At 50.7% G+C, this 144,179-nt stretch overlaps 1 protein-coding gene across 1 annotated transcript; it reads right to left on the reverse strand.

Moving 5' to 3' along the window:
- Positions 1-2,783: 2,783 nt before the first annotated feature.
- Positions 2,784-105,641, reverse strand: LOC119969691 (glutathione synthetase-like). The gene is made up of 13 exons (XM_038803681.1): positions 105,565-105,641; positions 84,152-84,289; positions 63,433-63,578; positions 61,518-61,593; positions 50,866-51,005; positions 46,445-46,561; positions 41,117-41,197; positions 33,957-34,034; positions 33,604-33,673; positions 31,146-31,340; positions 28,374-28,455; positions 17,868-18,057; positions 2,784-3,296 (listed from the first exon to the last, which is right to left on the reverse strand). Exons 1-13 carry the CDS (start codon positions 105,577-105,579, stop codon positions 3,173-3,175), a joined length of 1,452 nt encoding a protein of 483 aa, XP_038659609.1. The 5' UTR covers positions 105,580-105,641; the 3' UTR covers positions 2,784-3,172.
- Between the last annotated feature and the right edge of the window lie 38,538 nt (positions 105,642-144,179).

Consider the following 144,179-nt stretch of genomic DNA (forward strand, 5'->3'; position numbering starts at 1 on the left):
AATTCATTCTTTTCTCTCTTTTTCACTGCGAGGCAACTGTGACATTGCTCTGTGATTGATAAACAGGTTTGGCAGTAACCAGGATGGGTCTATGGGGATACACAATGCTGATAGTAACAATTTATCTGAACCCATGCCTCGTGCTTCTCAGAAACATTACTAAAGTTGCCAATCTTCACTTCATTTAAAAACAGCGGAGGGTATGTATGATTTTTGATGAGGAAAATAGGTAATGTTGCCGGCCACTCTCTCCTTCCTTCCCCCCCAACAATCTCCATCCACCTCAAGGTAATAGAGGAAGACACCCGGATACCAGAGTGCATTCAGCAGCCAGAAACTCTCCTCTCATCACACTGCTGCCATCCTGTGGAGGAAAGGCAGGTAAAGCCTGGAAGTGGGTGAATCCACTCAGATCACACGTTCTGGGCACTAACGCAGTATTCGGATGGGAAATAAATTGGGGCAGTTGTGAAACTGCAATGGAACCATATTGACTTCACTCATTCACTCATATCAACCAATCTGGGCTTCACTGTTAGAAACTGGGGAGAAACGAGAAGCCTAAGGCCTAAGGGGGGGGGGGGGGGGGGGGGTGACCTGACAGAACTTGGAGTTTGATAAAGTGGCCGAGGAGAAAATGTTTCTGCTTGTGGAGTAGACCAAAACTGGAAATCGTAAGTCTAAGAGTCACTCAAGAATCCAAAGAGGAATTAATTAGAAACCTCTTTACCAAGAGCGGTGAGAATGTGGAACTCATGACCACATGGGGTAGTTGAGGAAAATAGCGGAGATGCATTTCGGAGGAAGCTCGATAAACACTGGGGAGGAGGAAGCAGTGGGTGAAGCGGTGATGGTGAGGTGAAGAGGGTTGGGAGGAGGCTCATGTGAAGAATAAACAGGCCAATTAATTGAATCAATTGGCCCAATCCTGTGCTTTATATGTAGGTAAATATTACACAGTGAATGCAGATGAGAAGGCCACATAAAATTCATCCTCTGAACGTGTGAATACACTAAAGAAATCCACTGGGTTTGTTTAATAGCTTAATCAGTAAAAGCATTGGATAACTGAGTGATATAAACAAGGTCCTGGGTTCAACTGCTGTAGTGTGCTAGATTAGCTAATCTCGCCTCAACGAGCACAGGGGAGCAACAACTGAGCTGTATCACAGGCAGACTGAAAAAAAGTTACATCATGAGTTTCTACATAAATGACCTTTGCTCGAAAGTCTACGAATATACTGTGAGAGATTAGGGGCGGTATTCTCCGTTTTAGCGTCGTGAACGCGGTGAACACGGAGCGTTTTACAACGGCGTATTCCCCAACCCACAGGGGGCCAGCAGGGCGCTGGAGCTCACACAGTTCCAGCTGCCGATACGGGCCCCAGCACGTACGACTGCGGGCCCGCGCATGCGCGTCATGGCTGTCTCCGTGCCGGCCCCCATGCAACATGACAAAGCCCTATAGGGACCCAGCGCGGAGGAACATAAGTTTCCCCCCCCCCCCCACTCCCCCCGGAATCCCCCCTCCCCCACACCAGGACGGCCTCTGCAGCCAGAATGCCGAAATTCCGCCGGGTAGGTTCACACCCGAACTCGGCGGGCACTCGGCCCGTCAATCGCGGTGAATCGCCAGGGGCGGCAACGTTCAGCGGCCCCCAACTGGCGCCGCGGCAACCCTGCCGGCGCGATTGGCGGCGATTCTCTGGACGCTGGAGAATTGGAGGCCCGGCGTCGGAGCGGCGTGGCGGGTTCCCCCCCCCCCCCCCCCCCCCCCCCCCCCCCCAGCGATTCTCCGACCCGGCGCGGGATCGGAAAAACTCACCCTAGGTTTAGTTTTAATGCAGCCTCCTACGCCATGCAACAGGCTGGTCACTTGAGTTGCGTAAAGTAATCGAGTGTTACTGGTGCCCGAGAACCAAACTCCAGCCTGTCAATGACGTCAAGAGAAGGGAAAACTGTTTAATTTTTATTTTCATAAACAGTTTAAAAGGATGCACGTACACAAGGACTTGTGAGTTTAACATTTGAAGGTGAAAGGACAAGTTGAGCAAGCTGTCTTGGGAAGGATGTCAAGGCCTTGGAGAGGATGCAAAGGAGATTACTGGCAGGCAGATTAACGGGCAGGCAGTAACCAGTGGGGTGACAAAGGGTTCGGTGCTGAGACTCCAGCTATTCATATTATATATTAATGATTTGGATGAGGGAACAAAATGTAACATCTCAAAGTTTGCAGATGACACCAAGTTGGATGGAAGGGTGAACTGTGACGAGGATGCAGAGATCCTACAGCATGATCTGGACAGGTTGGGCGAGTGGGCAAATCAAGGGCATCTCCTCTAAACCTTGCCCCTCGCACCTTAAACCTATGCCCCCTAGTAATTGACCCCTCCACCCTGGGTTAAAGCCTCTGACTACCCACTCTGTCGATGCCCCTCATAATTTTGTAGACCTCTATCAGGTCACCCCTCAACCTCCGTCATTCCAGTGAGAACAAACCAAGTTTATTCAACCGCTCCTCATAGCTAATGCCCTCCATAATTTTGGACAGAGATAAGGAGACATTTATTCACACAAAGAGTGGTGAGCCTGTGGAATTCATTACCACAGGAAGTAGTTGATGCTAAAACTTTGAATATATTCAAGAGGCGGCTGCATATAGCACTTGGGGAGAATGGGATCAAATGCTATGGGGAGAAAACAGGACTAGTCTATTGATAATAATAAGCGCTTATTGTCACAAGTAGGCTTCAATAAAGTTACTGTGAAAAGCCCATAGTCGCCACATTCCAGCACCTGTTCGGGGAGGCCAGTATGGGACTTGAACCTGCGCTTCTGGCACTGCTCTGCATAGCAAGCCAGCTCACTGTGCTAAACTAGCCCCTAGTTGAGTTGGATCATCCAACTAATTGAGTTGGATGATCAGCCATGATCGTGATGAATGGCGGAGCAGGCCCGATGGGCCAAAAGGCCTCCTCCTGCTCCTATCTTCTATGTATCTATGTATCTTCCCTGCGTCTGAGCAAACCATCCCCCCCTTCTCTGCACCAGCTTACCTAACCTCGCTCAAGCACGAGGATGCGGGGATGGGGGGCAAAAGAAAAAAGTTTCACTTGGAACCCTGCAATTTTACTGCTGCACATTAGGCCATACACTTCAGCAAATCTGTCGTTCAGATAAGATAGGGTGTGTCCAGGACTGACACTCCAACAGACACTCCTCCGCCTGCAGACTCTGTGCTCTTTGTGCGAAGCAGGTAGCCAGAGCTTTCATTCATGACCAACTTCTGACACTTCCTACAAGATAGAAGCACAAAGAGGGAGTTAACGAAGAATAACAAACACAAATCAAACAACACACAAAATAGAGGGCCGGATTCTCCAGCCGCATTCGCCCGGTGACCGGAGAATCCCTCCCGAGGTCAATGGACTTTTCCATTGTCGGTGTCTCGCTCATTGCATTCTTGCAGTGGGCGGGGCTGAAGAATCCAGCCCAGAGTCTCACCATCACACATTCTATTTCCTTCTCATCTCCCCTGTGATGAATGGAGGATTTTAGGACTATTGGATTGTAAGTATTGGGCAATTTAAGGGATAAAAGCCAATGTCTATAGTGTGTTTGCCTGCAGTGGTCATTTTTTAAAAAATCCTCTCTTGCAGGGCCTGGGAGCTTTTCGGTGCTTGGCAGAATTGCCAGAAGATGGCGCCAGAACGAGGTGACTCTCTGCGAACTCTCCCCAACAGATCCACTTTTTACTTAACTTATACTCGTTCGAATCTTTATTTAATTCTAAGACTAACATTATTACTAACCTCTCTCTTTTATCTTTTCTTGCAGGCTTGAACATCCTCTGACGCCCGACCCGACCTGACCTCCGTGACCTGGAAGTGGAGCGGGCCCAAACCAGAAGTGAAGCCCCGACCTCGATTTGGAGCCGACCCGCATCTCGAAACTCCCAACCCGGCCTAGCAACCGACGCCAGCCCCTGGATTGCTCGGCCCAGTCCCCGGAGCTCCCGACCTGACCCCCAACAACGAGACCAGGCCCAACTCGACCCCGAGATACCCGCCCAGCGACCCGACCTACCTGGAGGTGGAAGAAAGAAAAATCCACGTGGAGGCCCGACCGGGCCTACTTCAAGACCCGACCCCAGGAGCACCCAGAGAGGGAACAGACCACGGGACTCAGCTCAACCTGCCTCAGGAAGCCCCTGCCCACGACACAGGACCCCCAAAATGGCAGAGGACCCCGCACGAGGACCCGAACGCGCTGCAAGGAGTTCACTTTCCCGCAGAACACCGGGACCCATCCGGATCACAAACATGCCCCCCTAGCAACCCCTCTACCTCATCCAGCACCCAGGACCCTCCCAGACGCGACCCTGGAAACGTAACCAGCGCCCTGGTCCCCGCCAGCACCCTGGACCCCGCCAGATGCAACCACCTACCTTCCACAAGGTCAGACTTCTCCCATCGGTTCCCAGGATCATCCAGCTGCAGCCGCCAACCAAGGAAGCGAGGGAAACACGGTGGTCTGCAGGTTAGACTGAAGCAACGCAGTTTCAAGACCCTTCTCCCCAGCATACTCCTGGCAAACCTCCAAGCAATCGAAAACAAGCTGGATGAACTTAACGCCAGACTTACCTCTCAAAGTGAAGCCGAGCAATATCTCCGGCAGCAGCGCACCCCTCCCCGATAAACTCAATGCATTCTATGCTCGGTTCGAGCAGGTAACCAACAATCCGCTGTCGAGTGCCCCAGCAGCCCATAATTCACCCATACCCACCATTACAGCTTCCGAAGTCAGGTCGGCCTTCCTGAAAGTGAGCCCTCGGAAGGCGACGGGCCCTGACGGGATCCCTGGTCGTGCACTCAGAGCCTGCGTGGACCAGCTGGCAGAGGTATTCGTGGACATCTTTAACCTGTCACTACTCCACTCTGAGGTCCCCACCAGCTCCATTATACCGGTGCCAAAGAAGAACCAGGCAATGTGCCTCAATAACTACCGTCCAGTGGCCCTGACTTCAGTCGCAATGAAGTGTTTCGAGAGGTTAATCATGAATGCATCACCTCCATACTCCCAGAACGCCTTGATCCATTGCAATTCGCATACCGTCACAACCAGTCCACAGCAGATGCCATTTCCCTGGCCCTACACTCATCCCTAGAGCATCTCGACAACAGGGCTCCTACATCAGACTCCTATTTATTGACTGCAGCTCCGCCTTCAACACCATAATCCCAGCCAAACTTATATTAAAGCTCCAAAACCTAGGACTTGGTTCCCCACTCTGCAACTGGATCCTCGATTTTCTGACCAACAGACCACAATCAGTAAGAATGAACAACAATACCTCCTCCACAATAGTCCTCAATACCGGGGCCCCGCAAGGCTGAGTACTTAGCCCCCTACTCTATTCCCTGTACTCACACGACTGCGTGGCAAAAATTGGTTCCAACTCCATCTACAAGTTTGCTGGCGATATGACCAAAGTGGGCCGGGTCTCGAATAACGATGAGTCAGAATACAGGAGGGAGATAGAGAACCTAGTGGAGTGGTGCAGCGACAACAATCTCTCCCTCAATGCCAGCAAAACTAAAGAATCATAGAATTTACAGTGCAGGAGGAGGCCATTCGGCCCATCGAATCTGCACCGGCTCTTGGAAAGAGCACCCTACCCCCTACCCAAGGTCAACACCTCCACCCTATCCCCATAGCCCCATAACCCAGTAACCCCACCCAACACTAAGGGCAATTTTGGACACTAAGGGCAATTTATCATGGCCAATCCACCTAACCTGCACATCTTTGGACTGTGGGAGGAAACCGGAGCACCCGGAGGAAACCCACGCACACACGGGGAGGATGTGCAGACTCCGCACAGACAGTGACCCAAGCCGGAATCGAACCTGGGACCCTGGAGCTGTGAAGCGATTGTGCTATCCACAATGCTACCATGCTAAGAGTTGGTCATTGACTTCAGGGAACAAAGTACTGTACACACCCCTATCAGCATCAACGGGGCCGAGGTGGAGATGGTTAGCAGTTTCAAATTCCTCGGGGTGCACATCTCCAAAAATCTGTCCTGGTCCACCCACGTTGACGCTACCACCAAGAAAGCACAACAGCGTCTATACTTCCTCAGGGAACTAAGGAAATTCGGCATATCCACATTAACCCGTACCAACTTTTACAGATGCACCATAGCACCATAGAAAGCATCCTATCTGGCTGCATCACAGCCTGGTATAGCAACTGCTCGGCCCAGGACCTCAAGAAACTTCAGAGAGTTGTGAACACAGCCAAGTCCATCACACGAACCTGCCTCCCATCCATTGACTCTATTTACACCTCCCGCTGACTGGGGAAAACGGGCAGCATAATCAAAGACCCCTCCCACCCGGCTTACTCACTCTTCCAATTTCTTCCATCGGACAGGAGATGCAGAACTCTTAGGGCACGCACGAACAGACTCAAAAACAGCTTCTTCCCCGCTGTTACCAGACTCCTAAATGACCCTCTTATGGACTGACCTCATTAACACTACACCCTGCAATACAGCCAGTAGATGGCAAGGTGGAGTTATCGGGGGATGTTGCTAGGGGGGTGGGGGAGGAGAGGGAGTTATTCTGCTGATGTGGGGGGGAATCTGAAGTAGGTAATGGAGAGGAGGGCGGGAGTGGAGGTGGCCAAGAGGCGAACCAAGAATGGCGCAGCGCATGGGCCGGGGCGGGCCCAAGAAAGGTAATGGCTGTCCGGCGTGGCGGGGGGGGGGGGGGGGGGGGGGGGGGGGGGGCCCAACCAGGCTGATCACCTGGAATGTCAGGGGACTAAATGAGCCAGTTAAAAGGGCACATGTGTTCGCGCATTTGTGTGCTCTAAAGGCGGACGTAATTATGTTGCAGGAGATATATCTGAAAGTGTCTGACCAGACTAGGCTAAGTCCAGGGGGGTAGCAATTATGATCAATAAGCGGGTCCAATTTGAGGCGGAGAGCGTAGTCGCAGACGGCGGGGGCAGATTCCTTATGGTAAGGGGCAAGCTGGAGGGGAGGAGAGTAGTGCTGGTGAACATATATGCTCCGAATTGGGACGACGCTGACTTTATTAAAAGAGTGCTGGGGAAATCCCAGACCTAGACTCACGTAGGTTGATTATCGGGGGGGGGGGGGGGGGGGGGGGGGGGGGAGACTTCAATACGGTCCTCAACCCGGGTCTAGACCGGTCATGTCCCAGAACGGGTAAGCTCCCAGCAATGGCAAGGGAGCTGAAAGCGTTCATGGAGCAAATAGGGGCAGTGGACCCATGGAGAGCCAGACAGCCAACGGGAAGGGGATATTCGTTTTACTCACATGTCCACGGAGTATACTCTAGGATCGATTTCTTTATCATGAGCAGGGACTCTGTAAGGGAGGTAAAAAATACGGAATATTCGGCATTCACTATCTCGGACCATGCCCCGCATTGGGTGGACCTGCAGGTCGGGGGGGAGAATTATCAACGCCCGCAATGGAGGTTAGACGTTGGATTGTTGTCAGAGGAGGGGATATGTGAGAGACTGCGGAAGTGTATGCAAAATTACTTGCAGGTGAACAATACGGGGGAGGTTTCAGCAACAACCCTGTGGGAGGCGCTGATAGACGAGGAGCATGCGGGGTCCCCGGGGGAGGACCTACTTAGGGAGAGACGGAGATTGCAGGCGGAACTGGGAGTGCTATCCACGAGTAGGGCCGTGGAACAACTTAGGAAGGCGAGGGGAGTGCTGCATGAGCATGGGGAGAAGGCCAGCAGATTGCTAGCGCAGCAACTCAGGAAGAGGGAGGCAGCCAGGGAAATAAGTAGAGTGGTTGATGGGGCGGGGAGCAGAGTGGAGGACCCGCCAGGACTGAATAAGGTATTTCGGAACTTCTATAGTAAGCTGTACACTTCAGAACCCCTGGAAGAGCCGGAGGAGATGAAAAGGTTCCTGGACGGACTAACCTTCCCAAAAGTGGGCAGGGGACTTGTGGACGGGCTGGGGGCCCCGATTAGAGTGGAGGAGGTACTGGGAGGCCTAAAGGCCATGCAGTCGGGTAAAGCCCCGGGACCGGATGGATACCCGGTAGAGTTTTACAAGACGTTCTCGGAGATAGTGGGAGACCGGTCCTGACTAGGGTTTTTAATGAGGCGAGGGACAGAGGGACCCTACCTCCGACGATGTCATAGGCCACCATCTCGCTGATATTAAAGCGGGACAAGGACCCGGAATCCTGCGGGTCATAGAGGCCAATCTCCCTGATTAATGTGGACGCCAAGCTCCTGGCCAAGGTCCTGGCGATTAGAATTGAGGACTGTGTACCGGATGTGATTGGGGACGATCAGACAGGGTTTGTGAAAGGCAGGCAGCTGACAGCTAACTTGCGAAGATTGCTTAATGTGATCATGATGCCCCCGACGGGCAAGGAGGTGGAGGTAGTGGTGGCAATGGACACTGAGAAGGCCTTTGACCGGGTAGAGTGGGGCTATTTGTGGGAGGTGCTTGGACGGTTTGGGTTCGGGGAAGGACTGATTAATTGGGTCAGACTATTGTATCAGGCCCCAAAAGCTAGTGTTAGGACGAACAGGATAATGTCAGATTATTTCAAACTACATCGCGGGACCAGACAGGGATGCCCACTCTCCCCGTTGCTGTTCGCGCTGGCCATAGAGCCGTTGGCGATTGCGTTGAGAGCTGCAAAGGGGTGGAAGGGAATGACTCGGGGGGGGGGAGTGGAGCACAAGGTCTCTCTCTATGCGGACGACCTGCTCCTGTACATGTCGGACCCACTGGCCGGGACGGAAAATATACTGGAAACATTGAGGAAGTTCGGCCGGTTCTCAGGGTACAAATTAAATATGGCCAAGAGTGAGATGTTTGTGGTGCAGGCAAGGGTCCAGGAGAATAGGCTGAAGGAGCTGCCATTTAGGCTGGTTGGAGACAGTTTCCGATACTTGGGGATACAGGTGGCACAAGACTGGGGCAGGTTACATAAGTTTAATTTGACTAGAGTGGTGGAACAAATGAAGTGGGAGTTTCGGAGATGGTATGCACTCCCGCTATCACTTGCGGGGAGGGTGCAGACGGTAAAGATGACAATCCTCCCAAGATTCCTGTTCATTTTTCAGTGCCTCCCAATCTTTATCCCACTGTCCTTCTTCAAAAGGACTGTCAAAATCATCATGAGCTTTGTCTGGGCGGGAAAATCCCCGCGGGCGAGGAAGGCGATGCTTGAAAGGAGCCGAAGCGAGGGGGGACTGGCATTGCCGAATCTGATCAACTACTACTGGACAGCTAACATAGCCATGATAAGGAAGTGGATGGTGGGTACGGGGTCTATCTGGGAGTGAGTGGAGGCGGCTTCGTGCAGGGGCTCCAGCTTGGCAGCCCTGGTCACGGCTCCCCTACCGCTTTCGCCGGCCAGGCACTCCACCAGCCCGGTAGTGGGGGCGGCCCTACGGATATGGGGCCAGTGGAGGAGGCATGTAGGGGAGGTAGGTGCGTCTGTCTGGGCTCCAATATGTGATAACCATCGATTTGCCCCCGGGAACATGGATGGAGGGTTCCGAACATGGCGGCTGGAGGGGGTGAGGAGGGTGGGCGATATGTTCCTGGAGGGGAGCTTTGCGAGTCTGAGGGATTTGGAGGAGAAATTTGGGCTGGTAAGGGGAAATGACTTTAGGTACTTACAGATGCGGGACTTTATACGCAGACAGGTCCCATCCTTCCCACGCCTCCCGCCAATAGGGATCCAGGACAGAATAGTCTCTAGAGGAGAAGGAGGAGAGGGTAGAGTCTCGGATATTTACAAGGTGCTCATGAAGGGGGAAGAGTCCCAGACGGTGGAACTGAAACTCAAATGGGAGGAGGAGCTTGGCAGGGAGATGGAGGACGGGCTGTGGGCGGAAGCCCTGAGTAGGGTAAACTCAACCGCAACATGTGCCAGGCTCGGCCTGATTCAGTTTAAGGTCGTTCATCGGGCCCACATGACGGTGGCTCGGATGAGCAAATTCTTTGGGGTAGAGGACAAGTGCGCTAGATGCGCGGGAGGACCAGCGAACCACGTTTGTTTTGAGCATGCCCTAAGTTTAGGGGGTACTGGGAGGGATTTGCGGGGGTCATGTCCCGGGTGCTGAAAACAAGGGTGGTGATGAGTCCAGGGGTGGCAATTTTCGGGGTTTCGGAAGACTCGGGAGTCCAGGGGGAGAAAGAGGCCGATGTTCTGGCCTTTCCTTCCCTGATAGCCCGGCGGCGAATACTGCTGGCATGGAGGGACTCAAAACCCCCAAAGAACGAACGATGGCTTTCGGACATGTCAAGTTTTCTGGGTATGGAAAAAATTAAGTTCGCCTTGAGGGGATCTGTATCAGGGTTCGCCTGAAGGTGACAACCATTCATCGACTTTTTCGCGGGAGAGTAAACGTCAGCAGGGGTGGTGGGGGGGGGGAGGGGGGAGATTAGAGTAGAGTAGGAGAGGACAAGTGCGCTAGATGCGCGGGAGGACCAGCGAACCACGTTCATTTTGAGCATGCCCTAAGCTTAGGGGGTACTGGGAGGGATTTGCGGGGGTCATGTCCCGGGTGCTGAAAACAAGGGTGGTGATGAGTTCTGGGGTGGCAATTTTCGGGGTTTTGGAAGACTCGGGAGTCCAGGGGGAGAAAGAGGCCGATGTTCTGGCCTTTGCTTCCCTGATAGCCCGGCGGTGAATACTGCTGGCATGGAGGGACTCAAAACCCCCGAAGAACGAACGATGGCTTTCGGACATGTCAAGTTTTCTGGGTATGGAAAAAATTAAGTTCGCCTTGAGGGGATCTGTATCAGGGTTCGCCTGAAGGTGACAACCATTCATCGACTTTTTCGCGGGAGAGTAAACGTCAGCAGGGGTGGTGGGGGGGGAGGGGGGAGATTAGAGTAGAGTAGGAGGGATAAATAGGCAGGTAGTGTCTATGGGAGAGGAGTGGGTATGTGCATTATGGTTTGACTGAAGTATTGGTTTTCCATTGATGTTTGCATATTTCTGTTATCTGTAACTGTTTACAATGCCAAAGAATAGCTCAATAAAATTGTTTATTAAAAAAAAACACTACACCCTGTGTGCTTCATCTGATGCCGGTGCTTATGTAGTTACATTGTTTACCTTGTGTCGCCCTATTATGTATTTTCTTTTATTCTCTTTTCTTCCCATGTACTTAATGATCTGTTGAGCTGCTCGCAGAAAAATACTTTTCACTTTACCTCGGTACACACGACAATAAACAAATCCAATCCAATCCAGCAGGTGAAATTGACAGAGGAATGCGTTTTTCAGTCTGGGCTAATGCACTGTGGTTTGACTGAGGAAGTCCTTGGAGAGTTCAAATGTTTTTTAGCGTGGGGAGATGATGTCATTGCTGGGTAGAGCTAAGCGATGCAGAGAGATTTTGAAAGAAGATCTGCTCTGATCTGGCAACCTTTGTCTGGACCACAAGTGAAGGCCGTTTTCTCTCCCAGTCGGATATTTTTAAAATGAGTAACAATAGTTAAAGCAGAGCACATGAAATGGATCAGTACGACCCACACTCCGTAGAATCCTTACTTTTCTTCAGGATCAAGGAAGTTGTTTCCTGCGCCAATGTGGCCGTCAACGTTCCCCGGACACGGAATTGTTGAACATATTATTACGATCCCAGACCAGACCCCAACAGTGGTTAGGATACTGGACCAAAACCCCAATATTTTAGTTTATTTTAAAGCTGTGCAGAAAGAATGATTCACTTCAGAAGTGATTGCATGACGAAATAGGGCTTGGTTATTTTTGAAATAAAACTTCATTATAACTATAATATTAAACTTTTTATCTTCACATTCAAAAAGAACAGCTTACAATTTACACCTCAAACACTATTACTCAATTTCCCATAAAACAACAAGAAAAGAAACATATAGATCTCAATCTATCTTACTGTGGGAAAATTGTGGACTCGTCAGGCAGATCAGAATTCAACAAAGTTTCTCCACCAACTGCCTCTCTAATGCTTTCAAGATGTCTCTTTTGCCTTCCTTGGCTCCATCCAGCAATGACCTCATCATCTCAAGCTGAAAAGCAAATGATCTCTGCAGACTGCAGGAACTTTCCAGTCAAACACAGTCAATTAACCTTGACCGAAAAACACATTCCTTTGTCAATTTCATCTCATGGCTGCTAAAACACCCATGCCCTGCAAAACATAATCCTTTTAAAATAACATGACCACTGCAGTCAAACACACTCTAACCCCAAACGTTTAACCCTTAAATTGCCCCAACACTTAGAATCCAATATCCCTAAAGCCTTCCAGTCTTCACAATATCCAGCAAAAGTGGGATATTGGCAGCACAGTAGCACAGTGATTAGCACTGTTGCTTCATAGCGCCATGGACCCAAGTTCGATTCCCAGCTTGGGTCACTGTCTGTGCGGAGTCCGCACGTTCTCCCCGTGTCTGCGTGGGTTTCCTCCGGGTGCTCCAGTTTCCTTCCACAAGCCCCGAAAGACGTGCTTGTTGGGTGAATTGGACATTCTGAATTCTCCCTCAGTGTACCCGAACAGGAGCTGGAATGTGGCGTCTGGGGAATTTTCACAGTAACTTAATTGGAGTGGTAATGTAAACCTAATTGTGACACTAATAAAGATTATTATTATTGTCAACTGACCTGCAAACCTTTTATACAATTCGATAGGGAACTCATGTGAACCCGACTGTATCAACCCAATATACTTCATAACATCCTCCGATCCTGTAAACACCTCCAACTCCACCACCGAGAAGGACAGCCCGTCCAAAAACTGCATCATTGATAAACTCTCCCCTGGCTGCTCTGACTTATATAGCTCTCGGTAAAAGGCCTCAAATGCTTCATAGACCTTCCCTGGGGCGGAGGATACATTCACAGAATCCCTTCTCCATCAGCAATGCCATGGGCGGCAAGGTAGCACAGTGCTTAGCAGGGTTGCTTCACAGCTCCAGGGTCCCAGGTTCGATTCCCGGGTTGGGTCACTGTCTGTGTGGAGTTTGCACTTTCTCCCCTTGTCTCCCCATTTCCGCAGGGTGCTCCGGTTTCCTCTTACAGTCCAAAGATGTGCAGGTTAGATGGATTGGCCATGCTAAATTGCCCTTAGCGTCCATAAAGGATAGGTGGGGTTGCTGGGTTACGGGGATAGGGTGGAGGTGTGGGGTTAAGGGCTGGTGCAGACTTGATGGGCCGAATGGTCTCCTTCTGCACTGTACATTCTATGAAATCTCCAAGACGGTCGCTGAGAGGGGCAAAGTTCCAACATCAGGTCCACAAAATGCTGAACATGAGCCGACATAATGATCACCAAGTACACTGTCTCCTTCACCCCAGGAAGAAGGGACCTAGCCACCAGAATAAAATCAATCCGGGAGAAGACCCGATGGATATGAGAAAGAAAGGACAGCTTATCCCTCGGACAGATAAGCCTGCCCTGCAGCAATTACACATTGACGACAGAATAACACTTTCACTGTTGGACCTTCATCCCTCGAGAGCCCTTGCACTCCTGGCAGCACCAAAATTCATTCATTGCTGGGAGTGAACAAATAGCAATTGAATGTGGAGACCGGGAAGTCTCAGGCTTTTTAGGGTGGAGAGGGATGAAAGAGCCTTTGGAGAGGGTGCGGATGGTAGAGTGGGTGGGTTTTGGAGGGCAGGTGACAGCAACAAAAGGGGGATGTCCCCCGATGTCCACCCCTAATTGATCTGACCGCCCCTCCCCCCACCATTCCTTCATAGAATTTCAAAGAAGCCTATGAACAAAAACCTTTTACACTCTGGCCCTCCAGCATCTGGACTGAGGCCCTATTTGCCAATTAATTGGTTAGTTAAAGGCCTCAATCAATAGGCCCAAGGGTGGGTGGGCAGGCGTCCACGTGGGTGACTTACACACCACCTGTATTATGGGGAACAGGTCAGGGCTGGGCACCTGACTTACTTTGTGCCTTCCTCACCCCCGCAACATCACCAAAAACACACCCGATGAGGGAGCCGTAAGATCCAGACAGTTGTGCGTAACGGCCGTCAACATCACAGGATATCAAGGTCTGCAGATAGTATGAATCCTCATTCACACACCAACCAGTGGGTATAAATGGCATTCACGTGAACCTACCGGCTACAAGCCCCATGATCTGCGTGTGATTTTCAATCCTGGAGTCCGTGATTACTCTCACGAGGACCACCGAGGATCGCTGATTGATCTAATAAAAGAACTATGACACCAGACGGCCCAAAAGGACCTTCAGAACAGGCGATGATGTCCCCAGGAGACGTGCTGGTTCAGTTTCTTACAAAGTCAAAGTCCAAGGGAAGGCCGTGAAAAAACACCTGGACCACCCGAGAAGCATGGAAATAATTTGAGCAGAGACAGTGTCCTTGATGGCCGTTGTGACTAATTCTGGCAAGGGGACCCAGCCTATGGGGATCTGAGAGTCTCTACCCCCCCCCCCCCCCCCCCCCCCCGGACGATGAAGATTCAGGAGTCCGAAATGGAAACTGAGGAGATTGATCCTCCGCCGGAGGTCAGCACTGAAGACGAGCCTCCGGCACTCAACAGCGAAGTGACGATCTCCAGTCCGCATCACACCCCCCGATCCAGCTGCCACCGCCATGAGGCCTTGTGCCAAACGATGAATGTGGCCTCATCGCTGTGGGAGTGAGGGGGATCATTAGGACTTGAGGTGGGACTTGATAACCCTCTCGAGGACCATGGTGGATTGCTGATTGATGCCCCAGTGGGCTTTGTAGAATACGGAATCCCATGATGAGTAGGCAGAGGCACACGCAGCCGGGGCTTGTTAGTGGGACCTTTCAATGTAGTTCTCAAAAGTACCGATAAATAAAATAAACCAATTTGGCCCTTCGCTCCATGCCTTGTGGAATTATTACATGGTCCCTAACAGAACTCATCACATTCAAGTCTTTGTACAAGTGCTTGAGGCCCACTGTTGCAAGGGACCCAGCCTATCACACCATTGAGCCATACTCCGATTAAAAACAGTGAAAAACAACTATCTTTGTGTCTCCTGAACAATGTTTCCAGAGTCTACCATTATTCTCATCAGAATCAGCCTCATCTTAATTCTTCTTCTGCTAGTACATGGATCCGTTTCCAAGTCATTCTCAATGTTCACCCATTATGAACATAAACAAGATGCTGACACAGAGCCTCCGAAAAGAGGGTCATCCACTTACTATAATTTTGTTAATAAAACACGCACCAAGTTTCATACAATCCCACCTGGGCACTGGAATTGGTGCCTACACTGTTGGGGTTAAGGTGACAGTCAAAACTTCCACTGCTGCTGTCCACCTTTCTAGCTGTGCGTGGAGAACAGGCAATAACCTACTCCGTCATTTCACAGAAAAATACTGCCCATTCAAAATGCGGACATTTTGGGGGAAGGGGAAATTCCTCTGGATTTTGTGCCTTTCAGAAATCCTTCCATCACAAATTTGCTGGAAATATGGAAATGGAGAAACCACTTTTGCATGATGTCACTGACATACTGAAGTGGAGATGGTCAATAGCTTATAAGTTCCTGGGGGTCACCATCACCAACAGTCTGTCCTGGTCCACTCACGTTGATGCAACAGTCAAGAAAGCCCAAAAATGCCTCTACTTCCTGTGGAAGCTGAAGAAATTTGGCATGTCTGCATCGATTCTCACAAACTTCTACAGATGTGCGATAGAGAGCATCCTATCCGGCTGCGTCACAGCCTGGTATGGCAACTGCGCTCAGTCCAAGATCGCATGAAACTGCAGACTGTGGTGAACTCAGTCCAACGCATCACACGGGCTTGCCACCCCCACATTGATTCTGTCTACACCTCCCGCTGCCTCAGGAAGGCAGACAGCATTATCAGAGATCCCTCCCACCCAGGCTTTGCCTTCTTCCAGACCCTTCCATCAGGGAGAAGATACAGAAGTCTGAAGACTCGCACATCCAGACATAGGAACAGCTTCTTCCCCACAGCTGCAAGACTCCTCAACGACTCCCCCTCGGACTGATCTTTACCCCTGTAAGAACGACGCCCTATGGTGCTCTTGCTTATATATTTGCTTTCTTTGCTTTGTTTGGCTCCTTGTTCCGCATTGTAACCAATCACTGTTTTGTCGATGTACCATTTGTCAATATTCTCTGTTGATTATTCTTGTGTCTACTATGTGTGTACTGTGTACGTTCCCTTGGCTGCAGAAATATACTTTTCACGGTACTTCGGTACATGTGGTAATAAATCAAATCAAATCAAATCAAATGAGCAAATTTCACACAGCAAGATCCCACAACAAAGAACAAAGAAAAGTACAGCACAGGAACAGGCCCATCTGCCCTCCAAGCCTGTGCCGACCATGCTGCCCATCTGAACTAAAATCTTCTGCACTTCCGGGGTCCATATCCCTCTATTCCCATCCTATTCATGTATTTGTCAAGATGCCCCTTAAACGTCCCTGCTTCCACCACCTCCTCCGGAGGCGTGTTCCAGGCATCCACTACCCTCTGTGTAAAAAACTTGCCTTGTACATCTCCTCTAACCCTTGCCCCTCGCACCTTAAACCTATGCCCCCCTAGTAATTGACTCCTCTACCCTGGGAAAAAGCCTCTGACTATCCACTCTGTCTATGCCCCTCATAATTTTGTAGACCTCTATCAGGTCGCCCCTCAACCTCCGTCGTTCCAGCGAGTTTTATCAACCTCTCCTCATAGCTAATGCCTTCCATACCAGGCAACATCCTGGTAAATCTCTTCTGCACCCTCTCTAAAGCCTCCACATTCTTCTGGTAGTGTGGCGACCAGAATTGAACACTATACTCCAAGTCTGGCCTAACCAAAGTTCTATACAACTGCAACATGACTTGCCAATTTTTATACTCAATGCCCCAGCCAATGAAGGCAAGCATGCCGTATGCCTTTTTGACTACCTTCTTCACCTGTGTTGCCCCTTTCAGTGATCTGTGGACCTGTACACCAAGATCTCTCTGACTGTCAATACTCTTGAGGGTTCTACCATTCACTGTATATTCCCTACCTGCATTAGACCTTCCAAAATGCATCACCTCACATTTGTCCAGATTAAACTCCATCTGCCATCTCTCCGCCCAAGTCTCCAAACTATCTAAATCCTGTATCCTCTGACAGTCCTCATCACTATCCGCAATTCCACCAACCTTTGTGTCGTCTGCAAACTTATCAATCAGGCCAGTTACATTTTCCTCCAAATCATTTATATAGACTACGAACAGCAAAGGTCCCAGCACTGATCCCCACGGAACACCACTCGTCACAGCCCTCCAATCAGAAAAGCACCCTTCCATTGCTACTCTCTGCCTTCTATATCCTCGCCAGTTCTGTATCCAGCTTGCCAGCTCACCCCGATCCCGTGCGACTTCACCTTTTGTACCGGTCTACCATGAGGGACCTTGTCAATGGCCTTACTGGAGTCCATATAGACAACATCTGCTGCCCTACCTGCATCAATCAGCTTTTGTGACCTCCTCGAAAAACTCTATCAAAGCTCTATCAGCAGTGTATTGAATGACCCATCGTAATTTTGGTTACGACATTGGGAGATCTCCCTGCTGGTCTTCAAATCCCACCCTGACCCACTGGATCAGACTTATCTGAATGGCTGCTGCTTTCAGCAATACAAGGCTCAATGTTTTCCTGCAGAGCAGACCTGGGACTCCAGTCTTGTGAAAAGAGCTGGAACTCAGAGATGGCAGTACAATGAACAAAGTTAGCAGCTTCAGGGCGATGCGTGGGGGAAACACGATAAAAGGTGAGACAGTGATTAGAAGATCAAGACCTCTACTCACCTGATGTAGACTCCAAACACTCCCAACTCAACCACGCACTCTGACAATTTAAATGCTGATCCTGGGCGCAGTAGGTAATTCTTCACTGTCTGCGGTTTGATCTTGTCCATCAGGATATAGGCTGATCGCTTTGGTCCATCCTTAATGTTTCCAAGAAGCTGCTTGAGCTCTTCTCCGAAAATATTGTTTCCTGACAGAAAGGCAATCAGCAAGGAATAAACACGCAGGAATTTTGGCAAGAAAAAGACACAGCCTCCGTCAACGAATGGTTTAATTGTGGGAAAAGAGCAACATGTAGTAAAACCCCAGGAGGTTTCACCGATTTTGGTGAGAAATGAATGTGGAAGAATTCAGGGTGGAGGCATGGATGAAGAGGTAGACTGAGTGCAGTCCATCTCTGATACTGAAGGGGTTAAAATCATTGAATGCAGCAGAGATCCCCTGGGAAACTGTTGGGAAGATTCTGTGATTTCTCACAGCTGCAGATGGGCTGCACAAACAAGATGATAAAGGACAAGAGAATGGGAACTTTGATAATCTACGAGGAGGTACAGATAACAGTCAAGGACCACAGATGTGTGTTTGCTGATTGTATGATTATGTAGCCTTCTTAGTGATTGAATATTGTAATTAGGCAAGCGTATAGATGCTGTAATTGGTTAAATATAATCATGTATATGGAGTGTCAAAAGTAGAGAAACTAATTGTAATATGTTAAAGATAATAGTACACTTAATGCCCATCTTTGATTGGTATATGCGAATAACAGATAATGCAAAGGTATAAGACTTGATGTTAATGTATTGCTAGTGGAGTCCGTGCGCCATCTTGTGGCTATGGCTCCCATGCATGCTTGAATACTGCTCTCTTGAGTTGAGGAACAAAACTGATGTGACTGGATAGCTGGTAGTTCCCCTAACAAATAGTGACAAGGATGGGATCTGTTCAGGTCAGTTGTGAAGGCAAGACTGCGGTTTGGTGAGTATTATCTTTGATTATACTCCAGACGGAGTACTGCGTATAGATCAACAGCCGGGTAAAAGGGCGGATCCGAGCCAAGAAGGGACCAGGCGGTGCCGTTGTAGGGAGACACCCCGAGAGCGGTCAGGGAAACCCTAAGCCATGGCATTAGGTGGCGATTAGGTGTGTGCCGCAAAGGCAGAACTCGAGTTCACTACAGAGTGGGGGAGGTGTAGGGACTATGTCCCTCCACACGGCCCAAAAACATCACAAACTAATTGAGCAAATGCAAAAAAAAAAGATGGATTCCTACCGTCCTCCCCTGTGTGGTGGGAGGCTCAGGACAGAGATAAGACAGGAAAAGGCATTGTTGTAACTTTGAGCTTTTATTTGCAACAGACTAAATTTGTGGAACGATAGCTGAACCCCAGTACCTCTGACCATGTGGCAGTGGAGACGACTCGGGAGCCAAGAAATGACTGGGATTTGGATGTTGAGACCACAAATGACTGTAGCGAATGGGAGAGCTGGGAACAAGGGGCAAATTTGCCTCTGTAAGGCCTGCAAAAAGCCAGTGGCACCTTCCGCTTCTGCACCAAATCAGATGGTGACCACACTAGGGGGGCAGATGACAGAGGGGGGGCCGTACCAACACCTTGGGTCTTCCCTTCATCACTGCCGAAAGACAAATGTTACTGAATGAACTCCCATCCGAAAAGGAAATAGCAAAGATCTAGAGTTTTGGAACAAATTAGGCGAGCTAAGGGAAGCCCATGCTTTAACCCCATTCATTTGTCACTCCCTGGTATCATAGAATCATAGAGTTTACAGTGCAGAAGGAGGCCATTGAGACTGCACCGGCCCTTGGAAAGAGCACCCTACTCAAGCCCACACCTCCACCCTATCCCCGTAACCCAGTAACCCCACTTAACCTTTTTGGACACTAAGGTGCAATTTTCCATGGCCAATCCACCTAACCTGCACATTTCTGGACTGTGGGAGGAAACCGGAGCACCCAGAGGAAACCCACGCAGACACGTGGAGAACGTGCAGACTCCGCACAGACAGTGACTCAAGCCCGGAATCGAACCCTGGAGCTGTGAAGCAACCGTGCTAACCACTGTGCTACCGTGCTGCCCCCACACGATAAAGGCGAAAGTGGACAGAGCAATTTGAGATGAGATGAACAGGGATGAAATTAAAGGTGGCATCTATTTGACAGGTAATGAAAGTGACAACGATGATAATGTGTGCAAATTAGAAAGGGCGGTTCGGGAACTTCCAGGAAACTCAAAGTCCAATTGGGCATTAATAATAGGAATTAGACAAAAAAAATGAGGCAAATCCCTTTCAGAGTTTGGGGGGAAAGTGGAAATAAGGCCAAGAAGTACTGTGAGAATTGGAACAAGTTGGGCCATTCAAAGGCGGTGAGTTGGAGAAAAGGAAGGACCAGGGACCCAAAAGCAAAGGGAAATAATCTAATCCAGTCACAGGTGGTGAGTTGGCGACGACCATAGAGATGTTATAAACCAAATAGGCCTAGGAGGACATCGGGGACTCTGGGATGTTTATGTCTGCAGTGCACGGGGGCCAGAATTACAGATTGTTGGTAGACACGAGGGCATCCATAAGCCTTACTAGTGAAGATTTTTAATAATTGAGCAATCAATAAATATTCAGGGAGCAGGAGGAAGGAGAGTAGAAGCTAAACAAAGTGTGCGGGTCACTCTTGAATTAGGGGACATGGAAGTTCCTGTTCGCATTTGGGTGTGTGCAAACACAGAAGAGGGAGCCACTTTAGGAATAGAAACCCTCCACCTCCTGGGGCCAGTAATTGACCCAATAGACAGCACCCTGGTGTGGGGAAGAGATCCGAGAAATCACTTTGCGACACTCGACATTATATCCTGCCGTGGACTTTAGTAGGGTCAGCGGATGGTATCTAAATAAATTGGGAACAAAAGGGAACGTTGGGGTAATGTGTGTTTTATTTCTGAACATTTGACTCAACGTTAAAGAGACTGTGGGTATCTAAAATGCGGCCGATAAACCATTGCTCCAGACTAAGCAGCAAAATCCAATTAAAGCTGCAGCCTGAGGAAAGGGTCGGATGAATATAATAGAAGATTTAAAGGAAGAAGGAATAATCTGAGAAACAGCCTTTAATAATAATCTTTATTGTCGCAAGTAGGCTGACATTAACACTGCAATGAAGTTACTGTGAAAATCCCCGAGTCGCCACATTCCGGCGTCTGTTCGGGTACACGGAGGGAGAATTCAGAATGTCCAATTCACCCAACAAGCACGTCTTTCGGGACTTGTGGGAGGAAACTGGAGCACAGGGAGAACGTACAAACTCCACACAGACAGTAAACAACTCCTAGCAATAGCACCATCATTAGGGCTGCCGCATGTGACTCGTCCATTCCACATAGAGTGCCATAATAATGGAAATTACTGCACTGCCGTAGTGACTCGGCAACATGGAGATCATAAGTGACCTTCAGCTTATTTCTCTAACAAGCAATCAGCATTTGCTGTGCACTAACCAGATGAATTGAAACCTTGGATTGTGCAGCATGGACGGTTAAAGTGAGTGTCGGGAGGGGTCATCTTAGATATGGAACATTGCTTAGTACAAATTCTGAACGTGGGACGATTGAAAAGGGTTTCAGACATTTGAGGGGCCCATTGGGGGACTTCTGGTGGCGACCATGGGGTGAGTGGTCACACATTTGTTGGCTCCCACTCGTGGCGTTTTTTTCAGACCTTTTCCCTGGTGGATGTGAGGCGGGGAAAAAGGTACAGGAGAGTGAGTGGATGGGATTGACCCTCCGGTGTATGGAGCTGAGGGCCAGAAGTGGTCGAAAAAGAGGGAATCAATCGGTTGGAGCTGGGACGCACGTGGAGATGGCGGAGGGGCAGGTAGAGGCCCCGCAGGCTCCGTGGTCAACGGACCAGATGGTGAGCTTCATGAACGAGACGTTCACCCAGCAATGAAAGGAGAGTTTGGAGGACCTGTCCCGGGCAGTGGATTCGATCAGGGCGGTGGTCGACCACGTGGAAACGAAGCTGGCGGCCCAGGGTCAGGCGATCCAGAAGATGGAGGAGGTGGTGGGGGAACACCAGGAGCAGTTTGCCTCAATGGCAGCCGAGAAAGGCTCCAGAGGGGGGTTCACAAGAATAATCCCTGAAATGAAAAACTTGTCGTATGAGGAACGGTTGAGGAGTTTGGACTCGTTGGAGTTTAGAAGAGTGAGGGGGTATCTTGTTGAAACTTACAGGATACTGCGAGGCCTGGATAGAGTGGATGCGGAGAGGATGTTTCCACTTGTAGGATAAACTAGAAGCAGAGGACACCATCTCAGACTAAAGGGACGATCCTTTAAAACGGAGATGAGGAGGAATTTCTTCAGCCAGAGGGTGGTGAATCTGTGGAACACTTTGCCGCAGAAGGCTGTGGAGGTCAATTCACTAAGTGTCTTTAAGACAGAGATAGATAGGTTCTTGATTAATAAGAGGATCAGAGGTTATGGGGTGAAGGCAGGACAATGGGGCTAAGAAAATATCAGCCATGATTGAATGGCGGAGCAGACTCAATGGGCCGAGTGGCCTAATTCTTCTCCTGTGTATTATGGTCCTATGGAGATGGGGCTGATGCGCAATCAGCAGAGGCGGCTCCAGGTGTAGATTGAAGACCTAGAGAACTGGTCACGCAGGCAGAACATAAGGATCATGGGCCTGCCGGAGGGGAGTGAAGGAGCCAATGCTGGTGTGTATGTGGGGAGGATGCTGGAGAAGCTGCTTGGCGAGGATGCGTTTGGAGGTGGATCGAGGGTACAGGGCACTGATGAGGAAGCCCCAGGGGAACGAACCGCCGAGGGCGATGGTGGTGCGCTTGCACCGGTTCCTGGACAAGGAGCAGATTATGAGGTGGGCCAGGCAGACGAGATGCTGCACCTGGGAGTGCAGTGAAATCCCAGTGTACCCGGACCTGGGTGCAGAGTTGGCCAAGAGGAGAGCGAGCTTCAACAAGGTCAAGGCAGCCCTCTACAAGAAGGGATGAATTTGGGCTACTGTACCCGACGGGTCTGTGGGGAGGGGAATCGGGGGGGGGGATAGGGTGCTAGGCACCATGGGTAGGGGTTGCCAGACTAGCTGGGCGGGCTAGTTCACTGAAGCGCAATGGGGGGTGAGTGGAAGGTCGGTGGGGGAATGGGGATGGGGTTTGTTGCGGGGGGATTTGGGGGTGGGGAGGATGTACTGCTGACAGGAGAAGGGCGAAGGGCTTTTAAAGTGTGTGGAAGATGCAGGACACGGGTCGGCGGCTGGCCCAAGATTGGCAGGGAAAGGGGCAAGGTGCCCCCCGACCAGGCTGCTCATGTGGAACATGCGAGGATTGAATGGGCCAGTGAAGAGGGCCCGTGTGCTCGCACACTTAAAGCCATTGAAGGCGGATGTGGCCATGATACAAGAGACTCGCCTTAAGGTGGATGACCAGATTAAGCTGAGGATGGGATGGGTTGGGCAAGTATTTCATTGGGGATTGGACTTTAAAACAAAGGGGTTGGTGACTTTGGTTAACAAGCAGATGGCGTTTGAGGTGGAAAATATAATGGCGGACTCTGGGGGAAGGTACGTTATGGTAAGCGGGAAATTGGAGGGGATGCCGGTGGTGTTAATAAACATTTACGCCCCGAACTGCGACAATGTGGAATTTATGAGGCCAGTGCTGGGGAAGTTTCCGGACCTAGACTCTCATCGGCTGCTTATGGGGGGGGAACCTTTAATACGGTCCTGGATGCGAGACTGGACCGGTCGAGCCCGAGATCAGGGAGGGTGTCGGCTAAGTAACTTCGGTGATTCATGAGGGGGTGGGGGTGGATCCAAGAAGGTTTGGGAGGCCGAGGGCAAAATAATTTTTGTTTTACTCCCATGTGCACAAGGTGTACACACGAACAGATTTCTTCGTAGCGGATAAGACGTTGTTGGCAGGGGTGGTCGATGTCGAGTATTCAGCAATAATGGTGTCGGACCATGCCCCGCATTGGGTGGATTTACGAGTGAGCAAGGTGGGGGCTGGATGTGGGATCATTAGCGGAGGAAGAGATGTGTGAGCAAGTGAGGAAGGCCATCCGAGGGTTATGTTGAGATTAATGATACAGGGGAGATTTCGGCAGGTACGGTTTGGGAGGCACTGAAGGCAGTGATCAGGGGGGAGTTTATTTTGATTCAGGCACACGGGGAGAAGGCGGAGCGGGTGGAGATAGAAAGGCTATTGGAGGAAATCCTGCAGGTGGACAGGAGATATGCAGAGGCCCCGGGAGGAAGAGCTGTTAAAGGAACGCCAGAGGCTGAAAATGGAATTTGAGTTGTTATCCGTGGGTAAGGTGGTGGAGCTGTTGAGAGGGGCGAGAGGGGCAGTAAATGAGTGTGGGGAAAAAGCGAGTGAAGAAGGTGCTGCAGGAATGGGGGGGGGGGAGGTGCTGGCTCTCCCGAATTTCATTAATTACAACTGGGAGACGAATATTGCGATGGCCAGGAAGTGGATAGTTGGGGAGGGATCGGTATGGGAGCGGGTGGAGGTGGCATCATGTATGGACACGGGTTTGGGGGCATTAACGGCACCTCTGCCGTTCCCGCCAGGTCTCCACAAACCCAAGAGTGATGGCAGCCCTGAGGGTATGAGGACAGTGGAGGCAGCACCTAGAGGGGGCGTCGGTGTGGACGCCAATATGTGTTTGAGTTGCCAGGGGGGAATGGGTTCCGGTGTCTGCAGGTGAGGCATTTTTTGTGCGGAGGCAGGTTTCGACATTCCCTTGCCTACCACCCCAGGGGCTACAGGGTAAGGTGGTGTCGAGAACAGCAGTAGGAGAGGGGAAGGTCTCAGAGATCTATAAGGAGCTGATGGATTGGGAGGGAGCCCCGATAGGGGAGGTGAAGAGAAAGTGGGAAGAAGAGCTGGGTGGGGAGTTGGAAGCCGGGCTATGGGAGGACGCTCTCAGGAGAGTTAATGCATCCTCGTTGTGCACCCGGCTCAGCCTGATGCAGTTTAAACTGGTCCACAAGGTGCACATGACTGTGGCCCGGATGAGCAGGTTCTTTGAGGAGGTGGAGGATAGGTGTGGGTGCTGTGCAGGGGGTCCTGTGAACCATGCCCATATGTTTTGGGCGTGTCGGAGGCTGAGGGGTTTCTGGCAGAGGTTTGCTGACGTCATGTCGCAGGTCTTAAAAGTGAGGGTGGTGCCGGGTCCAGAGGTGGCGATCTTCGGTGTGTCGGAAGACCAGGGAGCCCAGAGGGTGAGAGCGGCTGATGTCCTGGCCTTTGCCTCCTTGGTGACTTAGAGACGGATCTTATTAGGATGGAGAGACTCGGAACCCCTGAAGTCGTGGGGGGAGGGTGTTAGCGACATGATGGAGTTTCGCAGACTTGAGAAAATTAAATTTGCCTTGAGGGGTTCGTTGCAAGTGTTTGCTCGAGGGTGGCAGCCGCTCATTGACTTCTTTGATAATTAAGCTGTCAGCAGGAGGGGGGGGGGGGGGGGGAAGGAGAGGCATGAGAGAGACGAGTAAGGACAGGAGAACCAATGGAGGGGAGGCTGGGGAAGGTGGCAATGTTTGTGTCAGCCATGTTGACTGGGGTTTGTGCTCGGGGTGGGGGGGGGGGGGGTTGTTGGTTATATTGTTCTGTTATTGTTGACACTTGATGTTGAAAATTGTTAAAATCATAAATGCCTCAATAAAATCTTTTCTAAAAAAATAAGAAGGGCCCAATGGGGGACTCCATGGTCTATTACCACCGCTGGTGGGGGGGGGGGCTTCTGCCAGGGCTGTGGGGGAGGGATGGATGGGGACACGATCCAGCACAATCGTGCCATCTTTTCAGGCACGGTCGGTGTGTGTGTGTGGGGGGTGGGGGGTGCTGTATAGTGTATGGCGGTTGCAGTTTGTCAGCCTTGTGAGGGTCTATCGCGGACCCGGCGATTCCCGCACCATTTTGTGCGTGTTCTGCGGGTGTTCTGCGTGGCGCCGGTGCTAGCCCCTCGCCAGTAGCAGAATCGGTGCGGGTGTGGCGTTGATTTTTCTCTCGCGGACCGCCACGGATCCTACGTTGGCGTCAGCACTTAGACTCAGGAACGGCGAATCCAGCCCCATGTGTGCGATGTGCGGATGGGAGATGCTACCGGGATTCCGACAAAATCCGGCGAGTTCTCCTTCATACATAAATTAGCATGGTGAAGGAGAGGGAATTGCCCCTGGGCACCGCTCCCAGTGCCGGAGAAGACCAGTAGCGAGTCTCCGCTGGTGGGAGAGGTTTGTCTCCAGAACGGAGAATCCAGCCCTTGGTGTGCATCTTTGATTGGTGTATGCAAATAACTGAGATAATGCAAAGATAAGACTTGATTTATTGCCTGAGGTGTCCGGTCGCTACAAATCCCCGGCATGCTTGAATAAACCAGTGAAAGAAGAATGCTGTCTGCGTCTGCTGTCGAGTTGAGGAACAAAACTGTTGTGGCTGAACAGCCGGTAGTTCCCCTAACAGATGTATTTGAGTTTGCTGTCTCTTTAACCTGCCTTGTTACAGCCAGAATATTGCCTGTATTTGCCTCTGGGTGTCATCCAAACTTTTTGCAATGAGACAGAATAAATTATTTAAAAATGCAAGGCCACCTTCCAAGGTTAAGGTGAAAAAGCAAACAGGGAACCATCAGGGGAGTGTAAAGAGAGGGATGTTTATGATAATTCAAAGATCTACCTCAGCTCATCGAAGGAAGAGACTTTGGCCTGGATTTTCCGTTCCCTTCTGTGGCTTGTTTTCTGACAGCAGAGGCAGTTTGCCATTGGCTGCTGGAAGGATTTTCCAGTCCTGCTGTTTTGCATGGCTTGTCCGCCCCACCACGAGGGAACCTGCATGGGTCCCCCTTCAGCAGGATCCGAAGATCCTGCTGGCCAGAAGGGTGGGAAAATCCCACCCATTAAAAACGCAAAGTGCTGGATATTAAATCAATGGTTGCCTCATTTCGACCCATGCAGAGCATTCAGGAAATACACAACGAGTGAAATATCTCAGGCCAAGCTATCAGCCACTGCAGGGAGATTGCATGTCAAGCAAGTTATCAGCAGAGGAAACGGGCTGTAAAACTGCACTTTCTCCCTCTTTCTCTCTCTCTCTTTTGGGACAAATGTATTAACTGTTTCAGAAGATGACTTTGGTAGAAATCTACCAGGAACCAAGATCTCATAATAATTGCAACACCTTTTCTATCTGAACGCATCCATGAAACCAACTAACCCAAATCGGCCGCAATGTTGAACAATCTGAGCCTCTAGGACAAGCAAAGGACACTCCACAATAATCTGTTAACTTTATTTACTGGGCTCTAACTTCCGTATTTCAGATAGGTGTGTGTTTTTCCTCTTTCTTTGACTCGAGAAAACTTGGTTTGATTGGCTCCTTATTGCTCACAGCTTAAATAGTTAAATACATTCTTATTTGGAAAAGGCATATCCTCGTGAAAAAGAAACTTAAATATTTGTTGTGACCTCTTTCCCCTGGTCACAACAGATTGACTGTAGTTTAACATCCTAACTGAAAGACAGCAGCTCCAGCAGTACAGCACTCTCTCAGTAACGCACTGAAGTCCTGTGGTGAATGTAATATATGAATGTATATATACTAATTCACACTGTTATTGTAAGCGCAGTAGCGCCATCCTACCTCTAGGGGGAGTAGCGCTGGGAGCACTTAGGAACTTGTACTGGGCTCCACCCTTGGTTCCGCCCACAACTCCTCTCCCTAGTGCAGCTGTATAAGTATCCGTGTCCAGAGTCAGCCTGGGTCACTACGAGTTCATCAACAGGTAACAGGCTGGCTCTGAAGTAAGTCGATTAAAGCCTAGATTCACATCGGAAACATGTGTCTGGTGAATTGATGGTTCCATCAAGTCTCAGTTTGGATTTTGTGCTCTAGTCCCTGGAGTGGGATTTGAACTCCCAATCTTCTGACTCGGTTGTGCTGCTGCTGAGCCCCAGCTGACATAGAACATAGAACAGTACAGCACAGAACAGGCCCTTCGGCCCTCAATGTTGTGCCGAGCCATGATCACCCTACTCAAACCCACGTATCCACCCCATACCCGTAACCCAACAACCCCCCCCTTAACCTTACTTTTATTAGGACACTACGGGCAATTTAGCATGGCCAATCCACCTAACCCGCACATCTTTGGACTGTGGGAGGAAACCGGAGCACCCGGAGGAAACCCACGCACACAGGGGGAGGACGTGCAGACTCCACACAGACAGTGACCCAGCCGGGAATCGAACCTGGGACCCTGGAGCTGTGAAGCATTTATGCTAACCACCATGCTACCCTGCTGCCCCTCTGGCACTTTAAAGAAATAAATTATTTCTGGTACTTCCCACCGACAGGGCGATGGTGGAAAAATCAAACCGAGCATTTTATGCTCTCAGGTGACCTTTATACCCAAATACAAGAGAACAATTTGTCCTTGAATTTCCAACCAGAATGCAGCATCATTGTACCTCCTCCCTCCCTTTGTGGTTTCAGCACAAAGGCTTCGGGGTCTTCCACAGCTTTCTTTATTATTTCATCACCCTCAGGACCCTGTCAACACAGAGAAAGTCCAAGTCAGATTATTAATCGTTTACGGTGGAAGGCCATTTGCTTTCTTGCGGGTTAATTTTCTTAAATTTGTCATTGTGAGAAAACCCAGTTTGATCTTCACGCTTAGTGTACTGATCAGGTGAATATAACAACGTGCTTCACAAAGTGTCCCCTCTTCCTTATCCTCTCATTTCCTCCTCCATTCCTACCGCTCCTGAAGCACTCGCTCAGGGTGGAGTTGGGTTTTAGGAACACACACTGATTTCCAGTAGCTGCACTTGTGAATGCTAGCTCCTCCGCCTTTTCCTCCCAACAATTCTACCTCGAGTGTCAATTCCTTTCTTTGTTGGCCAGAGATGTCCTTGGGTCTCCTTAACTGAGTACTATTTATAGAATGAGCTCGAACTTTGTTCGAAACCTTTATGACCTTCAAGAGACATCACTATTGAGTCTGTTCCTGTATTCATACATTTAAAGGGCAGTGGAAATCTGGAGCCCTCTCCCTGAGGGTCAATTGAAGATTTCAAGTCTGCAATTAATAGGTTTTTGTTCAGGGAGTTTATTCAGGGACAGAAAAACAATGCAAGTAAATGGAGTTCTTTAGCGGGATTCTCCCTTCGGGGACAAAGTCGCCCACGCCGGCAGGAAAACCGGCGCGAACCACTCGGGCATCAACAGCCCCCAGAACTGCGGAATTCTCCACGTCACGCCAGCCGGCGCTGAAGGGACTGTGTGAGTTAGCGCATGCGCCGAAGGGCCGGCGTGACTTCGCTCATGCGCGGAACCGCCTGCGTGGTTCCGCGCATGTGCAGACCGGCCGGTGTATTCTGGCACATGCGCGGGGGTTGTCTTCTCTGCACCAACCATGGCGGAGCCCTACAGGGGCCACTGCCAACGACCCCCGACTGGTGTGACATGAACCCCGCCCCCGGCCAAAAACCGGCGCCGGAGAATACGGCAGGGGTCGACAGGGCGGGATTCGCGCCTCCTCCCGGGGATTCTCCGACCCGGCGGGTGGGGGGTTGGAGAATCCCGCTGATAATCTTTATAATCTTTTATTTATAATCTTTTATTGTCACAAGTAGGCTTACATTAACACTGCAATGAAGTTAACTGTTCGGATACACAGAGGGAGAATTCAGAATGTCCAAATTACCTAACAGCACGTCTTTCGGGACTTGTGGGAGGAAACCGGAGCACCCGGAGGAAACCCACGCAGACACGGGGAGAATGTGCAGACTCCGGACACCGACAGTGATCCAAGCCGGGAATCGAACATGGGACCCAGGAGCTGTGGAGCAACAGTGCTAACCACTGTGCAACCATGCCGCCCAGACAACCTCCCTTAATGCACTCAAGATAACATTTACATTTTCATGTGAGTTTCACAGGAATATTTTAGTGTCGCAGTTTGAAATCAAACTATTGATGAAAAGCTCTCATCAATACACACTGGACTTTAAAAAAGATTAAGGGCATTGCATTATTTGGATTTTTTTTGTTACAAAGCGATCATGTTCACTTTTGGACTGAGAGCAATACAGTAATGCCCTTTCAAAGATTTCACCTGACCAGCATGTTTGTTTTGAACTGCAATCACTTTAGTTGATGTCGGAAAATACCAGAAAAAGACAAAGGATTGCTCAAAATCAACTGACAGAAACAAGTTTTAAGTTTTGAACCTAAATATTTTGATATAATTTTTTTTGAGGGAGGGAATAAGTTGCAAAGGAAGGCTACACTGACTGACTCTCTCTCCCTGCCTTGCCTGAAATTCCATGTGCTGCAATCAACTTGTAGCCACAGATTCCTGATCGGAGGACAACTTGTCTGCATTTGGAAACCTGCAAAGCTGAGACAAAAGGGATTGATCCGGCTCTACATTCTTCTCCGTACCGAAGCTCTGTTGGTGACCAGTGGCCCGTCCTTACATGAGGGAGCTCCAGATCGCCAACATCGAATCCTGCAAACATTAGCCTTTTCTCACAAAGATTTTATCTAGGGGCTGGTTTAGCTCACCAAGCTAAATCACTGGCTTTTAAAGCAGGCCAGCAGCACGGTTCGATTCCCGTACCAGCCTCCCTGGACAGGTGCCGGAATGTGGCGGCTAGGGACTTTTCACAGTAACTTCATTGAAGCCTACTCGTGACAATAAGCGATTTTAATTTAATCTAACTGCGATCTCTGTATTTGTGTTTCCTTTATGTGTTTATGTCTATGGAGAAGTTTTAAGAAAAGTTATACTTCCAGGTTACAATTGTATGTTAAGCAGTTCTTGTAACTTTTAAAAAAGATTTCTTCTGTTATAAATCAATTGTTCTGAGTTTATTAAATGTAGCCTGGTGAAAGTCTTTTTTTAATTCTAGGTACCAGTAGTGAAGGTAAACAATTGGCCATTTTGGTGTGTTAATTAACCTTTTAAAACTGTAGATTAGTACGGCTAGATGTCAGAATGCACCTCCCACCCCGCTCGTAGGAGAGTGAATGGAAAAGTGGAATCATGAGTTTGATTTCACTCTGTGTGGCTATATTTTGTACAGTAAACCTCTCATTGCAAAGCCAGCTTTCTTTAACCACAGCCCAAACCCCAGTGCATGGCACCATTTACTATCTGTGCACCTGGCCACCCCACTCCACAGGAGAGCAACCAACTGGAGCATTTTGAAGCTGTAAAGTGCATCTATCTTTACCTCATCGATGCTGTACAGGCCGACGAAAGTAGCACGGATTCGCTCAGCGGACTTTGGGCAGTCGGTTAAGAACTTCTCCACCATTCCACTGCGTGCAAGCTCCTGTTGTATTTTCTTGGTTCCCACAAGGTGAGTGGCAATATCCGGACATTTAATAGCTTTGGAACGCTCAATCAACAATCGTGCAACCCAGCACTGTAGCAAAGGAGGAACAAAAAATGGGCAGCGATCGTCTTTCAACATGGCGCAATATTACCATTAATCCTGTGTAAGACACGCACTATCCGCTCACAAACATTACTTATCCTGTGTGACACACGCACTACCCGCTCAAACGTCCCTTATCTTTTGTAATGTTTGTGAGCAGGTAATGCTCACAAACATTACTTTAGAGGAGGACTTTCTGAAGTCTATATGGGATGGTTTTCTGGACTAATTTATTGAGGAATCAACTAGGCTATCCGAGACTGGGTACTGTGGATCACTGGCAAGGCAATCTAGTTGTGTGAGGCCCCTTGAGGATGAGCGGCCATTAATGGAGTGAGGTGGTTGATTCCGAGTCCAGGGTCCTGAATGTTAATAAAGGAAACAATGAGGTTATGAGGCACGAGGTGGGTTGTAATCGATTGGGGAATGTTACTTAAAGGGATGACTGTGGATAGGCAATGGTAAACATTCAAGGAGCATGTGGGGGAACTGCAACAATTGTTCATTCCTGCCTGGCACAAAGATGAAATGGGAAAGGTGGGCAAACAATGGCTTAAAAAAAAATTTGAGATAGTATTTGATCCAAGGAGGAAGCGTACAAATTGGCCAAGAGAAACCAGTCTGAGAATTGGGATCAGTTTAGAATTCAGCAAAGGAGGACAAAGGGATTGATTAAGAAAGGGAAAATAGAGTCCGAGTGTAAGCTTGCAGGGAACATAAAAACTGACTGTAAAGGTTTATATAGGTATGTGAAGAGAAAAAGGTTGGTGAAAACAAATGTAGGTCCCTTATAGTCAGAAACAGGTGAATTTATAATGGGGACAAATAAATGGCTAAGCAACTAAATACATACTTTGGTTCTATCTGGGCAATGGGCAGCATGGTAGCATTGTGGATAGCACAATCGCTTCACAGCTCCAGGGTCCCAGGTTCGATTCCGGCTTGGGTCACTGTCTGTGCGGAGTCCGCACATCCTCCCCGTGTGTGCGTGGGTTTCCTCCGGGTGCTCCGGTTTCCTCCCACAGTCCAAAGATGTGTGGGTTAGGTGGATTGGCCATGATAAATTGCCCTTAGTGTCCAAAATTGCCCTTAGTGTTGGGTGGGGTTACTGAGTTATGGGGATAGGGTGGAGGTGTTGACCTTGGGTAGGGGGTAGGGTGCTCTTTCCAAGAGCCGGTGCAGACTCGATGGGCTGAATGGCCTCCTTCTGCACTGTAAATTCTATGTAAATGGCAGATGCAGGATAACCTATAAATGCAAGATTCTCCACTTTAGTAGCAAAAATGGAAGGCAGATTATTATCAGAATATCCATAAATTAGGAGAGGGGAATGTGCAATGAGGCCTGGGTATCCTTGTACACCAGTCGCTGAAGGTGCAGCAGGCAATAAAAAAGGCAAATGGTATGTTGGCCTTCTTAGCAAGAGCACTCGCGTACAGGAGAAGTGGTGTCTTGCTGAAATTACAAAGGGCCTTGGTGAGGCTTCACCATGGAATATTGTGTGCAGTTTTGGTCTCCTTAACTGAACAAGGATGTTCTTACTCCAGAGGAAGTGCAGCAAAGTTTTACCAGACTGATTCCTGGGATGGCAGGATGGACGCATGAGGAGAGACAGTCAGTTGAACTGAATTCACTGGAGTTCAAAAGAATGAAAGAAGATCTCATAGAAACCTATAAAATTCTAACAGGACTAGACTGGGTAGATGTCGGAAGGATGTTCCCAATGGTGGGGTTTTCCAGAACCAGGGGCCACAATCTGAGGATACGGGGTAGACCATTTCGGCAGAGATGAGAAATTCCTTCACCCAGAGAGTGGTGAGTTTGTGAAATTTGTTACTTCAGGAAGTAGTCGAGGCCAAAACATTGTATATTTTCAAGTAGCAGTTAGATAAAGCGGAAAGGTGTCATTATGGTATTGAGTTGGATGATCATAATGAATGGCGGAACAGATTTGAAGGGCCAAATGGCCTCTTCCATTTCTAAAAATTTGTTTCTAAAAGTCACCAACGTTTCCTGATCAAGGTTACATTTGACTGAAGTCTAAAAAGGGGGCTTTCCCTCCACCCCTCTGCTCCCACCTCGTGCACAGCTCAGTGTATTTATTCAGTGACAATTGGTACTATATAAACCAAGGATGTCCTACATCTGAACTCTGGTCTGTGCAGGGTTAGTTGCTCTGAATGTATTTGTTACTACTGGTTTGGCTGCTCAGCAAGAGTCAATGGAAAGCAAAAAGGAATTGTGCACTCACATCATCATTGTGGTAATCCATTGGGTCGAAACCAGTGCGAAAGTAAACAACTGCGATTTCATATCCATCCCTAAACAACAATTTGGACAGTCATTATTACAAATATTTTTACATCTTTAATGTTCAGGTCAGACATCATTACCTTCTGGAAATCAAACCTAGTCCCTTAAATTATAACAGACCAGATTCAACCAAAGAGAAAACAAAAACCCTTAAGTGCTCCATGTAGAAATCCAACTATGATGCATTAATTATGGTTTGAGAGTAGAGCCAATTATTTTGGTAAGGTATTCCAGGAGTCCACTATCCTAACTCTTTATATCATTGGAGATGAAAAGCCAAAGAAAACTCACACAAAAAGTATTTTTTCATCGTCCAAGACCCCTCGCTCATGTATGTCCAGAAACAGTCTTCTTATTACACGAATATTTCTGGACAGATAAAGCAAAATGAGAAAAAGCAATAAGTCCTGTTGCTGAAGCTTTTCATTTCAAATTGAAATTCAGATGACCCTGGAAAACCAAATATCTCGGAAATTTGAGCAACCGGTTATGCTTCTTACTGCCACTACGCAAGTGGTGTTTTCAACCAATGGGATGCTGCCTGCCGCCTGTCCAAAAAGATGCTTTGCATACCATACAATTGAGCAACAGTACGTATGAATTTCGGTGTATGTGTCAAGACTAACTCTCCCACATTATTTTCCATGATGTTTTGCATTGGAAACATAAAAAACATAGAAAATAGGAGCGGGAGGAGGCCACTCATCCCTCCACGTCTGCTCCACCATTCATTATGATCATGACTGATCATCCAACTCAATCGCCGAGTCCAGCCTTTCCTGCCTCATCCTTTGAACCCCTTTGCTCCAAGAGCTATGTCGAACTGCTTCTTGAAAACATACAGGACACAGTTCTCTGTTACAGAGATGGTAAGTGCTGACGCCGGGACTGAATCGTGTTAGTTCCGCGGCCCCAAAAGGGATAGCCTAATGGGCTAGCAGCGGCACCACAGAGCTGGTGCAATTCCAACAAACGCTGGCGTGTGATTCGCTGGCTCAGGATTGACACTCGAGAGCCAGACAAGCGGCATATAAGCCCTCCGCTTCGCACACACTCTCATTCCAGCTAAGGAGATGCCCCCCAGAAGAGCGGCACCGAGGTTCGCTGTTGCCGAGCTGGGGACTCTCTTGGATGCAGTGGAGCGAGGGTGGAACATCCTGGGCGCGATTCTCCACTCCCCACGCCGGGTGGGAGAATCGCGGGAGGGCCGGGCGACTCATTTCGCGCCCCCCTGACCCCCCCCCCCCCCCCCCCGCGATTCTCCCACCCCCCGCTCGGAAGAATCACCCGGATGGGCCGAGCGGCCTGCCGTTCGCGACCGGTTCACGATGGTGGCAACCACACCTGGTCGCTGCCGTCGTGAACATGGGCGCCAAAGGCCCGTTTGAAGCTTGTGGGGGGTGGAGAGGGGAGTGAGCACCACGGCCGTGATCGGGAGGGGACTGGCCCGCGATCGGTGCCCACCGATCGTCGGGCTGGCGTCTCATAGGGACGCGCTCTTTCCCCTCCACCACCCCGCAAGGTCAAGCCGCCACGTCTTGCGGGGCAGCGGAGGGGAAGACGGCAACCGCACATGCGTGGGTTGGAGCCGTCAGCCGGCGTGACGTCAGCCGTGCATGCGCGGGTTGGAGCCGGCCACATAGGCGCGGCCGTCACGTCACTCTCGGCGTGCCGCCCGGCGGCCGAGAGTTACAGAGCGCCGCTCCTAGCCCCCCGGGTGGGGGTGAATAAGGTGAGAGGAGCGGCCTCCGAGGCCGTCATGAAACTCGGCCGAGTTCACGACGGCCTTCCTGATTTTTCCCTGGGAGTGGAGAATTCCACCACCTGTTCCCCGGATGAGGAGAAGCCTGCCACCCGCAGACATCAGCTGGGCCTGGGCACAGGTGGCAGAGACTGTAAGCGCCATGGGCCCCACCGCCAGGAGCAGCCAGCAGTGCCGGAAAAGGCTGCACAACCTCCTCAGGCCATCTACGGTGAGTCACCACCACAGTGCCCCTGGCACAAACCCCTGCCCCACATCCCCCACACCATCACCCTCCTCCACCGCCTCCCGCCTCCCCACCTCTTGTGGCCCCCATTAAGCGGACCGGTAGGCAGCAGTGGGCGAAGATGGGCAACTTCCCCTGGCCAGCCACTGTCACCGCTCCTCCCCAGAGAGCAATCAAACCATACTCACCGGCAGTCCACCCGCACCCCACCCTGCACCGCATGCCAATATCTATACCACCTGCCATGGCTAGGTGACCTGCACACACGTCACCACTCAGGGACCCCCGATGCTACCTGCATTCGAGTGTCTCACACTGTGCATTATCTGTTCCACCCCCAGGAAAAGATGGCCCACAACCGCCAAGAGTGGAAGAAGACTAGAGGGAACCCGCCGGACCTGTGGCCCCTCACCGTCGTTAGGCCTGGTGGGTAGAGTCGGAGAGCCGGCAATTACCGAGGAGGAGGTTGGCATCGGGGAACTAAGTGAGCCCCCAATGAATAGCGATGACCTTCTTGCACGTGTAGCACCACCCCTACCCGCAATCTAACCATGTGTCTTGTCTTATGTCATGCAGGATCACCTGGCGATGAGGCGGGTCCATCTGGGGTCCCTCTGCCCACGCCGCAACCCTGAGACACACCCAGCGGCGAAGCGGGACCTGCTGGTGACCAGCGCCTCATGCCGCAACCCCACGACAAACCCGGAGGACACGTCCGGAGGCAAAACCGGCTTTGTGGCACCACTGTCACTGGCATCCCCCACCATCCCAAAGACACTCACCTCGGTCGGGCATGTTAGTGAAGAGGCTCCTGCACGCTATCTGGGGCACACCACACGTACGGCGGTACATCAGGTGGAGGTAGGAACCCCGGAGGGGACGGACGGTCGGAGGGCGGCCCTACCCCAGGGACTAGCTGCCATCCAGACCGGCCTCAGGCTTCCTGGAAAGGCCGCTCCCATCAATGCTGGTGGTGCAGGCGCAGAGCCGGGACTACAGGAGGTGGTGTCACCAACCATCTAGTACCTGCAGGTACAGTACGATAAGTCCAATTGCCTGCAGGGACAAGAGGCTGTGCCAATCATGTGTGCCACGCATGCCAACAACGCACTAGTGGCATTCAAGGTGGAGGCCTTGGGGTTCTTTTATTCATTCATGGGATATGGGTGTCGCTTGCTGGGCCAGCATTTATTGCCCATTCCCAAGGTCATTTTAAGAGACAACCACATTGCTGTGGGTCTGTAGGCCAGACAGTGCGATGGTATCGGCCATGGGTCAGGGTATCCAAGGCCTGGGGCACGATGGGCGGGGGGTTGCTGAGGCACGGGACAGGGCTGCCATGTCACAGGCAGCCTTGAACCAGGGCCACATGGATATTTCTGCTGAGCTCCAGAGAGTAGCCCAGTCACAAAGAGCCATTGCTGCGGGCGGCGGGAACATTGGCCTTGTGCTGGCTGACCTGAACCAGACACAAGGGACCTGGCACAGTCACTGAGTAATGTGGCAAGGTCCCAGAGGGGGGCAGCACGGTCCCAGAGGGGGGTGGCACAGTCCCAGAGGGAGGTGGCATGGTCCCAGAGGGAGGTGGCACGTTCCCAGAGGGGGGGGGGGGGGGGGGGCAGCACGGTCCCAGAGGGAAGTGGCACGGTCCCAGAAGGAAGTTGCACGGTCCCAGAGGGAGGTGGCACAGTCCCAGAGGGAGGTGGCACAGTCCTAGAGGGGGTGGCACAGTCCCAGAGGGAGGTGGCACAGTCCCAGAGGGAGGTGGCACAGTCCTAGAGGGGGGTGGCACAGTCCCAGAGGGAGGTGGCACGGTCCCAGAGGGGGGTGGCACAGACCCAGAGGGGGGTGGCACAGTCCCAGAGGGGGGTGGCACAGACCCAGAGGGAGGTGGCACAGTCCTAGAGGGAGGTGTCATGGTCCAAGAGGGAGGTGGCACAGTCTCTGTGCTCCATGACCACGAGCATTGAGACCCTGGTCTAGGCAAAAGCGGGCTTCCAGGACTGGCAATGCCAGGTGACAGCGTGCCCCTGGAGCTCACTCCAGCCGCACCCCCATCCCAAGGAGCAGGCTGGTAGCCATCGGGCACCCCGATGGAGGCGATGGGCATGTGCTGGTGATTCCTGCAGAGGAGCTACCGGAACACCGCAGCACCTCTGAATTCCCCTCCCCCACTTGTCCCTGGCACATCTCATGGCAGAACAGGGCGGTGCCATGCCACAGGTGACCCTGGTAGACAGGCGGGTCCATCCGGCCCGGTTGCTCCAGAGGATAGCCGCCAAAGGGGATCCAGATCCAGGCGAGGATCACAGCAGGCAGCCTCCACTTCCGATGTACCACTTGGGGACCCAACTAGATGGAGCACTAGGGCATGTAAGGCTAGAACGTTAGACACCAAATTAGTTGACATGGGTGAAGCACATAGGTGAGCGATAGGGGCTAGGTCACAATACTTGTATATATATCACAATAAACACCTGTTCACCAACGCTGAGATCTGCCTCGGTGCTCTCTCTGAAGGGTTTGAGGGATGGACTGGGATGGGTGCAGAAGTTGTGCTGTGTGGGGGTTGTGTAAGACTTGGGCTTTGAAGGTGGGCACGGGCCAGGGTGGTGAGTGACTTGGAGGGGAACCTCCAGTTGATGGGGTTCTCGGGTATCTGCTGCTCTTGCCTTCGAGATGGTAGTGGTCATGGGTTTGGAAGGTGCTGTCTAAGGAACCTTGGTGAGTTACTGCAGTGCATCTTGTAGATGGTACACACGGCTGCCACTGTTCGTCGGTGGGCGAGGGTTTGAATGTTTGTGGAAGGGGAGCAATCAAGCGGGGCTGCTTTGTCCTGGATGGTGTTGAGCTTCTTGAGTGTTGCTAGAGCTGCACTCATCCAGGCAAGTGGAGAGTATTCCATTACACTCCTGACTTGTCCCTTGCAGATGGGGTACAGTGAGGTCAGGAGGTGAATTCAGGGCCGGCCCAAGGCACCGGCAACTCGGGCAGTCGCCCGGGGCGCCATGTGCTAGGGGGCGCCAGAGACTCTGGTCCCGTGCATGCGCAGTTGGGCCGGTGCCAACCAGCGCATGCACGGTGGCTCCCCCTCGGCCCCGCCCCCGCGCCTCGGCCCCGCCTCGGCCCCGCCCCCCCGCCTCGGGCCCGCACCCCCCCGCCTCGGGCCCGCCCCCGCCCCCCCCCCCCCCCCCCCCCCGCCTCGGCCCCCTCGGCTTCGGCCCCCCCCCCCGCCACGGCCCCGCCCTGCCTCAGCCCCGCCCGCCCGCCTCCCCCCCTCGGCCCCCCCCCCCCAGAAGGGCGCCGAAGTTCAGCTTGCCCGGGGCGCCAGCAACCCTAGGGCCGGCGCTGGGTGAATTACTCGCCGTAGGATTCCTAGCCTTTGACCTGCCTTGGTAGCCACAGTATTAATGTGGCTAGTCCAGTCAGTGGGTCAGTGGTATGCGCAGCAAGATGACTGCCTTGCAGGTATGGCAATGACGGTCCGTGCCTGGACTCCACCTCCAGGCCCGTTTGGGGTCCACCCCTACGCCATGGCCCATCCCTCCATCAGCCCCACCTTTCCCGGCAAGTGTCAGGACTAGCAGCCCAAGGTCGCGCCTCTGTATGTCCTACTTCCTCTCTCTCTCTCTCCCTGCGCCTATTTGCTGATTTTTAAAAGCACAAGTGAACCTCGCTGTCGGGAATCCCCCCCCCCCCCCCACCCACCCCGTGGAAGCAGAGCATCTCGGGGTCCCCAGAGAATACTGGGCCAGGCCCACTAATGATGTACGTACGTGCAGAGTAGAACGTATTAACGTCACTGTGGAGGAACCGGAGAATTGTGATTTGGCGTGATGCCGACCGCGATTGGCATCAGAACTGATTCTCCGCCCAGTCGCCTTTCCCCATTTCAGCATAGCCCTACGGAGAATCCCACCCGAGGTATTTGAAACGTTTGGAAGGCTGGTGCAAATTTGAAGTGGTTATGGAACTCCATTTACAAAAAAAAAAAGAGTTTGAAGCTTACTAAAAGGGGATTGGTAGCATCCTGCAAAAGCGGATTGGCCGAACGATTTGATCAGTCAGGGGAAAGTACAGAATCTGCCCCTGTAGAATCGTCAGTACTAACGAGAGACAGATACCGAGATAGTTTTTCAAGACCTACTACCAACAGGAGAAGAGGAATAGGCTTCCGAGGTCTCGAGTAGCCATATTCCAGAAGGTCAAACATTACCTAAACATGACAGACTTCTTCCAAAGACTATCTTACGAATGTATATATGTTTTCACTACGCGCTGTCGGTCTAGCCTGGCAGAAATGGCCTTCAAGGTTCAGCCAACTCGGTCAGTCGTGGTGCTACCGAGCCACTCTTGGTGCGAGACAGTGATGTACACCCCCCCTCCCCCCCCCCCCCCCCCCCTCCCCCTCCAGAATACAATCCGTGCCCTTGCTGTCTTGAGTACTGCTTCAAATGATGTTCAACATGAAGAAGTACTAAAGCCAACAGCTCGGGGGGTGGGTATGCAGCAGTCATCAGGAGATATTTCCTTGCTCATGTTTGACCTGATGCCATGAAATATCACGGGGTCCAGTACCAATATTAAGGGACAGGACGTACACAAGGATGTTGATGGCGGTGTCTAGGACATCAGTTGTGATGTACGATTCACTGGATAAGACTTTGTCAGGCTGCTGTTTGACTAATCCATGGGACAGCTCTCCCAATTTTGGCAGCAATCCCCAGATGGTAGTCAGGAAGGCTGGGTAGGGTGTGCAATGGTTGTTTTACATGCCTAGGTGGTCTGACCGGTTTTATTCTTATTTAACGTTTCAGGAGGAGTTTAATGCAACTGAGTGGTTCGCTGTAACATTTCAAAGGGCAGTTAAGAGTCAACCATAATCTTTTGGGTCAGGAGTCACGTGTAGGCCAGACCTGGTAAGGGTGGCAGATGTCTTTCCCTGAACAAGAGTGAACTGGATGGGTTTTCCCAAAATCCAGTAGTTTCATCACCAACATGCCTTTTATTCTAGTTTGTTTTTAATTAATTGAATTTAAACTCCCCCAGTTCCCATGGTGGGACTAGAACTCATGTCTCCGGGGAGTTCAAACCTCTGGATGACTTGCCCGCTAACAATACCACTGAGCCACCTAGTTTGAGATTTCACGAGAATCATGAATAAAGTTAACATAATCAGCAACTTCTGAAATGAAGTGCCGTGGTAAACCTGCCCTTCTCCATCTCTCGCCAGTTATCACAACGCAAATGTGGTCATATATTCAAATAACCTAAACCCAAACCTTGCTAACCTACCCCAGTTGACACATACTTATACCACAGCTCCATTTCCTTTTTTTGCATTCACATTGCATCTTTAATGTGCCCCGAGGCTCATTACAGGAACGATTATCAGAAGGATTTATTTTATTACAAATGTGTATCAAAACAGCTAACAGCAAATAAACAGCCCAGGAAACATACTTCCCCCACAGCTCCATTTCCAAGCAGCGCTGGTCAAAGATATTCCTCGCGTCCTTTTCAACCAAGAAGAGAACCGCTGCCCTAGATAAAAACACAGAAAAGTACAATGAGCTCGGCATCACACAACAGTAACAATCAATTCACTTTGCGATCCTGGTGAACACAATGGGCTGGATTCACCCCACCCCGACGCCGAAATCGCGGCCAGCGGCGGGACGGAGAATCCATTTCCCCGCACGGAATCGGGACCGCCGCCGGTTACCTGATTCTGCAGGCCCCGAAAAGTGGCGAACTCGGACAGTACGCCACGTCACACATCACCCATCTGCGGCCATTGCTGGAGGCCCGCCCCGCCATTCTCCGTCCCCGACCGGCCGAAGTTCCGACAGCGTGGATCTAATGTGGTCCTGCCGATCGGGAAACTAGATTGGCGGCTGCAGACTCAGTCCCCGGCCGTGCTGGTCAGTGTCGGGCCGATCGGAGGTCGGGGGGGGGGGGGGGGGGGGGCCTTATACATGGCCAGGCAATGTTTGGGCGGGCGTCGGGGTGTCTATTTTTAGTGTCCGAGGTCTGAGTCCGCCATGGAGCACGGCGCGGCCGCTGGAGGCCACCGTGCTCATACACGGCCTCCGACCCTGAAGTGCAGGGGCCCGTATTTGCAGCAAAAGCTGCTTGATTTACGCCGGTTCCCTGCTCGCCCCCTGCAGGGCGAGGAATATGTGGCCCTATCACGCCAGTTTTTCTGACGTGAAAGTCCAGTTCTGACCACGGCGTGGGGGACATAGTCCCAAAAAACAGAGAATCCAGCCTGATGTCCCTGGTCTGAAACTCTGGTTTAAAGAAACCAAACCAAACATCCTGACTGGATCCCTTGTTTACACTGACCAAATTCAGTTATAAATACACAATTATATGAGGATGCCAAGACTTTTCCCGGTCCTTTGGTGGATTCTTTTTGGTGATTTTGTCTGGCCGTTTTTATTGCATAAAATGTAAAAATAAAATTCAGTCGCTGCACCTCCACATTCGCCAAAGTATCTAGTCTCCTGTCGTCTCCACAACCAGGCTTAGGAATTTCTCCGACATTTGATACCAGAGGACGGCCGCCTACAAGTGGAGACTAAAAGCCCGATTCAGCCACCGTGCTGTGTCCGCCACAGATTAGGGGCACGGGAGGTTAATAGTGGGGGAGGGTAAAATCGAGATTCGTGCTGGGGCTGGAACCATTTTGCGATTCACCCGGCCCTCTCCCGATGCCAAGTTCCAGATCGCTCCCCTTACTGCAAACCGGTCGGGGTTTATTTAACCACCTTTCACTTCTTGAATTCCTGTGAGGCTTGGTGAGATTTTTGATTGTTATAACCTGCCTGAACACAATTGGCTGGGGACGATTGGGTATCCCATAATGTATTTTAGTTTATTGACAACTCAAAAATACAAAAGAATCAGCAATGTGCTGGTTTAGCACAGTGGGCTAAACAGCTGGCTTGAAATGCAAAACTCAGTTCAATTCCCGTACCGGCCTCCCCGAACAGGTGCTGGAATGTGGCGACTAGGGGCTCCTCACGGTAACTTCACTGAAGCCTACGTGTGACAATAAGTGATTATTATTATTATTACATGCAAGGAAAACATGGTCACAAAAAGCAGTAATACACCAAAAGCATGTACAAGATACAAAAGCCACCAACTCTCAAGCCAGCACACACACACACACACACACACGCACACACACACACACACACACACACACACACACAACCACCCTCTGTTCCCAATGGTAGCTCCACATCGGCGGAGAGACATCCAACGAGCAGCACAGACCAACGGAAAGGGACACACTGATTCAGACCTTGGCAGGGAGAGAGAGTGGGATCTCCCTTTACAAAAACAAAGACAGAGCAACCACATGAAAACCAACAGACCATGAATTCCACGGCAAAGGTGCCAGCTCTCAAGCCAGCGCACGCCCCCCACCCTCCCCCACCCTCCCCGGGCACCAGCAACAGCCCCACATCGGTGAAGAGGTGCCCGCCAGCAGCTCAGTTCACTGGAAAAGGACAGGCAGTGCGCGGTTGAGGAGGGAGAGAGACAACAACCCTCCCCCTCACTAGCACCCCTCAACCCCCAGTGCACAGACGCTGAGCCCAAATTAACAATAGACAACAGAAATACAATGATAGCCATACAATCCCCCAACAGTAAAACACTACCTACATCAGTACAGACACGACACATAGTCAATTGGGCCACCGCCCTGCTGCTCTCACAGTCCTGGCATCCGATCCCCAGACATTGTCCAGTCCAAAACCGCAAAAACAAGTCTGACAGCAGCCAACCAAAATCCACTCCTCACTCTACTCCAAGCCGATAAACAGACAGGCAGCCAGTGGTAAGTACGAGTCCCAGGCATGGCAAGCGTTCTCTTCTCTCTTTCCTGCAAGCAACTGGCAGCAGCAACAGGCTCTCCTTTCCCTCCATTCAACCGGTCGTAGCACCGTTCTCCCTTTCTGTGGTCCAGGCTTCAAAGTCCGGAAAAGGCAGCCGGCATGCGAAACACACCGGGTCCGGAAGCAGGAATACAGCCAGGAGCAGCAGGCGCTCAGAGACAGATTCCCCTCCTGCACCTCAGAGCATGGGTAGTATTGTGCTTTATTAACAACTCAACAGTGACATATCAAAAGCATTCACAGGATACAAAAAAATCTTCAGTACACACACACACAACCACCCTTTGTCCCCAATGGTACAATGGCTGGTTTAGCACACTGCGCTAAATCGCTGGCTTTTAAAGCAGACCAAGGCAGGCCAGCAGCACGGTTCAATTTCCGTGCCAGCCTCCCCGAACAGGCGCCGGAAAGTGGTGACTAGGGGCTTTTCACAGTAACTTCATTGAAGCCTACTCGTGATAATAAGTGAATTTCATTTCATTTCACATCAGCAGAAAGGTGTTCCTCCACAGAACTGTTATAACCCGCCCAACTGGCTGGGGATTATTGGTAAGCAGTGCAGTTTAACAACATAATCAGAATAACAGAGTCAGAACAATCACAAAAGTTCCCCAAAAAATTGATTCAAATACAACAAAGGAGTGTCCAACTTAAAACTCACTGACACCTGGTTCAGCTTCTAAAGTTCACCAACAATCCAGAAAGTGGCCATTTGAAAATATGGCAATGTCCGGGTAGTACCGTAGATATTCTCTCCGAAACAAAAAGTCAGTAAAGGGTGTCAGAATCCCGAAGTCCCACGTCAACCTTCCATACGTGGTTCGCTGGTCCTCCCGCACATTTAATGCACTTGTCCTCTACCCCAAAGAATTTGCTCATCTGAGCCACCGTCATGTGGGCCCGGTGAACGACCTTAAATTGAATCAGGCCGAGCCTGGCACATGTTGCGGTTGAGTTTACCCTACTCAGGGCTTCCGCCTATACCCCGTACTCCATCTCCCCGCCTATACCCCGTACTCCATCTCCCCGCCTATACCCCTCCCCGCCTATACCCCGTACTCCATCTCCCCGCCTATACCCCGTACTCCATCTCCCCGCCTATACCCCGTACTCCATCTCCCCGCCTATACCCCTCCCCGCCTATACCCCGTACTCCATCTCCCCGCCTATACCCTGTACTCCATCTCCCCTATACCCTGTACTCCATCTCCCCACCTATACCCCGTACTCCATCTCCCCGCCTATACCCCGTACTCCATCTCCCCGCCTATACCCCTCCCCGCCTATACCCCGTACTCCATCTCCCCGCCTATACCCTGTACTCCATCTCCCCTATACCCCGTACTCCATCTCCCCTATACCCCGTACTCCATCTCCCCTATACCCCGTACTCCATCTCCCCGCCTATACCCCGTACTCCATCTCCCCGCCTATACCCCGTACTCCATCTCCCCGCCTATACCCCGTACTCCATCTCCCCGCCTATACCCCGTACTCCATCTCCCCGCCTATACCCCTCCCCGCCTATACCCCGTACTCCATCTCCCCGCCTATACCCCGTACTCCATCTCCCCGCCTATACCCAGTACTCCATCTCCCCGCCTATACCCCGTACTCCATCTCCCCGCCTATACCCCGTACTCCATCTCCCCGCCTATACCCCGTACTCCATCTCCCCGCCTATACCCCTCCCCGCCTATACCCCGTACTCCATCTCCCCGCCTATACCCCGTACTCCATCTCCCCGCCTATACCCCGTACTCCATCTCCCCGCCTATACCCCGTACTCCATCTCCCCGCCTATACCCCGTACTCCATCTCCCCGCCTATACCCCGTACTCCATCTCCCCGCCTATACCCCGTACTCCATCTCCCCGCCTATACCCCGTACTCCATCTCCCCACTGTGTTCCTCCTCTTTGGATTTTTTCTTATGGATAGTTTTTGTTTGCCTATCAGTTTAATTCAGAGAAAAGAGGGGAATCTATTAATATCTAATATGTTCCATTGATGGATTGTAATAGCCTTCACGAGACCCACAGGGATAGCCCAATTGTTCTCTCCGTGGGATTCGGGGGAATACGAACTCCCCTCCTCGTAGGTAAAGGTCCCCTAACTGGGGCTTATAAAAAGCCGGCCTAGACTGGGACCGGTGTGATCGGAAGTCCCAGTTGGAATCTTTTGGACTGTAAGCCGCGTTGCAGACTTTGCTTTCGTTACTGAATTTACCTTCTCAGGTCCCTTGAGCTTCTATATGGATATTAAATACCTGGTGCTTTAAGGTAATCAAGTGAACAAGTCTTGGGTATTGGTGAGTTAATTATCCTCAGATGTGTATACAAAGAAGAGTCCGCCAGCACTCGGGGGGTGGGGAGGGTAGAGTGGGGAGGGGGGGAGGGGGTGGGGGGGGGGGGGGTTAGAGTGGGTAAGTAACCTCTGTCACAAGCAATAAACAGTCTCCACCAAAGCATCTTAACCGACTCCTTCGCAGCCAGGCTTGGGAATTTCTTTCACATGAGCCGAGACTTAATCAGTGTCATCAGAAATACCAGAGAATGGGCGATCCTAAAATCAGGCTTGACTGTAACATCTTCCATTACTGAATATCCTCCCAAAACATTATCTAGTTTGATATAAGAAATGGATATTAGACAAGGCACCGAAGGCCAGAAATATGCATGGAACCCAACTCAAACAAGATACCAAGCTTGGAGGAGAAAATTAGAACAAACATACATTTAATAAACACAGCTACGCAACAAATAATTTGACAGCCATTAGTTGACCAAATTTACTGCTTCTAGATTCAAGTGACTTCCTCCTCCAACCATTCCACGAGACCAGTTACCAGTCTGACCTCGAGTTCAAACGTTACTCACTCTGGTGACCCATACAGTTGCCAAGCTTTCGCAATTCCTTCAGCAATGCCTTTTGCTGCATTGTTAGTCAAGATCTTAGCTGCTTCGTCAGATTTTCCCCAGAAGTTAAGGACATGCCTGCATGGAACATCAGAAAAAGACACGCCATAAATGTCCACTGCTTTCTCAACATGTGGATTGAGAAATAGTGGATTGAGCACAAAACACAAGGACATTATAATAAACCTATCAGTGGTTAGCCCTCAGCTGGGGTATTGTGGCCAACTCAAGCCATACCCAAGGAAGGAGGTTAATCTCTTGAAGCGGTTGAAGGGTAGGGTTCCCAGAATGGTGCCAGGGATGACCAACTTCAGTTATGTGGAGAGAATGGGGAAGCCTAATTACTATTAAGAGTAGAGACGGTTAATGGGAGATTAATAGATGGACTCAAAAATTAGGAGTTTTAACAAGAATAGACAGGGAGAATGGGGATGAGAAAAATATCAGCCATGATTGAAATGGTGGAGCAGGCTCGATGGGCCGAGTGGCCTAATTCTGCTCCTATGTCTTCTGGTCTTATAGAAGCCATTTCCACTGGCAGGAAACAACAGATTTAAGACAATTGGCAGAAGAACGAGGAGAGAGGCGTGACAATGTTTTTAGTGCAGCCTGTTGGAATGCACTGCCTGAAAGGAAAGTGGGAGCAGAGTCAATAATAATTTCAAAGGGGAAACTAGATGAATATTTGAAAGGGAATCATTTTCAGAGCAATGGGGTAAGGTCATGAAAGTGGAACTAATTGGATTGTTCTTTCAAAGAGACAGCAGAGGTACGATGGGCTGAATGGTCTCATTCCATGCTTTATGACTCTGACAAAATGTACAAATGCAATAGGCTTTGATCACAGGCAGTCTGATCGCTGTGGTCTATTCTTCGTTTGAGCTGCTGCCATTCAATTATATTTAACCCAGAATCTCCCTTCTAAGCCAATGCTCGACTCTGGGGAAGTTGTCGGCACAAAGTCCTTGACATACTCGCTGCCGAAAAACTTTCTGTAGGCTGACACGTGTGATCTGAGAAACACAAGTTTTAGTGAGGAGTGGAAGGAAATTAGTATTAGTAAAGAAATGGTTTTGAGGAAATTAACGTGATTGAAGGCGGATAAATCTCCAGCACCTGATAATCGTCATCCCAGCGTACTTAAGGAAGTGGCCCAAGAAATAATAGATCCATTGGTGGTCATTTTACAAAATTCTTTGGACTCTGGAATGGTTCCTAGAGATTGGAAGGGAGCAAATGTAACCCCACTTTTCAAAAAGGGAGGTAGAGAGAAAACAGGGAAGTATAGACCAGGGAGCCGAACGTCGGTAGTGGGGAAGTTGCTGGAGTCCATTATCAAGGATTTCATAGCACAGCATTTGGAAAGCAGTGGTGTAATCAGACAAAGTTAGCATGGATTTACCTAACGAAAATCACGCTTGACAAATCTACTAGAATTCATAGAATTTACAGTGCAGAAGGAGGCCATTCGGCCCATCGAGTCTGCACCCGCTCCTGGAAAGAGCACCCTACCCAAGGTCAACACCTCCACCCTATCCCCATAACCCAGTAACCCCACCCAACACTAAGGGCAATTTTTGACACTAAGGGCAATTTATCATGGCCAATCCACCCAACCTGCACATCTTTGGACTGTGGGAGGAAACCAGAGCACCCGGAGGAAACCCACGCACACACGGGGAGGATGTGCAGACTCCACACGGACAGTGACCCAAGCCGGAATCGAACCTGGGACCCTGGAGCTGTGAAGCAATTGTGCTATCCACAATGCTACCGTGCTGCCCATTCTTTGAAGGTGTAACCAGTAGAGTTGGCCAGAGAGAACCGATGGATGTAGTTTATTTAGTTTCTGAAGGCTTTCAACAAGGTCTCACGCAACAGATAAATGTGTAAAGTTAAAGCAGATGGGATTACGGAGAGTGTCTTTAGATGGATAGAAAGCTGGTTAGCAGACAGAAAGCTAAAAGTTGGAATAACTGGATCTTTTTCTGATGGCAGGTAGTGACTAGTGGGGTAACCACAGAGTGCCCCCACGGCACAGGCCCGCCCGCGATCGATGGCCCCCGATTGCGGGCCAGGCCACCGTGGGGGTACACCCCAGGGTCAGACCGCCCCGTGCCCCCCCACAGGATCCCGGTGCCTGCCCGAGCCGCCAGGTCCTGCTGGTAAGGGACTTGGTTCAATCCACGCCGGCGGGACCGGAATAGAAGAGGCGGGACTTTGGCCCATTGCGGGCCGTAGAATCGCCGGGGGGGGGGGGGGGGTGCCCGCCCACCGGTGCGGCGCGATTCCCGCCCCCGCTGAATCTTGGGTGCCTGTTGGGCTGGAGGTGATCTATTCTGCCCTCTGGCTCAGTACGGCTGGGGGATTTAATGGAATTCCTACACCTTGAAAAAGTGAGGTTCACCTTGAGAGGAGCGATTGAGGGGTTCTATAAAGGATGGCAACCGTATTGCAAAGAGTTGGTCACTGTCAGCTGCTCAGGATGGGGATTGGAGTATGGTTTTAGGGGGTAGGGGTGTTGTGGGTGTTTCATTTTTATACTATCTCTATTTGGGGTGGGTGAATAAAATGTTAAAAACTTAATAAAAATATCGCAAAAAAAAAAAAAAAAATGCCATTTGAAACGATTAATTGAAGCATGAAGTATCACCTTACGTACACCAGGCTCAGGTGCCAACTGTCCTTCTGTTGCATTGCTAGTAGCATGTTAGACCATGTTAGTAGCACCTTATTATAACAACGGGAGGGTTTAATGGAGCAATACTTCTCTCAGGCCAAGGTGCAGCTGCACTTAACTGAACCTATTCCTCTTAAAGGGCACGATTTAGAATTTCCTAAGATGCTAGATTCTGAGATCAGAGTTTATCTCTGCCAGGCAAATAAAGTTTCTAAAATGCCAGGTCCGCAATATAAAAAAAAGAGGCAACATCATTTGATATAATTATCTGTCATTCCGTGCAACAGTCTCACAGAATTGAGCCATTAATGGTTGAACCACTGCTTGTCTGAATAGTGAAGAATTTTAGAACAACATGCCCTATTCTGACATGTTAGAGGTACAGGGCTCCCTTGCAGAAACAATAGTTCATGCTGGCAACAAGCCTGCCAACAGGAAAGCCCCCAGGTTCAATCCCTGACCTTTGACGACTGTGTTAGTTGCCTGGAGATGGGGAATGGGAAAGGGGGGGGGGAATTGCTCTGGGTTCCTGATGCTGATTGTTAACTTTGCTTCCCCCCACCTCCTTTTCTCACAGCGCATGTGTGGAACCTTGATGGGAACACAATCAGACCTGGCGATGATCACACAATGCCTCTTACGGTTGCTATTCACCATCTCGGCTCATTTGCAGAAAGCAGATGGGATACCTTAAGTCTTTCAGCACCTTTCCAGTCTGCACAGCTCTGGCCCAGGGATGATATATCCGAGTCATTGGAGAGCCAACTATAACACAATATATACATCTACAGGGGGAAATAGTGGCATAGTACGCATAACGGTAGCACAATGGTTAGCACAATTGCTTCACAGCTCCAGGGTCCCAGGTTTGTTTCCCGGCTTGGGTCACTGTCTGTGCGGAGTCTGCACGTTCTCCCAGTGTGTGCGCGGGTTTCCTCCGGGTGCTCCGTTTTCCTCCCACAGTCCAAAGATGTGCAGGTTAGGTGGATTGGCCATGATAAATTGCCCTTAGTGTCCAAAATTGCCCTTAGTGTTGGGTTGGGTTACTGGGTTATGGGGATAGGGTGGAGGTGTGGGCTTGGGTAGGGTGCTCTTTCCAAGAGCCGGTGCAGACTCGATGGGGCGAATGGCCTCCTTCTGCACTCTAAATTCTATGATGAACACAGGACCAGAAAACCAGACTAATGATCTGTGGGCATAGGTTCTAATCCCACAACAGGAGATGGTGGAATTTAAATGGAATTAATAAAATCTGGAATTGAAGGCTAGTCCCAGGAATGAATGATGACCATGAATCTGTTGTTGATTGCTGTAAAAACCCATCTGGTTCATTAAAGACCTTCAGGGAAGGAAATCTGCCGTCCTTACCTGGTCTGACTTACATGTGAGTCCAGACCCACAGCAGTGTGGTTAATTTTTACTTTCCCTCTGAAATTACGAGAAAAGCATTTAGTTGAAGGGCATTTAGGGATGGGCAACAAATGCTGGTCCAGCCAGCACTACCCACATCACATGATAGAATATTTTTTTAAAATTAGGTTGCAGAATATGTGCAGCACAGAATCAGGCCAGTCAACCCTATTGGTCCATGTTGGTATTGGCACTCCACGAAACTCCTCCCACTGCACACGGCAGGCAATTATTTGTGTCTAAAAAAAAATCAATTTTAAGTAATCGTCAAAATCACGAGCTCAGCTCTTACCGATGTACATCTGGGACCCGCTCAGCCAGCCCTGCCAGACCAGCAGCCACTGTATTAATTTCTATTTGTTTCAAGGAAGTGCTGTGATCTTGTCCTTTCTGAAACATGTAGTCAGATCTGTTTATACCTAAAGTAATAGTCTGAAGTAGGAAAGGGAAAAGAAAAAGCAACTATTGTAGTTGTTTTAAAGAACAAATGCAAGAGGTGGGACATTTTTAACTCAAAATGCTTACTTTTTAAATTCACATCTGCAAAGATTTTAAGAAGGTTCCAACCCCTGAAGGACTTGAAGATCGACAGTTTTGTCCCACATGACCCATCGATCTTATCCACTCTCTTTAGACAGATGTCACTCATACTGGCTGTATTGCCATCTCTTTATTTTTTAAAACACATTTAGAGTACCCAATTCATTTTTTCCAATTAAGGGGCAATTTAGCGTGGCCAATCCACCTACCCTACGCATCTTTGGGTTGTGGGGGCGAAACCCACGCAAACACGGGGAGAATGTGCAAACTCCACACGGACAGTGACCCAGAGTCAGGATCGAACCTGGGACCTCAGCGCCGTGAGGCAGCAGTGCTAACCACTGCGCCGCCATGCTGCCCCCTTTGCCTTCTCTTAACCAGAGGCATGGAGGACAATAATAGCACCCTGAGCGATGTTTAAATCGCCAACTGAACGCAGACTGCAATGAAACTTGCAGTGTTTCAACAACAATAACCTGCATTTATAGAACATAGAACAGTACAGCACAGAACAGGCCCTTCGGCCCTCGATGTTGTGCCGAGCCATGATCACCCTACTCAAACCCACGTATCCACCCTATACCCGTAACCCAACAACCCCCCCTTAACCTTACTTTTTAGGACACTACGGGCAATTTAGCATGGCCAATCCACCTAACCCGCACATCTTTGGACTGTGGGAGGAAACCGGAGCACCCGGAGGAAACCCACGCACACACGGGGAGGACGTGCAGACTCCGCACAGACAGTGACCCAGCCGGGAATCGAACCTGGGACCCTGGAGCTGTGAAGCATTTATGCTAACCACCATGCTACCGTGCTGCCCCAAGTTTATGTAGTGCCTTTAACTTGGTAGAATGCCCCAGAGGCTCAGTGAGTGAGTTAACCATCTAAACTGTTTTTTGAAACTTGTAGCCTTACCAGAAAATATATATTAGGGAAGGTCAGCTTACAATGCCCTCCATGCTCAAATATCTTGTGGGCACACTTTATTCAAGACTCCCAAGGCTTGATAAAAGGTAATTGGGGCAAAATACTAGAGACACAATGGACTCCAGACCCGAAACTGAGATTGCATTTTCAAGGTGAAGTAAAAATGACGAATATTTTGTCAGCCATTCACTCCCTTAAGCCTGTTCCATTAGTCATTTCGACCATGTCTGATATTCACCTCAACCTTATTGATCTGCCTCTGTTTCATATCCTTATTTAACAAAACTCTATTGATCCAAATTTTGAACATTTCAATTGCTCTAGTGTCCACAGTATTTTGACAAGGAGTTCCAGATTTTACACTACACTTTGTATGAAAGTGTGCCTTTCAATTTCATACCTAAATGGCTCAGCTCTCATGTTAATAAACTTTTATTGTCACAAGTATGAAGTTACTGTGAAAAGCCCCTAGTCATCACATTCCGGCACCTGTTAGGGTAAGCTGGTATGGGAATTGAACTCACGCTACTGGCCTTGTTCTGCATCACAAACCAACTGTCTAGCCCACTGAGCTAAACATCACCTTGTTCTGGATTCCTCCACCCGAGGTTACAGTTTCTCTACATCAACCTGGTAGAAACCCTACCCTATTTTCAGAATCACAGAATAATACAGCGCAGAAGTGACCCTTCGGCCCATCAAGTCTGCACTGACGCATGAAAAACACTTGATCTGTCTACCTCATCCCATTTGCAAGCACATTTGCCTGCCACTGCAGATGGTGAAATTTGAATTAAATAAAAATCTGGAATTAAAAGTCAAATGATGACCATGAAGCCATTGTCGATTGTTGTAAAAACCCATCTGGTTCACTGATGTCCTTCAGGGAAGGAAATCTGCCGTCCTTACCCGGTCTGGCCTACATGTGACTCCAGACCCACAGCAATGTGGTTGACTCTTAACTGCCCCCTAAAGGGCAATTAGGGATGGGCAATAAATCCTGGCACAGCCAGCGACGCCCACGTCCCATGAACAAATTTTTAAAAACTTTCCCATAACCTTGAATGTTATGATGTGCCAAAGTGCTCATCCAGTTACTTATTACAGGATGTGAGGCAACTAACTTCTACCACCCTCCCAGACAGCGCACTCCCGACCGACCGCCCTCTGGGTAAAAAGGTTTTTCCTCAAATTCCCCCACAGAGTCATCTATGTTGTTTATATAAATGACAAATAATAGCGGGATCAGCACGGATCTCTGTGGTAAGCCACAGGACACTGGCTTCAGTCACTACAGCAGCCCTCTGTCATCACCCTGTCTCCTGCAGCTAAGCCAATTTGGAATCCACCTTCTCAAGTTACCCTGTATCTCATGTGCATTTGCCTTCTTTATAAGTCTCCCATGTGGGACCTTGTCAAAGGCTTTGCTGAAATCCATGTGAATTACATCAACTGCTCTACCCTCATCTACACACCTCTTCAGAAATTTCAATCAAATTTGTTAGACATGACCTCCCCCTGACAAAGACATGCTGACTATTCCTGATCAAACCTCGCCTCTCCAAGTGGAGATAGAATCTCTCCTTCAGAATTTTCTTCAATAGTTTCCCCACCACCGACGTGAGACTCACTGGTCTGTAGTTCCCTGGCTTATATAAGAAAGGACAACCCTTCTTAAATAGTGGGACCACATTAGCTGTTCTCCAGTCCTCTGGCACCTCCCCCATGGCCAGAGAGGAAGTAAAAATTTGGGTCAGAGCCCCTGCAATCTCCTCCCTCACCTCCCACTGCAACCTGGGACACAATTCATCCAGGCGTGAAGATTTGTCCATTTTTAAGCCTGCCGACACAGCTCCAATATCTTGTCACTCCCTTTGACAATTTGTTCCAGAACCGCACAGTCTCTCTCCCGTCCTCATTCTCTTGGGTGAAGACAGATATGAAGTATTCGTTCAAAACCCTGCTAATGTCCTCTGGCTCCACCTACAGATTTCCCCGATGGTCCCGAATGAGCCCTACTCTTTCCCTCGTTATCCTCATCCCATTGATACACATAGAATATCTTGGGATAACATCTTGCCAAGGCCATCCACCACACCCCCACCATTTCCCTTCAATCAACCGCGCAACCTCAAACAGATTATTGTTTGCAGCAAACTACCCAGCCTTCAGGAGAACAATGAGCACGACACAACAACAACCCCGCCATGGCAACCTCTGCAAGGCGTGCCAGATCATCGACATGGATACCACCATTACACGTGAGAACACCACCCACCAGGTACGCAGTACATACTTGTGCGACTCGGCCAATGTTGTTTACCTCATACGCTCAGGAAAGGATGTCCCGAGGTGTGGTACATTGGCGAGACCATGCAGACGCTGCGACAACGGATGAACGGACATTGAGCGATAATCACCAGGCAGGAACACTTCAGCAGTCAAGGGAATTCAGCCTCTGATCTCCGGGTAAGCGTTCGCCAAGACGGCCTTCAGTACGCGCGGCAACGCAGAATCGCCGAGCAGAAACTGATAGCCAAGTTCCGCACACGTGAGTACGGCCTCAACCGGGACCTTGGATTCATGTCTCATTACATTCACCCCCCACCATCTGGCCTGGCCTTGCGAAATCCTACCAACTGTCCTGGCATGAGACAATTCACACCTCTGTAACCTGTGATTCTCCCTCTCTCCAGTCACACCATCTGGACCTGTAAAGACATAATTACCTGCAAAGACTCACATTCAAAGTATCATCTTGCAACACTGACTTTGTCTAAATATGATCTTGTTGGACCCACCTCTTCATTCACCTGATGAAGGATCTGCGCTCTGAAAGCTAGTGACTCCAAACAAACTGTTGGACTTTAACCTGGTGTTGTCAGACTTCTTACTGTGTCCACCCCAGTCCAACGCCAGCATCTCCACATCAAACGTAAATTGAACCATGTTGTAGTCGCTATCACCAAAATTCACCCCCACGAATACACCAACCATCTGTCCGGCTTTCATTGCCCAGAATTAGGTCCAGCACTGCACCTTGTTGGACACTTTACATATTGAGCTAAAAAGGTTCTCCTGTATATATTTTAAGAGCTCCACTCTATCTAAGCCCTGAACACAATGATTATCCCAGTTAAAGTTGAAATCACCGAATAGAATGATCCTATTATTATTTTTACGCACTTCTGTGAATTGCGCACTTATTTGCTCCTGAATTTCCCACTGACTATCTGGGGATCTATAATAAACACCTAGCAATGTCCCTTTTTTGTTCCTAAGCTCTACCCACAAAGCTTCATTTGATGCCCCTCCAAGATTTCATCTCTCCTTCCCGCAGTAACTGACTCCTTAATTATTAATGCAATCCCGCTTCCTCTTATGTGGATGGATAGCACAATTGCTTCACAGCTCCAGGGTCCCAGGTTCGATTCCTACTTGGGTCACTGTCTGTGCGGACTCTGCACATTCTCCCCGTGTGTGCGTGGGTTTCCTCCGGGTGCTCCTCCCACAGTCCAAAGATGTGCAGGTTAGGTGGATTGGACATGATAAATTGCCCTTAGTGTCCAAAATTGCCCTTAGTGTTGGGTGGGGTTACTGGGTTATGGGATAGGGTGGAGGTGTTGACCTTGGGTAGGGTGCTCTTTCCAAGAGCCGGTGCAGACTCGATGGGCCGAATGGCCTCCTTCTGCACTGTAAATTCTATGATGATCTTTTTGCCCTTCCTCCTTCTTACCTGAAGATTCTATATCCCGGGATGTTGAGCTACCAATTCTGCTCCTCCCTCAACCATGACTCTGTCATGGCTACTATATCACAATTCCACATGTTAGGGTAGCAGGGTAGCATGGTGGTTAGCATAAATGCTTCACAGCTCCAGGGTCCCAAGTTCGATTCCCGGCTGGGTCACTGTCTGTGTGGAGTCTGCACGTCCTCCCCCTGTGTGCGTGGGTTTCCTCCGGGTGCTCCGGTTTCCTCCCACAGTCCAAAGATGTGTGGGTTAGGTGGATTGGCTATGCTAAATTGCCCGTAGTGTCCTAATAAAAGTAAGGTTAAGGGGGTGGTTGTTGGGTTACGGGTATAGGGTGGATACGTGGGTTTGAGTAGGGTGATCATGGCTCGGCACAACATTGAGGGCCGAAGGGCCTGTTCTGTGCTGTACTGTTCTATGTTCTATGTTCTATGTAATCCTCTCCCTTAACTCATCTGTTTTACCTGTAATACTCCTGGCATTAAAGTAGAGGCCATCCAGCCTTATCTTAATCCCTTGAAACTTACTACCGCTGTATTCCCTCTGACCTGATTACTTTACTGTGTTATGCAGTGCCCCTCCCCATGCCGAATTAGTTTGAACTCCTCCCGACAGACACCGACTTCTCGCCACTGCGTTCACCTGCATCCTCTACCAGCTCACTGTCTGTGGGTTGGCGGGTCATTTAAGTGTAGAGGCTACTGGGTCACCATCTGGTGTGCATATCACAGACGCTGCATGCAGCACATGAGGTGGTGGTAGGAATTCCTGAGGGAGTGACCAGTCAGAGGGCTGCACGATCCCAGGAACCAGCTGTAGTCCGGACAGGGGTACCTCCTGGGAAGGATGATCCCGTCACTGGTCGAGATGCAGACACAGAGCCAGGGTTACAGGAGGGGGGTGTCAGCAACCTTCCAACGCCTGCAAGTGCAACTGGAGGAGTCCAGCCACCTCCAGGTGCAGGGGACGGTGCCCAGGACAACACTGAATGGGTGGCGACCACAGTGAAAGCCTTGCTGATGAAGTCACAGCCATGGGTCAAGACATCAAAGGTTTGGGACACGCTGTGCAGGCGATGGTTGAGGCTCAGGACCGGGGAGCCCAATCACAGGCAGACATATACCAGGCCCACCTGGACATTATTGCGTTGCTCCAGAGTTTGGCCCACTCACAAAGGGTCATGGCTGAGGGCGTCGAGAACATTGGCCGGGCGCTAACTGACCTGGGCCAGGCACAGAGGGACCGGGCACACTGCCAGAGGCACATGACTGAGCCAGTGAGGAGCATGTCTCACTCGCTGAGGGACATGTCCCTGACTCAGTGCTCCATAGCTGAGGGCATTGAGACCCTGGTTGAGACGTGAACAGGCCTGCAGGACTGGCAGCGGCAGGTGACGCTGGAGCCTCCGGAGCTCACTCCGGCCTCACCTCCGTCCCATGGAGTAGCCTGGAGGCCCAGAGCACCCCGAGGGAGACCCCCGCAGGGGAGTTGCTGGAACACCTCAGTGCTTCTGAATCCCCCCCCTCTCCTCCTCCTCCCACCTGATACTGGCATATCTGATGGGCAGCGAGCAGAAGAGGGTGGCACTTTGTCACCTTTGAAAGTCAGCCGGGCCCTTCCGGGACCGAGCCCTCCAGAGGACGGCTGCCTCCACAGCTGATGTGCTGTCTGGGGTCAATTAAAATAAGAAAGTTAAACACTGCTTAAGTCAGCATGGGTGCAGCACATAGGTTAGAGGGAGGGGTCAGGGCACAATACTGTAAACACCTTTGCACCAAAAATGAGACCCGCCTCAATCCTCCAGTTGAAGGATGTGAGGGCTGGGCTGGGCTGGGTATAGAGGGTGTGCCGGATGTTGGGGTGGTTGAGGGAGGGTTGGAGCGGTGGAGAGGTTGGCGGTGTGGGTGTTGGACGATGGCATGGATGAAGACCCTCAGGACATTTGGATGGTCCAGCCAATGTGACCCTGTGAGGTGGCACGGGACGGGGCTAGAGGTGGAGTGAAGGGAGGAGGGGCAGGGGGGAGGATGTGAGCGGCTATGGGGAAGTGGGCTGGGAGGAGAGTTGTGGAGAGTACAGAGAGGTTAGACAAGGTGACGGAGCTCCCAGTGACCAGGCTTCATTGTGTGGAAATCGGGAAGTGATTAAGTTTCCCATGTGCGCCGGTCTGGAGCACACGTTGGGCAGCCTCCCGTGCCAGCCCGTCTCCATGCCCGGAATGTCTTGGACATCCTCCTCATCAGAAGAGGCCTGGCGTTCTTCCTCCTCCCACATGTCCCTCCTCGGCTGCACAATGTTATGAAGGACGCAGCAGGTCACCACAATGTTGGAGATCCTCCTGGGTCTATGCTGGAGAGACCCACCGGAGCGGACCAGGTATCGGGCCAAATATGGCGTTCCTATTCGCTGCATGGGCGTCATTGTCGCGGTTCTCTGTCTTGGTCTGGGGCCTCCGGGCAGGGGGCATTAGCAATGACCGCAGCATGTAACACGTCATCCAACAGCCCACCTCTCACCCGAGGGAGAGCCTCGAAAGTGCTGGGAACTGACAAATGTGCCAGGATGTGTGAGTCGTATGTATGATACTGGCATTGGGAGGGGTGTAACACAGATTCACCTGGACTACTAGGGTTAAATTATGAGGCAAGAGTATAGAGACTACTCGGTTTGTATCCCCAAGAATATAAAAAACACTTGAGAGGTGATCCACATGGTGCATTTAAGATGGTGGGGTCGATAATGAGAGAAACTATTTTCACTGGTGGGGGAGTCTAGAACAAAGGGACATATCCTTAAAATTGGAGTGAGGCAGGTCAGGGGTCATTTCAGGAGTATTCCTTCACACAAAGAGCAGTAGAAATCTGGTACTCACTCCCCTCGCAGCCCCCACCCCCCAAACGTTGTTGAGGGTGGAGTGAGATTGTGGGGTGTGCAAGTGATATAAATACATCATTTCATAATTGTTCGGTGAGGGTTCTTGAACAATGGCAAACAGATGCCGTGAACAAAGCTCAGCCCTAATGAAATTGAATGGCAGTGGAATAGGCTCGAGGGGCTGAATGGTCCCTGCTTGTCCCTTCCTACATCAGTACGTCAAGCGGCAGCACAAAATAGATGAGGAGCGCGATCTTCTGGTCCCGTTACAATCGCGCTCAAGCGTAATGAGGCCGGTGAATAGCGGGAGAGGCCAAAAACGGGAACCGCATCAGGCGCCAAACAGTTTACGATGCAACCGGCCCCCTCCCGTAGGCAAATTCGGAATCTCGCCGCAGCATGGCGAGAAACCAATTATCAGCACTTGAGGACCATTTCCGTACAATTAACGGGAGCCGCCCCTCATCCAACGGCCTCCTGTCATTCAGAGGCCTCCCCAGGAAGTGCTCACGCTGGCGCCGATTAGTGCTCCTTTTGAAGAAAGTGAATCTGGTGGAAGGGCTTCTGTGGGGAGCCGAGCAGGTGAGTAGCCATCTTTGCTCGTAGGCAAAGAGCCCGGGGGGAGCTGGGCTTCCTGCCCCGGTGCTCGGCGGGGGATGGGGAACCCTCAGCTAGGGGTGGTGGGACCCTCCGCAGGGGTGAGCTGCCATGGGAGGGTGGAGGGGGTTGCTGGGGGGCGCAGCCACCACTGCACCATCATGCCAACCTCTGGGTTGTATGTAACCATTGGAGGGGACAACCATTGTCCCTGCCCGTCACCAATAATTCCCACTGACTGCCGAGGCCTCTGGCTGAGTGGCTGAAGGCTATTGCTGATAGGGAATTGGCAATCGTGGTTAGGTGAGCACTTCACACAGGCCAAGTGGATTCCCATGGGTGGGCGGGCCATGGAGCAAGTGGGAGTCATTGCCTAGCATCCCAATCGCACCTTGATGCCTGGACAATGCCTGAACATAGCGGGAGGCAACACCACACACGCAACAGCCAACATCCGAGCACCCAGGGGATGGGACACAGCTCCAGGGACGGGACCATTGCCAGGTGAGTGGCATGGGGAGAGGGGTGGGTTATCCTGGAGAGATGGGGACAGGGTCTGGGAATCAGCCCGCATTCCGGAAGAAAGTGAATGAGGCATCATAATGGTTGTCCAGAAAGTTATTTAATGCGCGGTACAATACCCCATTCCTGACAGTGCCGGCCTCCCAACACCCCTTCCCCCCCACTCTCTCCCTACCCCCTACCTTAACCCCCCTACCCCCGGTGCCCTCAGTGATCCTGGCCCTCCTAGCTGTAACACTACGTCTTGGTGTTTACCCAGGATGCACATCTGAGGTGGTGGCAGCTAGCTGCTTACCTTGTCTCATAGCCCTTGATGCCCCAGGCAGGTGTCCTCTGGCAGGTCTGGTCCGGAAGGCCCCGCTCACTTGTGGGTGGCACAATGACACCCGTGCACTGCCGTGTGCTGCCTGCGAGACGCGGCCTCATCAGAGGGGTGGATCTCAGGGGAGCTGCTAGCCACTGTCACTGTCACCACTCCATGGGACGGGTCCGGGTTCACACCCAGCGACCCCTTCCTCCGATTGGTGCCCATAGGGCCCTGTGCCTCACCCTCCTGAATCCCCGGGGGAAACAGGACATCCCTCCTGGCCTCCACCACGTCCAGGAGCCTTCGCAGGTCAGTGTCCCTGAATCTTGGGGCTGGTCTCCTGGGTGACATTGTTGCCAGCTGGCTGGGGTTGGCTGAGCAAGTGCAGCTTAAGTGGTGCCCGACAATGTTAGCGGGAGGCTGGCGAGCGCAGTCCCTGCCAATCAGCTGGCAAGCTGACATTTAGGGCGAGAAGCCGGTGAGGCATCGTTAAGTGGACCAATTAACTTTGAATTAGGGCCAAGCACCGGGAAACTCGCGGCAATTCCCACTCACTACAACACTTGCACATCTTTCCGGAGAATCGCGCCCTCGGCCACTGACACCTTCACCCACTGCTCAAGTGAACTGCTCAGTTTAAGGTTGACCAGCAAGGACATTGTTGTTAATGGTCAGAATGCTCCATACGCCCAGCCGGAGGTGATAAATAGGAAGGGAAGAAAATAAATTCCATTAACAAAAGTACACAACATGTTTAAGGTATGTATAATAGTCTCAAATAGTCTCATTTACAGCCAATAGGCTTTCACAGTGCGCCAGTGGCAGCACGGTAGCACAGCGGTTAACACTGTGGCTTCACAGCTCCAGGGTCCCAGGTTCAATTCCCGGCTTGGGTCACTGTCTGTGCGGAGTCTTCTCCCCGTGTCTGTGTGGGTTTCCTCCGGGTGCTCCGGTTTCCTCCCACAGTCCAAGTATGTGCAGGTTAGATGGATTGGTCATGCTAAATTGCCCTTAGTGTCCAAAAAGGTTAGGTGGGGTTACGGGGGTAGGGTGGAGGTGTGGGGTGCTCTTTCCGGGGGGTGGTGCAGACTCGAAGGGCCGAATGGCCTCCTTCTGCACTGTAAATTCTAGTACACATTTTTGCCCAGTAACTTTTAATTCCTCATTCAAATTGTTCCCAATGCTGCCGGTGATTGTGGGGTGACGGAGCTCACAATCCTCTCCACACGTGTCCCCCGGTCAAATTCTATAAACTACATTGCGAAAAGTTTCCCACTGTTCAAGAGGACTTTGCATTCAGACAACCGCCACTGCCCTGCTGTTTAAAATCAAAAATCCTGAGGAAAATAGAACAATCGCTTACTTTTTAAATGATTCAATTTCCCCGTCGGCCCCCATTGGGATAAAACAAGTTCACTACCTGAGTGATACCTTCTTCGAGCACCTGCTTGTAGATGCTGAAGAGGCCAGCAGTAAATTCATCTACTTGTACGGTGCTGCAAGTGAGATAGCAGAGAAGAATTACTGAACAAGACAGCAGAAAAGCCTGAAGGAGACACACTGCACATTCGGAACACAGCCACGTTAATACTCTGCCTAAAGGGAGGCTGCATTGACACATCTTCAATACACTAATTGAAGGGTCTGAATTCAAACAAATTCATACAGGCACCAGCTGTGGCTCTGTTGGTGGCACTCACGCCTCTGACTGAGAAGAATGTCGCTTCCCAGGACTGGAGCCCAGAAATCTGGGTTTACGCTCCAAATAATACTGAGCAAGTGCTGCATTGTTCAGGGTGTTGCAAAACCAGGGCCCCCCTCTGCTCTCTCAGGTGAAATTAAAAGATGTATGGCGCTATTTCAAGAGCTGGGGAATTATCCCCATCGTCCTGGCCAATATTTATCCCTCCATCAACATCAAACAAAAAACAGATTATCTGGTTGATGTACCGTCAATTACCACGAGACGAGAATGGTGGAACAATCGAGGCTTTATTACACAAGATGTTGTGCCTCCTGCAGCTTGAACCAGAATGGGAGCAGCACAGGAGAGCACACACTTTTATACGCCGCCTACTGGGAGGAGCCAGCAGACAGGGATTTACCGTAGTGCCTGTAATACACAGGCAGTGTATTGAATCACTGTAGTCCCTGAGGTGGAGGGAGGGAGTTCCAGGAGTTTGACCCAGTGACAGTGAAGCAATATATTTCCAAGTCAGGGTGGTGAGTGACTTGGAGGGGGAACTCCAGGCGGTGGTTTCCTATGTATCTGGAAATCCTTGCCCCCTCGAGATAAGACAGAAGAGCTAAGACAGCATGTGATGGTTGGGAACGTGGATTCACTGTTCCAAGTGTCTAATTGGTCTATAGGTTTCAGTATGCCCTACAGAACTTCATTAAAACAGTTGCTTATCAGTATCAGGGAGCTACTTTGCCACAGTAAGTGGTATAACCCCCACGAGACACACGGGGACGACCTGATGAAATGAAAGGAAAATCGCTTATTGTCACGAGTAGGCTTCAAATGAAGTCACTGTGAAAAGCCCCTAGTCGCCACATTCCGGCGCCTGTTCGGGGAGACTGGTACGGGAATTGAACCGTGCTGCTGGCCTGCCTTGGTCTGCTTTCAAAGCCAGCGATTTAGCCCAGTGCTAAACCAGCCCCTAATCGATTTCCCCATGGGGCTGGTGGAATACAAGCTCTCCCCTGCCGAGTTGTGGGGGGGAGGTGGGGGGGAGGAGGGGGGGGTGGGTGGTCGGGGGTGGAATGGTGGCGGACGCCCAAGGGCGAGGTTGGGTAATTCCCCAAGATAAGGTTTTGTAGGATGTTACTAGTCAGAAAAAATATTTAAACATTATACTCGACAGGTTTAACAATTGGACATTCCTAAATTTCTATATGCAAATGTGAAATAATTTTAAGTAAATTTCTGAATATTGAAGGAATATGCCAACTCTTTCCACTTACCCCATGCTCCTTTGCATTTGCCACTTCCCACTCCTGTACTCTTGCCGTGAGCAAGGGCTTGGGAGAGTGCTGGTGAGAGGAGTGGGCATAGTGAGGGGCTGGAGGGGTGGCAAACAGGAGAGGTTATTCTAAAATTGCACCAGTTTGGTGAAACGACTCTCCATCGTCTTCAATACGAAATGTGACTGAAGTGGAAATTGCAACGCTAAGTGGACATCTGACCCCGTTACATCTGATGTGAAATGGATCATGTTAACACGGGCAACCTAAAACACTGACTTATTGTACAATACAAAAAGCTTTGATCCAAAAAGAGCAAACTGTGAAAGTTAATAAGCACAGCCGTGTTCTTTGTACAATTGCCTTACCTCGCCAGTGCTTTGGTTAAAAATTCAGAGTCTTGGCTTACTCTATCAACCAGCATGTTAAAGTCTTGCTGGACCTCAAATGCCTCTGTGAACAGTTTCCTCGGTACTGGTGACGGGAACAGGGTAAACGGTGCATAGCTGGTTGACTTTTTAAAAACAAAAGAGAAATAAATGTAAAAGATCACTGCGTGGAACACCAAAACGATGAGAATTGAGTAGAAATCAACAAATAAAGCAAGATTCAAAGACACTAGAAACGCAGGGAATCTGGAAAAATAAAATGCTGGAACCACACAAAGTTGTTCCATTGATGTCAGTAACAGGAAAAGACAGGTTGAGACATTGGGCGGAATCTTACCAAAGTTTGGCCAAGTGTTAGTTCCGGTGTGAAAACAGGTGCAAATCCCGTCAGCACTATCGGCGGGAAATTTGAGAATCATGGAATATTGAGCCTCTTTATAACAAAAATGTTTTTGCCATGTGAATCATGCCGTGCTCTTGCAACCTCCCCAAGATTCGCTCGCCCGGGGCACCTTAATTTTTACAATCAGTGGTGAGCTCCAGCGTTTGTTTCAGATCCATTCCAGGGAGATCTTCCAGAGAGCCAGCACTGGGTTTCTCAGAGAGGAGACCTGACCAGACCCCTGGATGGTGAACAGCAGAGGGTGCCCTCTGTCCATGGTCATCCAGTAAGGTGACCACCCATGCCTGCCTGGGAGGCAGTGGCAGCCCGAGTCAGCGCCAGCAGAAGAGGAAGGGACATCAGTGCCACAGAAAGGTGAATAACCTCCTTCGTGCAGCCAGGGTATGTCTCCCCCAGTATCTACTCTGCTCCTCACAACTACTCCTCCTCTCCACACATGCCACACCCTCATCACCATCGGAATGGCAGGACTCTTGCCTGTTCTCTCCCCGTCCGTCTCATTGTAGGACAATCTCAAGCGTAACAAGCGCCCACGGACACAGACGCCTCGCCCTCTTTGAGGAAACAGCCCTCGAACTGGCTGAGGAGGACCAAGTCCACACCTGTGCAGAGGGTGAAGTGGGGGCTGCAGACAAAAGTGAGTACCCTCAGGACACACAGTCATTCTTCAAACCTCACATGAGTAAATATTGTCCCATAATCTATCCCCTGTGATGCACTAATGACAGCTCCCTTCCCTTGCAGGGCAATCAGTCGACCAGCCCGGACAATCCGAGCGCCCCTTTGTGACCACGGACATGAGCAGCTCCGACACCACCATTGAAGAGACGTCACATCTGTCACCCTCGCCCTCCGCCAGTGCAGATCCACCCAGGGGATCCTGAGGGTGTCAAGCCTTTCTGACACCCGCTCCCTGTGAGCGAAACACCTCCAGCCCAGCACACCGAGGGCAACCCTGAAACATTGGCCTGGGCCCTCAAGACCCAGGGCCCCCCCAGGGAACGCCTGCCACAGGCAACGGGATGTGGACGGCAGCAGGCCGCCTCAAACTCGGCTGTGGATCCTGGGATACACCTAGGCGTAGTGGGAGTGGGAGGAAGAGTAAGAAACTGTACGGGTGAATCACTCGATGAGATAGATCACCAATATAGCTCTTGTATTAAACATCACTTTGGCCACCCGCAGGTCCTCCACACTGTCATTTCATGGCGCCATGCTCCGCAACCCACCCCCCCCCCCCACCCCCCCGCGCACAGTTAACGCCAACCTTGCGGAGTGTGAGAATGGCAGCTCTATGACTCTCCCTCCCACACTGATGGCTCAGTAAAAATGGGCTACTGCTGGCATGGGCCACCCCCTCCCCTGCCCCCAGCAACAACACTCAGGCCTCGAATTTCTGCCACTCTTCTCCAGTGATGAGGAGGCCATGGGCTGACAAAGTGTAGCGAGGTTGTCCACAACACACCAGTGTGACATTATGAGAAATGTGCAGCATTGTAAGAGTTAATATTGTGACACCTTCAAACACTAGAGGGAGCTCGATGCTGAATAAGATGTCGAGGCTGAGCCTTCTGGGAGAGTGTGGAGGAGAACGCTAGTAGCAAGTACTGTAGAGCGTTAATGTTAGTGAGAGCAGATCATAGTTATTGTTTTAGTGTCGACGGTAGTAGGACAATTCGCCGAAAGACAATTAGCCGACAGACAGTTGGCCGACAGACAATTGACAGACAGGACAATTCACAGACAGGACAATTGGCCGATAGGACAATTAGTCGACAGGGAACCCGCTTAAAATAGTTATACTAAATTACGTACTTCAACAATTGTAAATGAATTTCAAGACCTTATTCAAAGCCCTTCAGTATCTATCATGGAGTTTGTCAAAACGGAGCGAGGAGGCAAAAAGCTTCTGTTCGAGGGATAAGCCTATATTATTGACAAAACCAGGGAATCAAAGACTTATTGGAGATGCGCAAATCGTAAAGTCTGCAACGCAAGAATGACAACGATCGATGACGTAATTAGCAAAACGTTTTCTGAACACTCGCATCCGCCAACACCTATTGAGAATCAAGCTTCAAAAGTTAAAGAAGAAATAAAACACCTTGCTGCACAATCTGAACAATTGCCAAGCGCTATCATTGATAATGTAACGTCCGATATCCCCTTGACCATTGTCGGAGCATTACCAAAAAAGGACTCTCTCAAGCGTACGGTGCGACGAAAAAGACCAGTAATAAGTGAGGAAGAACTATATAAGACTCCAAGAGGCGATGATTTTTTACTCTATGAAAATGAAGATGTTTCTATATTTGGTACGTTGAAAAATTTGGAAATTTTATCCAAGAAAACCGAATGGTTTTGTGACGGGACTTTTGACTCTGCGCCTTTGGGTAAGCAGCTATATACGATCCATGCACTAATTTCTGAACGTAAAACAGTGCCACTACTTTATTGTGTAACAAACAGTAAAAGTGAAGAGAATTATGATTTAATATTTAAATTCATTACAGAAGGAAGGAATTTAAATGTGACGTCTATTACAGTGGACTTTGAGAAAGCAGCTATAAACAGCATCAAAAAACATTTACCTCACGTTTCTGTGTATGGTTGTTTTTTTCACTTTGGCCAGTGTTTATGGCGCAAGATACAGACTACAGGCTTACAAACGTGGTACAGCGACTGAGAAAATGCTTTCATTATAAAACAGCTGCAAGCGATAGCTTTCGTACCACCTGATGATGTTGCTGTTTTGTTTGAACAATTTCTTCATTCTTTAGATGCACAAACAGATGAAATTTTGGAACAGTTCCTGTCTTATTTCGAGTGTACATGGGTAGGAATCATACAATGCGGTAGACGTCGACGCCCAATATTTGACATTTATTTATGGTCGTGTCACTCCAGAGTTCTCAGTGATCTCCCAAAAACTAACAACTCGCTAGAAGGGTGGCTCCACGCCTTCAGTAGAAGAGTCAATGTCCATCACCCTAATTTATCCAAATTAATTCAGAAGCTTAGGATTGAACAGTCAAGCACTGAAATTATAATAGAACAGGCATTATCAGGGGCTGATGTGGCAAGGGAAAACAAAAAATACATTCGCCTCAAGAAAAGACTCCAAAAACTTGTACTCAACTACAATGCTGAAGATGGGTTGCAATTTTTACGTGCATGTGCACATAATTGTATGTAAGAGTTTTTAATAGACTGTTCCTGTCTTTTTTTATATAAATGAGTAATTTTTTTAATAATCGTTAATAAATAATATTTAATAAATAATTTGTTGTATTTGTATTTCTATTTCGCCTATCCCTTTTATTCTTTTATTTTTAATAAGTGTCGGCCAATTGTCCTGTCTGTCAATTGTCTTTCGGCGAATTGTCCGCACACGAGCGTGGTAGTAGGACAATTTGCCGAAAGACAATTAGCCGACAGACAGTTGGCCGACAGACAATTGACAGACAGGACAATTCACAGACAGGACAATTGGCCGATAGGCGAGTGTCGACAGTTTAGTGTTAGATGAGTGTAGATTGTATATTTATTGTTAGTTGTTTATTATAGAGATAAGAGGTTGAATTCAATTAAAGTAGTGTAAATAAATCTTTAGCATTGTTTGATATAAAAAAACTAGTTGTGGTCTTTGTGAACACTACGCCAACCATCCTAGGTTTGAACCACAAAGAACACCACAGCCAGGACCCAGACCTTGGAGGGGCTCTAGCAGGTGGGACGTCTCTGAACCCCATGATACGCCTGTTCATTGGCAGGATGCGTTCAGCTCTCTGTCAGGTAGGAGTTAGACATATCACTGAAGATGAGAGGAGCATCAGTTACTCCTCAATTCAAGTCGTCATCATTCTCCCACAGTGTGCAGCCAATGGCCTTAGCACCCTGCCCATGAACTTGCAGACCATCACAAGAACCAAGCGCTGGCACCACAGTACTGATGGGTGTCTATGAACAGGGGTCACACCCCACAGTGGGAGAACTCTTCACTCCCTGGTCCTACTTGTCCCCAAGCCGAGAAGGCTTGATGGGGTCACTGGCCATAGGTCCTTCTTCCTCTCCTCCCTGGGTTGCCCCTCGCTGCTCAGCTCGACCTACCCCTCATCCGAGGAGATGTGTACCTCCTCACCTCCTCTGGATCCAGCTGGCCTCCATCTGCAGCTCCAAACTGTGCAGAGCAAAGCGGACCACAGCGATGTGGGACACCCTCTGGGGCTGCATTGCAGGGCACCCCTTGACCAGTCCAGGCACCGGAACTGGAGCCATCAGCCACCTCCTGAGTGGGAACCCCCAGTTCCTCCAGCCGCTGCTGCCCCTCAAAGATGTTTGGGATCTGCGAGCTCCCCAAGATGTAACTGTCATGGACGCTACCTAAGAAGCGGGCATACACCTGTTTTATGTGCACCATGTGGTCACAAATGAGTTGGGACATGGACAGAGTGGAATCCTTTGCAGTTTTTGAATGATGTTGCATGATGCCATGGAGACGGTAGGGCCATGGGGGTGCATTCTATTACACCCTGCACCTGCACATGCCTGCGAAGTGGGCAAAGCCCATTGCACTGCTGTTCTTGCTTGCCTGGTCCTGGCACAAGTTTAGATACATCTGGGCCCCCGCATAAAAGGCATTATACAATAGTGCGCGGCTGACTGGGGAATGCCATACAGAGCACGAAGCAGTAGCTCATACAGGAAACCCTTCCGTGCAGCGCTATTGGGCACGGAGGGCCTTTCTGCGAGGCAGCTTGGGCTGTGGGGCGCTGGCTCCCCAGGAGGGGTTCATGGTTTGGGACCTATGTGAATTTCCGTCCGAGATGGGTTACGCTCAGACGGGGGTGCACTGCACACCTAAGCCCCCTCTTGACCGCAAGTGTCATCAGATCTGAGCACAACCATTTTGAGGTTACAAATGGCATTGGCCCCGAGCTGGACATCCATCGCTGCGCAATGCGCCAACGCGTGGGGTGTCATTCAGCCCACTCCTCCGCCACCCAACACGTCTCTGATGCTGGTCACCCTGGCAGCCACAGCCCATCCCTCCGCCAGCCACCAGAAATGGTATTGGTGGAGGTACGGGTCCCTCAGCAGTGCCTCCCAGATGGCAACCACCATTCCAGACGAAGGTGAGCTTCGGCGCAAGGCGACTATGTTCCAGACGAGCAGCGGCTGCAAGGCGTGACCAAGACTCCTCACGCCTATGAACAGGAGCTCCCTGTCATAGTTCAGGCTGTGCACCCGGCAGAAAAAATATATTGTCAGGGCACACCATCGAGAATGGGGCTCGAGGTAGAGGGATCAGGGTCTCTACCAGCTTTCTAGCAGTTAGAGTTGCCCCTTCTTGGGCAACAGGGCAATAATGGCCCTGTGCCATGAAAGGGGCATTTCTCTGGTCATGATACCCTCCCCCAGAACCCCCACGCAGTCGGAGTCCTTAAGGAACTGGATCCATGACCACATGTATGCAGTGTGGGACCCAATGAGTTGCAGGCCCTTCAGCATTGCCTTCTTCTCTTGGTAAGCCAGCTGCAGGGCTGGGTCCTCATCGGGCTGACCAAGCCGTGACTCCTGGGCAGACACCTTATTCCCTAACTCTTTGATCCAACTTGGCTCCAACCAATGGCACTGATGGTTAGCTCTGCAGATTTCCGCACAATTGACTAGTCAAGGGAGACTGAAGTAGCATTTCAGGAAAGTGTCCCCCAAGAGGTAAATGCTTTCCTATCACTCAAGCGGGTGATTGCAATGGACGTACAGCTCTTTGATGTGGTTGTGGTTGATCTTTGTAAACATTGAGGTTTCAGAGGCACTCTTCCATGAAGGGAGATGGATGAATGCAGCTGTTTCGTGGAAACTGTCAACACAAATGAATGCATAGCTTGCAGCTAATGGCTCTGAGGGGCCCCAGCTGTTCTCCTTTCAGGGATGGACATATGGAGGTTCCAGGTAAGTGGTACAGCTGCAATTGTTTTCACTGCCCCTGCCTAGACTGCTCTCCAGCTTCCAGGCAGGAGTCTCTTTTCTGGGGGAGGGGGATCCCTTTAGTCAGGGGTCCCCGTGGGGGGTTCCTTTAGTTAGGGGGTCCTGGGAGATCTTCCTATTCAGGGGCCCCCTGGGGGGGAATCTTCCTATTAAGGCAGTCCCAATGAAAGGTCTCCCTATAACAGGGGTCTCTTTGGGAGTTCTCTCATTTTGGGGACCTCTGATCCCAATATTTTTGATTCTCTGCCGCACTGGTGACTCCGCTACCGATGGCAGAGAATCAAGACCAAAGAGTTTAAAAACATTTTTTTTAGAGTACCCAATTAATTATTTTCCAATTAAGGCGCAATTTAGGGTGGCCAATCCTCCTACTCTGCACATCTTTGGGTTGTGGGGGTGAAACCCACACAGACACGGGGGGGAACGTGCAAACCCCACACGGACAGTGACCCAGAGCCGGCATCGAACCCAGGTCCTCGGCGCCATGAGGCAACAGTGCTAACCACTGCGCCGCCGTGCTGCCCCCTGGTATCAAGGCCAAAGAACACAACACCAAGCCGGTAAAGGAAACGTTTGGAAAGGTGATCAAACTGTGAAATAATGAAAGGTTTTAAGGAGCGAGTGTCCCGAAGGGAGATGTGAAGCACTGCGGAGAGATTTAGGGAGGGAATGCCAGAGCTACCCAGCTGAAGACATGGCCGTCAATGTTGAGGCAAAGGGAACGGGGATGAGCAAAAGCCAGAATGGATGGATTGCAAATCGGTTCTTGGAGTTGAAGGAGAAGAATAGGATGGCATGAGACCACACAAGGGATCTGAATACAAGGGTGGGAATTTTAACATCTGTCAATGGAATGCTCCGTCGGCGAGCTCCTTCGGTCCACCAGCAGTGTACCCACGCCCGTGGGTTTCCCGATGGTGTGGGGCGGCCACAATAGGGAACCCTAATGGTCGCCTGCGGGAACGGTGAATCTCGCTGACGGCGGCCCCCACCGGAAAACACAGCTGGTGGATTGGAGAATCCCACCCAGTTTGGAGCCTGTGTGGGTCAACGAGCTCTGGGGTGAAGGGTGAAACTGCCTTTATTTTTATGCCTGGGGCAAAGACCCTGATCTGGTAAAACTGGATGCAGCGTTAACATGCTCATCAGACGTTTCTCGTTACCGATCTGCATGTTGCAGTCAATCTCTGTATTTAGGGGCAGCACGGTGGCACAGTGGGTTAGCCCTGTTGCCTCACGGCGCCGAGGTCCCAGGTTCGATCCCGGCCCTGGGTCACTGTCTGTGTGGAGTTTGCACATTCTCCCCGTGTTTGCGTGGGTTTCGCCCCCACAACCCAAAAGATGTGCAGGCTAGATGGATTGGCCACGCTGAAATTTCCCCTTAATTGGAAAAAATGAATTGGATACTCTAAATTTAAAAAAAAATCTCTGTATTTCGATCTCACGATTTAAGAAGTGGTGGACAAGACTCAAACACCTCCCTGCAAAAGGGAAGAGCTGGTTCTCTAACAAATAGTCAGAAAACACAGCTGTCACTCCTTGCATGACAATATTTACACTGCTGCGTAATTATCAGCACTGCATGTAACACAACTTCTAACCACAGTGCAGCCCTATTGTCTCTGCCTGTAACTAGGCTGAATTTACAACACAAGCCAAGCACCAACAAACTCAGCAAACTTTTGCAAACTTTTTTCCAGGGACCCATTTTTGCCAACTGGCCGACCTTCAGGACCCACGCCACGTTCGCGGGCCCCGTCTATCCTGAGGCAATGCAGCATTTGGCACCCTAAAGTCTTCTTGCCCCCAGGCAAGGGATGGAAACAAAATCATCTAGTTTGCCAGTTCCTAATCACTATGCAGGAGCTCCTGTTTATGTTATTTCGAGAGCAAAAACTGCCGTGGAGGAAGATCCAGAAGCACTTCTCTCTGATGGCCTGTACTTCAAGTTAATCTCCGTCGGGAATGTTCACCAAATTTTCCTCACGACTTCCAGCCATAATCAAACAAAATTTGAGGGGATCTGAGGCATTTCCACATGCCCAGCAATTGTGAGAAGCCAAAGGAGCCTTTGTTTTGTGAAGGTTGAAAGATTGTACTCTCAGATATCACGAAACTTATTAAAGCTTTTTAAAAATGCAGAACCCCTTACTTGCCAAATTCAGTGTTCGAAACATTATCCTTCCTGCCACCATTCAAAAAATAGAGTTCGGCATAAGGGTGAGATTTAGAGGGTAACATTCAAGTTACCACGCGCCTGCCGCCATTATCATCCTGCGAGGCGAGGGTCACAGATTTGGGATGCTATGGGTTGGAGAATCGGCGGGGATGGGGGGGGGGGGGGGGGGGGGGGGGGGGGGGGGGGGGGGGGGGGGGGGGCGGCAGCGTGAATCCCGCCCCGCCGCTCCAACGCTGCCCGCGATATTCTCCAGCTGCCAAATATTCGTGCTGCGCAGAATAGCGAGGGCCGACGCAACGCTATGGGCCCCGGGGCTGCTCCAATTCTCCGGGCTGGATGCGCCGAAGTCACGTCAGCGTAAATCAAACAACCGGGGCGGCATTCTCCCCTACCCGGCGTGATGGAGGGTCCCGGAGTAGGGGAGTGGCGCCAACCACCCAGGGGTCGCGCATCCCCAAAGGTGAAGAATTCCCCACCTTTGGGGGCCAGCCCCGCGCCGGAGCAGTTGCCACCAGAAGACCGACGCAAAAAACCGGCGCCCCCGGCAGCGGCGCTGGCCGAAAGGTTTTCGCCGGTCCGTGCATGCGCCGGCAGTGAGGCAGCTGGCTGCTGACGTCACTGCCGACGCATGCGCGATGTGGGTTTCTCTTCCGCTTCCGCCATGGCAGAGGCCGTGGCGGCCGCGGAGGAAAATAGTGCAGCCAGGGCACTGGCCCGGAGTCTGAGCGGGGGGCCCCGATCGCGGGCCAGGCCGCCGTGGGGGCACCCCCCGGGGTTCGATCGCCCCCCCGCCCCCCCAGGACCCCGGGGGCCTTCTCGCGCCGCTAAGCCCGCCGTTCCAGAGGTGGTTCAAACCTCGGCGGCGAGAGAGGCCTCCCAGATGGGCTGAACATGGACGGGAGGCTGCCCACCATTACTGGCATGGCCAGTGGGCACGGGATGGGTTGATAGCCGCCCGGTTCACAGACTAGAGGGGTGTGGAAATGGCCGGCTATGGGCACAGACAGCACAATATGGCACCAGCCTACCACCCTCACTCCACCCACCCACCACCAACCAACCTCACCCCACCCACCAACCACCCTCACCCCACCCACCCACCACTAACCACCCTCACATCACCCGCATGCACACCACCCCTCCATTGCACACCTACCTGCTGCACAATGGGCCGAGCTCACACGGTCGCCGGTGGAAGTGGGCCTATTGCAGGCCATGGAGGATGATAACAACCCGCTCTGCGATAAGCTCTGGGCTCCACATCGTTGGACAATGTCTAACTCATGGCCACAGTACCACCCTCCACCCGAACCGTCCCTGCATGCGGCCGTGACGCTGCAGCGCACGATCCCGTCGTCTGCCCGGGGAGATGGCGAGGGCGACCTGGGGTGGGGGGGGGGGGGCACACTCACCTGAGCCCGATGTTCTATCACCCCTCACGTACACACTGGCGCTCACCTCACACCACACCCCCGCACGCATCGGACAGAGCACAAAGGCAGCTTCTGTAGGTGTGAAAGTGATTTTAATAACAAACAGTTCATACACGTGCCCGAGCCCCTATAACAAATCTGTGCCCTGCACCCGTGCCAACTTACTCAGTGTCTAATTTTTTGGCCTTGCGGGCTCTATGACAACATCTAGATCAGCGCCGGCCCTAGGGTTGCTTGCGCCCCGGGCAAGCTGAACTTCGGCGCCCTTCGGGGGGGGGGGCCGAGGGGGGGGCCGAGCCTGGGGCCGAGGGGGGCCGGGGCCGAGGCAGAGGGGGGGGGGCCGAGGCCGAGGGGGGGCGGGCCCGAGGCCGGGGGGGGCGGGCCCGAGGCCGAGGGGGGGGTGGGCCGAGGGGGGGGCGGGCCGAGGGGGCCGGGGGCAGGGCCGGGGGGGCGGACGGAGGGGCGGCGGACGGAGGTCGGAGGGGGGGGGCGGAAGGGGCGCCCTGTGGGAGGGCGGCCACCGCGCATGCGCTGGTTGGCACCGGCCCAACTGCGCATGCGCGGGACCCGGGTCTCTGGCTCCCCCTAGCACATGGCGCCCCGGGCGACTGCCCGAGTTGCCGGTACCTTGGGCCGGCCCTGATCTAGATGCTTCCCCAGATGGTACAGCAGAGCTGGTGGTGGACTCGTGTGATTCCTGCCCTGTGACTTGGGTCCCCTTTGACGGCCATTTCCTGGGGCGGCCCGGCCTGGATGTGCCAGGCTGTGGCTCGGGCGACTGGGATAGCGAGCTGCCAGCCTGTCCAGCCCATTGCCCACTAGATGCACCCAGGACGGAAGGGGGGTATCCGAGGTGTCGCGGTGTTCTGGGACCTCCCCTGCAGGGGAAGCCGGAACAGGCTCCGGCACCTCCTCCTCCCTTTGGGTGCCCGATGGCCCCAGGGCCTCTCCATGGGTCGGGTGTGTGAACGGATCCAGCATCGGATGCACCCCCGGCACCTGGCACTGCCAGTCCTGGAGGCCGGCCCTGGTATCAACAAGATTCTGCAAGTTTGCAGCCATGGAGCTCAGGGAGTTGGCCATCCCTGACTGTCTGGGCGACGCCGGCCAGCACCTGGGCAATGGTACCAATGCCCTCAATGATGGCCTGCTGAGACTGGGCCTCGGCCTGCAGAGACTGGGCCTCGGCCTGCAGAGACTGGGCCTCGGCCTGCTGAGACTGGGCCTCGGCCTGCTGAGACTGGGCCTTGGCCTGCAGAGACTGGGCCTCGGCCTGCTGAGACTGGGCCTCGGCCTGTAGAGACTGGGCCTCGGCCTGCTGAGACTGGGCCTCGGCCTGCTGAGACTGGGCCTCGGCCTGCAGAGACTGGGCCTCGGCCTGCTGAGACTGGGCCTCGGCCTGCTGAGACTGGGCCACTGCCTGCTGAGACTGGGCCTCGGCCTGCTGAGACTGGGCCTTGGCCTGCAGAGACTGGGCCTCGGCCTGCTGAGACTGGGCCTCGGCCTGCTGAGACTGGGCCTCGGCCTGCAGAGACTGGGCCTCGGCCTGCTGAGACTGGGCCTCGGCCTGCAGAGACTGACGCACGGCCTGCTGAGACTGGACCTCGGCCTGCTGAGACTGGGCCTCGGCCTGCCGAGACTGGGCCTCGGCCTGCAGAGACTGGGCCTCGGCCTGCTGAGACTGGGCCTCAGCCTGCAGAGACTGGGCCTCGGCCTGCAGAGACTGGCGCACAGCCTGCTGAGACTGGGCCTCGGCCTGCAGAGACTGGCGCACGGCCTGCTGAGACTGGGCATTGAGCGCCTCTGCTGTGAGACGGCAGCCATGTCCTGGGCCACAGACACCGCCTGCACGGAAAGCCCCAGGCCTTGCATACTGCTCCCCATGTTGAACACTGTCGTCCCCATTGCCTCCACCGCGGATGCCACCCGTGCGGTGTCGGCCTGGGTGGCACGCATGACCGGCACCACTCCCTTCTCCTGGATGTGGATGGACTCCTCCACCTGCGTCTGCAGCTACCGCAAGCCGGCCGTCACCCCCTTCGATCGTCCCGAGGTCCGTGACTGCATCGGGTCTATGGGGGATGTGGTAACTCCAGGAACCCGGGACCCGTCTGGACGGCAGAAGGTTGCTTGCGCAGGGCTGGCCTCCGATCGTCCGGCCCCTCGGCTGCTCCTACTTCCACCTGCTGTACCGTGTCGGCTGTGTTGTGCGCACCAGTTAGTGTAGAGGCCTCATCGCTAAAGTGCCCAACCGAGGTGAGTGTCTCTGCGATGGTGGAGGGTGTAGGAGAAAGCTGTGGCGTAGTGTCGTGCTCCTCATCCGACCGGAAGTCCCTTGGAGTGGTGTTTCCTGTCCATCCGTCCCCTGTGTGTGGGTGTCCTGGTAGGTTGTGTCCTGTGTGTGGGTTTCCTTTTTGTCAGTGTCCTGTGTGTCAATGTCCTGTGTGTCAATGTCCTGTGTGTGGGTATCCTGTGTGTCAGTGTCCTGTGTGTCAGTGTCATGTGTGTCAGCGTCCTGTGTGTCAATGTCCTGTGTGTCGGTGTCCAGGGTGTCAGTGTCCTGGGTGTCAGTGTCTTGTGTGTGGGTGTCCTGTGTGTCAGTGTCCTGTGTGTCAGTGTCCTGTGTGTGGGTATCCTATGTGTCAGTGTCCTGTGTGTCAGTGTCCTGTGTGTCAGTGTCCTGTGTGTCAATGTCCTGTGTGTCAATGTCCTGTGTGTCGATGTCCTGTGTGTCAGTGCCCTGTGTGTCAGTGTCCTGTGTGTCAATGTCCTGTGTGTCAATGTCCTGTGTGTCAATGTCCTGTGTGTCAATGTCCTGTGTGTCGATGTCCTGTGTGTCAATGTCCTGTGTGTCGATGTCCTGTGTGTCAGTGTCCTGTGTGTCGATGTCCTGTGTGTCAGTTTCCTGTGTGTCAGTGTCCTGTGTGTCAGTGTCATGTGTGTCAGTGTCCTGTGTGTCAATGTCCTGTGTGTGGGTGTTCTGTGTGTCAGTGTCCTGTGTGTCAATGTCCTGTGTGTGGGTGTCATGTGTGTCAATGTCCTGTGTGTCAGTGTCCTGTGTGTCAATGTCCTGTGTGTCAGTGTCCTGTGTGTCAGTGCCCTGTGTGTCAGTGCCCTGCGTGTCAGTGTCCTGTGTGTCAATGTCCTGTGTGTCAGTGTCCTGTGTGTGGGTGTCCTGTGTGTCAGTGCCCTGTGTGTTAGTGTCCTGTGTGTCAATGTCCTGTGTGTCAGTGTCCTGCGTGTCAGTGTCCTGTGTGTCAGTGTCCTGTGTGTCAGTGCCCTGTGTGTTAGTGTCCTGTGTGTCAATGTCCTGCGTGTCAGTGTCCTGTGTGTCAGTGTCCTGTGTGTCGGTGTCCAGGGTGTCAGTGTCCTGGGTGTCAGTGTCCTGTGTGTGGGTGTCCTGTGTGTCAGTGCCCTGTGTGTCAATGTCCTGTGTGTCAATGTCCTGTGTGTCAATGTCCTGTGTGTCGATGTCCTGTGTGTCAGTGTCCTGTGTGTCAATGTCCTGTGTGTCAGTGTCCTGTGTGTCAGTGCCCTGTGTGTCAGTGTCCTGTGTGTCAGTGTCATGTGTGTCAGTGTCCTGTGTGTGGGTGTCATGTGTGTCAATGTCCTGTGTGTCAGTGTCCTGTGTGTCGATGTCCTGTGTGTCAGTGTCCTGTGTGTCAGTGTCCTGTGTGTCAGTGTCATGTGTGTCAGTGTCCTGTGTGTCAATGTCCTGTGTGTGGGTGTTCTGTGTGTCAGTGTCCTGTGTGTCAATGTCCTGTGTGTGGGTGTCATGTGTGTCAATGTCCTGTGTGTCAGTGTCCTGTGTGTCAATGTCCTGTGTGTCAGTGTCCTGTGTGTCAATGTCCTGTGTGTGGGTGTCCTGTGTGTCAGTGCCCTGTGTGTCAGTGTCCTGTGTGTGGCTGTTCTGTGTGTCAGTGTCCTGTGTGTCAGTGCCCTGCGTGTCAGTGTCCTGTGTGTCAATGTCCTGTGTGTCAGTGCCCTGTGTGTCAGTGCCCTGCGTGTCAGTGTCCTGTGTGTCAATGTCCTGTGTGTCAGTGTCCTGTGTGTGGGTGTCCTGTGTGTCAGTGCCCTGTGTGTTAGTGTCCTGTGTGTCAATGTCCTGTGTGTCAGTGTCCTGCGTGTCAGTGTCCTGTGTGTCAGTGTCCTGTGTGTCAGTGTCCTGTGTGTCAGTGCCCTGTGTGTTAGTGTCCTGTGTGTCAGTGTCCTGCGTGTCAGTGTCCTGTGTGTCAGTGTCCTGTGTGTCGGTGTCCAGGGTGTCAGTGTCCTGGGTGTCAGTGTCCTGTGTGTGGGTGTCCTGTGTGTCAGTGCCCTGTGTGTCAATGTCCTGTGTGTCAATGTCCTGTGTGTCAATGTCCTGTGTGTCGATGTCCTGTGTGTCAGTGTCCTGTGTGTCAATGTCCTGTGTGTCAGTGTCCTGTGTGTCAGTGTCCTGTGTGTCAGTGTCCTGTGTGTCAGTGTCATGTGTGTCAGTGTCCTGTGTGTGGGTGTCATGTGTGTCAATGTCCTGTGTGTCAGTGTCCTGTGTGTCAATGTCCTGTGTGTGGGTGTCATGTGTGTCAATGTCCTGTGTGTCAGTGTCCTGTGTGTCAATGTCCTGTGTGTCAGTGTCCTGTGTGTCAATGTCCTGTGTGTCAATGTCCTGTGTGTCAGTGTCCTGTGTGTCGATGTCCTGTGTGTCAGTGTCCTGTGTGTCAATGTCCTGTGTGTCAGTGCCCTGCGTGTCAGTGCCCTGTGTGTCAGTGCCCTGTGTGTCTGTGCCCTGCGTGTCAGTGTCCTGTGTGTCAGTGTCCTGTGTGTCAGTGTCCTGTGTGTCAGTGTCCTGTGTGTCAATGTCCTGTGTGTCAATGTCCTGTGTGTCAGTGCCCTGCGTGTCAGTGCCCTGTGTGTCAGTGCCCTGTGTGTCTGTGCCCTGCGTGTCAGTGTCCTGTGTGTCAGTGCCCTGCGTGTCAGTGCCCTGTGTGTCTGTGCCCTGTGTGTCAGTGCCCTGTGTGTCAGTGCCCTGTGTGTCTGTGCCCTTTGTGTTATTGTCCTGTGTGTCAATGTCCTGTGTGTCAGTGCCCTGTGTGTCAGAGTGTCCTGTGTGTCAGTGTCCTGTGTGTCAGTGCCCTGTGTGTTAGTGTCCTGTGTGTCAGTGTCCTGTGTGTCAATGTCCTGTGTGTCAGTGCCCTGTGTGTCAGAGTGTCCTGTGTGTCAGTGTCCTGTGTGTCAGTGCCCTGCGTGTCAGTGCCCTGTGTGTCAGTGCCCTGTGTGTGGGTGTCCTGTGTGTCAGAGTGTCCTGTGTGTCGATGTCCTGTGTGTCAGTGTCCTGCGTGTCAGTGTCCTGTGTGTCAGTGTCCTGTGTGTCAGTGTCCTGTGTGTCAGTGTCCTGTGTGTCAGTGCCCTGTGTGTTAGTGTCCTGTGTGTCAATGTCCTGTGTGTCAGTGTCCTGTGTGTCAGTGTCCTGTGTGTCAGAGTGTCCTGTGTGTCAGTGTCCTGTGTGTCAGTGCCCTGTGTGTTAGTGTCCTGTGTGTCAGTGTCCTGTGTGTCAATGTCCTGTGTGTCAGTGTCCTGTGTGTGGGTGTTCTGTGTGTCAATGTCCTGTGTGTCAGTGTCCTGTGTGTCAATGCCCTGTGTGTTAGTGTCCTGTGTGTCAGTGTCCTGCGTGTCAGTGTCCTGTGTGTCAATGTCCTGTGTGTGGGTGTTCTGTGTGTCAATGTCCTGTGTGTCAGTGTCCTGTGTGTCAATGCCCTGTGTGTTAGTGTCCTGTGTGTCAGTGTCCTGTGTGTCAGTGTCCTGTGTGTCAGTGTCCTGTGTGTCAGTGTCCTGCGTGTCAGTGTCCTGCATGTCAGTGTCCTGGGTGGGTGTGTCCTGTGTGTCAGTGTCCTGGGTGGGTGTGTCCTGTATGTGGGTCCTGGTGCTTGTGTCGTGTGTGTCAGTGTCTCGGGTCGACTGGGATGGGGGCCTGTTGCTGTGGCTGCCTCCTCGTCGCTGGGTGTGGCCCACCGGCGTCGCCGCACTGGCACTAGATGGGGCGGCGTACGCCTGACACTCCGGGTCTATCCCTGGCTCTTGGGCGCCGTGGCACAGGGTGGGGGCGTCGTATGCCCGATGGGCCAGGTCCATCCCTATCCCGTGGGCGCCCCGGCACTTCCTGGGGGCAGTCGGCATCCTCAGGGACGGGTGGGTCGGCGTTTGGTCCTGCAATACACAATACAGCATGCATGGCTACACACGCAGACGGGGATGGGGGAAGGTGGCTGTTACGGCCACGGCGCTGACGGCCTGTGCCACCTCCCTCCACAGGCGCTGGCTGAGGTGTGGTGCAACCCTGCGGCCGTGTCCGGGGTACGGGGCCTCCTTCCTCTGCGCCTCGATGTCGCGCTCCTGGAACCTCGGCCCTGCGGGTGGCCATTTTGCCGGGTCTCCGGTGGGGGCGTCTTTTGTGCTGTGACACCGCACGGCGTCAATGACGGCGCGTGCATCTGTGATGGGTGACGCCATCGCGAATAGCGTCACGCCGCTGCTAGCCCCTTCCGGGTTGGAGGTTTTCCGACGGTCCAGTTGGCCCAACACCGGAGTGGTTCGTGCCGTTTTGGCGCCGTCGTCAGCCGATCGCGCCGATCGCGGAGAATCCCACCCTATGTCACTAAGGAGTATTTCTGGGTTCCCCTTCTGGTCCTCTTCAAAGTGCTGAGGGGCCAGTACTTCAGTGTGGATCGAAATAAATCACCAGCTGAATGGATTCTGGTGGCAGCAACTTACTGCCAACCCTGAGCAGTTGCAACAAGTCAGGAATGGGGCTAAGGGCAGCGAGCGAGGCGGCAAACTGCCAACACAGAACTCAGGGACTATCCTTTGCTTCGATATCTTCCCCATCTCTTCTTTCACAGTTCTGTCTCTCACTCACTCTCACTGGATTGTTCGAGGACTGGGACTGTGTGTCCATGTACCTGAATCCCCCCCCCCCCACTTCCCTGTTTAACAAAAGTGCAGACCACGACCCTTAACCCCGCGACCCTTCTGACACCCGCCCGTGGGTCACGACCCACACTTTGAAACACCCTGCTCCAACTCATGAGTAGTCTTGCTTCTTCCAAGCAAAACAGCGAATTGCCTCATTACATTCCCCCAAATTTAACAGGAATTAATGCTCATTCTGTGAACACAGGCGATTCAAATTAACAGGAATTAACATAATAATCATCTTTATTATTGTCGCAAGTAGGCTTAAATTAACATCGCAGTGAAGTTACTGTTAAAATCCGCTAGTCGCCACATTCCGGCGCCTGTTCAGGTACACTGAGGGAGAATTAAGAATGTCCAATTCACGTAACAAGCACAAGGGCTTGTGGGAGGAAACCGGAGCACTGGGAGGAAACCCACGCAGACACGGGGAGAACACGCAGACTCCGCACAGACGGTGACCCAAGCAGAAATTGAACCCGGAATACTGGCGTTGTGAAGCAACAGTGCTAACCACTGGATGCTCACTCTGTGAACACAGGAGATTCATTTTAATTCATTGTCTTACAATGTGCACCACTGACAATTATTACCCATTCCCGACACGGTGTTGGGCCAACTTCATAAACCGTTTCGACTTGTGTGTTTCAAAGCTGCATTGACACAACTGAATGGTTTTCTCGGCCATTTCAAAGAGGAATCAAGAGCCAATCAGGTGGAGCAGGTTTGGAGTCAGACCGAGGCCAGACTGGGTTAAGCACAGCAAGTTTCCTTCCCTCGAGGACAATTGTGAATGAGTTGGGTTTCTATTCAACCTGACAGCCTCTTGGTCACTTGTGCTGACACTAGCTTCACAAACTGAATTCAAATCCCCAAATTGGAATTCTGGGATAAAAGCAGAAAATACTGGACAAACTCAGCAGGTCTGGCAGCATCTGAGAAGAGTTATTCTTTCGAGTTGTTTCAGAGGAAATGTAATGGATTATATAATTGGAGAGGGGAGGGGGAGGGGAGGATTGGAGGAGGTACAGCAGAATAGAAGGTCAAGGACAGGTTGCCTCCCAACACGGTGGCCCAGTGGATTAGCCCTGTTGCCTCACGGCGCCGAGGTCCCAGGTTCGATCCCGGCTCTGGGTCACTGTCCGCGTTGAGTTTGCACATTCTCCCCGTGTTTGCGTGGGTTTCGCCCCCACAACCCAAAAGATATGCAGAGTAGGTGAATTGGCCAAGCTAAATTGCCCCTCAATTGAAAAAAACATGAATTGGGTACTCTAAATTTATTTTTAAAAACTTGGGCGACTAGCTCAGTGACATTACTACTTGAAAGATAAACCAGTGAGGTTAGTCGGTAAATAAAGCAACTCTAATGGACATCACTTTAGTATTGGGATCAATACATTGGCTGCGCATTTCAGATTAACTGGTATGTGGTGTTATGGGTCAGAGTTTAGAGAACCCCAAAGTGGATCATGGAGTTCACCTGACCCACAACTTTTAATAGATTGTGGTATGGGGAGCACACGGCCCACTCTACAGGTGTGGTACAGCAGAAATGGAAAAGTATTTTATAAAGCAAAACAATGTTTATTCTATGAACTCAAGTTAACCTTCTTGAAACATACAGTGGACATCTTAGCAACCATCAATTCAAATACAACCCCCAAAGAATACAACACTAAGTAATCCTTTAAGCTTTCCTTTTAACATCCATAAGACTTAAAAACACCTTGGTACAGAATGATCAAGAGATAGTCTTTTCATGGCAGAGAGAACAGCAGTACACCTGGTTTGTCTGGCTTCAGCTCCAACACTGAAAACAAAACTAAAACACACCCTGCAGCAAAACAGCCTGAAACAAAAATAACAAGCTGACAGACAGCCCAGCTCCACCCACACTCTGACATCACTGAAAAACACCCATTTCTTAAAGGTACATTTCTTAAGCACCCATTTCTTAAAGGTACTCTCACATCACAGCGGGCATTAACAAACTCTCTTTTTTAACATAAATTTAGGGTACCTAATTCATTTTTTTCAATTAAGAGGCAATTTAGCATAGCCAATCCATCTAGCCTACACATCTTTGGGTTGTCGGGGGGGGGGGGGGGGGGGGGAGAATGTTCAAACTCCACACGGACAGTGACCCAAAGCCAGGATCGAACCTGGGACCTTGATGCCATGAGGCAGCCATGCTAATCACTGGGCCACCGTGCTGCCCCCATCAACACATTCTAGTCAGGCTCCCTGGCCTCAATTCCACTGGAGGATGGGGGAGCACAGCTTAAATATCTGTCACCAGCGCGATAAATCCTGGTCCATTGTCTACATTAATAGGCTTTCCATTTAATTAAAAATAATTGTTCACTATATAACCAGCATTCCCTCTCAAAGAGCACTGACATTGTGTTCCCCAGACACTCTGCAATCTCTGATCAATTTACCCAGGAAGTGATTATACAATTGCAAATTTAGACAGTAATTACCGGCAGGCAATCTGATCAAGAGAGGGGTGTAGACAGTTATCCAAAGTATTCAGCCAACCAGCCACACAGAGGTCCAGAGCATGAACCAGGGGCTGGATTCTCCGTTCTGGAGACTAAGTCCCCACGCCGGCGTGGGAACGGTGTTTTCTTACGCCAGGAAACTGCCACAAAACGGCCACTGATTCCCTGCTCCGGGGGTGGGGGGGAGCTAGCAGACAGGCAGCGTAGAGCACCCAGTTCTAGCTGCCGATACGGCCTGGAGAATTGCTGGGTCTGTGGCCGCGCATGCGCACGGTGGTGGCTTCCGCAGGGGGCGGATGTCGCTTGCGGACCCGGCCCGCGAAATAGTCCCCCGCTTCGGCAGGCTCGCGCGTCCCGGACCACCCCCCCCCCCCACAGTGACCCCACCCCCGAATAATGTCCCCCCCCCCCCCCGCCCGCCCGCGGATTGGCCGCCCCCCGACTGTGGCGGCGCTGGACTGAGTCCGCAGCTGGCAAGCTGAGTTCCCGACGCGCGAGACCACACGTGTCCCACGGCACCGGGAAATCGGCCGGTGAGGGGCGGAGCATCGCGGGGCGGGCCTCAGCCAACGTTTGGAGGCCGTGGATACGGAGCACGGCATACCCCGCTTTTCAGGGGGCGGAGCATCACGAAAGCGACGCCGCCCCCAATTTCATCGGGTATTCTCCGCCCCGTCGCCGAACCCGATTTTGGTGTCGCCGATCACTCAATCTAACCCCGTGGCTTCCTTTCCTCCTTCCTCAATGCCAGCAATCGCACAAAACCACTGACCGTGAAAACTGCATTGCTTCTCCCACTTTGCCAGTTTGATTTGAGTCTCAAAGAACCAACTGCAGATTATAACAAAGAACAAAGAAAAGTACAGCAGAGGAAATGTGCCGACCATGCCGCCCGTCTAAACTAAAACCTTCTACACTTCCGGGGTCCGTATCCCTCTATTCCCATCCTATTCATGTATTTGTCCAGATGCCCCTTAAATGTCACTATCGTCCCTGCTTCCACCCCCTCCTCCGGCAGCGAGTTCCAGGCACCCACTACCCTCTGTGTAAAAAATTCAAAAGATGTGCAGGGTAGGTGGATTGGCCACGCTAAATTGCCCCTTAATTGGAAAAAAAAGAATTGGGTACTCTAACTTTAAAAAAGACTTGAATTTTGAGGCGAACAGTTGGGTGGCTAGCAATGAATGAAATTTCAGAGGAACTAAACGCATTCTAAAAAAGGATGCTCAAAAGAACTAACCTCAGTGTTGTTTGGATCTTCAATTGTCGGCCTGAGAAGTCCACAAAGGAAAGCTGTATTTTTTGCAACCACTGCCAACTGCCGGATGAAACCATTGTTGTGAAGTGCGTCATCGGCTGCGAAAGGGGGCAAAATAGCCTGCCGGAAAACAATGGAACAATAACGCAGCAATCTCAGAATCATGTCATGTTGGGGCGTTCAAAGTAATTTTTCTTACAATGTTCACAACCATCCTCGCCCCATTCCTCCTCTCAAGTCTCGTCATTTGCACTCTGGGATCTCTTACCAGCAATATCACAGCTGAGTCATTGTGTGCATCCTGGCAGACAGAGGCATCTGATACACGTTTGTGCCATTTTATCTCAGCACGGAGCCGGGCACAATGGGTGAATCCCGGGAGAGGCCCAATTCGGTCCTCACGGTGGGCACCGGACCAACGTGAGTCACCCGACTTGCTGGACCTGGCGTGATCCGGATCTCGCCCTCGCTCGGAGTGATCCAGATAATGTTATTTAAATTAACCATTTGGCTCATTTAAATATCCAGGTGCCCTACTCGCCCGGCACCCTGGAGTCAATGGCCGCAGCTGCAAGGCTTCAACCCGGCGACGTTTCGCACTGGTTTCCACAATCTGTCATGATGGCACCCTGGGAGATCTCGTGAGCCTTTAGAGCCCTGGGTGGTCGGGTACAGGGCAGGGCATTACCCTGGCACTTTCCCTGACACCTGGGCACCTTTGCAAGGCCAGATTGGCACCCTGGCAGTACCTCTTGGGCATTCTGGCAGTGTCAACCTGGTGCAACCAGGCTTCCCAATTGGTACTGCCAGGGGATCTGCCAGGGTGCCAGGGGATCTGCCAGGGTGCCGGGGGATCTGCCAGGGTGCCGGGGGATCTGCCAGGGTGCCGGGGGATCTGCCGGGGTGCCAGGGATCTGCCAGGGTGCCAGGGGATCTGCCAGGGTGCTGGGGATCTGCCAGGGTGCCGGGGGATCTGCCAGGGTGTCGAGGCAGTGCAAGGCTTCCCAATTGGTACTGCCAGGGGATCTGCCAGGGTGCCGGGGGATCTGCCAGGGTGCCAGGGGATCTGCCAGGGTGCCAGGGATCTGCCAGGGTGCCAGGGATCTGCCAGGGTGTCGAGGCAGTGCAAGGCTTCCCAATTGGCACTGCCAGGGGATCTGCCAGGGTGCCAGGGATCTGCCAGGGTGCCAGGGGATCTGCCGGGGTGCCAGGGGATCTGCCGGGGTGCCAGGGATCTGCCAGGGTGCCAGGGGATCTGCCGGGGTGTCAGGGATCTGCCGGGGTGTCAGGGATCTGCCGGGGTGTCAGGGATCTGCCGGGGTGTCAGGGATCTGCCGGGGTGTCGAGGCAGTGCAAGACTCCCCAATTGGTACTGCCAGGATGCTAGGCTGGCAATGCTAAGGTGCCCAGGTGCCAGGTTGGGACTACCAAGGGCCAGTGCCTGGGGGGGGTCATGCCCATGAAACGTGTAGCAAGAGGGGATCTGAAGGGATTGAGGAAAGGTTGTGGAGTGGTGAAGGGAAGGGGGCGGGATCTTGAAAGCGGGGTGTCCTGATTGGGGCAACAATTCAAAATGGTGCCGCAATCTGTGAGGATTTGGTCTTGCTGACGAGCTCAACTCCTTAGTGCAGGAAACCCCTCTAAGTGTGGCCACGACTTGGCAAAAATTCCTGAGACCCCCCCATAAACGGCTAAATGCCGTTGAATAGTGGTGTCATTCCCGGCACTGCAGCCATTGAGAAACACACCACCAAACGTGTCCGAAACCGGACTCTGAAATGTTTCGGGTGCGTCGCACCTGATATTGTTTCCAATGTGAAGAGTATTCAGGAGGTCTGAGGGAGATGCGGTCACTTTGTTTGTCCACAGTCTCGTTTACGCCTCTGCGAAGAAGTCAATAAATGGCTGCCACCTTCGGGCGAACCCGAGTAGCGAACCTCTCAAGGTGAACTTGACTTTCTCTAGGCCAAGAAAGCTCGCCATGTCCAATAGCCATACCTCAGCCCTCGGGGGCTTTGAGCCCCTCCATGCTAACAGTATTCATCGCCGGGCGACAGGGGAAGCAAAGGCCAGAACGTCGGCCTCTCTCTCTTCCTGGACTCACGGGTCCTCCGAAACCCCAAAGATTGCCACCTCCGGGCTCATTACTACCCCAGTTTTCAATACCCGGGACATGACATCTGCGAATCGCTGCCAATACCCCCTGAGTTTAGGGCACGACCAGAACATGTGTACATGGTTAGCCGGCCCTCCGGCGCATCTAGCACACCAGCCCGAAGAATCTGCTCATCCGGGCCACCGTCATGTGAGCCGGTGCATAACCTTAAACTGGATCAGGCTGAGCTTGGCGCATGTTGCGGTCGTGTTTACTCTGCTCAGGCTTCTGCCCAAATACCATCCTCCAGCTTCCCCACCCCGAGCTCCTCCTCCCACTTAAGCTTCAGGTCCTCGGTCTGCGTATCCTGAGCTCTCATTAGCTCCTTGTAGACGTCTGAAACTCTACCCTCTCCCACCTCTCCCCTAGAAACTACCCTGTCCTGCCTCCCCTTCGGCGGGAGACGTGGGAAGGATGGCATCAGTCTGCGTACAAAATCCCTCACCTGTAAGTATCTAAAGTCATTCCCTCTCGCCTACCCAAACTTCTCCTCCAGCGCCCTCATACTCGGAAATCTCCATTCCAGGAACAGATCCCCCATCGTCACAATCCCCACCCTCCTCCACAGTCAATACCCCCTGTCCATGTTCCCCGGGGCAAATCGGTGGTTGCTGCAGATTGGGTTCCACACCGATGCTCTTACCTCCCCTACATGCCTCCTCCACCGGCCCCAAATCCGAAGAGCCGCCACCACTATCGGGCTGGTGGAGTACCGTGCCGGCGGAAGCGGCAGAGGTGCCGTGACCAGGGCTGCTAAGCTAGTGCCCCTGCACGAAGCAGCTTCCACCCGCTCCCAAACCCACCCCGCACCCACCATCCATTTCCTTATCATTACTATGTTGGCCGCCCAGTTATAGTTGCTGAGGTTCGGTAACGCCAGCTCCCCTTCTCCTCTGTTCCTTTCAAGCATCACCCTCTTCACCCGCGGGGACTTCCCTGCCCATACAAATCCCAGAATAATTTTATTCAGCCTCTTAAAGAAGGACCGCGGGATAAAGATGGGGAGACACTGGAAAACAAACAAGTACCGTGGGAGAATCGTCACCTTAACAGTCTGCACCCTCCCCGCCAATGACAGCGGGAGCGCATCCCACCTCCGGACCCCCTCCCTCACTCGTTCCACCAGTCGGGACAAGTTGAGCTTATGGAACCTGCCCCAGTCCCGTGCCACCTGAATCCCCAAATATCGGAAACTCTCCCCCACTAGCCTGAACGGCAACCCCTTCCGCCTACTCTCCTGCCCCCTCGCCTGAATTACAAACAACTCGCTCTTAGCCATGTTCAGTTTGCATCCGGAGAACCGGCCAAATTCCCTCAGGGTTGCCATAATACCGTCCATCCCCACCATTGGGTCCGATACATATAACAGCAGATCATCCGCGTATACTGAGACTCTATGTTCCACTCCCCTCCGGACCAGCCCTTTCCAGCCCCTAGAAGCTCTCAGTGCAATTGCCAGCGGCTCTATGGCCAGCGCAAACAGCAGTGGGAGAGAGGGTAGCCCTGTCTTGTCCCACGGTGCAGTCTAAAGTAGTCCGATGTCAACCTGTTCGTCCTTACACTTGCCTCCGGGGCCTGATACAATAGCCTAATCCAGTCAATGAACCCCACCCTGAACCCGAACCGTCCTCATACTTTCCACAGATAATCTCACTCAACTCGGTCAAAAGCCTTTTCAGCTTCCATGGCTACCACTATCTCTACCTCCCTACTCTCTGGGGGCATCATAATCACGCTGAGCAGCCTTCTTATGTTGGCCACTAGCTGCCTCCCCTTTACAAACCCGGTTTGGTCCTCCACAATTACATCCGGTACACAGTCCTCAATTCTGGTTGTCAAAATCTTGGCCAGTAACTTGGCGTCTACGTTGATCAAAGAGATCGGCCTGTATGACCCACAGGCCTCCGGATCCTTATCCCGTTTCAGAATGAGCGAGATGGTGGTCTGCGACATTGTCGGGGGTAAACTCCCTCTGTCTCTTGCCTCGTTAAAGATCCTGACCAGCACCGGCCCCACTATCCCGGCAAATATTTGGTAAAACTCCACCGGATACCCGTCCGGCCCCGGGGCTTTAACCGACTGCATGACCTTCAGGCCCCCCAATACCTCTTCGATCCTGACCAGGTCCCCCAGTCCGTCCACCAACCCCCTCCCCACTCTTGGGAAGGTCAGTCCATCCAGGAATCTCCTCATCCCCCCGGTCCCCCGGGTGGTTCCGAAATGTACAGCTTCCTAGGGTCCTGTTCAGCCCTGCTGGATCACATTCTCATTCTTGATGGGGAAACTGTCCTGTAGAACAGGAACTTACAACACAGGTGCTTCTTCAGCCCCTCTGGGCTGCACTGGCTCTTTGAAATAGTTGTCCTGCTTACTCCCACACACACCCTTTATACCCGTAACCATGCAAGCTCCTCATCCTCCAGTATCCACCAACTCCCTCTCAAAATTATTCATGGAATCGGTGAAGTGCAATTATCAGAAACGATTTTTGCTCCGGGTCACTGTCCGTGTGGAGTTTGCACATTCTCCCCGTGTTTGCGTGCGTTTTGCCCCCACAACACAAAGATGTGCAGGGTAGGTGGATTGGTCATGCTAAATTGCCCCTTAATTGGAAAAAATGAATTGGGTACTCTAAATTTATTTTTTAAAAAGTGACGATTTTTGATCAGATGGTTGGAAAAGAACAGGTGGAGGATGAAGCGGATATTTTTAGTTCAGGAAAATTGGCGGAGTTACCACAGAAAGGTGTAGAAATAAAATGGATGTATCAGAAAGCATACACGGAAGAGAAATCTGAGTGTTATTACCGTAAAAGTGATGTCTTGATGAGAAAATGGAGACCTGTACATATGCAGGCGGATGAAAAGTGGGCAGAAGTTTATCAAGTAGTATTGCCGGTAGGGTATAGAATGGAGGTGTTGCGAGTTGCACATGAGGTACCAGTGGGAGGTCATTTGGGAATAAGAAAAACTCAAGCTAAAATCCAAAAACATTTTTATTGGCCTGGACTACATAAAGATGTAGTTAAATTTTGTCAATCATGGGACAGCACGGTGGCACAGTGGTTAGCATTGCTGCCTACGGCGCTGAGGACCCGGGTTCGAATCCCGGCCCTGGGTCACTGTCCGTGTGGAGTCTGCACATTCTCCCTGTGCCTGCGTGGGTTTCACCCCCACAACCCAAAGATGTGCAGGTGGATTGGCCACGCCAAATTGCCCCTTAATTGGAAAAAAATAATTGGGTATGCTAAATTTTTTAATTTTTTTTTAAATGTTGTCAATCATGTCACACATGTCAATTGAAAGAAACCTCAAGCAGTGATAAAAGCAGTGCCCTTAATACCCATTCCAGCATTTGAGGAACCTTTTATACGGGTCCTAATTGATTGCACAGGACCGCTTCCTAAAACAAAAAGTGGGAATCAATATCCTTTGACTATAATGGATGTGTCTACTAGGTTTCCAGAGGCCATTCCAGTACGTAATATTACAGCTAAAAGGATTGTGGAAGAGTTACTTAAATTCTTTACTAGGTATGGACTACCCACAGAAATACAATCAGATCAAGGATCAAATTTTACCTCAAGGTTATTCAAAGAAGTTCTAGCTAGCTTTGGAATAAAACAATTTATATCACCTGCGTAGCATCCAGAATCGCAGGGAGCGTTAGAAAGGTGGCATCAGGGGCTTCCGGTGTGCACCATGGAGTAAGTGGTCCTGCCCAAGATTACAGAAAAGAGCTCTTTTTTAATCAATACTGGGTGGAATTTTGATGAAAAGGCGTAGGTGAATGTTGGAGGAGTACTTTCCCCCAGGAATGGTATGTTTCTTGGTTACCAGACCCGCAGAAACAGTGAAAGATTTGGCTGAAGCTGCAGCAAAGACAAAAGCCTCTTCCAGCATGCAGGCGGGGGAAGAACAAAGAACAAAAGAACAAAGAAAATTACAGCACAGGAACAGGCCCTTCGGCCCTCCCAGCCTGCGCCGATCCAGATCCTTTATCTAAACCTGTCTCCTATTTTCCAAGGTCTACTTCCCTCTGTTCCCGCCCATTCATATACCTGTCTAGATGCTTCTTAAATGATGCTATCGTGCCCGCCTCTACCACCTCCGCTGGTAAAGCGTTCCAGGCACCCACCACCCTCTGCGTAAAAAACTTTCTACGCACATCTCCCTTAAACTTTCCCCCTCTCACCTTGAAATCGTGACCCCTTGTAACTGACATCCCCACTCTTGGGAAAAGCTTGTTGCTGTCCACCCTGTCCATACCTCTCATAATTTTGTAGACCTCAATCAGGTTCCCCCCTCAACCTCCGTCTTTCCAACGAAAACAATCCTAATCTACTCAACCTTTCTTCATAGCTAGCACCCTCCATACCAGGCAACATCCTGGTGAAACTCCTCTGCACCCTCTCCAAGGCATCCACATCCTTCTGGTAATGTGGCGACCAGAACTGCACACAGTATTCCAAATGTGGCTGAACCAAAGTCCTATACAACTGTAACATGACCTGCCAACTCTTGTACTCAATACCCCGTCCGATGAAGGCAAGCATGCTGTATGCCTTCTTGACCACTCTATCAACCTGCGTTGCCACCTTCAGGGTACAATGGACCTGAACTCCCAGATCTCTCTGCACATCAATTTTCCCCAAGACCCTACCATTGACCATATAGTCCGCTCTTGAATTTGATCTTCCAAAATGCATCACCTCACATTTGCCTGGATTGAACTCCATCTGCCATTTCTCTGCCCAACTCTCCTATCTATCTATATTTTGTTGTATTCTCTGACAGTCCTCCTCGCTATCTGCAACTCCACCAATCTTAGTATCATCTGCAAACTTGCTAATCAGACCACCTATACCTTCCTCCAGGTCATTTATGTAGATCACAAACAACAGTGGTCCGAGCACGGATCCCTGTGGAACACCACTAGTCAACCTTCTCCATTTTGAGACACTCCAATGCACCACTACTCTCTGTCTCCTGTTGCCCAGCCAGTTCTTTATCCATCTAGCTAATACACCCTGAACCCCATACAACTTCACTTTTTCCATTAACCTGCCATGGGAAACCTTATCAAACGCCTGACTAAAGTCCATGTATACGGCATCTACAGCCCTTCCCTCATCAATTAACTTTGTCACTTCCTCAAAGAATTCTATTAGGTTTGGAAGACATGACCTTCCCTGCACAAAACCATGCTGCCTATCACTGATAAGTCTATTTTCTTCCAGATGTGAATAGATCCTATCCCTCAGTATCTTCTCCAACAGTTTGCCTACCACTGACATCAAGCTCACAGGTCTATAATTCCCTGGATTATCCCTGCTACCCTTCTTAAACAAAGGGACAACATTAGCAATTCTCCAGTCCTCCGGGACCTCACCCGTGCTCAAGGATGCTGCAAAGATATTTGTTAAGGCCCCAGCTATTTCGACCCTCGCTTCCCTCAGTAACCTGGGATAGATCCCATCCGGTCCTGGGGACTTGTCCACCTTAATGTCTTTTAGAATACCCAAAACTTTCCCCTTCCGTATGACAACTTGACCAAGAGTATTTAAACATCCATCCCTAGCCTCAGCATCCGTCTTGTCCCTCTCCTTTGTGAATACCGATGCAAAGTACTCATTAAGAATCTCACCCATTTCCTCTGAGTCCACGCATAAATTCCCTCTTTTGTCTTTAAGTGGGCCAATCCTTTCTCTAGTTACCCTCTTGCTCCTTACATACGAATAAAATGCTTTGGGATTTTCCTTAACCCTGTTAGCCAAAGATATTTCATGACCCCTTTTAGCCCTCTTTATTGCGCGTTTGAGATTCGTCCTACTTTCCCGATATTCCTCCAAAGCTTCATCAGTATTGAGTTGCCTCGATCCTATGTATGCTTCCTTTTTCATCTTAGCTAGTCTCACAATTTCACCCGTCATCCATGGTTCCCTAATCTTGCCATTTCTATCTTTCATTTTCACAGGAACATGTCTGTCCTGCACTCTAATCAACCTTTCCTTAAAAGACTCCCACATTTCAAATGGCGAGCTTAAAGGCCTCAAGCTGACTTGAGGGCCTTTTTGAAAGCTGAATTCTAGCAGCAGAGGGAACAACTGTGAAAAGATCTCACCAAGGCCATTGAAGAAGCGGTGACGGCTGACTTCCGGTGACGGCGGGCGGGAGGCAGCCGCGCGTTGGAGGGCTCCCGCTCGGGAACGGCATTGTCGGGGATTGACCCCTGGTCCTAGGGGCAGCGAAGGCGGTGAAGGCCAGGAGAAAGCACAGGGAAGGGATATGTCGAGGTCCAGTAAGAAAACGACTGTGAAAACAGCTGACAGTTCGTCAGGGGTCACCGTGGGGGTCACCAAGGAAAATGGAGGCTGGAGCACCAGGGGAGGCCGCATTGCTTACGGCTGAAGAAATAACTAAGGTGATGGCTGCGGAATTCGAAAGGCAGTTTACAAAATACATGGAGACAATGAGGAAGGAGATGAGGGAGATTTTGAGTGTGCTGGTGGAGCAGGCGATTTCCCCGGTAAGGACGGCGGTGGCGAGCGCAGTGGCGGAGGTGCGGGAGCAAGGGGAGGCGCTGAAGGAAGTGGAGGAGACATTATTGCAGCACGGTGATCAACTTACCTCGATGGGGAAGGGGGTGCGGAAGGTGATGGAGATTAACAAGGATCTGCGAGGAAAAATGGAAGACCTGGAAAACAGATCCAGGCGACAGAAGTTGAGGATTGTGGGGCTGCCCGAAGGAATTGAAGGGCCGAGACCGACTGAGTATTTTGCTGCGATGCTGGCGAAACTATTGGGGGAGGGGAAGGATCCCTCCCGATATGAATTGGATCGGGCTCATCGGTCGTGGAGGCCTGTACCAAAGGCGAGTGAGCCGCCAAGTAGTGACTCTGTGCTTCCGTAGGTACAGTGTGAAGGAGAAGGTCCTGTGCTGGGCCAAGGAGAAGCGGGTGGTGCAGTGGGCTGGAGCTGGTATATGTGTATACCAGGACTTTACAGTGGAGCTGGTGAGGAGGCGGGCTGCCTTCAACCGGGTGAAGAGGGCACTGTACATTAGCAAGGTGCAGTGCGGCATTGTATATCCAGCGAAGCTGAGGGCGGCTTACAAGCTCAAGGACTTTTATTTTAGAACGGCGGAAGTAGCGGAGGAGTTTGCAAAGGCAGAAGGACTGTGGCAGAACTGAGAAATTGAGAAATGGCCATGTGCCGATGTAACCTCATGACTGTATTTTCTTTTTTTATTGTTTGTTTGTTTCACTGCGGGCGGGTGTATGGGCTAAAGGAGCCGGTGTTGTATATATTTGGACAAGGGAGGTGATGGGACTTTCACTCGAAGTGAGGGCTCTTTGGGGTGTAGGTGGATATGCGGGGTTTGTGCGCTGAAAGGGGATTTTTGGGCTTTCCTAGTGGACTCTATGGTGACCATGGGCGGTCCCGGACTCCTTTTTTCTTTTTCTCCTTTGTTTTTTGTTTCCACCGTGGGAGGGTTTCTTTTATTGGATGCATATATTGACAGGTGGGCCGTTGTTTGGGGTGGTGGGAGGATGTGATCGTTGATATTGTTGAGGGGATTGATTTTGTATTTGTTACCGTTTACTGTCTGTGGGTGGGGTGTAATTTTGAAGGAAAATGTGAAAATGGAGAATAAAAACATTTATACAGACATTAAAGACAATGTTGAGGGCTTGTTGTCAAGATTATCCAGAGGATTGGGATAAAGGAATTCCTTTCGTACTGTTTGCAATTAGGGATGCACCTAATGAGCCAACCAAATTTAGTCCTTTTGAACTAATTTTTGGTCATGAGGTAAGAGGACCACTTAAATTGATTAAGGAAAAATTGGTGAGTGAGAAATCAGAAATTACATTACGTCTAAAATTGGATAACATCTCAAATTTTAGGGAGCGATTAAATAGAGCAGGTGAATTGGCTAGACAGCATTTAACAGTTGCACAATATTGGATTAACGGGTAGCGGACAAGAAATCCAAAGTTCGTAGTTTTGCTAGTGGAGATAAAGTTTTAGTTTTGTTCCCAGAGGTAGGTGAACCTTTAAAAGCTAGGTGATATACTTTCAATTCACAGAGAGGCAGAGAGAGCAAGTGGGGTGGTCCCAGTGGATTGGAAATTAGCAAACGTGACACCCTGTTTAAAAAAGGAGGTAGGCAGAGAGCAGGAAATTATAGGCCAGTGAGCTTAACTTCAGTAGTAGGGAAAATGCTGGAATCTATCATCAAGGAAGAAATAGCGAGGCATCTGGATAGAAATTGTCCCATTGGGCAGACGCAGCATGGGTTCATAAAGGGCAGGTCGTGCCTAACTAATTTAGTGGAATTTTTTGAGGACATTACCAGTGCAGTGGATAACGGGGAGCCAATGGATGTGGTATATCTGAATATCCAGAAAGCTTTTGACAAGGTGCCACACAAAAGGCTGCTGCATAAGATAAAGATGCATGGCATTAAGGGTAAAGTAGCAGCATGGATAGAGGATTGGTTAATTAATAGAAAGCAAAGAGTGGGTATTAATGGGTGTTTCTCTGGTTGGCAATCAGTAGCTAGTGGTGTCCCTCAGGGATCCGTGTTGGGCCCACAATTGTTCACAATCTACATAGATGATTTGGAGTTGGGGACCAAGGGCAATGTGTCCAAGTTTGCAGATGACACTAAGATGAGTGGTAAAGCGAAAAGTGCAGAGGATACTGGAAGTCTGCAGATGGATTTGGATAGGTTAAGTGAATGGGCTAAGGTCTGGCAAATGGAATACAATGTTGACAAATGTGAGGTTATCCATTTTGGTAGGAATAACAGCAAACAGGATTATTATTTAAACAATAAAATATTAAAACATGCTGCTGTGCAGAGAGACCTGGGTGTGCTAGTGCATGAATCACAAAAAGTTGGTTTACAGGTGCAACAGGTGATTAAGAAGGCAAATGGAATTTTGTCCTTCGTTGCTAGAGGGATTGAGTTTAAGACTAGGGGGTTATGCTGCAATTGTATAAGGTGTTAGTGAGGCCACACCTGGAGTATTGGGTTCAGTTTTGGTCTCCTTACTTGAGAAAGGACGTACTGGCACTGGAGGGTGTGCAGAGGAGATTCACGAGGTTAATCCCAGAGCTGAAGGGGTTGGATTACGAGGGGGCCCACAGAATACTGGCCAGGAGGCCCAAGCCGAATGAGCCACCGCGGGCGGTGCTTGTGCGGTTCCACCGGTTCGTTGACCGAGAGTGCGTGCTTAGGTGGGCCAAGAAGGAGCGGAGCAGCAAGTGGGAGAACACGGTAGCGCGGATCTACCAGGACTGGAGTGCGGAGGTGGCTAAGCGGAGGGCCGGGTATAACCGGACGAAGGCGGTGCTCCACAGAAAGTGTGTGAAGTTTGGCATGTTACAGCTGGCACGTCTGTGGGTCACCTACAAGGACCGGCACTTTTATTTTGAGTCCCTGGAGGAGGCATGGGCCTTTGTGCAGGCCGAGAAGTTGGACTCTAACTGAGGGTCTGGGGTTTGTAAATAACTGTGTTAACGTTTGGTGGGAAGGGTCTCTGTTTTAAGCTGTTTTAAGCTGGTTGTGTTTTGTTCCTAGGGCGGGTAGGGCGCTGTCTTTTTTGTGTGGGTTCGGTGGATGGGTTTGAGTTGGGGGTAGACTTGGAGTGTGGGGAGCTGGTGGTGGGGGCCGACAAGGGGGGCTACCCTAGAGGAGGCAGGGTCGGGCAGGGGGAAAGCGCGGGCTTTTCTTTTGTTTCCCGCGCTGAGGGTGGATGGGGGCGGGGTCAGAGCTGAGAAGCGCGGGCTTTTTTCCCGCGCGAGAGCGGGAGGGGGAGAAGGAGGGTCTGCTGATGGGTATGGGGGAGGAGAAGTAGCCCCACGTTGGGAGGGGTCGGAGGTGTGGCGGGAGCCGCCGGGGTCAGCAGAAGTTAGCTGGCTCACGGGAGTGCTATGGAGGGAGTAACGTGGCTGGGAGGGGTCCTAGCCTTGGGGGTGATGGAGGGGGGAGGGGGGGGGTTGATGGGGTGGGGGGTGTACCGGGTTGCTGCTGAAATGGCCAGGAAGGAGCTGGGGTATGCAGGGGGGCCGGGGTGAGGATTTGCCGCCGTGGGGAACAGGCCGAGTGGGGGGCACTGGCCTGGGGCGGGCAGGGGAAGGGTTATGGCTAGTCGGCAGGGGAGGGGGCAGGGAGCCCTCTGATCTGGCTGATAACTTGGAATGTGAGGGGGCTGAATGGGACGGTCAAACGGGCCCGGGTGTTTACGCACTTGAAGGGGCTGAAGGCAGACGTGGCTATGCTCCAGGAGACGCACCTGAAGACGGCGGACCAGGTTAGACTGAGGAAGGGCTGGGTGGGCCAAGTATTTCATTCGGGGCTGGATGCAAAAAATCGGGGGGTGGCGATTCTGGTGGGAGAAAGGGTGTCGTTTGAGGCATCAAAGGTGGTGGCTGACAGTGGAGGGAGTATGTGATGGTGAGCGGCAAGTTGCAAGGTGAGCGGGTGGTGCTGGTGAATGTTTACGCCCCAAACTGGGACGATACGGGTTTTATGCGGCGTATGTTGGGCCGCATTCCGGATCTAGAGACGGGGGGCCTGATACTGGGGGGGGGGGACTTTAATACAGTGCTGGATCCCCCATTGGATCGATCCATGTCCAGGACGGGCAGGAGGCCCGCGGCGGCTAAGGTGTTGAGGGGGTTTATGGACCAGATGGGAGGGGTGGATCCTTGTAGGTTCGCGAGGCCGAGGGCCAGGGAGTATTCATTTTTCTCACACGTGCATAAAGCCTATTCCCAGATCGATTTTTTTGTTCTGAGCAGGGGGCTGATTTCGAGGGTGGAAGATGCCGAGTATTCGGCCATAGTTATTTCGGATCATGCCCCGCACTGGGTAGACCTTGAGTTGGGGGAGGAGACGGACCAGCGCCCGCTCTGGCGCCTGGAGGTGGGACTCCTGGCAGATGAGAAGGTGGGCGGGCGGGTTCGGGGGTGTATCAAGAGGTACTTAGAGGCCAATGATAATGGGGAGGTCCAAGTAGGGACGGTCTGGGAGGCACTGAAGGCGGTGATTAGAGGGGAGTTGATTTCCATCCGAGCCCATAGGGAGAGGGGAGAGCAAAGAGAGAAGGAGAGGTTGGTGGGGGAGATGGTGAGGGTGGACAGGAGATACGCGGAGGCTCCGGAGGAGGGATTGCTGGGGGAGCGGTGTAACCTTCAGGCCAAGTTCGACTTGCTGACCACCAGAAAGGCGGAAGCTCAGTGGAGGACGGCACAGGGTGCGGTGTACGAATATGGGGAGAAGGCGAGTAGGATGCTGGCGCATCAGCTCCGTAAGCGGGACGCGGCCAGGGAGATTGGTGGAGTGACGGATAGGGGAGGAAATGTGGTGCGAAGGGGGGTGGATATTAATGGGGTCTTTATGGACTTTTATGGGGAATTGTACCGGTCTGAGCCCCCGGTGGAGGGGGGGGGGGGGGGGGGGGGGGGGGGGAATGGGGCGCTTTTTGGACAGGCTGAGATTTCCGAAGGTGGAGGAGGGACGGGTGGATGGGCTGGAGGCGCCGATTGAGCTGGAGGAGCTGGTCAAAGGGATAGGCAGCATGCAGTCGGGGAAGGCGCCGGGGCCGGATGGGTTCCCGGTCGAATTTTACAAAATGTATGCAGACCTGCTGGGCCCCCTGTTAGTTAGGACCTTTAACGAGGCAAGGGAGGGGGGGCTTTGCCCCCAACTATGTCGCGGGCGCTGATTTTCTTGATCCTTAAACGGGACAAGGACCCCCTGCAGTGTGGATCTTATAGGCCGATCTTGTTATTAAATGTAGATGCCAAGCTTTTGGCAAAGATCTTGGCCACAAGGATAGAGGACTGTGTGCCGGTGGTCATTCATGAGGACCAGACGGGGTTTGTGAAGGGAAGGCAGCTGAACACCAATATACGTAGCCTTCTTAATGTTATAATGATGCCGGCGGTAGAAGTGGAGACGGAGATAGTGGTGGCATTAGATGCGGAGAAGGCCTTTGATAGGGTTGAGTGGGGGTACTTGTGGGAGGTGCTGGAAAGGTTTGGGTTTGGGGAGGGGTTTGTCAGTTGGGTGAGGCTGTTATATGAGGCCCCGATGGCGAGCGTAGCCACGAATAGGAGGAGATCTGAGTACTTTCGGTTGTACCGGGAGTCGAGACAGGGTGTCCCCTGTCCCCCTTGCTCTTTGCGTTGGCAATTGAGCCCCTGGCCATGGCGTTGAGGGAGTCGAGGAATTGGAGGGGTCTGGTGCGGGGAGGGGAGGAGCACCGAGTGTCACTATACGCAGATGACTTGTTGCTATATGTGGCGGACCCAGTGGGGGGAATGCCGGAGGTGATGAAGATTCTTAGGGAATTTGGGGGCTTTTCAGGGTGCAAGCTCAACCTGGGTAAGAGTGAGTTGTTCGTCGTGCACCCGGGGGATCAAGAGGAGGGGATTGGTAGGCTCCCACTGAAAAGGGCAAGGAGGAGCTTTAGGTACCTGGGAGTCCAGGTGGCTAGGAGCTGGGGGGCCCTACACAAACTTAACCTCACTAGGCTGGTGGAGCAAATGGAGGAGGAGTTTAAAAGATGGGACATGTTGCCGCTGTCGCTGGCGGGTAGGGGGCAGTCCGTCAAGATGACGGTGCTCCCGAGGTTTTTGTTCCTGTTCCAGTGCCTCCCCATCCTTATCCCGAAGGCCTTTTTTAGGAGGGTCAACAGGAGTATTACGGGATTTGTATGGGCGCTTGGGACTCCGAGGGTGAGAAGGGTGTTTTTGGAGCGGGGCAGGGATAGGGGTGGGCTGGCGTTGCCCAACCTCTGTGGGTACTACTGGGCTGCCAACGCAGTGATGGTGCGTAAGTGGGTAATGGACGGGGCAGGGGCAGCATGGAAGAGGATGGAGATGGCGTCCTGTGTGGACACGAGCCTGGAGGCGCTGGTAACGGCGTCGTTGCCGCTCCCTCCAACGAGGTATACTACGAGCCCGGTGGTGGCGGCTACCCTCAAAATCTGGGGGCAATGAAGACGGCATAGGGGGGAGGTGGGGGGATTGATGGAGTCCCCAATATGGGGGAATCACCGGTTTGTACCAGGGAGCATCGATGGCGGGTTTCGTGGCTGGCACAGGGTAGGTATTAGGAGGTTGAGGGACCTGTTTGTGGATGGGAGGTTTGCGAGCCTGGGTGAGTTAGAGGGGAAGTTTGGGCTCCCCCCGGGGAACATGTTTAAGTACATGCAGGTTAGGGCGTTTGCCAGGCGGCAGGTGGAGGCGTTCCCTCTGCTGCCCCCACGTGGGGTACGGGACAGGGTGCTCTCGGGGGTGTGGGTCGGAGGAGGGAGGATTTTGGACGTGTACCACGTCATGCAGGAGGTGGATGAGGCCTCGGTGAAGGGTAAATGGGAAGAGGAGCTGGGTGAGGAGATTGAGGAAGTGACATGGGCGGATGCCCTGGAAAGAGTGAATTCCTCCTCTTCCTGTGCGAGGCTTAGCCTCATACAGTTCAAGGTGCTACATAGGGCCCACATGACCGGGACGAGGATGAGTAGGTTTTTCGGAGGCGAAGACAGGTGTGCTAGGTGCTCGGGGAGCCCAGCAAATCATGCCCATATGTTCTGGGCATGCCCAGCGCTGGGGGAATTTTGGAAGGGGGGTAGCAAGGACGGTGTCGAGGGTGGTAGGATCCAGGGTCAAGCCAGGCTGGGGAATCGCAATTTTTGGGATTGCAGTGGAGCCGGGAGAGCAGGAGGCGAAAGAGTGTTCTGGCCTTTGCGTCCCTCGTAGCCCGGCGGAGGATTTTGCTTCAATGGAAGGATGCGAGGCCCCCAAGCGTGGAGTCCTGGATCAATGATATTGCGGGGTTCATCAAATTGGAGAGGGTGAAATTTGCCCTGAGGGGATCAGTACAGGGGTTTTTTAGGCGGTGGCAGCCTTTCCTTGACTTCCTGGCAGAACGGTAGAGAAATAGGCCGACAGCAGCAGCAACAGTAGTGGGGGGGGGGGAGGGGGGGTTGGTTTCGGGGGAGGGGAGAAATGTGTATATGTGTGTTTATTGAATATGCCGGGTGCTTACCTATTTCTTCATTTCTTATTTTTGTAGTTGCTGGGGGGGGGGGGGGGGGGGGGGGGGTTGGTTTTGGGGGTTATTGGTTATTGTGTTTTTTCTCTTTTTTTGTTGTTAATACTGTTTTCTTGGTGTCATTTTCTGTTTTTCATATTTTTTGAAAATCTCAACAAAAATTATTTTTAAAAAAAGATAAAGATGCATGGCATTAAGGGTAAAGTAGTAGCATGGGTAGAGGATTGGTTAATTAATAGAAAGCAAAGAGTGGGGATTAATGGGTGTTTCTCTGGTTGGCAATCAGTAGCTAGTGGTGTCCCTCAGGGATCCGTGTTGGGCCCACAATTGTTCACAATCTACATAGATGATTTGGAGTTGGGGACCAAGGGCAATGTGTCCAAGTTTGCAGATGACGCTAAGATGAGTGGTAAAGCAAAAAGTGCAGAGGATACTGGAAGTCTGCAGAGGGATTTGGATAGGTTAAGTGAATGGGCTAGGGTCTGGCAGATGGAAAACAATGTTGACAAATGTGAGGTTATCCATTTTGTTAGGAATAACAGCAAACGGGATTATTATTTAAACGATAAAATATTAAAACATGCCGCTGTGCAGAGAGACCTGGGTGTGCTAATGCATGAGTCGCAAAAAGTTGGTTTGCAGGTGCAACAGGTGATTAAGAAGGCAAATGGAATTTTGTCCTTCATTGCTAGAGGGATGGAGTTTAAGACTAGGGAGGTTATGCTGCAATTGTATAAGGTGTTAGTGAGGCCACACCTGGAGTATTGTGTTCAGTTTTGGTCTCCTTACCTGAGAAAGGACGTACTGGCACTGGAGGGTGTGCAGAGGAGATTCACTAGGTTAATCCCAGAGCTGAAGAGGTTGGATTACGAGGAGAGGTTGAGTAGACTGGGACTGTACTCATTGGAATTTAGAAGGATGAGGGGGGATCTTATAGAAACATATAAAATTATGAAGGGAATAGATAGGATAGATGCAGGCAGGTTGTTTCCACTGAAGGGTGACAGCAGAACTAGGGGGCATAGCTTCAAAATAAGGGGAAGTAGAGTTAGGACTGAGCTCCGGAGGAACTTCTTCATCCAAAGGGTTGTGAATCTATGGAATTCCTTGCCCAGTGAAGCAGTTGAGGCTCCTTCATTAAATGTTTTAAGATAAAGATAGATGGTTTTTTGAAGAATAAAGGGATTAAGGGTTATGGTGTTCGGGTCGGAAAGTGAAGCTGAGCCCACAAAAGATCAGCCAGATCTCATTGAATGGCAGAGCAGGCTCGAGGGGCCAGATGGCCGACTCCTGCTCCTACTTCTTATGTTCTTATGTTCACTGTATGTTTTAAAAAGGTTAACTTGAGTTCATAGAATAAACATTGTTTTGCTTTAAAAAATACTTTCCCATTTCTGCTGTACCACACCTGTAGAGTGGGCCGTGTGCTCCCCATACCACAATCTATTAAAAGTTGTGGGTCGGGTGAACTCCATGATACACTTTGGGGCTCTCTAAATCCTGGCCCATAACACTATCCCCTCACCGCAGGATCAATGCTGGGCACTGCCGGTTTTGTTGACGTTAAAAAGCCATGGATCATTCGGACATAGCACAAAAATCGAAGAATCCAGCCCATTAATTACTGAGTCAAGAGAGTGCGTATACGTGTCAAGGGGTACAGAGGTGAGAATGGAAAGGTTTTGCTTGGAGTCAATGCCTCAGCATTCAGTTTTCCAAACTCGTTTAAATGACTTGGATTCAAAGCACTGAAATTTGCAATTACACAAATGTAGGGGGGCAGTGGAATTGGAACAGTTACCTCAACAAGACATTGAAACACACAACAGCTTGCATTTATATTGCCACTTTAGCATAATAAAATATTCCGAGAGGTCTCACAGAGTGCTATCAAAAAAAAATTGACATGCCAAGAACGTATTGGGGCAGGTAAAAAAAAATGTTTTCAAAGAGGTAGGTTTCAGGGGACATCTTCACGGAAGAGAGGAATAGAGAGATGGAAAAGTTCAGGGAGTCAACCCCAGCATTTAGGATCAAGGCAGATGAAGGCACAGCCATCAATGGTGAAGCAAAGAAAATCTTTGGAGCAAAGAGACCTCACAGGAGTGGAAATGGTTTCAGAGATAGGGGGCGGGATTCTCCGATTGTGAGGCGATGTCCTCACGCCGGCATGGGAACGGTGACGATTTATGCCAATAAATTCAGCGCAAAACGGCCACCGAACCTCCGTGTAGCTGGGGGGCTAGCATGCCGGCAGCGTAGAGCACCCAGCTCTAGCTGGCAATATGGCGCGGAGAATCGCCGGGTCCATACGTGACCAGCGCCGTCGAGAACTCGGCTGGTCGGGGTGCGGAGCATCGTGGGGTGGGCCTTAGGAAACTCAAAGGGTACGCCGCTTTGGAGAGGACGGAGCATGGCGATAGCGGCGCCCCCCCCCCCCCCCCCCCCCGATTTGGTTGTGAACGGAGATTTTCCGGATAATCGCCGAACGCAGTTTTGCCATCGGTGACCGGAGAATCCCGCCCCCGGGGTGTGAAGCCAGAGGGATCTGAGCAGAAGAATGGTGTGGGAGTGTGGCCCCTTTAAGGGGGCGTGCTCCACGGACCACGCAACCAGCTCGGGGCCAACCGCGTGGGAACAAGCAAATCCTAGCCAATGGGGTGTTTGGGCGGGGCCCTGGCAGCAGGATCCCACGCAGTGTAGACCAGGGAGCCAATGTGCTGAGACCTGTTGTACAGTATTATGTGCATGTTGCTTGGCTAACTTTGCCTTTCATCAATAAACCACTTTGTTAACTACTGGAAGCCTCCAGCATATGACTCGAGGATCAGAAAAGGCTATTTCGAAACTGAGGTACTGCGAGTGGAGAAGCCAATATTTACAGGAGTGATGGGTGGATGGGACCAGCTGTGAGTTTGGATGAGCTCCAGTTTCTAATAATCTTTTTAAATAATCTTTATTGTCACAACTAGGCTTCCATTAACACTGCAATGAAGTTACTGTGAAAAGCCGCTAGTTGCCACACTCCGGCGCCAGTTCGGGTACACGGAGAGAGAATTCAGAATGTCCAATTCACCTAACAGCACGTATTTTGGGACTTGTGGGAGGAAACCGGAGCACCCGGAGGAAACCCATGCAGACATGGGGAGAACGTGCAGACTCCGCACAGACAGTGACCCAAGCCAGGAATCAAACCTGGGTCCCTGGCGCTGTGAAGCAACAGTGCTAACCACTGTGCTACCGCGCCGCCCGGAGGAAGGTGATTTTTCTCCAACCATTCTATGCTGATTGCTTTCCTTCAGGCAAACAGATTCCTAATCATATTTACACACCTCGTTCCTACCCTCCTTTATCCATCCTTTACCTGGCAAACTCATCTTGAACATTGACAAAACCTCTGCCTGAGTCACTCTTACAATCAGAGGAGTCCCGAAAGGGTTTAAAGCAGATTGGTTTATTCCAAAAGGAAATACTAACTGCAAAGCTACGGGGAGCACAACTAGTCCCAGCTGGGGCCATCCGAAGATGCCCTTCCCTTCCTGGTCAGGCTTTTACCTGTGCATTTTAATGTGCCCCGGCCCCTCAGCGGGCGAGCCCGTGCTCCACCAGCCCCCGGGGGAGAGCGATTGGGTCGTCCCCGTGCATTTCGAGGGGGTTACAATAGTCACAAACCTTGAGAGCTCCGCATCCTAACAACTCAGTTTGAATTGGATTCTGTGCCGACGGTTTCTCAGAATTAGACTGGATTTAAGTGGGATGACACAGAACATAGAACATAGAAAAATACAGCACAGAACAGGCCCTTCGGCCCACGATGTTGTGCCGAACCTTTGTCCTGTGTTAATCATAGATTATCATAGAATTTACAGAGCAGAAGGAGGCCATTCGGCCCATCGAGTCTGCACCGGCTCTTGGAAAGAGCACTCTACCCAAGGTCAACACGTCCACCCTGGCCCCATAACCCAGTAACCCCACCCAGCACTAAGGGCAATTTTGGACATTAAGGGCAATTTAGCATAGCCAATCCACCTAACCTGCACATCCTTGGACTGTGGGAGGAAACCGGAGCACCCAGAGGCTAACATTTAATGTAAACAATTGCACAATTCAACAAATAGATGACATGCATGCTCCATAAATTACATTCATACAATTTATGAAGCTGAAAGACCCTGAGGAAGCCTAGTGGGTTTGATGATAAACCAGTCCTACCAGCTAGCAGGTCTCAGACACTCAGTCGGGTGTTGAACTGCATAATTAAAATAATGCACTTTGGAGGAGGCAGTGATCAAATTTTCTCAGAGTTCACCTTGAACTGGACTTGCAAACTCTGGGTGACCATATATCTACTGGCTTTAGCACATGATCTCCAGCTTACAACCATTCAGTCTTCCTCCTCCATTTCCAACTGTTAATATAATACATGTGTTCAAAGAGAATTTTTTAAAAATTTATTTAAATGTTTTAAAAAATAAATTTAGAGTACCCAATTCTTTTATTTTCCAATTAAGGGGCAATTTAGCGTGGTCAATCCATCTAGCCTGCACATCTTTGGGTTGTGGGGGTGAGACCTACGCAGACACGGGGAGAATGTGCAAACTCCACACGGACAGTGACCCAGAGCCGGGATTGAACCCGGGTCCTCAGCGCTGTGAGGCAGCAGTGCTAACCATTGCGCCACCGTGCCGCCCACAGAGGCAACTAAAACAATTTTTCATCATGCCTCGATGCATTTGCTGCAGGGTTTCTCACAGCAATGTCCAGGAGATCGATTATACTCCAACTCCTAGAAGCTCCAGAGCAACTTAGAATAGCTATCGACCCTATCTTGACTACACCAAACTTTTAAAAATACAATCAAACAGGACAGAAAGTAGCCATTCTATCAAAGTCATGCCGGTTCTTTCAAAACCTCATCCTGCCCACTCTTTTCCCATTGCTACGAAAATGTTTCCTTTTCAAATCTATATTCAATTCCCTTTGTCAACGCACGATTGAATTTACTTCCACACCCTTTAGGAAGTACATTCCACATCACATCTACTTGCTCTGTAAAGAAATGTCTCATCTCTCCCCAATTCTTTTTGACTTAAACCTGTCTCCTCTGGTCACTGCACCACCCACAAAAAGAAACAGTTGCTCCCTATCTATTTACAGTTTTGAATACCTCAGGATGCTGCATCTCAGTTCTCTTGTCGGAGTCAGAAGGGTTGAGTTTGAATCACACTCCAGAGGCTTGAGTGTCGGATCACGACTGACACTCCAATGCAGGACTGGGCGAGAGCCAGGGAGGGAAATAAGTAAGGGAGCCAATCAAGTGATGGAGGCGGTGCAGGGAAGAACACTGATGCTTGTTGTCAAAAGATCCAATTATCAGGGTAGCACGGTGGCGCAATGCGTTAGCACTGCTGCCTCACGGCGCCAAGGTCCCAGGTTCGATCCTGGCAAATTCCGTTTGGAGTTTGCACATTGTGGTAAACCATTGTTACACCTGTATCAGGTGATGTAAGGTAGGACCTGTGCTACAGGTTCGCCGGTAGCCCCTGCCTGCTGGCTCCGCGGACTGATCCTGCGGGGCGGCGGAGGAACAAATAGTGCGCGGGTATCGGACCCGCTGCCCGTGATCGGTGCCCACCGATCGCAGGCCCATGCCACCCTTGGCACAGCCGTGCCAATCGGTGCCATGGTTGTCCGGGACGGCATTTGCGGCCGTTTTCACGAACGGTGAGAGCAGGTATGTTTGAGTTCGTGAAAACGGCCGTAAAGGCCTGGGAACTCGGCCCATCGGCCAGGGGAGAATCGCTGTTCGCCGTAAAAAACGGCGAGCAGCGATTCGTGTCGTGGGGCGGCCGTGGCGGGGGAGGGAGAATATCGGGAGGGCGGGAAAAATGTCGGGAAGGCCCTCCCGCTATTCTCCGACCCGTCATGGGCAGCGGAGAATCGCGCCCAATGTTCTTGGTTAACATCAAGATTCAACATCAGCATAATCAAAGAACATTACACTACTGATTGCCGAGGCCTCTGGCTGAGTGGCTGAAGGTGATTGCTGATAGGGAATTGGCAATCGTGGTTAGTTGAGCACTTCACACATGCCAAGTGGATACCCCTGGGGTGACAGTCCATGTAGTATGTGGGAGTCATTGCCTAGCATCCCAATCAGACCTTGATGCCTGGACACTGCGGGAGGCAACACCACACACGCACCATCCAAACACCCAGGGGATGGTGCACAGCTCCGGGGATTTCCACCGATCCAACGGCCAGTGTCCATCTTTGGCCGGCTCGCGAGCCCCGGACCACCCCACAACAGTACCCCCAGCTGCTGATAAAGTCTCCCCTACCCGCGGATCGGCCCTTCCCCGACTGTGGGAGCGCCGGACTGAGTCCGCAGCCGCCACGCCGAGTTCCTGACGGATGGGACCACACGTGACCGACACCGTCGTGAACTCGGCTGGTCGGGGTGCGGAGCATCGTGGGGTGGGCCTTAGGAAACTCAGAGGGTACGCCGCTTTGGAGAGGACGGAGCATGGCGATAGCGGCCCCCCCCCCCTCCCCCCCACCGATTTGGTTGTGAACGGAGATTTTCCGGATAATCGCCGAACGCAGTTTTGCCATCGGTGACCGGAGAATCCCGCCCCCGGGGTGTGAAGCCAGAGGGATCTGAGCACAAGAATGGTGTGGGAGTGTGACCCCTTTAAGGGGGCGAGCTCCACGGACCACGCAACCAGCTCGGGGCCAACCGCGTGGGAACAAGCAAATCCTAGCCAATGGGGTGTTTGGGCGGGGCCCTGGGAGCAGGATCCCACGCAGTGTAGACCAGGGAGCCAATGTATTGGATTGGATTGGATTGGATTTGTTTATTGTCACGTGTACCGAGGTACAGTGAAAAGTATTTTCTGCAAGCAGCTCAACAGATCATTCAGTACATGGGAAGAAAAGGGAATTAAACAAAATTCAAGAAAATACATAATAGGGCAACACAAGATATACAATGTAACTACATAAGCATTGGCATCAGGTGAAGGATACAGGGTGTAGTGTTAATGAGGTCAGTCAATAAGAGGGTCATTTAGGAGTCTGGTGACAGTGGGGAAGAAGCTGTTTTTGAGTCTGTTCGTGCGTGTTCTCAGATTTCTGTATCTCCTGCCCGACGGAACAAGTTGGAAAAGTGAATAAGCCGGGTGGGAGGGATCCTTGATTATGCTGCCCGCATTCCCCAGGCAGCAGGAGGTGTAGATGGAGTCCATGGATGGGAGGCAGGTTTATGTGATGGACTGGGCGGTATTAACAACTCTCTGAAGTTCCTTGTGGTCCTGGGCCGAGCAGTTGCCATACCAGGCTGTGATGTAGCCCGATAGGATGCTTTCTATAGTATTGAGTATTGAGACCTGTTGTACAGTATTATGTGCATGTTGCTTGGCTAACTTTGCCTTTCATCAATAAACCACTTTGTTAACTACTGGAAGCCTCCAGCATATGTCTCGAGGCATCAGAAAAGGCTATTTACAAACTGAGGTACTGCTAGAGGAGAAGCCAATATTTACTGGAGTGATGGGTGGATGTGACCAGCTGTGAGCTCCAGTTTATAATAATCTTTTATAATAATCTTTATTGTCACAACTAGGCTTCCATTAACACTGCAATGAAGTTATTGTGAAAAGCCGCTAGTTGCCACACTCCGGCGCCAGTTCGGGTACACGGAGAGAGAATTCAGAATGTCCACTTCACCTAACAGCACGTCTTTCGGGACTGGTGGGAGGAAACCGGAGCACCCGGAGGAAACCCATGGGGAGAATGTGCAGATTCAGCACAGGCAGTGACCCAAGCCAGGAATCAAACCTGGGTCCCTGGCGCTGTGAAGCAACAGTGCTAACCACTGTGCTACCGCGCCGCCCGGAGGAAGGTGATTTTTCTCCAACCATTCTATGCTGATTGCTTTCCTTCAGGCAAACAGATTCCTAATCATATTTACTCACCTCGTTCCTACCCTCCTTTATCCATCCTTTACCTGGCAAACTCATCTTGAACATTGACAAAACCTCTGCCTGAGTCACTCTTACAATCAGAGGAGTCCCGAAAGGGTTTAAAGCAGATTGGTTTATTCCAAAAGGAAATACTAACTGCAAAGCTACGGGGAGCACAACTAGTCCCAGCTGGGGCCATCCGAAGATGCCCTTCCCTTCCTGGTCAGGCTTTTACCTGTGCATTTTAATGTGCCCCGGCCCCTCAGCGGGGGAGCCCGTGCTCCACCAGCCCCCGGGGGAGAGCGAATGGGTCGTCCCCGTGCATTTCGAGGGGGTTACAATAGTCACAAACCTTGAGAGCTCCGCATCCTAACAACTCAGTTTGAATTGGATTCTGTGCCGACGGTTTCTCAGAATTGGATTGGATTTAAGTGGGATGACACAGAACATAGAACATAGAAAAATACAGCACAGAACAGGCCCTTCGGCCCACGATGTTGTGCCGAACCTTTGTCCTGTGTTAATCATAGATTATCATAGAATTTACGGGGGTGATGGAGCTGCTAGCTGAGTTTGGGACCTTTTCAGGTAATAAACTAAATCTAGGCAAGAGTGAGGTGTTTGTGGTGCACCCTGGAGACCAGGAGGAAGGAATTGGTAGGCTCCCGCTTAGGCGGGCAGGGGAGAGTTTTAGGTACCTGGGGGTGCAGGTGGCCAGGGACTGGGGGACTCTTCACAAACATAATTTCACCAGACTTGTAGATCAGATGGAGGAGGAGTTCAAGAGGTGGGACATGCTGCCATTGTCGTTGGCGGGGAGGGTGCAGTCCGTCAAAATGACGGTGCTTCCGAGGCTCTTGTTCCTCTTTCAGTGCCTGCCCATCTTCATCCCCAGGGCCTTCTTTAGGAGGGTGACTAGCAGTATTTTGAGCTTTGTGTGGGCACATGGGACTCCGAGAGTGAAGAGGGTTTTCCTGGAGCGAGGGAGGGATAGAGGCGGGCTGGCGCTGCCCAACCTTTTGGGATACTATTGGGCGGCCAATGTGTCAATGGTGCTTAAATGGTGATGGAGGGGGGAGGGGCGGCGTGGAAAAGAATGGAGATGGCGTCATGTAGAGGTACGAGCCTGGATGCCATGGTAACGGCGCCGTTGCCGCTCTCCCCTAAGAGGTTTATCACGAGCCCGGTGGTGGCAGCGACCCTAAGAATCTGGGGACAGTGGAGACGGCATAGGGGGGAAACAGGGGGGTCGATGGAGGCTCCATTGGGTGGCAATTATCGGTTCATCCCGGGGAACAAGGATGGGGGATTTAGGGGGTGGCAAAGGGTGGACATCAGTAAATTGAGGGACCTGTTTATTGGCGGGAGGTTTGCGGGCCTGGGGGAACTGGAAGATAAATTTGGGCTTCCCCAAGGGAACATGTTCAGATGCTTGCAGGTAAAGGCGTTTGCTAGGCGACAGGTAGAGGGATTCCCTTTGCTGCTCTCACGGGGGACGATGGACAAGAGTGCTTTCAGGGGTGTGGGTCGGAGAGGGGAAGGTGTCTGACATCTATAAGGTAATGCAGGAGGTGGAGGAGTCATCAGTGGAGGAGCTGAAGGCTAAATGGGAGGAGGAACTTGGGGAGCAGATAGAGGACGGGACTTGGGCGGATGCCTTGGAGAGAGTCAACTCTTCCTCGCCTTGTGCGAGGCTTAGTCTCATCCAATTTAAGGTGCTGCACCGGGCCCACATGTCCTGGACTAGGATGAGTAAGCTCTTTGGGGGGTGAGGACAGGTGCACCTGATGTTCGGGGAGTCCAGCGAATCATGCCCATATGTTCTGGGCATGCCCAGCACTGGAAGAATTCTGGAAGGGGGTGGCGGGGACGGTGTCGAGGGTGGTTGGATCCAGGGTTAAACCAGGGTGTGGACTCGCGATTTTCGGAGTTGCGGTAGAGCCGGGAGTGCAGGAGGCGAAAGAGGCTGGTGTCCTGGCCTTTGCGTCCCTAGTAGCCCGGCGGAGGATCTTGCTGCAGTGGAAGGATGCGAGGCCCCCAAGTGTGGAGACCTGGGTCAATGACATGGCGGGATTTATAAAGTTGGAAAGGGTCAAATTTGCCCTGAGAGGATCAATACAAGGGTTCTATAAACAGTGGCAGCCTTTTCTGGACTTCCTGGCTCAAAGATAGGTATCTTGGTCAATAGCAGCAACAACCCGGGGGGGGGGGGGGGGGGGGGGGTGTTGCTTATTATAGTTTCTATATTTTTTCGCTACGGTTATGTAACTTAACATTGTGTTAACTTAAGTTGTTGTTAATATGTTGGGTTGTTCATTGAGATGGAGCGAAGGTTCATGATGGTTGTCATTACTGTTATCGTTGGTATTTTAGTATGGTTTGATGTTGTTGTATAAATTCAACATTTTTCAATAAAAATTATTTTAAAAAAAAGATTATCATAGAGTTTACAGTGCAGAAGGAAGCCATTCGGCCCATCGAGTCTGCACCGGCTCTTGGAAAGAGCACTCTACCCAACGTCAACATCTCCACCCTGGCCCCGTAACCCAGTAACCCCACCCAACACTAAGGGCAATTTTGGACACTAAGGGCAATTTAGCATGGCCAATCCACCTAACCTGCACATCTTTGGACTGTGGGAGGAAACCGGAGCACCCGCAGGCTAACATTTAATGTAAACAATTGCACAATTCAACAAATAGATGACATGCATATCCATAAATTACATTCATACAATTTATGAAGCTGAAAGACCCTGAGGAAGCCTAGTGGATTTGATGATAAACCAGTCCTACCAGCTAGCAGGTCTCAGACACTCAGTCGGGTGTTGAACTGCATAATTAAAATAATGCAATTTGGAGGAGGCAGTGATCAAATTTTATCAGAGTTCACCTTGAACTGGACTTGCAAACTCTGGGTGACCATATATCTACTGGCTTTAGCACATGATCTCCAGCTTACAACCATTCAGTCTTCCTCCTCCATTTCCAACTGTTAATATAATACATGTGTTCAAAGAGAATTTTTTAAAAATTTATTTAAATGTTTTTAAAAATAAATTTAGAGTACCCAATTATTTTATTTTCCAATTAAGGGGCAATTTAGCGTGGTCAATCCATCTAGCCTGCACATCTTTGGGTTGTGAGGGAGAGACCCACGCAGACACGGGGAGAATGTGCAATCTCCACACGGACAGTGACCCAGGGCCGGGATAGAACCTGGGACCTCGGCGCTGTGAGGCAGCAGTGTTAACCATTGCGCCACCGTGCCGCCCACAGAGGCAACTGAAACAATTTTTCATCATGCCTCGATGCATTTTCTGCAGGGTTTCTCACAGCGATGTCCAGGAGATCGATTATACTCCAACTCCTAGAAGCTCCAGAGCAACTTAGAATAGCTATCGACCCTATCTTGACGACACCAAACTTTTAAAAATGCAAACAGGACAGAAAGTGGCCATTCTATCAAAGTCATGCCGGTTCTGTCAAAACCTCATCCTATCGGTTCAGCTGCCCACTCTCTTCCCATTGCTACAAAAATGTTTCCTTTTCAAATCTATATTCAATTCCCTTTGTCAACGCACGATTGAATTTACTTCCACACCCTTTAGGAAGTACATTCCACATCACATCTACTTGCTCTGAAAAGAAATGTCTCATCTCTCCCCAATTCTTTTTGACTTAAACCTGTCTCCTCTGGTCACTGCACCACCCACAAAAAGAAACAGTTGCTCCCTATCTATTTACAGTTTTGAATACCTCAGGATGCTGCATCTCAGTTCTCTTGTCGGAGTCAGAAGGGTTGAGTTTGAATCACACTCCAGAGGCTTGAGTGTCGGATCACGACTGACACTCCAATGCAGGACTGGGCGAGAGCCAGGGAGGGAAATAAGTAAGGGAGCCAATCAGGTGATGGAGGCGGTGCAGGGAAGAACACTGATGCTTGTTGTCAAAAGATCCAATTATCAGGGTAGCACGGTGGCGCAGTGCGTTAGCACTGCTGCCTCACGGCGCCAAGGTCCCAGGTTCGATCCCAGCTCTGGGTCATTGTCCGTGTGGAGTTTGCACATTGTGGTAAACCACTGTTACACCTGTGTTATGTGATGTAAGGTAGGACCTGTGCTACAGGTTCGCCGGTAGCCCCTGCCTGCTGGCTCTGCCCAGTAGGAGGAGTATAAATCTGCGTGTCCTCTATTTAAGCAGCGATTTTGCCAGCTGCTGTGGGAGGCCACACATCTTACTGCAATAAAGCCACAGTTGTATCCAACCTTAGTCTTTGTACAATTGATTATACATCACACATTCTCCCCGTGTTTGCGTGGGTTTCGCCACCCACAACCCAAAGACGGGCAGGGTAGGTGGATTGACCACACTGAATTGCCCCTTAATTGGAAAAAATTAATAGGGTACACTAAATTTAAAAAGAAAAAAGACCCAATTATAAGGAAAAATATAGGGTGCGATTTTCCGGCCTCATTGCACTTTAGCTCAAGTGTAACCAGGCTGGTGAATAGCGGGAGAGACCAAAAAGGAGATCTGTACTGGGTTCCAAACAGTTTGCAATGCAACTGGCCTGTTCCCATCGGCAAAATCGGGATCTCGCTGCAGCACGGCGAGAAACCAATTATCACCACTTAAACCTCATTTGCATACAATTAACGAGAACGACCCCATACCCAACGGCCTCCTGTCATTCAGCGGCCTTCCCAGTAAGTGGCCACACTGACGCCGATTATTACTCCTTGTGAAAAACGGGAACCTGGTGGAAGGGCTTCTGTGGGGAGCCAAGGAGGTGAGTAGCCATCTTTGCTCACAGGCAAAGAGACCGGGAACGCTGGGTTTGCCACCATATGCGCAGTGGGGGGTAGGGTCCCTCAGCTGGAGGTGGGGGACCCTCCGCAGGTCTGGGCAGCCATGCGGGTGTGCCCTGGGGGCGGCAAACGGGGGGAAAACCAATCGCGGCACCACCATGCCAACCACTGGATCGTGTTTACCTGTGTTTACCTGTTCCTGGGGCAATACTTGAGCCTGCCCATCTGCCCCACCGATCACCCATACCCCCACCTGTGATGATAGGTAGACTATCACCTGTATACAATATGAGTGGATCATCATCATCTGTATGTGTGTTATAAGTTATATGTTTTATTTTTGTAGTTCAAGCATTCAACCAGCAGGTGGTACGAGTATTCAGGCCCGAACGCACCATGTGTTCCATCACAAGGTAGGAGGGAGTTAGTAGGGAGTTCATAGCAGTCGCATATTAGAGTAGCTCTGTTGTATCTTAATGTAAGTTAGTGTTAGACCTTTATTTCCAACTGTATTAATCTTAGACATTATAGTAATCATTTAGAGTAGCGTTTGTAATAAATAGTTTTGTTGTAAAACAAAGTCGAATGTTCTTGGTTAACATCAAGATTCAACATCAGCATAATCAAAGAACATTACACTACTGATTGCTGAGGCCTCTGGCTGAGTGGCTGAAGGCGATTGGTGATAGGGAATTGGCAATCGTGGTTAGTTGAGCACTTGACACATGCCAAGTGGATACCCATGGGGGGACAGTCCATGTAGGATGTGGGAGTCATTGCCCAGCATCCCAATCAGACCTTGATGCCTGGACACTGTGCTTGAACACTGCGGGAGGCAACACCACACACGCAACATCCAAACACCCAGGGGATGGTACACAGCTCCGGGATTTCCACGGCCAGAGGGTGGGTGAGTGCCACGGGAAGGGGGGATGCACAGAGAGATGGGCAAAGGGTCCATGGGTCAGCTTGCATTGCGAAAGGAAGTGACAGACGCATCATAATGGTTGTACGAAAAGGAGTTTAATGTGCTGTACAATACCCCACTCCCAGTGGAGCTGCCCCCCCACCCCAATCCCTACCTACCCGCGCACACCCCCTCCCCCAGTGCCCACAGTGATCCTCAACATGCCTGGCCCTCCTAGCTCTACCACTACGTCTCGGTGGTTCCCCAGGATGCGCCTCATTCCATGGTCCTTGATGCCCGTGGTGGGCGTCCTCTGGGGGCATTGGGGCCGAAGGGCCCCGGCTCACTTGTCGGCAGCGGATGCCAAGGCGTGCCGCCCTAACCCGTGTGCTGACCTCGAGACGTGGCCTCATCAGAGGGGTGTAACTCAGGGGAGCTAGTGCCCACCATCACCACTCCATGAGACGAGTCCAGGTTGGATCTCAGCGTCCCCCCCCCCCTCCCGGTCGGTACCCACACGGCCCTGGGCTTCACCTTGGGATGGAAGGGCAGCTGGTTCGTGCCCCGGCTGCTCCTGCATCATCTGGCTCGGTTAGCCCTAGCGGTTGCCCACTGTCTGCACCATGGTGTCAACGCCGTCGGCGGTGCTCCTCAGTGACTGAGACATGCTCTGCAGTACCTCAGTCTTGCCCACCTGAGACTGGGACAAGTTCTGCAGCGCCTCGGCCATTCCCACCTGAGAGCGGGACATGGCCCGCAGAATCTCATTAAGGTCAGCCTGGTACTGAGTGGCATCCCCCAGTGAGGCAGTCATTCTGCCAATTCCCTCAGCCATGGCGGTCACCTTCAGTTATGGTTCGATGTCATACACCAGGCTTTCCACTGCAGTCGCCACCTGGCAGTGTTGGCCTCCATGACACTCATTGCCGGCGACATCTCCTGCACCCGTAGCCCATAGTCCAGCGGCTATGGATCTGCTGGAGGGATGCTGACATCTCCCTCTGAATGTCCCGGCCGCTCCCTATCGTCTCCATCAGCTCCGGGTAACTCTGTTCCAGAGGTTCAGCATCAGGCTGGGACCCAGCTGAATTCTGGGATCCAGCAGCCCTCCGACCGCTGCCTCGCCTGGGAGGGGTTCCTGCCTCCACCAGATGTACATCAGCAGTTGTGTGGTGCTCACCAGATTGTGCCCCAGAAGCCTGACCACAAACATTTCCCACTGAGGTGGGTGTATCTGCGTTGGTGGAGGGTGGGGGGGGATGACAGCTGTGCCGTGACTATGACAGTTGCATCCTCGGAGCTTCCCTCCGAATTGTTCTCCTCGGAGTCAGGAGAGGAGGCCGCCCGGGATGGGCCGGCGCCATCGGCTGGATGACCTGTGGGAGAATGGACATGTGGTCAGTGGGAGGGATGGTTCAGTCAGTAAGGCAATCACTACTCACATTTGACAGATCCCCTGGGTGGAGCCCGGTGATCCCTCACCTCTGCAGCGTCTGCCAGCCTCCGTGTGGATGACCGCCCTGTCCTCGGCCACACCGGTCACCTCCAGGGCCCCCCCCCCCCCCCGAAGGTGGTAAGGATTCTGATGTCCAACACCACACCGCCAGTCTGGGCCCTCTCCCGCCGATTGTGGGAGAGGTTTTCCTGAGGAGACACAGAGAGGGCATCGTTAGCCACACACGTGGTTCACTGTGGTGGGAGAGGGGGTGTGAAGATGGGGTTGAAGTGGGAGGGCGAGTTAGGGCTGGGGGTCATCTGGGGAGTTGGGGGGGGCTGGATGCTCCCTGGGGGAGGGGGGGGTTGGTGTCTACTGTTGCACGTTTTACTTGAGTGTATTACGCGTTTATTGGAGTGTATTAACACGCCTCCGTTTAAAGGCCGTGTGCTTAACACTGCTATAGCTCTGTATGTGTCATTTCAGCTCGGAGTCGCCAGGTGTCGTATATAAACACCTCACAAGTATCTCAAGGTCAGGTTCAAAGTAATAAAACTATACACCGATTAGTAAGTTCCAACGATCAATATTTATTATACAAATATAATAAATACGCATGCACACGCTAAAGACTAATACCTATTTCTACTATTAAACGACTAAATACTTATCTAAGTGGGAACCAGCAAGGTCAGGGGACAAGGCCTTTGTTCCTTTCTGGGCTGCACCTTCTGTTCGTTATTAGTCGAATACTGTATAAGTTCACGTAGCGAGCGTCGTTTTGGGACTTACTGAACGATGGCTGGTGCTCAACGGCTGGTGATGGAAGACAGGATCAACGGCTGGAGTCGGAGTCAGGATACAACAGCAGATCTGGGTCGAAGTCAAAACAGCAGTCCAAGCCGGAGCACAAAACAGACAGAACCATGTGCGGGGGTCTATCTTTATAGGGGTCCCCAATGTCCGTGCCTTTTCGGGGCGGGCTTTACCTGCCATGCATCGATTGGATCATTTCCCAATCGATGTCTCACAAATCCCCCAATCTGAGGGTCTCTTCTCGATGGGTGGGGCGGTCTCTAGGGTTTTCGTGATGGATACTTCTGGTGCCGTTTCGTCTGGGCGTCCACTTAAAGTATCTATTCAAAACCAAATGTTGCTATTGTGTGTGCCCAGATCTGGATTGCCTCATTACTATGCAAAGCGTTTTGCTATTTGCACCTTTGGTTGAGATCTTCCACCTGGCCATAAACTAGTTTTGCTACGTGCAGAATGCTAATTAGTCTTTGCAGACTGCTTGTCCTGGCTAAACTGCTTTTTCCCTGCAGTCTTAGCAGTTCTCCATTTTGTTAGCCCAGTGTCCATCTTAGGTGGCTACATTCCCTCCTTGTGATCCTCACAATTAAAAATTGTGCAGGATCACCTATGCACGTTGCTTTGAGTGCTTCTGGGTGCCTTCTTTGTGTTCCCTGACCTCGGCAAGTTCCTGAGCGTCTATTCTGTCTTTGACTATGGGAAGAAAAATTTTTACCTGACATCTCTACTTGGCGCTATGTCAAAGGGGACATGCATTACCAAAACCGGGAACCTCTACCTATCACAACTATCCTTATCTTACCTTAAACATTTTACTACAGTCTAAACCTCATCCATTCATACCACCTCACATAACATTTCCTGACTCGGCAGTCGAGTCCAGGACAATATAATACGTGGGTATTTTTTAAATTCACATAGTGCTTTATTCATCAAGGGGCAAGGGGGATTGATGAAACCGAAAAATAGGACATTGAACTCCATAGACGGTTGAGGGGCAGAAACGGGAGGCTCTCCTTTTCCATTACCTCAACCTGAGGGTCTGTACGATTATGCAGAGGATTGCAATCACTAGCAGTGATTCAATCACATATGACATGGAGTACCATGTCATAAATTTTGTGCACCAGGTCTGAACTTCACTGATCAGAGCTGAGCACGGGGAAGTTGCTGTGAGGGAAACATTGACGGCGGGGGTTGTGGGGGAAACGTGCCTTGCTTCCACACATACAAATATAACATTTAACAGTAATAAGCAGGCTTCCATCATGGTCTTCTCTTCGTTCTCTTTCTCTTCCTCCTGTATGGCCGATCCTTGCTGTGAACCCTCTTTCGTCCTTTGAAAGCTATGGGATCAAGCACAGTATCTGTCAATACACAGCTTAATATCCGTACTTGTTAGTGTATCTGTCCTTTAATTCCAATTGACCCATTAAAATGACTGGCCAAGTCACACCCTGTGACTCCCCTCATTTTTTTTTTTCAAAAGCGAATTTAATGAACACAATACACCTAACAACTCTCCTCCTGCGAGCCGTCTCGCAGGCTTTGCTCATTTACCATCCGAATGTTCCTGGATGTAAATAGCATGTGGGATGGCGGCCTAAGGGCTGCCTAACGAAAAATGAAAACAAATTTGAAAGAATAGGTCGAATGGGTTGCGTATGGGCCGCTACGGGTACGATTTGAATGGGATCCCCGGGTAGGGTGTGCTGTGCCATACCCGAGCTTGGCTGACCAAAGTGGGTTCTCAGACAGGGCGGGTCCTCAGTGCCGTTTGTCCACTGCCTGAGTAACCTGGATTAAACGGGCAAGAATGTGTTTACCGTGGATTTGCAGCCTCTATTCGCCGAATAGAGGGGCACCTAAAAACAAGGGAGGAGCCAAGATGCTCCTTTTGAAAATTTGAGCTGGGCTTCAGACAATTTAGCTGATAAGGTGAGCTGCTCACCATAGAAAGTTCTCAGAGGTATCTGCGGACAAGCTAAAGTGCGTGCGAGATGGTCACAATCTTTTCAGCTGAAAAGATCTGCAATCAAACCCTTAACATATTAACAAGGAAACAAACATAAACTGACAAACAAAACATACGTGCAGGTTCCATCAGAAAGGACATCGCTTCCCTCAAGCGGTTCCTATTTTACATCATCTGGACACCTCACTTTTCCTCTGTCTCTGTGAACAGGGTCACAAAGGGGTTGCCGTATCGGGATTCAGACACCGTGTCGTCCTGCTCTCCCGGATCCCACACCCTTGTGTGGATCAGGCATGAAATTTTTGAATTATGTGACCGGGGGTCACTTTCGTCGTTGCGGATAAGTCGGTACGAATTGTCCCTGTGCCAGAGTGTTGGATCTAAAAGTGAATGGGTATTGTCGGGGTAGTCGGGGTCGGGTGGTGGGTCTGGGTTTTTAATATAGGTGACTTCCATGAGGTCACTGGAGTCAGGGTCATAGTCGCTGCAGTGTGGGCTGTAGTGTGGCGTGCTGTGGCTGTCCTCAGAGTCAGTGTCTGTATCGCTGTCTCTGCTGCGGCAGCTTGTGGGCGTTTCGGGGCGTGGTCTGTCGTGGTCAGTGGGCGGAGTCGTGGGCGAGTCCGATGAAGAACTGGTCTGTGAGGGGGATGGTGGAAACGTGTCTCTAGTGGGCGGGGCGAGGTGTTCTGCTGCGTCTAGCAGGACATGGTGTGCATGGTTGGACGGTGTTCCATATGCCTTTAGCTGGTTAATATGGAACCACGCGGTCTTTCCATTAGGATATTTTATCTTATAAACTGAGGGGCTAATTTTATCCGAAATTGAATATGGGCCGGAATATTTTGGTGCCAACTGCTGGGGTTGTATACAGATAGCATTACCTGTTGCCCAACCTGGAATTCTGTGGGGTGTACGGTCTTGTTAAAGCATGCTGTGCGTTGTCTACGCCGTTTCCCTAGCTGAACTGCGGCTGCAATCTGTGCAGACCTCACAGTCTCAACTAGGTCTTTAACCGTCTTTTCGTGTGTGAGGGCCGTCACTTCGGGGCTAGTCATGTCCAGTCCTAAAAGGAATTCTGTACCTTTCATAGGGCGTTCGGTCATGAGTGTGTGTGGTGTGCATCCTGTGGAAGTTGAAACTGTATTTCTGATAAACATGAGTGCAAATGGGAGCACTGAATCCCATGTGGAGTTGTTTTCTTGAACCATTTTTCTAAGTGTGGATTTTAGGGTCCGATTCATGCGCTCTACAATCCCGCTGGACTGTGGGTGATACGCAATATGAAAGTTTTGTTTGATGCCGAATATTGTCAGGACGTTCTTCATGGCACGTCCTGTGAAGTGAGATCCCTGGTCCGAATCAATACTTCGGGGTAAACCCCATCTCGTGAAGATGTGGTGGGTCAGGATCTTTGCAGCTGTCTTAGCTGTATTTGTTCGTGAGGGGAATGCCTCTACCCATTTGGTAAAGGTATCGATTACCACCAGAACGTATTTATAGCCATTCCTACAAGGGGGCAATGGTCCTATAAAGTCGATCTGGAGGTTTGTCCAGGGGCCATTAACTGGTCGAGTATGCCGAAGCTGTGCCTTTTTAGAATACCTCTCCGGGTTATTCTGGGCGCAAATAAGGCAATTCTCGATGTAGTGAGTTACATCTGTCCTTAGGTTAGGCCACCAACAGAGCTGCCTGAGGTGCCTCGTGGTCGTGTCGATTCCTTGGTGTCCATGCCCGTCATGGAACAAAGCAATCATTTGATTCCTGTCCTGCTGCGGGACCACATAAAGTTGGTCCTTGATGATCACACCCTCATGTGTGGTCAGTGCGTGTCTGAATTTGTCAAACTGAGGCACAAAGTTGCCTTTAAAAATCTCCCTGAGATCCTCATCCTGCTTCTGTGCTTCAGCTAAATCCTTGATATCGGTCTGTGAGACTTGAACTGCGCTCACAGGGGCGCTAGCTGGTGCGCTAGCTGGGGGTGTCCATAAGTGTCCTCGCCTGGAACCTGCTTTAGCCAGTGCGTCGGCTTTTACATTCCCAGGGGGGGATGACCTATGGTGGCTTCTAACTTTTATGATGCCGAAGGTTCTGTCCTTCGCTTTATCTAAAATGTGGCGGAGTAAAGGGGCTGATGGAAGGGGTTTCCCGTCTGCGGAGACAAAACCTCGTGTCCTCCACAGGGGCAGAAAATCTGTCAAACTGTTGCAGACATATAGACTGTCCGAATATTTGTCCGCCGGGCTGGGGAAAGAATTGGGGTGGTCCACTATGTATGCTATGGCCGCGAGCTCTGCTGCCTGCGCGCCTAAGTGACCTGGCAATTTTAAAGCTATTTCCTCGAGAGCGCGACCCTGCGCGTCCTCGACATAGATGCCGCATCCCGTGATACGCTCACCTTCTAAAACCGTGGATGAACCGTCCACGTATATCCGTAGTGGTCCACACGTGTCTGTGTGTTGGGGGCTTTGTCTTGGGTTCCCTATCTTCCTGGGGGGTGTCTTCGCTATGAAGGGTCCTGTGTTGTGTAGGGGTGCTACAATTTCACATTCATGGGGCTGTCCTGGGTATTGGAGGTTGTCGGCTAAAAATGTGTGTGCGGGTCCGTTTAACCGTAATTTCGCGTCCTTGTAAGAGTAGTGTCCACCTAGCTGCCCTAATCTGGCTAACTGAACCGTCCTTCAGTCGACCGTCTAGGAGTAACTGTGTGGGGGTGTGCTCGGTCAAAATGGTGATGGGGTTGAGTCCGGTAATGTACGAGAAGTACTGAACTGCCCAGAAAACTGCTAGGAGGTGCCTCTTGCAGGCTGAAAATCCCTGTTCTACTGGGTCTAAGAGTCGGGAGGCATAAGCCACTGGTCTTAACTGCTCGTGCCGTTCCTGAAGTAACATGGCCGAGAGGGTCAGATCTGTGCTCGCTACCTCTATTGCATAGGGGGAAAGTTGGTCTGGGACTTGTAGCGCGGGTGCTGCGCTAAGGGCTCTCTTTAACTCTTCCACAGCCTCTGTATGCTGTGGAAGCCAATCCCAGGGGGCTCCTTTCTTAAGGAGGTCTGAGAGTGGGGCTGCCTTTGTCGCGAATCCGTCGATGTGGTTCCGACAATAACCAACCAGTCCTAAGAACGACCGGAGGGCTGAAACATTCTGGGGAAGGGGCAATTTGACAATCAAATCAATTCTTTTGAATTCGATCTCGCGTTTGCCGTGTGTGATGACTGTTCCCAAATACATCACTTTGTTTTCCAAAATCTGGGCCTTTCTTGGGTTAACTTTACAGCCAATTGAGGTTAAAAGTTCCAGGAGTTCGGCCAGAAGCGTAATGTGCTCTGCCTTTGTGTCTGTCTGCAGTAGTAGGTCGTCTACATACTGTACCAGACATTCGGGGCGGGAAAATTTTTCTAGATCATTCGCCAGCTGTCGGTGGAAAATGGAGGGGGAATTGTGGAATCCTTGTGGAAGGCATGTCCACGTATACTACTGTGTTTTGAAAGTGAAGGAAAATTTGTACTGGCACGCCTTTGCCAATGGGATTGACCAGAAGCCATTGCTAATGTCCAATACCGTGAAATATTTGGAGTTGAGTTCCTGTTTGAGTATGGTCTCGGGACTTGTTGCTACCGTGGGGGCTACTGCTGGGGTTACTTTATTGAGTTCCCGATAATCAATGGTCAGACGCCATGATCCGTCGGGCTTTCTCACTGGCCAAATAGGGGCATTATTGGTCGAGGCTACTGTTCTAAGCACACCTTGCTCCAATAAGCTACCTATTACCTTCTCTATTTCTCCCTCTGCTTCTAGGGGAAATCTGTATTGTTTCTGTGGTCGGGGGTCAGGTCCGGTAACGTGAATTTGTCCAGTCATTCTGCCACAGTCGTGCCGGTGACTGGCAAATGCTGTCCTGTGTTTATTTAATACTGCCTTAACTTGTCTGTCCGTGTTTAGTGTAGTCAGGTCAAATGAATAGTCTCCTACTGCGCTAATTCTATTAGCGTACTCTCCTACTGTGAGGGTAGCGGGTGCTCTGTCCGATCTTGCCATTCGCCAGACACACTGGTTCACTGGGTCGAACGACAGGCTATGGGCATTCATGAAATCTATCCCTAGTATGTGTTCTGCTGTCCGGGGAAGATTTACTAATACGACTGGGTGTTTGGTGGAAATGTTCCCTAGCTGGATTGCTACGGGTGCGGTAATGTGTCCCTGTTGCGAGTGTCCTGTGAAACCGCTAAGTGTGATGGTGGAGGTGGTCGGCCACGTGTCTGCCTGTGCCGTGGTGGTGGAATTAATCGTGGTGCGGGACCCTCCTGTGTCCCAAAGTAACTCTATGGGCTTCCCTCTAACCTTAGCTGTGACTACCGGTCTTCCGGATTGATCCCAAAGAGTGTCACAGACCCAAGTGGGGGAGCCCGAACACCGTCAGTCCGTCCCGTCCACATTGGTCTGTCCTGACTGGATCCCTATGCTATGGATTGGTTTGGCTTTATTCCTATTCAGAGTGCCTGTCTGCTGGCCTCTCTGTGATCTCTGGGGTGCATTACATTCCTTAGCCCAATGTCCTAACTGGCCACAGTTGTAGCATTCCTGCGACTTCTGTGGAGGGCTGCTCTTTCCTTCATTTACCCACGCGGGGTTTTGGTGCACTCTCACTGCCTGTATGTCTGCTGCAGCCTGAGCTTCTTCTGGGGATTTCACTTTGCCTTTGCCTGAACTGATTGCTCCCAAGCGCGGGACAATCTTTTCAGGACCCACTTCTCATTATGGGCCTCCTCTGAGGGGTCATAGCTGTTGCAAGCGCTCTGTCCTGCATCTATGGCATGGGAAATTATGGTGCGCGTCCATTTAACCATATTTTCCCGGTTCAAATGGGCTCTATTTAAATCGCCAAAAACTGCGTTAAAATGGATCCACAGCCTTCCGGCGAATGCTGTGGGGTGCTCGGTTTTCTTCTGTCGGCACTTATTAAGTCCTTCTACTGGGTCACCTCGATTATACCCTATGGCATCTAAAATGGAGGTGTGCATTTCCTCTAGGGTGCCTCCGCCAACATTCTGTGGGTCGGGGAGGGCTGCTACTACCGATTGGTCTAAACTCAGAACCGTGAGTTTAACCTGCTCTCTCTCGTCCAGGCCGTACATGGTTGCCTGTTGCTTTATTTTTGCGAAAAATTGGTGGGGGTCTGCGGTGGGGAGAAACGGAGTGATCTTTTCACACGCATCCCTGAGTTGGGTTACAGTTAAGGGGGTGGTGTAGGTAATATCGGGTGCACCTTCTGTGGTCGCCTTTCTTTGGGTGGTGACTGGATTCATTGGTACGGTAACTATCTGATCTGTGGGGGGTTGGGGTGCTTGTCTTTTCTACTGCGCTGCTGGCGCACATGTTCCCTGAACATAACGCTGCGCTGTCTCACTTAACTCTTTCCAGTCTGGGGCATTCTCCTCATCTAACTGTGTTCCAAAGGTGCTTTGGAACCCATTTTGCACTGAAAGCAGCGACTGCAGCTCCGCAATCTGCTTCCTGCATTTTGCATGGTCTACTGTACTCTGTCTTTGTTCTGTGGTGGCAGCATGGAGTGCTCTTAAAGCTGCTTTAAGGTCAGAGCATTGCCTCTGCAAAGCCTCTACCTGCTTCTCTGATTCTTCTCTTATCAGGACGGCACGTTGCACGTCCTGATAGGCCTTTTCGTACTGGGTCTGGGAACTGCTGAGATGGGCTAGACAAGACTGATGTGCCCTCTTGGCATCATCCACCTCTCTACCTTTCTCTGCCAACTTCCCTCTAAGATCCGTATTCTCTTTCTCGATGTCCCTGACATCCACTTTACTCATGCGATTTCTCTCCTCTAATTCTGCCCGGAGCATCTGAACGACCTCCTCTGTGCCTCGCAACTGTGCCAAACAGGACACGATTGCCATCGGCTTGCGTGCTTTACTAAGGGTTTTCTTATGAATTTGAGAGAGGTTCTCCCACCAAGTATGTCCTATACTTCCGGGACCTGTCTCCTCATTCAAACAGAATTCTTTCCAAAGGGGCCATCCCTTTCCTTGCAGATACTTGCGGAGTTCCAGCTCCCACACGGGACACTGACCTACTCGGCTACTGCTGGTCGCTGCGACCACAAACCGTTCTGGGTTCATGAGGCGTTCCATTGCCTGCATGGCCATTTTCTCTGACTCACTTAATTTGGAACAGGGGGTGTTGAGGTTATGTCTCACGAAACGGGTAAGGCTTACGCGATGTTCCGTTCACAAAACTGCCGAAAGTTTGTCGCAACAAAAATGCTTTCAGGTTTTCCTTACAACCCTGTTAGTACGCATGCACTAAACACACTTCCGAATTATGTTTATTCGTTTGAACACCTTGAATACTTGTGATTTCTTTTCCTTTTCTTTACTCAGATTTCTAATTCAAATTTCAGGGTCCTCGACGGAGTGGGGGTGCCACTTGTAACCACGTCCCACCAGAGTCGCCACTAAATGTTGCACGTTTTACTTGAGTGTATTACGCGTTTATTGGAGTGTATTAACACGCCTCCGTTTAAAGGCCGTGTGCTTAACACTGCTATAGCTCTGTATGTGTAATTTCAGCTCGGAGTCGCCAGGTGTCGTATATAAACACCTCACAAGTATCTCAAGGTCAGGTTCAAAGTAATAAAACTATACACCGATTAGTAAGTTCCAACGATCAATATTTATTATACAAATATAATAAATACGCATGCACACGCTAAAGACTAATACCTATTTCTACTATTAAACGACTAAATACTTATCTAAGTGGGAACCAGCAAGGTCAGGGGACAAGGCCTTTGTTCCTTTCTGGGCTGAACCTTCTGTTCGTTATTAGTCGAATACTGTATAAGTTCACGTAGCGAGCGTCGTTTTGGGACTTACTGAACGATGGCTGGTGCTCAACGGCTGGTGATGGAAGACAGGATCAACGGCTGGAGTCGGAGTCAGGATACAACAGCAGATCTGGGTCGAAGTCAAAACAGCAGTCCAAGCCGGAGCACAAAACAGACAGAACCATGTGCGGGGGTCTATCTTTATAGGGGTCCCCAATGTCCGTGCCTTTTCGGGGCGGGCTTTACCTGCCATGCATCGATTGGATCATTTCCCAATTGATGTCTCACAAATCCCCCAATCTGAGGGTCTCTTCTCGATGGGTGGGGCGGTCTCTAGGGTCTTTTGTGATGGATACTTCTGGTGCCGTTTCATCTGGGCATCCACTTAAAGTATCTATTCAAAACCAAATGTTGCTATTGTGTGTGCCCAGATCTGGATTGCCTCATTACTATGCAAAGCGTTTTGCTATTTGCACCTTTGGTTGAGATCTTCCACCTGGCCATAAACTAGTTTTGCTACGTGCAGAATGCTAATTAGTCTTTGCAGACTGCTTGCCCTGGCTAAACTGCTTTTTTCCCTGCAGTCTTAGCAGTTCTCCATTTTGTTAGCCCAGTGTCCATCTTAGGTGGCTACACTACTCATTCATGCTGCCCAGTGTAGGTCATAGGATCATAAAATCTACGGCAACATGCCAGAAAGGTGGAACTGTACCGACCTGGAACTCTTGGGTAAAACGGCATCTGGTGGTCGAAGGCAGAATTGCGCTTACCTGAGCCTCTATTTCCCAGAGGCCGCAACTATAGCAGTGAAGACTCATCTCAAACATACCCTTTGATCCCCATTTTTAAAATCCCCACCAACCCTTACCTTGTCTCAGTCTTGTGTGTGCCTGGGTAGAGGGTGGGATGGGGTTTTGGGATTAGGTAATCTGATAGACCATTGTTCTGCTCCTTATTTATATATATTCACCTTTTCCTCTTTTCATTAATAAACTGTTTGTTGGGCAGCACGGTGGCTCAGTAGGTTAGCACTGCAGCCTCACGGCGCCGAGGTCCCAGGTTCGATCCCGGCTCTGGGTCACTGTCCGTGTGGAGTTTGCACATTCTCCCCGTGTTGGCGCAGGTTTCACCCCCACAACCCAAAGATGTGCAAGGTAGGTGGATTGAACACGCTAAATTGCCCCTTAATTGGAAAAAATTAATTGGGTACTCTAAATTTATTTTTAAAAAATAAACTGTTTGTTAATGTTTTACTTAAATAATCTGGTGTCTGTGACTCATTGGAGCAGTCAAGGATTAAAGAGCTTCGGAAAACACAAATTATTGGTTAATTCACTTATGTGGGTCTCGGGGTCTGTAGAGCTGGAATAGACCACGCACTCGCCCAGGGTGTTGTAACATTGTCGAATAAAAATTAAAATATTTTTAAAGATTACTGACCAAGCCATATCATAGTGTGTGAGCAGCTGTGTGGCGGCAGGTACTTTTTTACTCCGGCAAATACTTTGTCCCGTGAAGCGTCAAAATCACCTCTGATCCTTCTTCAACAATATGTGGAGTGGAGCTAATAAAGTGGCCAGGTTTGCAATGAACTTCCCACTGTAGTTCACCAGGTCTAAGAACAATCGGAGTTCAATGTTGTCCTTTGGGGTCAGACCCAAACCTTATTTCCCACGGGGTGTAGACTATCCTTGTCAACCCTATAACCTAAATAGGTCACCGTTCTAGCCCCAAACATACATTTACTACTCTTTAACCGGACGCCTACTTGGGAAAATCACCGGAGCACTTCCTGCAAGTTGTCCATATGCTTCTTCTCCGTGGGCCGGTGATGAGGACGTCGTCCAGATAGAAGGCCACCTTCAGCAGGTCCTGCAAGATAATCTCCGTTACCCCCAGGAAAATCGCCGGGGCCGATTAAACCCCAAAGGGGAGGCAGGCGCATTCAAATAACCCCTGATGTGCGTTCATGGTCGCATCTTTCCTGGGTTCCAGGCCTTGCTCCACCTGTAAATAAGCGTGGATCATGTCAAGCTTTGTGACGGGACATCTTCCAGCTTGGTTTGTGTACAAATCCTCCACTCTAGGCATCGGTTACCGGGTATCCAGGCGTGAAGCTCGGTTCACTATGAGCTTAAAATCTCCGCAGAGTCAGGCAGATTTGTCGGGCTTCAAGGCAGCAACCCAGTCCCAGTACAGTCCTTGCTGGGAGAACTAACCACACCAGGCCCTGCTTTAGGCCTACTTTTATAATGAGCTCCAGCTGGGTGGCCTCTGCCCCTATCGAGGAAGCTCATAGTCCACGAGTCCCATGGGCAGGTCAGCAATGGTTTCCCGTGCTTCTCGTGGAGGTTGTAACAGCACTGTTCCCGATTAGCCATTTAAAATTTCAGTCAGGATCCTGGATTTAAAAAATTCCAGATGCAATCTACCAGCCACGTCCCGCCCGAACTGGGTGAAAGCTCACCCCATCTAGTTGAGTTGGGGCGTTGGGGAGGGTCCGGGATTAAGAGATCGGGGCACCATTTAGGAAAGGAAATGCAACTGAATGCGGCCTCGGGGGGTGGGGGGGTGGGGGTTGGTCTACAATGGGCCACTAAACAAAAGTGTCGTTAGATTCCCACCCAGAATGCATTCTGTTTTATTTTGGTTAGATTATGCCGGCCATGTATGCCGTCTCCACAAGGGCCAATTCTCTGTCCCCAATCCACTTTCTCCCACTCTTCGTATCTGTTTAGTTTCCTCTGCCACAGGGCAACATTTACAATGACTTCCGGTGGCGGCTGTGAAGGAGTAGGTTGCACATTTGGTGGCTCCCGCTCGGGTCGAACCTTTGGATCTTTTCCCCCGATTTTTTGTCGGATTTGGTGGGTGCAATTGTGAAGAGGAATCCTACATCGGTGCATGGAGAAGCGGACCAGGAATGCTTGCAAATGAAGAAATAGGCAAACAGAGAAGGCTTGGGCTAAGGCTGCAACGGGAGAAAGCATGGCAGACGACCGGAGTCGTGTCTCGATGACCCAGCGGTCGACGGAGCAGTTTATTTGGGAGGGCTTCGCCAAGTAGAAACAGGAATGCTTGAACCCGATTAAGGAATTGGTTGCGCGGCTGGAACTTAGGCTGGATGCTCACGATCGGTTGATCCAGAAAGTGGAGAAGGCACTGACTGAGCAGGAGGAACACCAAGCTGCAGTGGAGTTGGAGGTGGGGATGCTGAGAGACCAACAGAAAAGACTCCAGGAGAAGGTGGAGGACCTGGAGAATAGGCCCCACTGGCAGAACTTGAGAATCATGGGTCTCCCGGAGAGATCTGAAGGAACGGACGCAGGGGCATACATAGCGGGTATGTTCGAGAAGTTACTGGGGGTGGGGACGTTCACCCTTGGAGGTGGACAGGGCTCACAGAGTGCTCGCGAGGAAGCCGCATGTGGGGGACCCCCCCCCCCCCCCCCCCCGGGGGCAATGGTGGTGAGATTCCACAGGTACTTGGACAAGGAGGGTATTTTACGGTGGGCCAGACCGACACGGAGTTGCAAATGGGAGAACAGCATCCTGCGCGTATACCGGTATCTGAGCGCTGACGTGGCCAGGAGAAGAGCAGGGTTCAACCAAATAAAGTCAACCCTTTTTAAGAAGAAAGTTAAGTTTGGACTGCTGTATCCGGCCCATCTTTGGGTTACGTATGAGGAGCAACATTTCTACTTTGAGTCGCACGAGGAAATGATGGACTTGGCCAGAAGGAAAGGGCTAGTAGCGGACTGAGGTGTTTGAACTTTGCTGCTGCATGCATGTTCAAAACGTTTTTGTTTTTGGACGTTTCATGTTTTCATGTTGTAGTTGTACAAAACTCTGGTGCGGCCGCATTTGGAGTATTGCGTGCAGTTCTGGTCGCCACATTATAGGAATGATGTGGAAGCATTGGAAAGGGTACAGAGGAGATTTACAAGGATGTTGCCTGGTATGGAGGGAAGATCATATGAGGAAAGGCTGAAGGACTTGAGGCTGTTTTCGTTAGAGAGAAGAAGGTTAAGAGGTGACTTAATTGAGGCATCCAAGATGATCAGAGGATTAGATAGGGTGGACATTGAGAGCCTTTTTCCTCGGATGGTGATGACCAGCACGAGGAGACATAGCTTTAAATTGAGGGGAGATAGATATAGGACAGATGTCAGAGGTAGGTTCTTTACTCAGAGAGTAGTAAGGGCATGGAATGCCCTGCCTGCAACAGTAGTGGACTCGCCGACACTAAACGCATTCAAATGGTCATTGGATAGACATATGGACGATAAGGGAATAGTGTCGATGGGCTTTGGAGGGGTTTCACAGGTTGGCGCAACATCGAGGGCCGAAGGGCCTGTACTGCGCTGTAATGTTCTATGTTATCTGTAATGCCTTCTGTGTTGATTTGGGGCCTACTGCAGAGCGGTGTGAGTTGAAGTTTGCATTTGCTCTGATGTGGGATAGAAGTGTGACTTTTAGATGTTGGATCTTCTTTATGATTTTCTTTATGTTTTTTTTCAGGCAATTAGGCTGGGATTGCTTTCTTTTGCATATGTGTGTCCGAGTGGGAGGGGGGGGTGGACTGTCTGGCGCCTTGGCCGGATGCCACCATGATAGTTGGGCAGGCTAGCTCACGGAAGCGCAGTTGGGGGAGGGAAGATGTTATGTTTGTTGAAGGGGGTGGTTTGCATAGTGCTGTTACTGGGCGGGGAGGGGGGAAATGTTCTGCTGCTGATGGGGGAGGGACTTTTGCTGTGGGACAAAAGGGAGGTCGGGGGCGGAGGCTGCCGGGGGGTGGGCCTGCAGATGCGTGTGGCCCAGGCTGGAGGGGGGGGGGGGGGGGGGGGGGGGTGAGAAGCCCCCCAACCAGGCTGATTACATGGAACGTAAGAGGGCTAAATAGGCCGGTTAAGAGGGCACGCATGTTCGCGCATTTGAGGGGATTGAAAGAAGACATGGCAATGTTACAGGAGATGCACTTGAGAGTAACTGACCAGATCAGATTAAGGAAGTGATGGGTCGGACAGGTTTTCCACTCGGGGGCTGGACTCTAAGGCTAGAGGGGTCGCGATCCTGATTAACAAGCGAGTGTCATTCGAGGCAGGAAGAATAGTTGCTGATGTGGGAGGCCGTTACATCACGGTTAGTGGGAAGCTGGACGGGCTGCCAGTGGTGCTCGTGAATGTGTACGTGCCAAATTGGGATGACGTGGAGTTCATAAGGAGGCTGTTGCGGACAATCCCGGACCTGGATTCACATAAGTTGGTCATGGGGGAGAATTCAACACAGTCATTGACCCAGGGCTACACCGGTCGAGCTCAAGGACTGGCAGGGTGCCAGCAATGGCAAAGGAACAGATGGGGGGGTGGACCCATGGAGATTTGGGCGGCCGAGAGTGAAGGAGTTTTCCTTCTACACACACATGCATAAAGTGCACTCCCGGATTTACTTTTTTATCCTGAATAGGGCTTTACTGACAGGGGTAGTGGGCACTGAGTAAGGGGCCTATATTAGTTTTTAGCAACCTTTTTCTCTTTACATACCCACAGAAACTTTTACAATCAGTTATTATGTTCCCCACTGGCTTACTTTCATCTTGTATTTGCCCCTTCTTTTTCTTTATAAATATTTCTATTCCCCTCCTTTTTTCACATTTTCATCCAAATTTGCACCCACCAACAATCAACGGTAACAAATACAATCTCAATCCCCTGGCCAACAATTCCTCCCTCCCACCAACCCCCAAACAACCCTCAACATTTTAAATGCAAACATCAAAGAAAAGGATTCAGGAATCCACCATCCACCCCATACACAGTCACCAAAAACATACACAGTCCAACACTCCACCCCCCCCCCCCCCCCCCCCCCCCCCCCCCCCCCCACTCCCACTGAGGAATTGAACAAACAAATGTGATACAAAATAGGATAATTAGTTAGGATAATGTAGAGGATACTCGGGTATAGGAGCCGGAGAGTAGGGTAATGAGTCTATCAGGAAATGAACAAAGGAACTGAGCAAAGCATGGCTTGGATGGGGGGGGGGGGGGGGGGGGGGGGGGTAATTGCTAGGACGAGAATGCTGAGTGAAAGGGGCCCCCCAAGGGCTGAAGAATGTGAAGTGAGCCAATCAGGATAAGTGGCCAGGTCAAGACGTGTATAGGGATAGCCTATGGGAGTTTTCCATTCATTACTGTTGCCTTATTTGGTCGTATTTATGTGAAACTTGATGCAACTTGAATGTATCTGTACAGAAATGTTTTGTCCCTTTGTTCACTCTCGCTGTTGAAGATTCAGGAGACTGTGGTTGTGTCCTGCTCTCCCAATAGAGTGAGTCACCCCAGCTAGCTAGTTAAAATAAACAATAATTGATACCTGCAAAGACCAGACTGACAGCAAAAGAATCAGGATTGTCACCACCACAACCCCCATCCCAACCAACCCCCCGCTAATATTCAATGTCATCCAATTCTTGAAAGTGCATAATAAACAAAGCCCATGAATTGTAGAGCCCTTCCATCCTTCCCCTCAACTCAACCTTCACCTTCTCGAGTGTTAAAAACTCCAACAGATCCTCCTCGCCACGGCAGGGCACAGGGTGGAGAAACTAACCTCCACTCCAACAGGATCCGCCTTCGGGCAATCAGCGAGGCGAAGGCTAAAACATCTGCATCAGCACCCGCTTCCAACCCCGGCCACTCCGATACCCCGCATATGGCTTCCAGAGGACCTGGCTCAAGCCTCACATGTACCACCTACAAAATTACCCTGAACACCCCCCTCAAATCCTCCAGCTTTGGACAGGACCAAACCATATGAAAGGGGTTTGCGTCCCCCACCGTCAACGTTCACAAATATCCTCTACCCCCTCAAAGAGTCGGCTCATCCTCGGCTTTGTGAGGTACGACCGATACACCATTTTCAGCAGTATCAGCCCCAACGTCGCGCACAAAGTTGAGGCATTTACCCTTGTGGTAGTATGACTAGCGGTACTACGGTACCTGGGAATGTGAGCTACCATTGGTGGAGAAGGTTCGCTGCTCATTGGCCCAAGTGTTTGCTTTTCATTGGTCGGGACGTAAGGTAGCTCCGCCCAATGAGGCGGGGTATAAGAACCCGTGTTTCCCAGCAGCCATCCTTCTTTCTGTACTCGAGCAGCTGGGGAAACATCTTGTAGATTAAAGCCTTCAATTCGGACTACTCCTTCGTTTCAGTAGTTATTGATCGCGCATCAACCCTCCAGAGCACCTCGCACCACAACGCCTCCTGCATGCTCTCTCATAACTCTTCATCCCACTTTGCCTTAATCCCCTTCAGCGGTGCCTTCCTTCTCCTAGAATCGCCCCATAAATTGCCGACACCACCCCCTTCTCCATTCTCCCTGTCGTCAGCATCTCCTCCAACAGTGCAGAGGCTGGCACCACCAGAAAGCTCTGTATCTCCTTCTTAGCGAAATCTCGGACCTGAATATACCTAAACATTTCCCCCTGCCCCAACCCATATTTTACCCCAGGTCCTTCAATCCCACAAACCTGTTCCCTGGAAACAAATCCTTTAGTGCCCTGACTCCCTTCTCCTCCCATCTCTGAAAACTCCCATCCCACTTCCCTGGCTCAAATCTGGGATTCCCCCGAATCGGCATTCCCCTTGACCTTGCCCCCAGCCTGAAGTACTGGCGCAACTGTCTCCAGATTTTCAATGTCGCTACTACTACCGGACTCCCTGAGAATTTCCCCGAGGTCATCGGGAGTGGCGTTGTTGCCAACATCCTCAGTCCCGACCCCCTGCCCAAACTCTCCTCCATTCTAACCCACTGGGAGACCCTCCCTCTAACCCAGCTCCTCACCTTCTCCGTGTTCGCCGCCCCGTAATAATACAGTAAATTCAGAAGACCCAATCCCTCTGACTGCCGTCCTCTCTACAACAGCACCTTCCTCATCATGGCCACCTTCCCACCCCCCCCCCCCCCCCCCCCCCCCCCCCCCCCCCCCCCCCCCCCCCCCCCCCCCCCCCCCCCCCCCCCCCCCCCCCCCCCCCCCCCCCCCCCGCCCATATAAACGAGATAATCATCTTTTCAACCTCTTTGAAAAATGCCTTTGGCAGGAGGATTGGCAGGCACTGAAAAATAAACAAGAATCGTGGCAACACGTTCATTTTAATTGCCTGTACCCAACCTGCCAGCGACAGAGGGAGACCATCCCACCTTGCCAGATCTGCTTTCACCCTCCCCACCAGACTAGTGACGTTATAGCTACGGAGTCCTCCCCAATCCTGTGCCACCTGACTCCCAAATATCTAACGTGAGCCCCCGCCCTATGGAATGGTAGCCCACCCACCCCTGCCCCAACCCCTGGCCGAGCCACCACAAAATATTCACTGTGTAAATTCAGTTTATATCCCGAAAAAGACTCAAACACTCGAAGCAGTTCCAATATGCCCCCTATCGACAAACTCGGTTCCGATACTTACAACAGCAAGTCGTCCGCATACAAAGATACCCTATGGTCTACTCCCACGGCCCCCCCACACTATCCCTTTCCACATCTCCGAACTCCTCAACGCGATGGCCAATGGCTCAATCGCAAGCACGAATAACAGGGGGACATAGGACATCCCTGCCTGGTCCCATGCTGCAGAGCAAAATATCCCAAATTCATGTTAGTTGTGCGGACACGCCCCCGGCTCCCTGCACAGCAACTTTACCCAATCCACAAATCGTGGCCTAATCCCAAACCGCTCCAGCACCGCCATTAAGTACCCCCACTCTACTCGGTCAAACGCTTCTCGGCTTCCAATGCCACAACCACCTCTGTCTCCCTCCCATCCGCCGGCGCCATAGCCACGTTCAATAACCTCCTAATGTTCGAAAAGATCTGCCTCCCCTTCACAAATCCCGTCTGATCTTTTCCTAACACCTTTGGGAGGCACTCCTCCAACCTACCTTCCAATACCTTCGCCAACATCTTTCCGTCCACATTCAAGAGTGAAATGGACCTATACGACCCACACTCTGTCAGGTCCTTATCCTTCTTGAGCAAGAGGGAGATTGATGCCAGCCCCAAAGTCAGTGGCAACACCCCGTTCCCTATCGCCTCCTCAAACATCCTTACCATCAGCGGTGCCAACTTTCTTGTAATTCTCCACCTGAAACCCATCCGGCCCTGCTACCTTCCCGGACTGAATCTTCCCAATCTCATCTTTTATCTCCTGCTCCGCTATCGCGCCCTCCAATATGGCCCTGTTCCCCTCCCCCAACCTCGGGTATTCCAAACTATCCTGGAATTCCTTCATCTCCCGATCCTCCACAGGTGACTCCGACCTATACAATCTCTCGAAAAACTCCTCAAACACCCTATTAATCTGATCTGGAGCCACCACCAACTTCCCTGCCGTAACCCGCACCTGAACAATTTCCCTCGCCGCTGCCTCCCTTTGAGGTTGAGCACCCAGCATGCATCCCGCCTTCTCTCCTCGTCCGCTTCAATTGGCGCACCACCTTCCTTGTGGACAGCCAGGCAAAGCTCGGCTGCAACTCCCTCCTCTTTACCAACAGTGTTGGATCCACATCCTCTGCATACTTCCTGTCCACTTCCAACATTTCATCTATTAGCCTTTGCCGTTCCACCCTCTTCTCCTTATCCACCTTTGCCTTAAACAATATCACCTCCCCCCTCACCACTGCCTCCAAAGCTTCCCGTACCACTGCCTGCGAGGCCTCACCCGTACAATTAAACCGCACATATTCCTCAATCACTTTCCAATCTTATCACAAAACCCTCGGTTCCCCAACAGCCCCACATCCAATCTCCACCCCCGCCTCTGCACTATTCCCTTCTCCAACACCATACCAACCCAGCGTGGCGCATGGTCCGATATCGCAATTGCCGAATATTCCGACCCCTTGACCCCGGTCAACAGCGACTTCCCCAGCACAAAAAAATCTATCCGCACATAGGCCTTATGAACTGAAGAGGAGAAAGAATGCCCCCCCCCCATCCTCTGGGTGCAAAAACCTCCAAGGGTCCACTCCTCTTATTTCCACCATTAGCCCAGTCAATGCCTCCACTCCCCCTGACTGGGTAAGTGATTGCAGTCGCGACTTGTCCAATTGTGGCTCCTGCACTACATTCCACTATCAATTCATGTGAACCCAAGTTGGGGATGGCCCCACACACCTTCTTTACAAACCCTGCATCATCCCAGTTGGGATCATACACGCTTACCAGCACCACCAACCTCCCTTCCAATGCCCCTGTCCCTATTACGTACCTACCTCCCTGATCTCTGCCACAGCTTTCTCCATTTGGAACCTCTCTCTTTTATTCACCGCAACCCCCCGCGCCCTACTATCAAAACCTGAGTGAAACGCCTGGCTAACCCAGCCCTTTCTAACCCAACTGATCCTTCACCCTCAAGTGAGTCTCCTGCAGCATCGCTACATCTGCTTTCAAACATTTCAAATGCGCAGGCACCCTTGACCTCTTCACTGGGCCTGCCAAACCCCTCACATTCCATGTAACTATCCTAACAGGGCATCTCCCCTGCCCCCCCGCTCCCGCCTTATCGACCATCATCATAATTTCGGGCCCTACACACTGTGCCTGACCCGTCCCTATCCATTATTGACGTCGAACCCCATCCTCCCTCCCAGAATTCCCCCCACTCCCTCTCGAAGAAACTCCACCCCGTGTCGATCCCCTCCCCACTCTTTTCTTTTTTTAAAAAAAATTTAGAGTACCCAATTCATCTTTTCCAAATAAGGGGCAATTTAGCATGGCCAATCCATCTACGCTGCACATCTTTGGGTTGTGGGGGCGAAACCCACGCAAACACGGGGAGAATGTGCAAACTCCACGCGGACAGTGACCCAGAGCAGGGATCGAACCCGGGACCTCGGCGCCGTGAGACAGCAGTGCTAACCACTGCGCCACCGTGCTGCCCCCTGTAGAAGTCCGCTGTTTCCTAATACATCTAATAGGTAAAAGTGATAGTTGGAAAGATAGCTATTTAGTATTGAGCCCCTGGTCTATTGAATCACTCACAACCTCAGGTCATTTAAAAAAAATACGCATTCAGCATTTCAAGAACAAAGCAGCAAACAGAAATTCCTATACAGCTAGCAAAATACATTTACAAGACAAATAAGGCAAGGACGAGGCAAGCATGTGATAAGAAAGCCGAATCGCATTCCTAGCTTTTCAAGAATACATTTTAGGTTAATGTTGCCTATAAACGAGTGACAACTAATCCTCAAATCAAACTCATTTGATGTTAACCCAGACCAATTAGGATTACATGGGGGTGTAATTAGATGGCTGAAGACAGATATGATACAGTATAACTGTGAGGTTTCGTTCAGCCATTTTTATCTGGATCACTCTCTCTCCGGAATCAATCTATACTTTGACTTAACTATTCGCTGTCTTTCATATTTCACTTTCTGACTTTTGAAGTTATTGCGAGCTGTTTGCCTGAGCAAGAAAATCATTTCTGTGATTCTTTGAAAGTCTCAATTGCCTACAAATTGCCTCTCTGTGAGTTCTATGCTGGCTGGACGTATTAGAGAATTAGACTTTTAAATGACTCTGAATTGTAATCAATAGAAGACAAATAAAACAATTCTTATTTGCACCTGAGAAGTTTTAACTTAAATTTCTACTGAGTTCTAGTAATCGTAAAGTTCTACTAAAACCACATGGCAGATCTAGCAACTTGGCGTAGTTTGGCAAAAAGGGGAGGAGCCAGCCAGGAAGAAAACGGCTAGACTGGGGTAAGAAATATCTTTCTTACCCATTCGTGAAGCTGCATCAAGCAGTGCTTCGACCCCTGAGGAAGGATCTTTTTATAGACTGTGTTAATTCAATTATGAAATGAAAATCACTTATTGTCACGAGTAGGCTTCAAATGAAGTTACTGTGAAAAGCCCCTAGTCGCCACATTCCGGCGCCTATTCGGGGAGGCTGTTACGGGAATCGAACCGTGCTGCTGGCCTGTTTGGTCTGCTTTCAAAGCCAGCGATTTAGCCCTGTGCTAAACAGCCCCTGTTAAGTCCACTAAAGACCAACTAGCAGCAGTTGCTGAAGTATTAGGTGCCGGTTGTTGAAACTAAAATAAAACGAGACTGCAAAAATAGTCACGGTAGTGTACATTGATACACTAAAGGAATTGACGACCAAAAAATTGGGTGTAAGGCTGGGTTTATGGCGGACATGACCCCTCAAACAGATCCAGAACCTTCAAATGGTAGAGAACTACTTCCCACAATGTCCAAGGGAGGTCGCGTGGCACCGGATGTCTCTATTGACGATATATTGGATGATCTTGGACCTTTGATTTGTAGACAATTTGGACTGTCTGAAGTTGCCACAAAATTTGAATCAAAATATGATATCTCCAAAGGACAGTGGTCCCTTGATAATATCAAGAAGGCATGGGGGAAAACCACACGGTTAAACCATGAAATGGTCTTATGCAGTAAAGGCGCAGCTCCATAAACACCAGGAGACAATTGCAAAAACTAAATTCGATCATGAGCTTAAGTCCACTAAAGACCAACTAGCAGCAGTTGCTGAAGAATTACGAGATGCAAAATCTAAACTTCAGCAATGTGATCAGATCAAAACGTTGTTGGAAAATGAAACCTTTAGGGTTCAACAACTATCATTTCAAAATGGAGAATTGCAACGGAAAGTTGTTGAGTCAAAATACCAACAAATAATAAACAGAAACTGAACAAATCAAAAGTCAAAATTGCCAGTTACTTGAGGAAAAATGTATTTTGGAAAGTGACATGGACACCATGAAATGTCACAACAAATTACTGACGGACAAATTAACAGCACACGAGACTTCAAATCTGTTTTTAAAAAATCAGCTGAACTCTCCAAAGCAAACAGCGCCACCAACCGGACAAGATAAAATTATGTTAACTAAGACCCAAGGTGTACCGGTGATAACTAAATCAAACCTTACATTATTGCAAGCAGCTACTGATGTGAAAACAATGAATACACTGATCGAGGTTCCACAAGGGGGGGTCTGGCCAAATACACTATCTGTCAAGGACACTTTTATCCCAGTTCAAACCGTTATCTTACTCTGAGACCAATCACGAAATGCTGCTGGTCCCGATCCAAAAGCCTCTCATGGCAGCTTTAATATTCTGTGAGATTTTTAAACAAGAAAAGCCTGTTCGGTTAAGCGACGAGCCTAATGGCAAAGTGTAATACAACTTAACCCATTAAGCACCAAACAGCTTGGAGTTGTTTTTGTCACTGGTTTAAAACCAGAGCTGTCTGCAGCTTTAAACTTGATCCTTCCCAGAACTCAGTCTGAAACCTCAACTGCTAACAAAGGCACGTCAATTGTTGCCTCTCTTCCTCTGTTAACGACAAATCCAACCCTTGCATTCACTTCAAAAAAGAATTCCAGAAGATTCCTTTCTCGTGTTGAAGTCGGCCATTTTGCGAGTTTCAGATTTCATGGTTGCAGACTGGTCTACGATGAAGGCCAACCTCCGTTCACTAGCTGACTTAAGTTAGCTTGTGCAGATACCTTTGCTTAGGCCTTTCCTTCCCTCCCGTCCAGTCCCAGGAAAAAAAAACAATCTATACCTCTCATAAAGAAACATCGCTACAAAGGACAACAACAAAAATCTTTAACCTCTATAACAGCATGAAGAATATTAATCAAAGCTATAAAGAACAACAACAAAAATCTTTAACCTCTAGAACAGTATGAAGTAGGAACGTTATTCAAAGTTACATATATATGATCTCTCGCCCTTTACTTCCATCCCAAGCCTTCTGCCTTCATAAATGCCTCCGCCGCCACCACCATCTCAAAATTAAAGTCTCTGGAGTTGCTGGTCACCCTTAGTATTGCTGGATACACCACCCTAAACTGCACTCCATTGCTGTACAATGCCGTCTTCACTCGGCTGATGCCGCTCGTCGCTTTGGCTCAATTAAATATCTATCTTTATCCCGCTCAGCTAGCTATGACTGTAATCAAATCAAAGACCCAGATCGCGACGCCTCATCAGATCTTGTGACGCTTCCTGAGCGTTGCAAATCACGCAAGAGGCCTCTAACAAGATTTAATGGCCTTGTTGCGTTACTGAGTTGGCCGAGCCAAGGCTCTCTGATTGTGCCCTATGTTTCTGTGCTCTCCATTTGTGTATTTCATGTTCCTAATCCATGGGCCGAACATCCTTCCCTTTATCTTGTACATTCAACCAGTTTTCAGATTTTCTGGTGGCCTTACCTTTTGATTTGATTTGATCTATGATTATCACATGTATTAGCATACAGTGAAAAGTATTGTTTCTTGCATGCTGTACAAACAATGCATACCATACATCGCGAAGGAAGGAGAGACTGCAGAATATAATGTTACAGTCATAGCTAGGTGTAGAGAAAAGATCAACTTAATGCGAGGTAAGTCCATTCAAAAGTCTGATGGCAGTAGGGAAGACACTGTTCTTGAGTCGGTTGGTACGTAACCTCAAACTTTTGTCTCTTTTTCCTGACGGAAGAAGGTGAAAGAGAGAATGTCCGGGATGCGTGGGGTCCTTAATTATGCTGGCTGCCTTTCCGAGGCAGCGGGAATTGTAGACAGAGTCAATGGATGGGAGGCTGGTTTTCGTGATGGACTGGGCTACATTCACAACCTTTTGTAGTTTCCTGCGGTGTTGGGCAGAGCAGGATCCATACCAAGCTGTGATACAACCAGAAAGAATGCTTTCTATGGTGCATCTGTAAATGTTGGTGACAGTCACAGCTGACATGCCAAATTTCCTTAGTCTTCTCAGAAAGTATAGTCGTTGGTGGGCTTTCTTAACTATAGTGTCGGCATGGGGGGACCAGGACAGGTTGTTAGTGATCTGGACATCTAAAAACTTGTAGCTCTCGGCCCTTTCTCCTTCGTTCCCATTGATGTAGATAGGGTCATGTTCTCCACTACGCTTCCTGAAGTCAATGACGCTCTCCTTTGTTTTGTTGTCATTGAAGGACAGATTATTGTCATTGCACCAGTTCACCAGGGTCTATGTATCATTCCTGTACTCTGTCTCGTCATTGTTTGAAATCCGACCAACTATGGTGGCGTCATCAGCAAATTTGAAAATGGAGTTGGAGGGGAATTTAGCCACACAGCTCTCCCAATGATACCTGCTCTCCCTATGATAGTTGCATCCCTCCAATGACTGTCCCCTTCTGGCAGATGTCTGCTTTCGGCAGTTGTTCTTTGGGACAAATAGCCTCAACTGGTTCATCATAACTACTATGTCCCTCTTCAGATACCCTGTCAACGTCCGCGATCTGTTCCTCATAATTCTGAAATATATGCATGAGAAGTACTAGTTCCTCGGCATGTTCAAAAACCCCCTTTGAATCTGCAAACTTGTAATTTGTGCCCACTAATCTTGGCAAGTGGACCCAAACAGTCTCGCTTCTAAGCTGTAAAATTGTTGTTTTACCATCTGTACCTATAAACTTTCCTGGACCTAAATTTCAGCAGCACAGTAGCATGGTGGTTAGCATAAATGCTTCACAGCTCCAGGGTCCCAGGTTCGGTTCCCGGCTGGGTCACTGTCTGTGCGGAGTCTGCACGTCCTCCCCGTGTGTGCGTGGGTTTCCTCCGGGTGCTCCGGTTTCCTCCCACAGTCCAAAGATGTGCGGGTTAGGTGGATTGGCCACGCTAAATTTCCCGTAGTGTCCTAAAAAGTAAGGTTAAGGGGTGTGGGGTTGTTGGGTTACGGGTATAGGGTGGATACGTGGGTTTGAGTAGGGTGATCATTGCTCGGCACAACATCGAGGGCCGAAGGGCCTGTTCTGTGCTGTACTGTTAATCTAATCTAAATTTCGTTAAATCCATTTCTGTTATAGTGTGCCATGCATCCGCACTCCAATGGTTGTACATTGCTACCTGAATTCTTTATGAGATTAAAGGAATGCTCTTCTGCCTGAGTGTAGTGCATTCAAATGCTCAGAAAATGTAATCCCCTCCCAAGCTGGAGGACAGTATTCATCACTTAAGGAATTTTGGGATTTCTCCCAAAAAACAACTGATATGGACAGTAGTCTCTTATCATCTATAGTGAATTAGAACAAAGAACAAAGAAAAGTACAGCCCAGGAACAGGCCCTTCGGCCCTCCAAACCTGTGCCGACCATGCTGCTCGTCTCAACTAAAATCTTCTACACTTCCGGGGTCCGTATCCTTCTATTCCCATCCTATTCATGTATTTGTCAAGATGCCCCTTAAATGTCACTATCGTCCCTGCTTCCACCCTCTCCTCCGGCAGCGAGTTCCAGGCACCCACTATCCTCTGTGTAAAAAACTGGCCTCGTACAGCACGGTAGCTTGTGGATAGCACAATCGCTTCACAGCTCCAGGGTCCCAGGTTCGATTCCGGCTTGGGTCACTGTCTGTGCGGAGTCTGCACATCCTCCCCGTGTGTGCGTGGGTTTCCTCCGGGTGCTCCGGTTTCCTCCCACAGTCCAAAGATGTGCAGGTTAGGTGGATTGGCCATGATAAATTGCCCTTAGTGTCCAAAATTGCCCTTAGTGTTGGGTGGGGTTACTGGGTTATGGGGATAGGGTGGAGGTGTTAACCTTGGGTAGGGTGCTCTTTCCAGGAGCCGGTGCAGACTCGATGGGCCGAATGGCCTCCTTCTGCACTGTAAATTCTATGATTTTCTCTGAACCTTGCCCCTCATACCTTAAACCTATGCCCCCAATTCTGCGTGGATACACCACTCCAATTCTTTGTGTGGACGGCCCATTCTCAAGCCAAAGTTAATTTACAATTTGGCCTATCTGCCAAAATTTTACGAAGTATTTCATTTATCACAGTAGGATTTCTCTGACGCACCCCTTTACTAAATGGGCTTTTGGTATTCATAACTACTATGCTCATGTTCTCACGCATATATATCCCAAAATTCATTGTTAACAAATTCCATTTTGGAAGGCTGGCCCCGATCTCCCCCCTCCCCTTTTCAGGCCCCCCTCTTTTTGTGACCCCCTGAATCCCCAACCTTGGGGAAGCCCCTAGGAATGCCCCCTAACCCCCACCCCCCCTCCCGAAAAACGTGCTGTTAGGTAATTTGGACCTTCTGAATTCTCCCTGTGTACCCGAACAGATGCGGGAATGTGGCGGCTAGGGGATTTTCACAGTAACTTCATTGCAGTGTCAATGTAAGCCGACTTGTGACAATAATAAAGATTATTATTATTAGAGTGGAGATATGGGCGTGATCTGCTCAGAACGGAGAGGTTAAGAGGTGACCTTATCGAGCTGTTCCAAATTAGGAACAATTTTGACAGGGTAAAGTTTCCACTAGTAGGGTAAATCAGTGACTAGGGGTCACAATTTCAAGATGGTCAGCAGGAGAGTTCGGAGTGAGATGAGGAGAAACCTCTTTACCCAGAGATGTTGGGATTTGGAATGTGCTGCCTGGGAGAATGGTGGAGGCATATTCCATGGGAGGTTTCAAAAGAGAGCTGGATATATATTGTGATGAATATGGAGGGTTACAGAGACTAGCCAGGTTGCTCTTTTGGGAGCCGGTGCAGACACGATGGGCTGAATGGCCTCCTTCAGTGCTGTAAAATTCTGTGAAAGGTGTGGTGATTGTAGATCTGACTAGATGCAATACAACTGAGCAAGCACTAGAGGGAGCACGGGAGAGCTATATACACAGGGACAGGAAGTGACGACACTTCACGGAAGGCAGAACTCGTAGCAGGACACAGACACACAGGCAGGCAGCATTTGAGGTAGCCGTATGTTAAGCTCTGAAGAGAGAACAAATTCACAATAAAGCATCTTCTCCACATTTGAGACTACGAGCTTTATTAAGACACGAGGAACAACACATGGTACCAGGATTGGCTTCAGGCACTTACTACAGGACAACTCAGCTGCAGACACAGAAAGAACAAAATGGCATGGAAATCTCCTACTGGACATTGGACTTGGGAAGACATCGCTGATTCGAGGATGTGGCTTGGATACCCACCTCAGCTGGACACGACTGGCAATGTAAGAAATGTCTAGAAAATGTTTAAACAAATGTTCAATTTTTATATCATAGCTAATGATGTAGCAGTAGCCTCAGACAAAATTAAAATAGCAATGCTCATTGCAGGACATGAAGCTAGGAAAGTATATAATGGATTTAAATACTCAAAAGATGAAGACAGCAACAGCTTACAAACAATACTAAACAAATTTGAAGAGTACTGTAAGGAATTTGAACAGCACGGTATGCTCAGAGGCCAAACTGCACAGAGACTGAGTGATGCAAAACTTAAACAATCACTAAAAGAACAAGAAATCGCGAGTGAAAAGTACAGATCAAAAAAAGAAATAACTTGAATTTTTCACACAGTCACAACACTGAAATCCAGTCCAGATCGAAAGGAAAAGGTAACTTACAACTTTCAGAAAGAACATCAGATCATTCTCACCATTCTCGAGACGAAACGTTCAATGACTCAAATTATCCACACGGGACACTCACTGAGCATAACAAGAAAAACAAAAATCACAAGAAGCACCGCAGAAACAAGAACAACAGCACCAACAAAAACTACAAGCACAACGACAAAAACTACAAGAACAACGACAAAACCAACAAGAAGCATAACAAAGATAATGACTACAACAAAGACAGAAACGATAAAAACAGCAACAAGAACGGCAACGAAAACAAAGACAGGAATGACAGAAACAACAGCAATGAAACGACTTGTACAAAATGGTACAACTCTGCACATGAAGGACAATGCCACAGCACACTGCAAAACAATGACAAGACTACAAACATGCCATGGGATGACAACGAATCGAACAAACCCACATCTGCTCCAGAACAAGCAAGCACACCAGCTTTCAAGGCAGATGACATAATAAATCGATACCACAAGCACAGAAAAAAGTCCATGTCAGTCAACATCAGTGGTTCGACCATGCAAACACCTCGGGATGACGCATTGGTTACTAAAATAACAAGAGCACCGACAACATTCACCA

This window comes from Scyliorhinus canicula, chromosome 7 (assembly GCF_902713615.1).
Source record: "Scyliorhinus canicula chromosome 7, sScyCan1.1, whole genome shotgun sequence".
Taxonomy (NCBI): Eukaryota; Metazoa; Chordata; class Chondrichthyes; order Carcharhiniformes; family Scyliorhinidae; genus Scyliorhinus; species Scyliorhinus canicula.

Bases quoted from the DNA above. Each gene is read 5' to 3' on its own strand.
- LOC119969691 (XM_038803681.1), bottom strand. The intron at 46,562-50,865 runs GTAAGAGCTGAG...TGTTCCATGCAG, and splicing joins CGGGTCCCAGATGTACATCG to GCATGTCCTTAACTTCTGGG. The intron at 41,198-46,444 runs GTGAGTAACGTT...GTTTTTATCTAG, and splicing joins CAACTGTATGGGTCACCAGA to GGCAGCGGTTCTCTTCTTGG.